Raw genomic sequence first — 117213 nt, 5'->3', positions numbered from 1 at the left:
ATCAGCTATGGATATGCATGGTGCATTTTGACTTAGGATACCATAAAGTTTTTGCAATATGGGCACCAAAAGAGCTTACTGATCTGCAAAAGCCAACATCATTTGGTGAATATCAGCAGATTTCAGTCTCTCTACCCAAAGAAATCTCACTATGGTGCAATCCTACAGTGGAATGGCCATGTTCACCTTGGCTTCAATTATACTAACAGCAGAGTGTTGCGTTGTGAGTGCTTGAAGTACCCATAAGTCATCACAAATGTGTTGCATTGCATCAGCTTCTATCCATTGCAGATACCTTGATAATTGCCTACACTGATGGACTAAAAGCCAGAAGTCTATATGACCATTATCATCAAGTCCTTCCATGAGAACCCTAAATGCAAAGTGGACTGTTTCATTTATGTTAGGTAGAATGCCCAGAGGGGACTGGGCGGTCTCATGGTCTGGAACCCCTGCAGATTTTTTTTTTCTCTCCAGCCGTCTGGAGTTTTTTTTTTTTTTGTTTATCTGTCCTCCCTGGCCATTGGACCTTACTCTTATTCAATGTTAAATAGTGTTATCTAATTTTAATTCTTACTTTGTTTTTTATTTATCCTTTCTTCATCATGTAAAGCACTTTGAGCTGCATTATTTGTATGAAGATGTGCTATATAAATAAATGTTGTTGTTGTACTTTTTGGTTTACCCTCATATGGTCAAACTCACTTAAAACAATTCAGGTTAACAAGGGGCTGAAGCTGAAGCTGGCGTCATTGACCACAAGTTAGGGATGCAGTATATTGTAATTCTTATTCATGCACGTTTTCTTATTAACAATAATTAAATGTATAGAGAAGAGTAATGCAATATATGGCACTGTATTAAAATAAGTGAGTTGTAGTGTGAGTCTTTAAGGGATTCACAGCCCGGGTGTTAAATGACACCATTTAGACAAACAGGATGCCCCAGAGCTTTGTAACCTTTAGCTTCGGGCACTATGAAGGTAGCAGATGTGGGAAAAATTACTTCTCTCCCACATGTGGTCTGGTTTAGTTAATATCCCACCAAAGGTATTGTTATCTTGTCTCTGACATTTGGATGGAGTGATAAGATCAAAGTGGTCATCAGGTGCAGGATTTCTAAAGCTTTTTATAAGCAAAGAATAGCAGCACTGCCTTGTCCTTATTTTTAACAAGAAGCTTTAATAATATTCAAGAGCAATAATGATTTTAGTACAATCTGAAATAATAACTTGAAGCAAAGGTATGAAATTATTGTTTTATAGTTCTATAGATGTGGCTAGCCTGGGGGTGTCATGATTTATTAAAATGGCTTGTTGTTCAATTAAAGAGCAGTTAGCAATAAAGGTGTTTTTAGAAACTAAAATGTCTGAATATGTTGGCCTCATCGCATCACCTTTTCTGTTGTCTTATAGAAAGTGAGAAATTATAACTATTATAAGAGGCATGTTTCAATATGAACAGCAGGCCCACCATTATTTGGTCATGTTTCTCTTAAGAGCGTACTGTAAAGTCGATGACACAACTAGAAATAGCAGGAAGGATGAATTTTATTGACTGTAGCTTTTGAAAAGAAAAGGTCATTCAGTACATACAAGCTTACAGAAAATTTCAAAGGCACATCCTAGATCTGAAACTATACAAGGAAGACTTCAGAAAGCATTTGATAATAGATGCTTTATAGTTCAAGGTACTTTCACAAATACATTAAGTGATAAAACCATTAAGAACAAAGACCTTGAAGCTGAGAGATTAACACATGGAGAAGGGCCATTTCCTCTGTTATGTTACTACTGTATTTTGTTTAATGTATCAATTGACCATGCAAATAACAATTAATTAAATCTGTTTAACATCACATTTTTTCATATTGTGGATTTGTGCGATGACGAATGGCTGAGGTTGGTAGAAGCAGCTCATGCATAAGGCAACTCTTTAGGGTGTCTCAAGTGCTCAAGACTCATGGAATTACTGAAGTTAAAGCACAGACCTCACTGGAGGTCCTGTTTTGGTGCAACTATTCATTGTTCTGATTGTCTTTCTTTCATTACAGGGCCTCAGGCAGATGGTGCTGGTGACAGCAGTGGGATCAACAGGCCTATAGTGGATAGGACTGCAGTCCACTGTGGAGCACACTCCCTGAGAATACTAATACGTCTGTTAGCTCCAGGCTAGTCTATCCAAGCAGAATATGATAAGCTTTTTTGTGATCGAATTTTTAAGATACAAAATTCCAAACAGACACAACTAACAAATTAACAAAGTTTTGGAGTAATAATAAAAGGAAAGAACAGAACAATAAACTCCAGATGGTGTCCACCCCCACCAGCCCACTCATCATGTTAACCAGTCCTATGATATAAAAATGAAGTTATACACATTAGAGATGCCAAGACAATCCAAGGGAGAGAAAAGCAGAACCTGCAATGGGTCCATAGACACTTAAGAAGAAACAATATGTCTAAGGTCACCACCCTGCTAGCCTCACACCAAATCTACTTCTTTAGATTCTTTCACTTTCAGGTGTGTTGCTATATGGGACCAGCCTCCTCCACTTTCATCTGCTGTACACTTCTTTGCCTGATACCCTTTAAATCCCCCTTCTCATAGTTCGTCACTTTATCTTTGGACGTCCTCTTCTCCTTTGTCATGACACCTCCATATTCATCTTCTCCCCAAGATGTTAACTTCTCTCCTTAATGACATGCCCATGACACTTTAACCGTTCCTTCCTGTATTTACAATGAGATTTCCATAACTTGAACTGCATCTCTAATTCTCTCATTCCTGATCCTATCAAACTTTCTTATTATACACATCCTTCTCAACATGATCATTTCTGTAACATGCAGTTTCCTTTCATGTACCTTTTTAACTGCCCAGGTTTATGATCCACACAACAGTGTTGGTCTGAGCATCATTTTACACACTCTGCCCTTTACTCTTGCACTAATATCTTCCATCACATAACATTCTCATACATTTTTCCCAGTTTTCCCAACCTGAATGCATTGTATGCTTTATTTCTAGATCTGTCGCCCCATCTTGTTATTGTTGACCTGAAGGTATTTGAACTTTTCCACCTTTTTAAGCCTTTCTCCTGGAGGACAACCTGTCCATCTTGTTCTTATCCCTTAAATATAGGATATTCTTTTTCCTACTAATCTTAAGGCCTTTCTCCTCCATAGTTCTTCTCTGTTCCAGTTTATTTACACAATATTTTTGTTGGTGCCACATTGCGCAATGTCATCTGCAAACAACATGCACCATGGGGTCTGATCTATTATTCTCCTAACAATAACATACATACCCAGAGTAAAAACATATGGGCTTAATGATGATCCTTGATAAAACTCAACCTAAACTGCAAACCTATCCATTATTTCTATACTTCTTCTCACTTGTGACATATCCTTAACCATCCTTACATACTTCTCCGGTACTCATACATCTCCACATTTCTTGGTGAAGAACTCTTTCATTTTCCTTCTCATTATCCGTAGACACCATGTGCAGTTCCCTCTGCTTCTTTCTATATTTTCCCATGATCCATAAGGCAAAAATCACATCTGTTGTACCTTTTCCTGGCATAAATCCAAACTGTACTTCTCTGATCATCCTTTCATTTCACAGCCTTTTATCTAGTATCCTTTTCTATATTTTCATTGTACGTGAAATCAGCTTTATACCCCTATAATTCTCATAACCCAGCATGTCTCTTTCCTCCTCTCTCTCTCTATCTCTGTCTTTCTCTCTAGATCTTTGACATCAGCTCAGGAAACAAATCTACTTCTTCCTGTCCCTGACTCTTCCACATTTCTGGCGGTGTATCCGTCTAGTCAGGTTACCTTCCCTGGCTTCATTGTTTTCAATGCCTGTTTGACTTTTCCTCTACTTATTCTCATTTTTACACCCTCATTTGGTACTCCATCTTTGAATGTTATCCTTAGATTTTCCTCATTCAACAGTTTCTCAGAATATGCATTCAACTTTTCCTTAATTTATCTGTATTACTTAACACAACTCCCAATTTGCTCTTTGTCAGTTTGATCTGCCACTCTTCAATACTGGAGCCAGATGGACCATGGATCCTCACTGTAGAGAGCTCAAGAACTCTTAGAGTAAAATAAGAAGATTTCTAGAAAGGCAAAGAAAGAGACATGAGCATCTATCTATCATTATATAGTGCATTTCACTATTTATGTTGTTATATAATGCATCTATCTATGTATCGTTATATAGTGCATTTCACTGTCTACGTTGTTACATAATGCATCTATCTATCTATCTATCTATCTATCTATCTATCTATCTATCTATCTATCTATCAACTACACGGGCCTCATGCATAATGCCGTGCAAAGAATTCACACTATAATTTGGTGTACGGACAAAAGCGGAAATATTTGTACGCACAAAAAAATCCAGATGCATAAATCTGTGCGAATGCCAACTTCCACATTCTTCCGCTACATAAATCCTGGTCAGCGTGCAAAGTAACGCACGTGCAATGGTATAAACAACAAAAGGAAGTTGATCAAGTGACATAGAGTGTCGGAGAAACTCGAAAGCTCAAGTTCACAAAGTCGCACAGTGCCCGAAATAAAAAAGAAGTTGTCAGATATCAAAGCCGCCATGAAAAGGCGAGTCGTAGCCCACTGTCTAAGTGTCATATGAAAGCTTATTATGGTACAGAGAAAAAAAATAGGCACATAGTGGGAAAAAAGCACAAAATGTCAACTTTAATCTTGAAATTTCCACTTTAGTCACGTAGTTTATTTTGTCATTAAAGTAGAACATCATAAAAATCATAAATCTTAAAATCATTTAAATTATTAGTTTCTCAAATCCCATCGTAACTAAAGTAGCAAGTTAAATGCTTTGTTTTGTATTTGATCTTCTATGTGCTCTGTGTGTGAATCACTATGTGATTGTTAAACGGCTTTCTCTTCCTCCGACAGGACACAGAATCCATTACCTGCGTGATATTACAGTATTAAAATACTGAGATGTATACTTGATATCATTTTCATGATGATAGGAGTTAAAGCATGTTATTAAACATGGGAACACGGTGGAGCAGTGATTGTTCATGTCTTACACAAGATGCTTGCTGCGATGTACGCAACCTTCGATTAAATAATTTATTGCAGCAGTACTGTCTCTATCAAACATACTATCATCCAATTCCTGTGCTTACTTTTCTTTCTCCAAATACCCAATCAGCACACAATCAGCTCTGTAATAGACGTTAAGCCATCTGTAAGCTTAGAACGCCAATTCTTCAAAACTTTTAAGGAACATTGAAATATCTTCATAGTACCTGTCAATTTCTTATATCCATCCAGCATTGTGCCAGTCCCAGTGCGAGGCAGGAACAATCCATGAACAGAGCGCCAGCTCCTTGCTAGCACTGCGGCACCGTGTCCTCACATGTATAACAATATAGATTATTTAAATTAAGTTAAAGTTTTATCTGTATAATATAATAAACATATTTTGCTGCATTTCATCTTAAAAATGATATTGTCATCATATGTAAATACATGCTTTATAAAGTGGCTCAGGTTGTGCAATATTATAACTGTATCACAAGTTTACAGTAAGGTAATTGTACTTATAACTACAGACAGTTCTACAAGGAGCACTTGATGGACTGATTGAGTGCATTTATAGTTCTTGGGATGAAACTGTTTCTGAACCGCGAGGTCCGTACAGGAAAGGCTCTGAAATGTTTGCCATATGGGAGCAGTTCAATAGACAGCATGGCTGGGACAGCGTGTGCTTGAAGCTGTATACTGATAATTCTGTTTCTGATCAGCTGCTGCAGATCTGTGATTCCCCACTCAGATACAGTGATGTAAATACTCCGAGTGGTGCAGTGACAGTTATATGGAAAAAGATGATCCGCTGTGCAACCCCTAACGGAAGCAGCTGAAAGAAGAAGAAAAAGGTGAAGTGACAGTAACATCGCTAAAGCAGCTATTATATTTAGAATAGTTTAACCATTCTGTGGACCATTATATTGTTGCAGGTTAATTACAATCAGATGCATTAAACTAATAAACAATATGCAGTTAATTTCAGTGTATTTATAAAGCCACGTCAGAGATGTGGATCTAAAAAAGAAAGGGAAACCACAATGGAACAATAGCAGTGCTTTGACGCTGGGTGCCGCCAGTTTGCAAAACTGAGAGTAGAGTACGCCAGGGTATGAGCTACCGTGGAAATGTGCGTGGCTTTATGCCAAATTTAGGTTTTATACATCATGATTTGAACGTGGAAATGTTCGTACGCAACATTTTTGTGTGTACACACCGTTTATGCATGAGGCCCCAGGTGACTATAACAATTTAAGATGCTGATGTTGCTATCTATGTGGAGTTTGGATGTTCTTCCCTATGTCTCCATATGATTTTCTTTAAGTACTCTGCTGCTATTCTGGACTGGTCCGTGTAAGTCTCAGCATACATCGACTCTACAATGGACTGGCACTCAGGTCGAGTTTGATTCCTACCTTCCATCTCTAATGCTGCCAAGACAGACTTGTAACCCTGAGTTTAACTTAAGTGTATTTGGGAATGATACAAAAGGTTCACTGAGTTTGGTTGAAAGTAATGCACAATGAGAAGCTTGCTCCTGGTTTTCAGAAATGATTTTCTAAGAAATTCTTTTTGTCAGTATCATAATGGGTGTATCAGTTCAATAGACTTCCTTCCTTTGACACAAATTATAAATACACTATGAGTACCTGATCGTCAATTCATTTCTGACTCATTGTTCTACCCATGTAAGCTCATCACATAATAATATACTATAAAATGGCCACTTGTAATCTTTACCCCAGATTAATAAAGTGCATACACCTGCCAGCTCAGAAATATTCAAATCTTATCTTTCACTTTAGCCAGGTTTCCTAAGAACAAAAAGGTTTTATTTTTCATCTGTAATGAAACATATACAATTATGAGTCCAATCGTAAAGTGGGGATTCCATTACAGTACCTCACAGACAAAACCTTTACTGTTGTTCTGAAATGTGGGTATACACACTGGATTCAGAAAAAGATGGCAAAATATAACGCATTGGCATTACATTTATAGAGTGTAAGCAGCAAGACTGATAAAAGGAGAGCATCCTCCGAGAATTCCGCCTCGTGCACACACACCTACACATGAGCTCACCGCAGTTTCTTATCTTTTGCTGCCATCTAGTGGAATCGTCAAGAATTTCACACACCTGTCGATGACAGGTTTGGTTCCTAGAATGTCTTTTGTTTCTGGTTTTCTTTGTATCTAATTGCTTCTTGATAAAAATTCTGGAGTTTCTACTTTGGTGCAATTTACAGGGGAAGTAAGTTCCCCATAAAGGATAATTTGGGAAATTTTAGGGTGGGGTGGGTGGTCTCTGCTATAATAAATACTTAGCATTTAAACAGAACATACTGTAGTATGTGTAAAGTCAGAATGTTCTCCATATTTCTGCGTGGGTTTTCCTCCACTTCCTCTAGTTTTACTTCCATGTCCACACAGATGTACTGGCAAGCTTGTCCAGTGATTCCACATTGGCCTAGTGCAGTGCTTCTCAATTATTTTCTGTCATGCCGCCCTAGGAAGAAGAAAACATCTCGCGCCTCCCGCGCGACTATAAATAGTATCATTTGTGTATAAAATTGTTATAAGTACACCTCTGCATAACACTGTATCCTTATTAACGTATAAGAGAATAAAAAAAGAAAGAAATATGGACCAATTTACAACAAAGAATAGCTTTATTAAATGTAACAGAAAAGATTTAAAGTGCATTCTAAATTCAAAAAAAATTTAAAAGAAAAATAAAAAAGCATGTTCCCCGAGGTCAAACGCGCCCCCCTTGACGGAGCCACCCACTATAGCCCCACTATTTGAGAAACACTGGCCTAGTGTGAGTGGCTGTGTGTCAGCTGCCTCAGATGGCCTGGTGCTCTAGGTTTTCCTTCTCTCTCTCTCTCTTTCTATTCTTTATCTTCTCAACTCTTCTCATCACCGCACTGCCCTCCTCCAGTTGAGTGTTGCCTTCCTTCCTCCCAGCTCCGACTCAGCTGGATAAGGAAGTACAGTCCCTTTTATTATGGACCCAGGGGTACTTCCAGTGCCAGAGCCACTACCTGACTGAAGTACTTCCAGGTTATACAGAATGCATCTCCTTGCAGCACCCCCTTATGGCACCCACAGACTCCAGCAGGGCTGTGCTGCCGAACTACATCTCCCAGCATTTCCTGCTGGTTCCTGAACATACCAATATGAAGGGTTGCTGCCATCTAGCGTCTGGGGAAGAGAAAGTACCCAGTGACCTCTTCCACTTCTAGTGGGCTGTCCGTCCATGTGGTCTTGCCATCTTTCCCGAATCTGGTTCCTCTCTCAAGTCCTGGTAAGGAATCATCCCCTCTTCTTGCTGCAATGCCTCCATGTGGTATTTATCTATCTATCTATCTATCTGAGCTATGGAGAATGCTATCATTTAGCATATCACTTCTTAAGGAGGCAAATCTCATCATATGTGGAGACACACTCTGTAAAAAGATGCCCAACTCCTTGTACTTCTGACCAGCATCACACAAAAAAGTCACTTTTCATGGGACATGCACACTCAGATGTTGTTTCTGCAACAGTAAATGGGTATTACCTCCTGTGAATTAAGATAATTGCATGACATATACTCATCCGCCACCCTGTCATACACCAACCATGCAGTTCTTGCTAGTTAAGAGCATGGAAGACAAAAGCACATCATTTCAAGGGTAAAGATTCCAGGGACTCAGGCAGCCACAAGAGCCACAATGTCAGGAGGTCTTTGGGCAGAACAAGCAAAAACAAGGAAGTTAACAGATTAATCTGGCATAAATGAAAGACAAAAAGAAAATTACAAAACAATTGTAATAAAAAAAACAAAAAAAAATGATGGTACACTTATAGTCTGGGCTGGCTCTACCATATAGACAAACTTGGAAGTGGCCTAGGGCAGCATTTTGTTAACTCCAACTGGGACCCCAGATTCCACTCTTTTTAATATTTGTATAACATCAAACTTGAAACACAAAGGGAGCATCTCTTCAATGCTGTACATGCAAATGCCTTCAAGACTCAATGGTTTGAGTGTAATAGTTTCAACTTCACCTAGAGCAGCAAAAAAGCTCAAGCTAGCCCTGGTTAGAGTGCACTGCTGACTCTGTAGATTTTGCTTAATTCTAGTACAGAAGTGTGATATGCCACTTGATGTTTGTGGTGGAGGTGTTGCAAGGGTTTCAGAAGAAAACACCACGTTATATTTAGAGAAATAATGTGGTTAAAATAAGAATGATTGTGGCTAAAAAATATGCATCTACTAAAGGTGAACAGTCAGTACTTAAATGCACTGTGTTACACAGCGTTATGGTGTTAGCCATCTCTTTGATCCTACTTCTGAAAAGACAAACTTTACTTTATGAACTATAAAGGTACAGTTAAATTTACTGACCATTTACCCCACTCACAAATGATTCTGAGTAAGAAGTGGGCACAGTTCTTAAATCACCTCAACCTGGTTTATGTGAAGGACTTCTGAAATTCTGTGATCATGAACAGCCTTTTTAGAAATGGGGTGGTAGCCCTGATCTTTAAAGGATGAGTAATACTTTGAATCTGCACAGATAGATAAATAAGATAGTAAAAGGCACGATGGATAGATCGATAGATAGATCTTTATTTGTCAACAGGAGGCCATATTTTTTAAAGAAGCTCCTTAAATTAATTACATAAATTGATAAATATAAACACACACTATAGTCTGAACACACAACAGAATGACTAGAAAGAAAGAAAAACCATTGTCAGTTCCAGCCCCAATAGGGCATTATGTGTTACGCATATTGCTGTTGGTATAAAGGGAGCCCCAGTAGTGTTTCTTGACACACTTCCGCTAAATGATTTGTTGGTTGAAAGTCCTCAGTGTTAGGTGTGTCAGAGAGGAGGTGTAGCTTTGTTCATTTGTTGTTTTGTTTTAATTCTCTCCTTTGTTGTGACTCCATGGGCTCCAGATGACATCCCATAACCGAATCTGCTCTTTTAACAAGCTTGTTGATTCGATGGCCTCTCTTGAAGTGATGTTACCAGTCCAGCACACTGTAGAAAATCACACTGGCCATCACAAAGTTGTAGAAGATGTGAAGGATGCCACTTCTCACATTAAATGAACACAGTCTCTTAAGAATTGAGATGGCACTGGTGAAATGGCTTAGGATCTGTCAATGACTGCTGACTAGGGGTGCATGAGCATACTTGTTCTGTTAGACCTCGATACCACCTTTATTGTGGTTTCTTAAGCTGTACTGGTCCAACACTTGCAGCTACTTTGTGTATTTGTGGCACTTGTCTTTTTTATTTGATAGCAGGTTGTTGAAATGGGTTTTGATACATTTGAATCATTTCACAATCCCTAGGGTGAGCCACAGGGCTCATACCTGGGTCCTCTATGTTTAACATGTATAGACTTTCTTTTGCATTATTATTTGGGAACACAATCTGGACTATCACTATTATGCTGACAATACTCAGGTCTGTGTAAAAACATTCAAATTCCCGTTCTTAATGGTTTATGTTATAGTAGTGACAAAACTGAAATATTGATGATTTACTGCAAGTAAACCTCAGTTGTCCAAACTGGAATCTTTTAGATTATTGGTGGACGATATTTCTGTCCAGTCTTCTGCTTTGGTTGGTGGTTGTGTCTGATTCTTTTTTTTCATTTGTTTTACATGCTGATAATCTAGTGAACGCATTCTTTTTCATTTAAAAATATATCCTGTCTTACAGCATCACAGACGGTGACAGATACAGAGTGTTTAACCCATGCTTCTTTAATATCTAGGTTTGTCTACATGTACTTAATAATACATTTTATTTATATGGTTCCTTTTCCATTCCAAATTCAGTCTTAAATAAGCTGCAGTATGCCCAGAAGTCTGCTGAAGGAAAACTCACACACACCAAGTGTTGGGTACATGTCAATTTTGAAGAAACAACGGTGGATGTCAATTACATCACATATTCAATAACTTCTGCTGGGGCCTTGCATGATCAAGCATCACTTTTAGGACATTCGGTATATATTCCTGCACGCCAAGTTCGATTTATGAAGCAGAGTCCCGCCTGTTCCTAAGATGTAAAGAGTATTATAGACCAAAGAACTTTCTCAGTTTCTGCTCTAACTTACCATGAAGTTACATCATTGCAAGTTTTAAAAACCTTGTTGTTTACTATAGTCAATGGAAAAATTTGTTTTAACATATGTTACTGTTTTAATTGGTTTACTGTTATCTATTTATCATTTTGTACCATGTCCTTAGGCTCTGACAGTAGCATTCCAATATAAATATTCTAATTTTATTTGTTAAGTGAAAGACTGCAGCTCTATCGATTCCCTAATCAAAATGCCACACTGCTATAAACAACAAAAATAACCTGTTATTATATATAATGAGTTTCAAAAGAGAATCTGCTTTCATTTACTTGGCACACAACTTCCCCAAATTATTTCACAATTACACATCTATAATCAAAATGGTTTACATTGATTTTTGACGTTCTTTACAGGACATTGAACTTATGGTTTATAACTCGGCTACACTGCATGCCAAAGGAGATATACACATATGCATAAACTATATCTGAAATTGTCTGTATGTGCTTCAGTGTTTTCTCTTTCTGCACTACTTTTCATTTTTCCCACTTTACTCTGGACATCTTTTAAAAATACAATTTATTTTAAGAATAATGTAAACTCACACCGCGACAAGTAGCACATAATTCAATCATACACACAGAGTACAGCATTATATTTTAATAATATTTCAAATGAGTTTAACTTTAGGCTAGTTTTATTTGCAATATGTTGGGGTTTCCATGCCTAAGCAGTATGGTGTAGTGGTTAACACTGGTCCAGATATTGCAGGGTCAAATCTTTCATCTGATCTTGTCCATGGCAAGTCACTCAATCTCAAAATGTAAAAATAATGTAAATTTAGGTTAATTTCCCCTTGTAGATAAAGTATCTATCTATCTAATGGTTGTACATTGTAGCTTTACTGGTAAAGCACATTGCTGTTCTATATACACTGCTCACAAAAATTAAAGGAACACTTTAAAGAAACACATTAGATACATCAGATCTCAATATGAAGTTGGATATCTATACAAATAACGACAGGGCAATGTCTTAGGAACAAAAGGATGCCAAGTCTTTTAATGGAAATAAAAGTTTTCTGCCTACAGAGGGCTCAATTGTGTAGACACCCTAAAATCAGAGTGAAATGAAGATGTGGCAGGCTAGTCCATTTTTCAAAAACGTAATTTCTGCTACTCAAAATGCTTTTCAGTATCTTGTGTGGCCCCCACGAGCTTGTATGCATGCTTGACAACGTCGGAATTTCCTCCCAGATCTGTATGTGGGCATCCCTGAGCTGTTGTACAGTCTGAGGAGCATCTTGGCGGCGCCTAATGGACCGAAACATAATGTCCCACAGATGTTCTATTGGGTTTAAGTCAGGGGATCGTGAAGGCCATTCAATTGTTTCAATTCCTTCATCCTCCAGGTACTGCCTGCATACTCTTGCCACATGAGGCCGGGCATTGTCGTGCATTAGGAGGAAACCAGGACCTACTGCACCAGCGTAGGGTCTGACAAAGGGTCCAAGGATTTCATCCTGATACCTAATGGCAGTCAAGGTGTCTTTGTCTAGCTTGTAGAAGTCTGTGCGTCCCTCCATGGATATGCCTCCCCAGACCATCACTGACCCACCACCAAACTGGTCATGCCGAATGATGTTACAGACAGCATAACATTCTCCATGGCTTCTGCAGACCCTTCAACGTCTGTCACATGTGCTCAGGGTGAACCTGCTCTCATCTGTGAAAAACACAGGGTGCCATTGGTGGACCTGACAATTCTGGTATTCTATGGTAAATGCAGATCGAGCTCCACTGCGCTGGGTTGTGAGCACAGGGCCCACTAGAGGACGTTGGGCCCTCAGACCACCCTCAAGAAGTCTTTTCTGATTGTTTGGTCAGAGACATTCACACCAGTGGCCTGCTGGAGGTCATTTTGTAGAGCTCTGGAAATGCTCATCCTGTTTGTCCTTGTCCAAAGGAGCAGATACCAGTCCTGCTGATAGGTTAAGGACCTTCTATGGTCCTGTCCAGCTCTCATAGACTAACTGCCTGTCTCCTGGAATCTCCTCCATGCCCTTGAGACAGTGCTGGGAGACACTGCAAACCTTCTGGCAATGACACACATTGATGTGCCATCCTGGAGAAGTTGGATTTCCTGTGCAACCTCTGTAGGGTCCAGGTATCGCCTCATGCTACCAGTAGTTACACTGACCATAGCGAAATGCAAAACTAGTGAAAAAAACAGTCAGAAAAGATGAGGAGGGAAAAATGTCAGTGGCCTCCACCTGTTAAACCATTCCTGTTTTGGGGGTCATCTCATTGTTGCCCCTCTAGTGCATCTGTTGTTAATTTCATTAACACCAAAGCAGCTAAAACTGATTAACAACCCCCTGTGCTACTTAACTGACCAAATCAATATCCCAGAAGTTTCATTGACTTGATGCTATACTCTGATTAAAAAGTGTTCCTTTAATTTTTTGAGCAGTATATAAAGGTACTATAGGGGTTAATGGTTGGTTGTTTGCTTGTTGGTGGAAAAAAGATCAATTACTCTTTGTGTAGCTGTGTTTGTGTAGGGTTTCCAAAATCCTGCAGCTTCAGCTTCATAGAAAGGTTCAGACATTGAGTGTGACACATATGCAAAAAAATTCACAATCATAGTGTTCTTCTTTGAAATGTTATAGTGAAATTCAAAGCAAAAAAAAGTTAAATAATTTTATTTAAAAGGTCCTTTCAAGGTACCCACGGACACCGTACAACAATATACATAACATTAAACAGTCCTATATACAAACATAATTCATGAGAACAACAAAAAGCAATCTTTAAAGGACAGATTTTAAGAGGCAGAGCATTCCATAGCCCTGTCACCCTTAGTGAGCAATCTGCACAGTGGAATGGTTAAAAGCAAGGAGTCAAAAGAGCAAAGTGAACGTGACGGACATAATAAAGAAGACAGATAAGGTGAGACCAGATCATGAAGAGCCTTAAAAACTACAAGGAGAAGTATATATTGAAAGCACAAAGGGAAAAGTCCCCAATGTAAATTTAAAAGTGTAAGATTAATATGCTCCCAAGGCTTTATGAGTAACCACCATTACTATCCAGTTCACACAAAAATGAAGATTAAAAATAAAAGAAACATTCAGAATAAAGGAAGACTTCTTGTCTGTGATGTTTCTGTTGAGGCTTATGTTAGTTACATTTCTTTAAGTTTCTGTATAGCTTTCCACTAATGCAGATACAAATATGACATACATATGGTCAGAAAACTGTATGCTATTTTTCTACCTTTTGATATGCAAACCATCAATGTAATCTGTCTAATAGTACATGTTTATTTAACTAACAAACTAACATTTTGTTATATCACAAATAAAGCCAAGCAAAGTTTCATATTAGTTAATGGACGATTATTTTACTCCCTAAAGCTATGCAACAATATGATATTAACATTCTATTCACATTAAGTTAACACTTGGGTAAATTAACCATTAACTTTCTAAGACTAGCTCTTACATTTACAAAGAGAAAACTGGGAAAGTAATTACTTCGGGGCTTAGTTCCTACCTTGCAAACATTACTGCAGAATAAGCACAGGCTTCCTGGGGCAGTACAGCAGGGCTGTTCTGAAGTGATAACGCGAAAGGTCCTGCCATAATACTAAGCCATTAAAATGCGAGTGCTTCTGAGCAATAATAATCATAATTTAATTACTACTGCATGCAGTTAACTGCCGCATGGTTTTGCGCTACTGCTGATCAACGCATTTTCGACTTACTCTCTGTAACATCGGTCCTTTATACGTACACACCTCCCCAATTCTTGAATCATATTTGAAATTAGAATGGCGCAGCTGTTAGCTTTACTGCCTTACTGATTCGGCACTCTGAGTTCGAAACCTATACCTTTTCGTTTTCTGTTAGTTCACCTAGTGTCTCAGTGGGATTTCTTCAATACTCAAAGATGTGCTTGCCAGGTTAATTCACGATTCAAATCTCGGGCTGTGATGGAAAGACTTTACTTGTTATCATGCACATCGCAACAGTAAGGACGAAAACTTCGCAAAAGCAATCCAATAGAATGGAAGTGCAAGTTACGCTGCTGTACATTCGCTCTACGTGAGCAGGGAGTAACCTAACAATAAAAGCTTTCCTTAGTATTAAAAATGTCCCGGTATATTCAATACAGTTGCTCCACCTGTCTAGTCCCCTCTGTCCTTCCTGCCTTCTATCTCGCTCTCTCTTTCTCTTTCCAAAGTGCTAGGCATTTCTACATCTCGCGATATTTGCAGCGCGATCTATTCCGGCGCTCTGCTGGTTCAGGAGCGTCTCGGTGACGTAGATATTTATGTTCAAGTTGGCGGAAAATACGTCGGTTCTGTAAGAAAGGCATATTTTTTCTTATAGTTGTCAACAATTACAGTTACAGCAAAAGACAATCAACCTCCATGTCGGACAAAGAGGAACCGTGCACATCACAAGAGGTGGAGTCGGAGGAGGTGAGACCCGACTTGTTGGTCCGTTTCGGGGTGCCTGGCGGGAAAATGGTTGGCCTAGTGGGCAGAGCCGACTGGAATTTGGCGCTGCCAACAATGGGCTCGAGCTGGGCTCCAGTAAAAGGCTCTTGCATGCTACAGGTGTCAAGCGACATTACCTGTCACTTGAAGCGAGCCTTCCTATGTGTCATAATACGAAATGCAAAGAAAAGTATCGTTACAGGAAAGTAATCTTACCATTCACTTTTAAATTAATCTCTTAGTGAAGTGTGATCTTGGCAGTTTCACTACAGTATGACTCGTAGACAGGGGGTGCTGTCAGATTTCTGTCCGTGTCAGTCATCATTATATAATGAATGGTATAGTAAGAGGTATATTTTAGTCTTTTGCAAAGCAATTGAAAGTTGTACAAGATCTTTTGGACAAATATCAGTCAACATTACCAGTGATCTTAGATTAAGTGTGATCTTGTAATATCTTACAGCATCTTTACCAATATCAGTCTGAATTTACTGTAATCTACTAATAATTTGTATGGTGTCCTTTGGTGGCTGATCTGTTCAAATCTTAGTTTTGTGTAAAAGCTATTTCTTCACATTTCACCCTGATGGTATGTAAATCAGATAATCAATTGGTGGCTGATCTGTTCTAATCTTAGTTTTGTGCAAATGCTATTTCTTCAAATTTCAACCAGATTGTATGTAAATCAGTTATTCAATAGACTTTTTTGGACAGTCTCTCATAATGGACACTATCAATACTTGACAAATCATTCAATTAGTTCTTATTGGCATATTCCACTTTAGGATTTTCCAGAGTTTACCATGGCAACAAAGGGTGCAGGACAGGAAACAAACCAGTAAGGGGGCACACCCATACTTAGTTGTACATGGCCGGTTTAGAGTTACCAGTTGAGGACGGAAAAGTGAAGTACTTGCTCAAAGTGAGCATTCCCAGATTTGAGCCTTGCTTTTTGAAGCTGTGGGAGGGCAACCATTGTGTTGTGCCAGCAGCATAATAGCACAAGGTACTCAAGACAACTACCACCTCAAATATTTATCTCCACCTTAACTTAATGAAGTTTGATTTTGCCAGATGCTTGGATCTTGCAGCATCACTCATAGGGACTAATGTTGCCATACCAGTCTTCTTCATGTTTTCCTCTGGGGAGTGTAATTGTTTCAAACTTTTGAATACTTAGGTTTTATCATTTCATCACTTTAGATGTCAGCATTTCAGACATTTACATACAAACAGTCTTTACTTTTGTGAACATGGTGGTATATCCAAATTCTGAATTTTGTTTCTGTTCAAATCCATGCGATGATGTTACGTTTTGGTTATTTAAAATGGTAATGAACGCAATTAAGTTAAAAAGTATAATGTGTTATTTTTCCTTAATTGCATTTAACCTTGTTCCATATCCCATGCTAAATAGACTAGCCCAATAATGATGCCTAAGAAAGATAAAGTTTAAAGTTGTTTGTGATTTAAAACTCTCCCAGATGGTTTAGAGAACAGAAGTGTCCATATTTGTATTCTACCAAATTGAAATATTACAGAAGTGCAACATCTTTGGTTTATAAACATGCTGCTGTGTATTAAATATTTTAATGTTAGGTAACAAAATGTGTGGCAAACTAAAATTATGAATGGCACCTCAATTCATATCTGTGAATGAAGCAAAATCTAAAGTGTTAACCACTGCTATTGTAAAATGATCAAATGAATCGCATCAGAATTCAGTGCTTCAATTATATATAGGGCTGACAGGTGTTATGCAGATAGCGAGTTCTGACAATTCTTAAACATTACTTTCATGCCGGAAATCGCATCGTATAACATATCGAAGATTTATACGGAACCCACTAGTCGTCTAAGCTTGAGCAGCTAAAGGTAGTGACAGGTGACTACTGGACATCGCTGAACAACCAAAACTACTTTAGTTAAACATACAATTAATTGAGACAAACCAAATACATTTTTTGCAATTGGTTGCAATTAAACAAATCATTTGACAGACCTCTTTTAAATATCGTCTTTCTGGAGCTTGTGCTGACATTCTAAAACGTCACATTTAGAAATCTACATATGAACATATCTCAGTAATCTTACCAACTTTAAACTAACATCAGATTTCTAGTTTTTTGCAGTGTTGTCATTGGAGTCAGATTTTTTTTTTAATGTAACAATACTGAAAGATGGATCTTAATTTGTCATAGTATTGTACACTTGTCCATCATTAACCTCCTGCACTCTCATTGTACCCTTCTTTTCCTAGCTGTTGTACCTTTTTGTTGCCTGAAAATGTTAATCATTTTGGTTATATTTGTCTATTGTTAAGACGTTAATTTATCAGTTTGTTGATGTGTGATTCTTTCAATTGCAAAATTGAGTTGTTTTACAGTATTTCATTAGATGTTTATCCTTCATTTCAATAAGTGTTGGCTCATCACCAAAGACAAACAAATCCTGGCAAACGTTTCTTTTACGTTTTTCAGATTATGCCATAATTTGTAATATTTTGACACAGTAATAATCAGGGCTGTGGAGTTGGTAGATAAATCCTTCGACTCCAACTCAGACTCTGACTCTTTAGTTTCCGGTTCTTCTGACTCCGACTCCTCTGTATTTAATTTGCTAATGTATTTTCCATGTTGATTGAAGGAAGGCAACATACATGTCATTTAACCACAGAACTACTGGCTAGGAAGCTGACTTTCTACCGTATGGGCCAATTTAATCAAAAGACAAGAACCCCTGAACACACATCAGGCCATAGCACACACCTCCACCTACATCATTACACTTGTTTATACTCAAATTAATTTGGTAAACACATTATATCTGAAATAAAATGATAACACCTTTGGTAATGTACCATAATCCAGATTACAATATGTGAATGTTAGGTTGTAGAATAGCTCAGCTGAACTTCACACTAGTAGTAACACAACTATGCACTGGGCTTTATTCTTACATCAGAGAAGTACTTCATTAAGACTGTTGTTTGTGAAATGGGACATTTGAACTTGCTGTATTTTTTCATTACAATTTAAATTTATTAGGAGTCAGAGTCCGACCCCGACTCCAGGTACCCAAAATTGTCTCCTCGACTACGACTCCACAGCCCTGGTAATAATACATAGTTATAATTTACATGAAACACCCAAACAAAGCTTTCTCCCATGTTGGAGTTCGATATGCAGTGTAATTTTTCTTTTTTATATTATATACAAGCCTTGTACAGAAAGTAGTTTTAACTCTTATTGGTAACACTGTCTTCTATAGCAGTGTTTCCCAACCTTTTTTGAGCCATAGCACATATTTTACATTAGAAAAATCCCATGGCGCACCACCAAACAAAAATGTCACAAAAAGTATATGTAATGAAATATAATGATCTTCTAGTTTCAATTTACTCACAATTTACTTACTCAATGTGAAACCTGGGCCTGTTTAGTTAAACACAACACTGACATAAACGAAGGAATTGAAAAAAGACACACACAAAGATCTTCTTCAACAGCTCTGAGTCTCTCTCTTTTTTTAGTTTTTATAGCAGTCATGCTTGAAAAGCCAAGCTCGCATAGGTAGGTTGTGGAAAATGGGAGCAGGGCTGAAATAGCTGTGCTTGCCAGAATGGGGAACTCCTTGGCAGCCGTCAGCCAAAAACTGTCCAAAGGTAGATCAGCAAAGCTCAGCTTTAAACCACGATTTTCTCTCAGTACAGTTATTTCCTCCTGCTCCTGCAAAGTCATGCCCTTTCCAACCATGGCTGAGCTATATGGGTTCCTAACCCAGTCAATGCAATCAATGGAAACTGAAGGGAAATAAAATGACAACTTCTTTTCAAGAGTTTTCAAATGCTTGCCTATTGTCTCACACTGCAGCAATATTGATACCTTGCCATTTCTGGATGTGTGGGAACATGTCAAGGTTGGCACTTTCCACATGTTGTTGCCAGAGCTGCACCTTTGAATGAAATCCATTTATTTCATCTGCACTTGTGAGCAGGTTTTCATTTCGGCCTTGCATCAGTGGTTCAGGTCATTCAGATGTTCAAATATATCGCCAGATATGCTAGTCCTGCACACCACTCATCACTTGAAAGCAACTTAGCGTCATCACACCTCTCATTTGTCAAAAACACTTTTAGTTCCTCCCACAGCTCATACACACGGGCTAAATACCTCCGTGAGCAGCAATAGCACTTTATGGTCCGCTCCCATGTCCTCACACAATGATGCAAACATGCGACTTTTTACAGGTCTTGTCTTCGCAAAGTTTATCATGTGCATGACATTGTCCAATACAGGAGCTTGGTCTGCTGGCAATGTTTTGGCAACGAGTGCCTCACGGTGCAGAAAACAATGCGTTGCAATAACATCTGGATGTTGCTCTTTCACTCTGCTTACAAATCCTTTGGTGTGCCCGAACAAGGCGGCTGTTCCATCAGTGCAAACACTTATGCATTTTTCCCACTTAAGTCCTCCTTGTTCAAGGTACTTTGATACAACTTGAAAAATTTCGTCTCCTATTGTTCTTTCTGGCAGTTCCTTGCAAAACAGGAAGTTTTCTCTGATGGTGTCTCTGTCTACAAAGCGCACATTTGCCAAAAATTGTGCATGTCCACTAATATTCGTAGATTCATTGAGTTGCAATGCAAATTTTCCATTGACATGCAACTTTTCCAAAACAATCCTTTCAATGTCTGCAGACATGTAATCAACACATCTGGTAATTGTATTATTTGCGACAGGGACTTGGGCTATTTCTTTAAGAGCTCTAGGGCCAAGCATCTCATTTACAATCATTTTACAGGCAGGTAGTATTAATGTCTCTGCCACCGTGTGTGTGTGTTTTGATTTGGTGATGAGTTCAGCAACTTGGTAGCTAGCTTTGAGAGCTCTCTCATTCGTCTTTGTGGTTTTCCTAACTAAAGCTACCTGTTTATTAGTCTGTTCACGAAGTTGAATAAAATAGTCTGTGTTTTATTTTGAAGTGACGGGTGTTTTGTTTGGAGATGGAGTTTAAGTTTGCTAGGAATCATGGCACTGTTGGACAGCTTTTCCCCAAATACCAAGCATAACGGAATCGGCTCGGTTGGTTCCCCGGTGAAAGTAAATCCAAAGGAAAGATAACTTTCATTGTATTGTCTTGAGCTCACCTTTTTTGCTTTCTTCTGACCACTGCTGATACTAGGGCCTTCATCTGGGTCACAATTTTCTCCAGGACCCAGTTTGGATTGTGTACTTTTTCTTTTCAGATATTAGATTAATTAGCCATCTGCTGCCACCTAGTGGAAGAGTATTTAATTGTTTTGCCTGTCACTGTTGCATAGATGAATGAAGACAAATTATTTGCAGTAAATAAATAATAATTTTCAGACCAATTAAGTGAAATTGGATAATTTTCCAAGGTACACTTGATGGTCTCTCGTGGCACAGTGGTTAGGAATCACTGTTCTATAGCATCATTCAGAATTTAAAATCAGAAATTCTGAAGATTGCATATTTTTCTTTTCTTTTGAAAGTTGTAGGCTTATTTTACCAGGTCAAGTACACAGACCACGAAATCTAGCTTGCTTGGGTAGATATTAGTTTAGAGAAGGAGCAGATTTACTGTATTGAGTGGACTTTTTTTATTATTATTAAAAAGCATATATTATTTCTTCCTTTTAATTCAGAAGAAAGATCCTCCTTTTCATCTAAAACTTCCACCAAAGGCTGTTGGCAAACTAGAAGCAGAAGTTGACCCTGAATATGAGGAAAAGAGGGTGAGTACAAACTGTTGCATTTGCTTTATTTTCATTCCAGGTTTTTCAGAGAGAAACATGTTTTACCTAGCAAAGTGAGTAATTTTAAAAATCAAATAAAATGGGGAAAACAGGTCATTTTATCTAATTCAGCTGAATGTTGTGAAAGGTATGATAAATCCAATTTTTAAAATGGTATGATACCACCGTTTCAGGAATTTTGGTACCACATTTAAACAGTAGATTTGAAAGACCTTGGGCCTCATGTATAATGCTGTGTGTAGAATTCACGCTACAAAATGTTGTATGGACAAAATTGGAAATGTGCTTATGCACAAAAAAAATTCAGACAACTGTGTGTAAGTAAAGTTCCATGCATTTCCCTTTTATAAATCCCAATCAACGTGAATTTTAATGCACATGCCTACAGACCCACCTTGACTCCTCCCAAAATTTCACCTATTTGAATATGCAAATCAATATAAAAAGGCCCTTCCATTTAGTGTTTTGTTAAAAAGCAAGGGCACATGGGGGGAAAAAAAGAATTTAAGCGAATGCAAAATTTAGCTCCTGCTCAATAAAATGTAGGCAAGGAAAAACATAGTATTTGGTGGCTTTAATATCAAAATTTACACATTAATCTTATTGTTTATTTTTTCATTAAAGTAGAACTGGATGAGTTTTCTTTATTCTTTATTTTAGCAGTAGTTTCTGTCAAATGTACCAATCCTCAATTCCTGTCCTTCCGTTTTCTTTCTCCATGTAACCAATTTCCACACCATAAATGTCTTCATATTCTCTACCGCTGTGCCACTGTTCCCCAACATGTTTCATACATGCTTTAATGCATTTCATAATGAAAATGATATCAAGGATACATCCTAGTATTCTAATGGCACACAGCTCTAAGAGGATAGCTTTTGGAAATCTAAATCGACTTGGAAGCCAGAGTTCATCATCTGTAAATATGCATTATCGTCTATTAAACTTAATTGAATTTCTTTATTGTCATTGTATGGTACAATGAGATTCAATATGCATCTTCCACATAAACTAATTTTCCTATAAAATGATAAAAAATTATAATAGTACAGTAAAAATCAATGAATAATATACAATATCAACGCATACATGCAATATACATATACATGTAGTGCAAATACTGCAAGTGGTTCATAAAGTGGCTCAGGTTGTGCAATATTATGGTTGTAGTGCATGTTTACAGTGAGGTAATTGTAACTATAAGTACAAATGGTTCTACCAGGAGTACTTGATGGACTGATTGAGTGAGTTTATAACTCTTGTGATAAAACTGTTTCTGAGCCTCGAGGTCTTTGCAGGAAAGGCTCTGAGGTGTTTGCTGGATGGGAGAAGTTTAAATAGTCTGTGGAATGGGTGAGTGGAATCCATGAAAAGGCAACATGTGCTGTACATGTCCTCCAGGACTGGAAGTTGTATCCCGATAATCGTCTGTGCTCTCGACACAACCCAGTGTAGAGCTTTCCGACTACCTGCTGTGCAGCAGTGATACTAAAGATATAATGGGTTAAAATGTATAATGGGTTACTTAGAGTAACAACACTAAAGCAGGTATGATATTTGAAATAGTTTGGCCATTCTGTGCACCATTATATTGTTGCAGAATGATTACAATCAAGTGCCTTAAATTTGTAAACTATATGCAATTCATTTTGGTGTATTTGATTCACCCACATCATGGATGTGAATCTAAAAAAAGAGCACAGAAACAGTAGCATTGCTTTGATGCTGGGTGCTGCCAGTTTGCAAAACTGAGCAGAAAAGTGTGTATGCATGGTGTGAAGCTGCTGTGAAAATTAAGTGAGCATGGAAACAGGTGTATGCAACATTTTTGTGCGTACACACTGTTTATACTTGAGGACCCTTCTGTTCAGTTCTTCATTCTTCTGATTCCGACATTCTGCAAACTCCACTGGGGAGAAAGCCTCCCCTGCCTCTATTGACACACTTGAGCAGTTTCTTAAACTATGGGTCGCAAATATTTGTATTAGGTTGCCAAATGACATTGTAGTAAAATGACAAATGTTCCTCCAAGTGTAAAGTCTGTGCCGAGTAATATGCCCACTCATATTTATTGTATTTTTTTGAGGTAGTATATGAAACGTCATTGATGCATCACAGAGAGTTTCTGTGATATGAAAATATAATATGTTTTCCTCAACTCCCATCTCACTGTCTATTAAACATTCAGTCTGAGAGGACTGACAACAAAGACGTGTATAAGAAATGGACAGAGAGGAGGAACTGACAGCTAAGCTGTTGAGGTGAAGAATTTGTGGAACTAGATTGACAAAGAAGAAAAACTTTTTCCAACATAATAGGCCTAGAAGAGTTGCTTTCCGTGAATCAATTGTTGTGCTGCTTACCTGTGTGCATCTAAATTGCAATTTGTAAAGTTAGAATGCTGTATACATGCATAAAACACAAATTATTTACAGGTCTCTGTAGTTCTGCGATACATCCCATGGCTTGAGGCTTTACTGCTGTAGTGAAAAATTCAGAGCTCCATGAAAATCAGATTGTAAAACTCAGTTGACAGCCTCTAATCCGTGTTTATTACTCAAAGTTAATCTGTCCGGGAAGGATGAGCACATTCCACAGCAAAATTAATAACAAGGGCTAGGAACTTAACAAAGTGAATGAGTGTAGAATGCAGCTGAGAGCTTACAGTATTACAGGACAGAGAGAGACATGGAAGCACAGTGCAGTCAATTGCTGTGGACTTCTTATAATTAATCCTCTCACAAATTAATATTGACCTAAATATTTTTTTTAAGTGTTGCTTTAACATGTGATGGACAGCCGGGTCCCATGCCCGGCCGGGACGCCCCTGCTGCATATGTTCCGGGGGAGCCACCATGGACAGTTCAATACCTCCCCCGGGACGCTTGGTGGCAGCCTCCCCGGCCGTTATCCGTTTCCCAGTCTCCCACGTGGCTCCATGGGACATGGAGTCCTCCACAGCCTGGTTGGGAGATGGGGTGACCGCTAGGGGGTGCTGCCGAGAGCTAACAACCCGGTTGGACGAGTTATCAGCCCCACCCGGAGGTGCAATCAGGGCCAGCTGGTCAAGCACCTGGAACACTTCCGGGTGGGCTATAAAACGGGCCAGCCTCCCTTCATTCGGGGCCAGAATCGTGAGGAAGAGGACGAGGTTGCCTGGGTGGAGTGGTAATGCCAGGAAGGGTTGTTTAGAAAACTGTTACTTTTAACTGTAATTAGCACATTAATTGGACACAGGAGACAATTTGCTCTTTAAAGAATTTATTTCTTTTTCTATGCTGTTAAATCTGAGTTCTGTGTGGACTGATAATTTTGAAAGCCCATAAAGCACACAGGAATCAAATTTTCTCACAGTCCCTCATTGGAGTTTGCCATTGACGCTCAGTGTGGGTGAACTTCTTTATAATATGTGTCTTTGGGCATTTCGGTATGGACTGAGATCCTTTTGTAATGATGTTAAGACTCCATTGTGAACGGAGATTGTTCTTTGTTTTTAAATAAAAATTCAGTAGTGTAGATATAGCCTCAGTGTGAGACAATCCTCCTAAACCACCCTCTCTCCTTCGATACACTAGAGTCTTTTTAGTGCTTTTGAACTGCTGGTCCATGGACCTGGTCTGGTCTGGCAGAAATTTCCTGCCAGTCAATGAAAGAGTTGTTGCTGCTTATATCGTGTACCTGGATCATGTATATGCATGGAGAGGGGCCGCGCTGCCTCGGATGACAAATATAGGTGGCAGTGCATAGGCATATATGCTGTCTGCCAAGGAGGTATGGAGGGGGAGGTTCATTCATTCGGTAACAGCACATTGATGCATGTCAGGTCCCCTGTCAGAAACACATGCATATTGTTTGAAAATACTTTGTTATGTTATTTCTGAAAACAAGTTATTTCTTGTGTTGTGCAGTAAAATTTTAAACATTGGCAAAATGGAAAGAACAGCGAAAACAATAGAAGAAAAGTAGTGATGACACCAAAAGTTAGCCAAGTATGAGTGCTTCAAGTTTAAAAGAAACAGTGAAAAAAGAAATACTTAGGAATGTGCAACAGAAACCGAAAAAACAAAAGGAAACTTTATTAGGCATTACAGTAAGAGTACTTAAAGCTTGGATTCACTGTAGACCCTGGCAGTGAATTATCGCCACAGCCCTTGTGTGTAGTATGTTCCAAAATTCTGTCAAATGAAGCTATGAAACCTTCCATACTTGTTCGTCATTTTCGTTCGAAGATTACACAACCAGATGAAGAGTTAGGAAATTCACATGAAGAAGATGATGACTGGTGACAAGTCACTGCATCAAATATGTTATTTAATTGCTTTCTGAATGTTGAAAATTAAAAAAAAAAGTTAACTGTTGATGAAGAATTAGTAAGAACTTCCAGCTTAGATGTTGCTTGGGAAATTTTGAGTCCTCAAGCCACTCATAAAGTTGAGGTTATACCACTTTTGGAAAACGTCATTCAAACGAGAATTGTTGAGAGGGTCAGTGATATTGAAGTGCAAATTGTAGAAGGGGTAAAGAAACTGAGATGTTTTGTAATTCAAATTAATGAATCAACTGACATGAGTAACTATGCTATTCTACTTTGCTTCATGAGGTATAGTGAAGATGAAGACGTTAGGGAAGAATGTCTTTCTTGATTTACTTGGATTGACCGCTAGTTCAAAGATATTTAGTGCTCATAATGAGCATTTTTAAGTGCAGGGATTAGATTGCGGCAAATGCACCGTTGTGTGTACGGACGGTGCTGTGAACATGAATGGACATTGATCAGGGTAGTTTTGAAAATAAAGGATGTAGCTCATCCAGAAATCTTGTCCATTTACTGTATGATTCACCGGCAGCACCTACAGTAGCTGTAAAGAAACTTTCTAATGAACTTATCACTTCATAAATTCAATTCGTAGTCGAGTTTTGAACTCTAGACTGTTTACAACACTGTAAAAGTATGGACTTGCAACACTAACAACTCCTTCTCTATGCAGAGGTGAGGTAGTTATTGAGGGGAAGGGTTCTTTCACTCCTTTTTGAAATGAGAGAAGTAAAACAGTTTCTAAGAGAGTCAAACTCTGCATTAGTAGAGCCTTTGTTGGATGAAGAATGGATGGCTAAGCTTACATATATGGCAGACATTTTTAGCCCTTTCAACAAACTTAATATTTTTCTTCAAGGGTTTCGTACAAATATTTTTACACTGAAAAATAAGACATGAGTTCAAAAAGAAACTGGGTCTTTGGGATAGTTGTGTAGAAGAAAAAGATACAGAAATGTTTTCAGTTTTCAAGACTTTTTGATTATTGTCAACTGGAAATTCATATTCAATATAATGTGTCAACATTTAAGGGCATTAGTTCAGAACTTTGACCATTATTACCCTGAAACTGAGGATCCTCATAAAGATAACATCTGGTTTAATGCCCTCTTAAAGGAAGATGTCAACTCATGTACTCTTAATCATCAAGAAAAAGAAAACTTGATCAAGTTTTCTTCTGATGTCACTCTGGTGTCCAAGTATAAAATGCAATCATTGTCACAATTTTGCATATCACTGGAAACAGAATACACTTCTCTCAGTTACAGGGCTATTAAATTGTTAGTTGTATTTTCTACTTGATATTTGTTTGACAAGACTTTTTCAGCCCTATCACTGATAAAAACCAAACAAAGAAACCAAATGGATATCAATTCAGTGCTTCCTCTCTTGGAAACAACACTGTAGCCACGGTTATCAAGTGTTCCGCCAAAGAAGCAACAGCAGATTTCATACTAGCTTTATTTGAATTAAACATTTCTCTGTAAAAACTTCAGTTCTGTTCTATTATATTCAATTTCAATTTTCAGTTCTTTTATTTGCATTTTCTACTGCTTGGTTTCTGGTTATTGTGGAGAATTTTTATTTGATAGTATTATACTTAAAAACTAGTGCACAAAATGCTATATAAATAACATTTTTAATTTAAGCCTTAGTGGTTCCCAAAATAATTCTCCTATTTTCATGAGTAAGTGAAAAGTTTAAAAAGGTTGAAAACCACTGCTAGAATTGACGATGGACAAGCCACCATACCCTCCCCTTCTTCTCTTTGATATGCTGATGACTTTGTGGAGGACAATGAATTTCATCTCACTCGATAATTCAAAGGGAAACCATAACTTATAGCAATGATGGGAGTCATGTGTTTATGTGCTATCCAGTGTGTGCCCCAGTAAGGGGAGATGGTTTGTTGTGTGGTATTAGGATGGGGTTATGAGAGTTGTCCATAATTTGCTTCAGTACCATTTCAGTACTACTACTTATGGGGAAAAGTATCTGTACAGAAGTCAACATTTTAGTATCGATCCCACATGATTCAACTATGGGATTGATCGTGTGTTGTCTGAATAAAATGAGTTTCTGTCTGCTTGTCTGTATCTCATACCTACCTGTCTAAATTATGTGTACTCTGTATTTTTTGCAGAAAACGGACAGAGCAAATAGGTTTGAATTTTTGTTGAAGCAAACAGAGCTCTTTGCACATTTTATTCAGCCGGCGGCTCAGAAATCACCCACGTCCCCACTGAAGGTTAAGCTGGGCAGACCAAGAGTCAAGAAAGATGAAAAACAGAACCTGCTGTCAGTTGGCGAGTAAGGAATCATTTGTTTTCTTTGGATTTATATTGATATAATGATCAAGAGGACATTGGCCTTAAATAAAGTTTTTAAGTGGTATGAACACTGATGGTGAAAGTCAAACAACACGGTCCTTAAAATGCAGTATATATTTAAAGTCTAGTTTGAATAGAATATTTGTGGTACACAAAAAGCACATCAGATACAATTATTACATACATTTACATTCCTGACAAGTTTACCCGAGAGTAGAAAGAAATTATTCCAGCAGTTCATGTAAAGATTAATTAGGGCAGTTATTTGGAATGTAATTTAATAGACTTTAAGACTCTCAAATACTTCAACTGAAAACCATTGGTGGAGATTAATAGATCAAAAACAAAAATAGTACTGAGTAATATTCACACTGTACAGAACATACATAGTTTCCTATAATGCAATTTAAATAGACTAGTAATTCTGAGAGCTTTATGGTGTCATGTTATTTATTATTTAGTCAGTTGTTTTGTATTTGTTATGGTGCTTTCCACACTGAATACAAATCCAGAAATGCTGAATTCAGTATGATTGGTATGATACAAGTTTAATAGAAATTTGTATTCCTACAATCATAGCTGGGTCCATGTGGTTAGCCAACAGGGGTGTTTGAATTCATGACTTTGCTGCAACCAATGTGGCTCTTTAGTTGTTAGATTTTGTTGACAGATAAATAAAATAACTGAAAATTATCCAAAATGTCCATATTCCTTGTTGTTTTAATTGTTTCACATAATTTCAAGAGTTAATGTCCAAAAACTGTAACCATCCAAAGAAGTGTTTTTTCTATGTTTTTAAGATTCTCTTGGTTGCTTGTGTCTACACAGTTCTCTTACTGACAGGCAGATTTTCAGTTCATGCCCCCTCTATCCCAAGGGGCACCATTATGATTGTGCAAGAGCTAGGCCTGAGTGCAAATATTTAGTAGTTAACTTTGAAAGATGCTACTGAGAGTGTGATGCTGTCAAATCAATTAACTTGCAGCTATCGACATCGGCGTACAGAACAGGAGGAAGACGAGGAGCTGCTTTTGGAAAGCAGAAAGGCTGCAAATGTTTGCGTGCGATTTGAAGAATCACCCTCTTGTAAGAAGCTATCATTTTGCTGTTTTCTTTTGTATTAGGTTTTAAATAATTAAACATAAAAAGTAAACATAGTTCTAAATACTATAATAGGTTTAATTAGGCATGCCACACATTTAGATAAACATAACATGGCATTAGTACTGGTACAGCATGTGTTGTTCATGCTGGAAATTAAATACTGATTATTCAGCATTTACTGGGCAAGATAACTTTTTTTATTTGTTTGTCAATGTATGTTACTAATAATTTTATTTATATATCTTTGACTGAAGGTTAACAGTATACAGTAACGGTTTTTTACATGTGTTTTTGAACACTGATTACATTAAATAAAATTTCATTTTTATTTATTTATTTATTTATTTATTTATTTATTTATTCATTTATCAACTAGTTAATACTTTATATATTACAGATGTGAAAAATGGTGCTTTGAGAGACTATCAAATAAGAGGCCTAAACTGGATGATTTCTCTCTATGAAAATGGTATCAATGGGATTCTAGCAGATGAAATGGTTTGTATAGATTCATTTAGTGAATGCTGTCGTAATATCAACCAATTTTTCATTTATAAACAGGGTGTTTGCTGCTATTTTGGTTTTGTAGTAAATGAAAAAATTTTGTACTTATATGCAACGTATTCCAAACTTTTTACAAGGCAACACACCAATTTCTGCTCACCAACCCAACATACTGTAGTAAGTCTGTGTATTTAAATTCTTAAGAAGATTTTAGAAATTTGTTTACAAATATGTTTTTTTAATTGAATAATTTCTAGAGTTAGTGACTCAAATATTACTTCTGAGTTTACAAATTTCTGTGATGGTATGTTCAAATTTGAGAAAAATAAACTTAAATTTCTTCAAGCACTTGCTTTAATGTTTTTATGTAGTACCATATTTTACTTTTTTATTGTAACGGCTTTAAAGTGACAATTCATAAGAGCCTTTTCCATGTCAGCAATGCTTTTTTAGCCTACCTCAACTAACACACAGTTAAAAGTCTGCCTCTTAGGATAGTTGCTGGTTTAACACACCATGCCTAAAATGAAGATGTAATGAAATATAAACAGTAATTTCGTGTTTTTAGTCTTATACATTTGGTGAAACTGTAATAGGGAAAAAAGTGAAACTGAGTGTAGTTTAATCTCATATTTTAATCAGTGACTACCAGCTACTGCCTGCCATACTCAGTTGGTGTCCTGTGCTGAAAAGTGTTAAGTCGGGTTGGATCCTGCAAACCTAATTAGTTGCCCACTACCTTTATTTTTATTCTTCTGAATTTAATGTTTTTGAGCAATCACATGCAATTTCGTCTCGGTTTCTAATGTTTAAACTGAGTCCCATTCCACTTTCTCTTCAGTTAATTTAATTAATTACATTTATATAGCACTCTTCCCTCCAGCTCAAAGCACTTTACATAGACAGTGAGAAATCACTTGCGACACGACCAGTGTTTAGCATCCACATGGATTACATTCTTACACCAGTACATTTAGCACATGGTACCTATTAGGTGGTAAAGCAACAAGAGAGACAGGTAGCCAGTTAGGAACAGGGGGTGATTAGGACTCAGAATAGACAAGGCTGTGGTTTTCAGTTTAGCCAAGACATTGTAACAGGACTTTTGTGCTCACAGAGAATTCTGTTTTTGTGAAGTGGTATGTTTTCAAGTGTTGTATTTGTTTGAAGGCTGCAGTTGCAGATATGTTAGTCTTCAATGAGCACACCAGTTTTACATTCAAAAATGGAAACACATGACCTGTAAAAAATGCAAAGCTTTTATAACCAACCCTCTGTGCATGCGAACTAGTATCTATCTATCTATCTATCTATCTATCTATCTATCTATCTATCTATCTATCTATCTATCTATCTATCTATCTATCTATCTATCTATCTATCTATCTATCTATCAACAATAATTTAGTCTGAGTTTGTTTACTATAATGATGAACTTAACAGATGCACCACATGCAAAAAGCAGAAATATAAATGATGAGGAATGTATATGTATATATGCATATATGTATGTACAGTACTAGCAAAATACCCATGCTTCGCAGCGGCGAAGTACTGCCGTAAAATTTTTATTAAGAAGAAAATTAAACCTTTTTAAACTGAGGGAAAATATATCAATAATTATTTGTTAAGGATCTCTTTGTATGCCACGTTGTCAGTTTGGCCCTCCAGTTGTAATATGACCAAGGTGCGCTTGAGCATGCAACGTACAGTTGCCCATGTGAAAAGTAATCTTGTCTTAAATCTTACAGCTTGGAGCGCTGCTTTCATAATCGGCTTGAGTTTCATGGTTTGTTTCAATTATGACAGTATTTGCCGGATTTGTTGTGTTGAAGTGACATTCGGCATCTGTCAAGCGTTGTAAGCATACAACCGGTTTCATCGATAACTTCGCATCCAGCTTTTGAGAGTTGAAACATTCATAAACATCAAATTGTCCACTACTGAAATCGTCTCCTGTGAATCTAAGATGTTTAAGAGGCATTGGCGGTTGTCCAAAGGTGTAAAATATTTGGCCTTTTCGGTACACTTGAAAGCGACAACTGAACAATGCAGCGGCATCCATCAACTCACATGCAGAACCATAGGTGAAGGGCTTAAGCATTTCACTCTTATAGTGCTCCTGTGTAGTATAATATCTCCTGTACAGTCATCAGTCCACACTTTAAACCTGTCCCAGTCATTCAATACATAAGACACAATGTTCCTTTGTATATCAACAGTGAGCCTGATATGGCCGTGCAATATGTAACAAAGAGAATGGAAAAAGCAGGTGCCATCTCCGTGCATGGAAACCACTCAGTAAGTGACAGTTCTTTGATCGATGGCGATCACCTCGATAGACATGTTAATGGGGGTGCGGTTGGAATGTGTCACAAGAACGAGACATGGACAGATAAAGGTTTGGGGCAGCCACCCGTATAATGTGGTATCCTGGCTGCAAAAGTCGTTTTAACAAATAATCAGCACTGAAGTGCATTCAACTGAGTCCAAAACAAGACTGAGGAAGCAAAGGAAAAGGGGCAGGTTTTAAAGGGGGAGACAGGAAGTGAGGTCATATGGATCCAGCAAGTGGTCTTCCACCATTGGTTCATAGCCGGACGTGACATCAGAGGGACTGGAGCTGGTGTGGCCGACTTCCATTGGCTCAGTCCCGGAAGTGATGTCAGGAGAGCCAGGTGAAATCCCCCGGGAATGGTCTACAGGCAAGGGAGAAAAAGAGTCAGTGCACTCTGCCACACCCCAGCATGCCTCCGAACTGCCTTCACTCAAGCCCTTTAGCTGCCTCCCATGCGCACGTGTGTGACAAATGATAAAGGAAATGGGTACCGGAACAATGTAAACTAAGTCTAAAATACCTACACAATAACTATAATCATAATAAACGAACAGTCAAACAGCAGAGAAGCCGTGGATTAAATAAAAAGGCTGCAGTTATCAGCAGGGAGACATGAATACCGTGGCAAAGCAAGGAAGGGAATGTAGAGACCGGAGCGACGGATGGCCTTATATAGGCAGGCAGCCAACAACATGGGAGGCGTGGGGATGGGGGACCCAACGCCGCCTCACACGGCGACCGAGCTGCAGGCTATGGACGTATATATGTACGTAAGTAGGATTCAGTTAGCTTTGGGAACCCGCGTACCAAATTTCTTGAAGATGGGCCCATAGGTAACAAAGACTGTGGGAAAGTTGAATATGGCGGCCGACAGTGGTGTCATACCACCGAAATAAGTACGTACATCGGTTTCGGTTAGTGCAGGGAAGCAACCTACCAAATTTTGTGAAGATGGGGCCATAAATAAGAAAGTTTAACATGGCGAACGTTGTCGACTGTTATGACCATTATGCGTAGAATTTCTAAATGAAACCTGCTTAACTTTTGTAAGTAAGCTGTAAGGAATGAGCCTGCCAGATTTCAGCCTTCTACCTACACGGGAAGTTGGAGAATTAGTGATGCTGGAAATTTCAATATGGCGTCCGACATTGGTGTCATACCACCGAAATAAGTACGTACATCGGTTTCGGTTAGCGCAGGGAAGCTGCCTACCAAATTACGTGAAGATGGGGATATAAATAAGAAAGTTTAACATCGCGGACGTTGTCGACCGTTATGACCGTTACGCATAGAATTTCAAAATGAAACCTGCTCAACTTTTGTAAGTAAGCTGTAAGGAATGAGCCTGCCAAATGTCAGCCTTCTAGCTACACGGAAAGTTGGAGAATTAGTGACGTTGGAAAGTTCAATATGCCGGCCAGCAGTGGCGTCATACCACCGAAATAAGTATGTACATCGGTTTCGGTTAGCGCAGGGAAGCCGCCTACCAAATTTTGTGAAGATGGGGCCATAAATAAGAAAGTTCAACATGGAAGACGTTGTTGACCGTTATGACCGTTACGTGTCGAATTTCGAAATGAAACATGCTTAACTTTTGTAAGTAAGCTGTAAGGAATGAGCCTGCCAAATTTCAGCCTTCTACCTACACGGGAAGTTGGAGAATTAGTGATGAGTGAGTGAGTGAGTGAGTCAGTCAGTCAGTGAGGGCTTTGCCTTTTATTAGTATAGATATATGCATAGAGTATAAAAATATACAGCATGCAGAATATATTCAAATGTATGCTTATTTTTAATATGAGTTTTCGAATCTCAATATTTGGTTATGTTGACTGTGGGTCTCTATATTTTGTATTACAAGTTGAGATTGAAATTGAAAATTTAAAACAAATTACAGCAATTCTATTCCATTTACATAGACAACATACCCCTACTTCTCTCAGTAAAATAAACAGACCATATTATCTATGCCTCAACCGTCTTCGTGTCCAGTTATGCCTTTCTCTTTGTACTTTCACAGCACAGTATGGCAAGAGTCAGGGATGCAGCTCTTATCTTTGTTGACATTTTGAGACGCTTATGGCCATAATGATTTTGTGAATGCGTAAAACTGTCCTTTGGGCCACATACACATATAGTCTGTGCACCGATGTTGTAGCATGTTAAGTGGACTGAATGTGGTTATACAGTTTGAGCACATATATATGGCTGGTGACTCGGTTGTGCAGTATGAGTAGTCACTTGCCCACGATTTCTGAAGATTGTATGCTGTATTCCCATCATAACAGATATCTAAAAATAAAGAAACAGTTTTAATCAAGCTATTTGCTATAGATGTTTTGAAAGTTTAATTTAGTTTTCATACTGTGAATCTTTGAGGGCTTGCATTTGAGGATGGTAAAAGGGAATAGATGTTATTTACTTCACCCCACATGAATTACTAAATGTATTTTTAAAACACAAGAAAATAATCAGATATGGCTGTGTTTCTGGTCAGTTTCATGAAGGTTCCTAAGAATTCGTGCAATGGTCAGCTTTTCATACAAAAGGAGAAAAGTAACACACTGTTTGTAACTCACTGTATTTTATAACATGGACACTGTTCATTTATTTACTTTATTTTATAAGTAACCAGTAATATAACTAAGTTACTTTTAAAAGTAGCATTCCCCAACACTGTTGTCACATTACTTGCTTTAATAATATCGTGACTTGGTTATGAACTACCGTTCATGCAGCAATGCAGTGCATGGACTGTGCAGGAAGGTAACAACACAAATTAGCTATACAAATGAGGACCACCAGGAGGAGCGATGGCGGAAGTGTGAGCAGTCGGCATGAATCAATGAACAAAAGGATGAGTTGTCCTGGAGTGGAATGAGAGAGAGGGAGGGCAGTGGTGAAATTGAAGCAGGAGCATGGTAACGTGGTTGCCTGTCACATTACCAAAAATTGTTGAGAGGGAGTGGGAAAAAAAGGATAAGCTGTATCTTCTGGATCAGTAAAAGAGCCAAGAGTGATGAAGAGAGAGAGTGGATGGGAAAAAGGACTTGGTTTTGATTGCCTTGTAATAAGGGCTTTTCTAACTGAGTTAGCAGTAGCTAGTGCAGCTCAGTAACAATGTTCATCATGGCCAGAGGGAAAGGCTGTACACAGCAGCAGCACTTTCTGGAGCCTTTGGGACAGACTGAACAGATGACAGAGGATACCACAAAGTTGGTCAACACAGGCCTTAAGAACCAGAGAACTAACTTTATTGGGTCCTGCATAGCAGTTGTCTCCTCAGTCTTTATTTATGGACCATACTGAGGGTCAGAGGCAAACTTGTCATTGGTCATTCCAGTTGAAGCTGTAAGTGTTGCTGATGGTGTTGGAGTACATCTTTCATGTTGTTCTCCTCCTGATGTGTTGCAGATTTTACATAATTTTTTAATTGACCTCTTAGATCCCTCTTGTAGTTCTATCATTATTGTGTATGTACTTTAGATTGAACCTCTTGGGGATCCCCAGCATGGTCAGAGTGGGAGATTCCAGTACACCATGAAAAAATGTAATAAAGGCAGTACACCATACCAGTGCGTAACAGCCCATTTCAATCCCTGTGCTTCAGTATAAAGACACAGAGTTGGTGTCCTTAATTAAGAAATCACTCTGCCGCGTTGTTCGGAAAAGTGCATTAAGAGATGCTGAAAATTTTCATGTTGTGTTCTTTTGATTGTCATGGAGATACTGTATCTGTGTGGGTGTCCCCCAGCTCGGAGTTCTCTCAAAATATGTTATAGAGCTTGTGCTTTACTGTGAAGACTGTGCTCTGATGAGACATTTTTACAAATATTGTCGAGCCTCTGATTAGGTTTTGTAATATGCTTTTTGCTAACTGTTAGATTAATTTCATTATTAGTGAAAGCTGGGCCCATATTGATTGACAGCTCTTCTGTTACTTAGAAAACTGAGAAATTAGTTACAGTAAGATAATTATGCTTCAGATATGATTCTACAATGTGCATAGCACATCTTTTCATCATTACTTTCTGTATAGGGATTTCTGGGCCTTTTCATACACTTGAAGTGAGGCTTGTTGATAAGCCAAGCATAATTTTTTGGATCTACTTTTGATCTTAAAATTCTTGCCCTATCCACGTGTAAGTACAATAATAGGCTGAAAGCTACTAAGGTACTTTTTTTAATAATAATTTGATAAACTTTTTTAAAATTTATATTGTGCCTTTCTTATTAGTTAGTTATATCCTTGTAGTTGAGGAATATTTCAGATGGAAACATAACCTGCAGTTACTGTAGAAACCAGATTTTTCAATTTTCATATGCTGGAAAATCTACTTGAATCACCATCTTATATTCAAAAGTCATTCAAACTAAGCATAAACTTGTTTGACAAGGAAGTCATTATTTTACTTGTGGGAGGTAACTAACATTATGACAATGTTATGTTCACTTTTCTCTTTCCACACTTTATCTGTATTTCTGTAGGGGCTTGGAAAGACGCTGCAGACCATTGCATTGCTAGGTTATCTAAAACATTTTAGAAATATCCCTGGGCCTCATATGGTGTTAGTTCCAAAGTCAACACTGCATAACTGGATGAACGAGTTTAAGCGTTGGGTCCCTTCCTTAAGAGCTGTCTGTCTTATTGGAGACAAGGATGCTAGGGTAAGTGATTTAGGTTTGTGAAGAATTAATACAAATGTAAGAAATATTTTAAAGTGAGCAGACCATTTAATTTGATGAAGTTTGTCAATGTTTACTTAATACATTCAACATGATGTCAGGTTTGAGATTTAAAGTTCCCCAAGGTGCTACTATCAACTAAACTATGAAGTACATTGCTTTGTGTAAAATTGTGTGAGTTTGAATTAATTTCAAATGTATATGCAGAATTTGCTCTTAACCAATTTCCATTCATGGCGTTGTATTAATTTTGAATTTTTTTTTTTTGAGTAATTGATAGCGTCAACTTTAGTTACACCATTTGTAATTTTAAGTATTTCTGTTTTGTCTGAGCGTAATCACATTTTACTTAGAATGATTTATGATATTCATGTTTCTTCTAAGCTGCAGCTGTGGAATAAGTCTTTTAGATCTTTTTCTGAACTTTTTGTAATACATTTATTCTGAACTTTATCATGAAGATGTAGCAGTGAACTTTTAATGGTTTAGACAATCTAGAAGTGTCATTCCCTTAAATTTATTTTTTTGTCTCTTTTAGTTTTTTAAATTGGTATAGAGACTGGTTTGTTTAAGAATGTAAAACAGAATCTTGTTAACCATTACCAATGTGCCTTTTATTTAATAGGCTGCCTTTATTCGTGATGTTATGATGCCAGGTGAATGGGATGTTTGTGTTACTTCATATGAAATGGTGATCAAAGAAAAGTCTGTCTTTAAGAAGTTCAACTGGAGGTACCTGGTCATTGATGAGGCACATAGGATAAAGAACGAGAAGTCCAAGGTCTGAGAACATTTTGTGGCTGTTACTAGTGTCAGTGATTTTCAATCAGCAATGATGTACCCTTTAAGCCTCAGTAGAGATTTTTAAGAAATAATTGTGTCTTTACTCCAAAGCCTAGGCAGACATTTAAGAATTAAATTTTTTCTAAAATATTAGTTGTCCAAATAATACAATTCAGTGGCATTTTTTAAACTGTACTCCTACAAGATATGTTTGAGAAAGGTGTGATTAAATAACTTCTTATTTTCTCAAAGTAAAAATAATTAGGTAGAGTTTATATCTTATTAAAAGTATAGTTTAAACAGTTCATTTGTTTTGTTCTTATTTTTTTCTAAAAAACAGCTCTCCGAAATTGTTCGTGAATTTAAAACGACAAACAGACTTCTGCTAACTGGAACTCCTTTACAGAATAATCTGCATGAGCTGTGGTCTCTGCTCAACTTCTTGCTGCCAGATGTATTTAATTCTGCCAATGTAGGTTTTCTTAATTTTTCCTCTCATTAAATCGAACTTACAGTTAGGTATTTTCTTGTGTCTGCTTTAATTATACACTACATGTGAATTATTGATGTGACTCTTTTGTGCGATTTTCTCCAACCAGACTGATTTAGGAAGTATTTCTATAAATTGCTTACAGTATGTATCTCATTTTGTAGTGCTTTACGTTTTCTGTATTTTTCTTTGATCTTTTTAAGGCTTACTTGCATGATGAAATAGATTTATGTTTGTTTAATGCTGTAATTAATTGTTACACAGGTAAAATTCCGTTACAACGAATATCTTTACAACAAAATTTTCATTACAAGAAAGCATTTTTATGGTCCTGACAGTTACCCCATTTGACACAAGTCTATAGAAATCTTGTTACTATGAAATACATTCAGAAGGTACTTTCATTACAACAAAGTGCCCAAAAGCCCTTGAAATGCCTGAATGAATCATCCACAGAGCAGTTAGTTCTGTGGTCGCAGTTCAGTTGTGCACAACGATCCCCAAACAGAAACATGGTAAATTTTTTTTTCTTTCTTCGAACTTTCCTCGTACTGTTTTTTTTGCTGTTTTTGTTTTCTGTGGTTTTCAGTGATACTTTGCTTATTGCTCATCAACATCTGAAAAACATCCACTGGAATTTAATTCATTGTCACCCTCCTATAGAAACGGCAGACATGAGAAAACGATAACAGTTCATATTAGAGAAAAAAAAACTTTTTGCAGCTCTTGATTGCCAGTGAATTCGGAATTTCACCATCGACACTGTCAACTTTCTTGAAAGACCGAGCAATAAAAGAAGAAAAATCTTAAGTTGAAAACGTATGCGAACTGCTGCATTTGAAGATGTCAAAAAAGCAGTTTTTATGTGGTTCAGTGATGCTCATTCAAGAAACATTCCTATTAATGCGGCACTCATTCAAGAAAATGTGAGGTTTCTTAACTCTCTTGGGACCTCCCCCAACTGGACAACATGCCGAAGAGCGTTCTGAAGTGCGATCTCCGCGTCTGTGGAAGACTGTTTATCCATTGCTGGTGCAACAGCAGGCTCACAGCTCTGCCGCGGCTCTTCACTGAAAGAAAACAGAAAAGATCTCGATGGGTGATGCAAGCAACATTGTAAATGCAGGGAACAGTATTACCTGTACTTGACCACTAACCAAGCCACAGCCCTGTCTGACTGGCTGTTTCTATGTATAGAACAATAAATAACCGTGCTGTTCCTGTTTCAAGCTGAATAAAGCTGGTTTTGCTAAAGTACTGAGACTCAGCCTCATGTTTTGGGGTGCAAGGCAGGGACTTATAGTGTGACCCCTATCTTTTAGGATTTGCTTCAGTGGCGCCTCACTGATGCGCTGTGAGCCTGCTATTGCCCTGCTCCGGCAACTGACAAACAGTCTTCCACAGACGTGTCGCCTCTTTAGGTGGGGAGGATCCCAAAAGAGTTCAGAAACCTCACAATATGAAGAAGAAGAAAAGGATGATTCTGCCTCTGATTGATAACTGTGCTGCCCACAACATGCTTCCACATTTAGATAATGTTCACGTTGAATTCCTCCCACCCAAATGCACAGCAGTGCTTCAACCATTGGATTTGGGCATCATTCGCACCCTGAAAGTGTATTATCACAAGGAAAAGCTGAGAAAAATTCTCATCAGCATAACTTGTAGACAGGAGGAGATTAAAATTAACGCGAAAGAAACTATTGAAATGATTGCAAACGCCTGGACGTAAGTTAACGAAAGCACTATAGTAACAAATACAGAATCACATTACTACAAAATTTTCATTACAACTAAATATGTTTTAGCTCCCTGGCAGTTCGTTGTATTGGAATTTTACCTGTATATTGGAAATGTAAAATATGTATAATTTTGGTATTTTTTGGTCTTTAGGCAACCATGTAAATCAAAATGGAAAATCAGGTTTTACATTTAAACAACAAATTAAATATAGGTATTGTATTCATTTCATGTGGTTAGTGTTATGAATCTTACATTTCTAAGGTATTTTGTTCATTATATGCTACACAACTATAAATAATTATAATAAAATAAAAATAGAGCTACAAAGAAAAATAATTACATTAGCCTTGCTAAGAATTTCAGATTTTGGAATGAAATTCTGGTGACTGAGGTTCTTCTTTACTTCATTAGGAAAGTTCACCGTATTGATTAACTTAAAAAAATATGAATAACTAATGATAAACTGTTTTCATTAGAGACATAATTGTTGGTAACATACAAATAAGAAAAAGTAGGTTCAGTGTTGCTTTTAGTGAGGTACACGAACTTCCAGAGGTATTTTAAGTAAATGTAGTGAGGTTATTAGCTTTTAGTAATTTAATATTTCCTACATTGCAGTACTTTCTGCAAATATTCTTTTCTTTCAAGATTGAATGCCTTTTGAGGTGGATACTAATGTGTTGTAATTACTATGCTTAATTGTTTCTTAATTTTCATGATAGTATGTTTGCACCCAGTGATAGTCTGTGGGAGATACAAAATGCCCTTTAATCCATCTCTGAAACCAAAATAATAAAAAAAAAAAATAATAATAAGGAAAGTGAATGATCATTACAAATACAACAATACACTTAAATGGAAGAAAGAAAAACAGTGTGCCAATGGCCTGTGTGGGCCTGCCTGAACAGGTATTGAACCCCTGCTTATTGTTTGAGATGGGTCTCCAAATCCAATTTAGTATTACATCAGTACTCCCAATATCGCCTTTGTGTCTTTCTCTCCTTCTACTGATTAGAAGGGATTTTTACTTACTAAACAAGGTTTATCTAATTTTCCATGCACTCTAATCTATGGAAAGACAAGTCATAATTAAGAGAGATTGTTAAGTGATCTAAACTACTTTGAAATATTTGAAGATAACTTTAAATTATTGTGATAGGGACAAATGAAAACAACAGCCTGCAAGCAAAATGGCCTTGTCGATTTTAATTCAGTCAAACAGAAGTGTCTTTTCTATGTCATTCAAATATGCATTTCTTTAAGTCAGACCACATGCATGTTTCTTTGCATGCACAATGAAATTGTATATTGAAGACCTAAAAACTTTTTTAAATTTGCTAAACAGTAATTTGTATAAGTTAAGTAGATACTTCGGCATATCCTTAATTTATATTTAAATAAAGGAAGGGATTTTAAGCTTATCTTGTTTCGTTAAACATCTCACATAAAGAAGTGATTTAAAGATAATCTATAATTAATTTAAAGATATCTGTAAATCAGTTAAAGTAATCTATAATTGTGCAAGCATTCTTTCAAAAATACCTGTAAATCAATTAAGTATATCAGTAATTAATTTAAAGATGTCTTTAAATGCTAGGCAGTGATTTAAAGATATCTGTATATTGTTTACATACATCTTTAAATGGTTGTAATTGTAACACATTTCAGCAACACTTTAGAGTAAAGTCTTCTGAGATTTAGAGTAAAGTCTTCTAAGATGAATTACAAATTAGATATGTCTTTAAATTATTTGACAATGCATTTAAGTGACTTAAGTATGTCTTTCCATTCACTTTATGAATATATAATTAATTAATTAATTACACTAATAATTTGGAATTAAATTTGGTAAGCCAAATTGACATTTAAAGATATCTCTAAATAATTTAAAGACATCTTTTTTTCTAGATAAATCAGATTGGTAACTTGGTAACTTGGCTTGCCATAGTAATCAGTTTTGAGATCAGGATTGCCCTCTAGGACTCTATTCTCAATCCTTGAGGTCCCAGTAGTGGCTCAATGTATTCTTGTAATCATAAACCCCATGTTATCTGTACAGTTCCACCCATTCTTCAGGTAGTGTTTTCTTCATAAATTAAAGAAGGAGTTCAGGTACAGTGTACAGGACTCCTTTGCTACCACCTAAAAACAAAAAGCTGTTATTGTTCTTTCCATATCTTCATGACACCGGATTAATAATTATTCCTGGGCCACTGTCTTCCTAAAGAGGGTGTACCATCCATTTATGGTGTTTTCCATCCTGTTCTAGAATGACAACAAATGTTTTCAGTGTAGGCTAACTTTTCAGTTAATGCCAGGACCTCTTAAGGCCCTGTAATGTTCCTTATGTCCTGTAATGGCTTCCTTATCTAAGCCATCTCAAATGACTGTAGAACCCCCATAATAGTTTCAGGCAAAGGCTAAGATGTAATAATGAAAATTAATAATTATTACCCTAATAATTATACTCTAATAGTAAAGATAAAAATGTAAATTATATTGTTAATTCTGTGAATGTTGACAATTAAACAAAAACAAAAACAGTTCTAGAGATGAATAGGGTAACACTTAATCTGACATTTTAAAATAGTAATATATTAAACATCATAATGTCTTTAATTTTTTGCTTTCATACTGACTGATATTTGTTTTCTGGTTTTAGGATTTTGACTCATGGTTTGATACCAATAACTGCCTTGGAGATCAAAAACTTGTAGAAAGACTACATGTGGTAAGTTTGATCTTCACCAGTGTTACTAAAACAAACCCAACTTTGCCCTTTCAAGCAGAAATATTTCATGTAGCTTTTTCTGTTTTCCTTAAGATTTAACAAGTTAATTTCTAAGCAGAAAAATGTGTTGTTGTTATGATTTGATTGCTTCTCATTAAGGAAAGGGTGTGTATGTATGTAAGTCCTCTAAAACAGTCATCCACCACATCTCACTTCATACAGTCTGACCCCAAATTCCACTGGCAGGCTTCTGTGTAATGGGCCTAAAATGGGGCCCTGACTGGCCTAAGGGCAAGGTAAATGCTAATTTTTATAAATGATGTTTTTAATTTGTAATTTACAAAAAAAGCAAAATATGGCCAATTGGTGAAAAAAATAAGGCAAAAAGGATTTACATGAAAAGAATCCACAGCAAACAAGTTCCAATATGTAATTCAACAATCAAACCCAAAAAAGAAGTGAAAAAACAAGAAATCACAACAACCAAATACTCATAAATGTACTCTAAGGACTTTAGTTAACACCTAGCAGGAAGTCCCTGCAGCTGTGCACCAGGTTGGCTCCACATCCTTGAGTTCCCCTCACAAAGTAAAGAAATGAAAGAACATTTAAAGATACAGTACATGAATACTAAGCAAAAAATTAAACATTGAAAGCACATATAAACATGAAAAATACTTCAAACACAATTAAAAAGTGGAAAATAAACACAAGCATGGGAATAGACCCTGGCTGTAATACAAAAGCTACTACGTGTAAATGTAGTCAGTGTACTAAGTTTCAATTAAACCTCATTTTTTTCATGAGGCATAATTTAAATATGAAAAATCTTGCAAAATAAAATGTCACGCATGCAAATTAGTAGAGCAGATAACGTTATTGTATTTTGAGAGTCACTAGAAACTAAATAATTTTGACAATTACTGAAATTCAGTGTCTCTGATAATGTGTGAGATTAGTATTCTTACAAAAAACTACAAAATTAAGTAAGTTTCATTTTAACAAATGTATTGAAATAATAAGTCCATGAAACCAAAATCTAAAAAAAATATAGCAGGTAACCCTTGAAAACAATTCATAAAATAAATTAATTTTCTACGCTAGCATATGCTTCTGTCATACTGGTGGTTGTTTACATGAATGTTCCATCCGTGGCACTCATTGGGGAAACAAGACAAGTGAGCACACATGTTTCCTTCCCTTAGGTAAGTTAGCTGCAGGAATCTGCAAAAAAAATAATTACTTCCAACTTCTTTGTGTCATCACAAATACACCTAAGAAACATGAAACGCATGTTTGCCGGAATCCGAATTCTTGGTGAAATCTACTGAGTTAGAAATGTAAAAAGTTTTGACACCAAATCCAACACCAAGCAGTTTAGTATGTGCTAAGTTTATAACTGTAGTTTCTGTAAAAGACATTACTATTCTGTCATGACAGCAAGTAGAAGATTCCTTATAATTGAACTGTGTCTGCAGGCTCCTTTCAGGTTGAGATATGCAGTATTATAACCAAGGAGGTTGGGTAGTCCAAGGATGCATAATACAAAAGTTTTGATCAGGAGATGTCAACACAAAATGGGCTAAAACAAAAGGATGGTCAAAAGGACAGACAGGTCATAGTGGTGCTGTGGCAAGATCTGAAATGAACAAATCATGCTTACAGACCTACCAGTGTGTCTAAATTAAACCAGTTCTACAAACAAGATTGGGCTAAACTTCTCCAACTGTGTTGCAAGAGACTGATATCAAATTATAGGAAGAATTTAATTGTGATTATACCAAGCTTTGAAACTACAGGAACTATTACTTATTCATATGGATGATTGTAAAACTTTGTTCTTTGAATAAAGAAAGTAATGACTTAAAAACGATTGTGTATTCGGTCATGTTCCCTCTAATGTTGTATTTTGTTTAAAGGATGGTGGCCATTCATTGTGTATAGTGCATCCGGAAAGTATTCACAGCGCATCACTTTTTTCACAACATGAAAAAAGTTTACCTAAGGTTTTTGCAAACTGAGCAATCACATGTACATAAGTATTCACAGCCTTTGCTCAATACTTTGTCGATGCACCTTTGGCAGCAATTACAGCCTCAAGTCTTTTTGAATATGATGCCACAAGCTTGGCATACCTATCCTTGGCCAGTTTCGCCCATTCCTCTTTGCAGCACCTCTCAATCAGATTCAAGTCTGGGCTCTGGCTGAGCCACTCAGGGACATTCACAGAGTTGTCCTGAAGCCACTCCTTTGATATCTTGGCTGTGTGCTTAGGGTCGTTGTCCTGCTGTAAGATGAACCGTCACCCCAGTCTGAGGTTAAGAGCCTTCTGGAGCAGGTTTTCATCCAGGATGTCTCTGTACATTGCTGCAGTCATCTTTCTCTTTATCCTGACAAGTCTCCCAGTTCCTGCCACTGAAAAACATCCCCAGAGCATGATGCTGCTACCATGTGTCATGGTAGGGATGGTATTGGCATGGTGATGAGTGGTGCCTGGTTTCCTCCAAACGTGATACCTGGCATTCACACCAAAGAGTTCAATCTTTGTCTCATCAGACCAGAGAATTTTGTTTCTCTACCGTACAGGCCTGATTGGTGGATTGCTGCAGAGATGGTTGTCCTACTGGATGGTTCTTCTCTCTCCACAGAGGACCTCTGGAGCTCTGACAGAGTGACCATCGGGTTCTTGGTCACCTCCCTGACTAAGGCCCTTCTCCCCCAATCACTCAATTTACATGGCCGGCCAGCTCTAGGAAGAATCCTGGTGGTTTCGAACTTCTTCCACTTACGGATGATGGAGGTCACTGTGCTCCTTGGGACCTTCAAAGCAGCAGAAATTTTTCTGTAACCTTCCCCAGATTTGTGCCTCGAGACAATCCTGTCTCGAAGGTCTACAGACAATTCCTTTGACTTCATGCTTGGTTTGTGCTCTGACATGAACTGTCAACTGTGGGACCTTATATAGGTGTGTGCCTTTCCAAATCATGTTGAATCAACTGAATTTACCACAGGTGGACTCCAATTAAGCTGCAGAAACATCTCAAGGATGGGCAGGGGAAACAGGATGCACCTGAGTTCAATTTTGAGTTTCATGGCAAAGGCTATGAATACTTATGTACATGTGATTTCTCAGTTTTTTTATTTTTAATAAATTTGCAAAAACCTCAAGTAAACTTTTTTTCACGTTGTCATTATGGGGTGTTGTGTGTAGAATTCTAAGGAAAAAAATGAATTTAACCCATTTTGGAATAAGGCTGTAACATAACAAAATGTGGAAAAAGTGATGCGCTATGAATACTTTCCAGATGCACTGTATAACACATATCAGCAAGCATTGTAAGAACAGTCTTATGAAACAACAATGTGGTTTCATATTTGTTTTGTTTTAATAATAGGCTTACCTTTTTGACTTTTCTAAGAAAGTGAGTTAATTTTATAAGGCTGAATTTGTACCCATGAATTACTGCACTTGAGTGAACAGCATAAAACATATAAAAATAATAAACATGTAATAACGATTAGGTAAACCTAGGTGGAAGTTTTTCTGTTTAGCAGACATGCTCCAGTGCAGGAATGTATTCCTCATGGCCAAATGTTCATAGCATGTTCAAGAGTAAGCAGCTTTAGTGACCTAATACTAATATTACTATTACTTATTATTTGACTGAAGCATTTATCCAAGGCAACTTACAACATAATGAGATACAATCAGTTATATTTCTTTTGTTTTTGCAGTTGGAGCACAGTCAGGTGAAATTACTTGCTCATGATCACACAGTAGTGGGATTTGAACCCACAACCTCAGAATTTGAATTTCTAGGCCCCAAATCCTTAACCAATACCACACATTTTAGCCAATAATAACAGCCCATTGTCTTACGAAATTCTCAAATTGATGGTCATTTAAAAAGATTCAACATGCACTCTTACTGTTTTTGCAAATTCTGTGGGCTTAGCAACATGTAATGGGTGTTTTTTTCACCTACTGCGCAAACATTTTGATTGAATCTAATAGGTATGCAAAAAATGAAGAAAACAATCTGATGTTAACTGAAACAGACTTAGGTATAGAAAGTGATTTTCTCCTTTTTTAAAGCTTCAATAATGACCATATGGGATAACCTACTGACCCACACTTGCCAGTTATAAAAAGAACTCAAAATATTTGGAAAGGTGGCCCTTCTTATATTATATTGTTAAGCTTATATAACAAAAACAAATACAGTACATAGGTTGTCTTTCTTTCCTGTTAAGAATGCTGAATGTAATGAAGTGTTTATAAATGGTAGATTCACTTATGATGGAAATTGTTAGATTAAAAACTGTCAAAGAAACTGAGTACAAATAATCTATAAAATTCTTTCAAAAATGGATTTCTTCACTACAGTACATGATTCAGGTCATCTAGTGTAAAGGGATCTGCAGGATTTACAGTACAGCATTGCAGAGCTCTGAAGCTGCAACAAATGCTATTCTGAATCACTTCACTTTGAAGAGGCTTCTCAAAATTATCTTCATTTATATTCATTTTCAGAGGCTATGCCTGAGCCAACATTAAAAAGGACATACGTTTAAACAAGAAATCAAAGAATCTAAACATTTTTACTTTTTATACTTATTACTATTTAAGAAGTTCAATGCATGCATGCTGTTACTTATATGCATTTCTCTTCTAGGTGCTAAGGCCATTTTTGCTGAGACGCATCAAAGCAGAAGTGGAGAAAAGCCTGCCTCCCAAAAAAGAAGTGAAAATTTACCTTGGGTTTAGTAAAATGCAGAGAGAATGGTAATACTCTGAAAACACCAAAAAATAGCTTTATTTTATTTTAAAAAATATGCTTGAATTCTGGTCTCTTCTTTTTCAGGTACACAAAGATTCTAATGAAAGACATAGACATTTTAAACTCTGCAGGAAAGATGGATAAGATGCGTTTGCTGAATATTCTTATGCAACTTCGCAAGTGCTGCAATCATCCTTACCTGTTTGATGGGGCAGAGCCTGGTCCCCCATACACCACTGATACACATCTGGTTACTAACAGTGGTAAAATGTTGGCACTGGACAAGCTTCTTCCCAAAGTTAAAGAACAGGGTGCGTGCAAGGAGTATAAACAGGATAGCTGCTGCTTTTCATGTCTTGTTTTTGTAAACTGCAATACAGACTGTGCTTTTCAAAAGAATTAATGATGCCTTGATATATGCTGCTACTCACTAACAGAATGCAAGAGGTACAAAAAGAACTCTTCACTTGAGAGATAAGAAATGCCTTTTCAGATTCATGCTAAGTCAGGGTTTAATGTTTAACTTCATGTGTAATACTGGTTTTCACAGGCTCCAGGGTGCTGATCTTTAGCCAAATGACACGTGTTCTGGACATTTTGGAAGATTACTGTATGTGGAGGGGTTTTGAGTATTGTCGTCTTGATGGAAAAACCCCACATGAAGAGCGAGAGGTAAGGTGAAATATTTGGCAAAAGATTCAAGTATTAAGTAGGTGTTCATTTTTCCACCTTGCCAATCTGTCCTCTTTTGGTTTTGACCCTCTTCTTAGGGTGATGTGTTACTAGAAAGAATTATTAAACTAAAAGCAATGGTGGTAATGTAGATAGCTGCCACGAAATGTAAAAAGTTTTGGCAAGACCAAAAATTTTATGCATACTTCATTTAGTAAAGTACAGTTTATTTAACTGATTTTAGTGCTATGTAGATAAAAACCACTATAGATTCATTCAATCATTAGTGTGATATTTTATGCTATAGTGCCCTATCTGTTCCCCATCTTGACTGTCAGATGGAAAAGCTTCTTGCATATATTGTCACATTAACTTGCAGCAGACAGTTAGTATCTCAGTGTTGCAAAATTGTCTATGTAATTTCAAAAGAAGAGAGCTGATGAAATCTACTTCGTTACACTGACACAGTACTGTGAAACACATACGTCTGTTGAAATTCCTGTCAGTTCTATACCTCCTACAGTTGTTTGCCTCTTTGTGGGTAGTCTAAATCAGCTCCCCTGTGACACAGAAGATATAATGAGAAAGAAAATTTGTTAAGACCCTACTTTAAAATAGGTCCCCATTCACTTGACTTGTATACAAAACATAAACATTACCTTGGACATTCACTAATCTCACTGTTTTTTGTTCCAAAAATGCATCCATCCATTATTGAACCTGCTTAATCTACTTACTGTACGTTATGGAACCCAGAACTCATTGCGGCAGCGTCAGGTACAAAACAGGAGCTAACAGCTGAAAAGGCACCCATCAATGACTCAACACCACAGCAAGTCAAATTATAATTACCACCTAATTTGAACTGTACATCTTTAAGATATAAGTAGAAAACGTGTGCAGCCATGGCAAAACCCAGAAATGGTAAGAATGGGCAAACTCCACACAGACAGTAATCAAGTAGAATTTAAATCCATAATTTTTGAGTTGCAATGAATCTGCTGCAGCACTGTGACTCTCGCAGTAAATTTGTTAAAAAGGATAAAGTCTCACTTTATCCAATCAACAATACAATTATTTCTTGGTTTAACAGAGTAATTGAGGGAGGAGCTTCTGACATTGTAGAATTTTTAAGTCTAGATTTCTGTTAAACTCTGCTAAGTGTAACATGTGAAATGTTTTGAAGCTCAATGCCACCTTTATTTAAATGAAGACTATTAGTGCAATTCAAGATAATAAATGACTGCTGTTTAGTTTCATTGGGTATCATTGCATGTGTACATTCCGGCTGCATCTCTTTTACTCCTGTCCTTGTTTCATAAAGAACACATAAAGAACTTACTGTCCCTAAGCTGGTCATGCTTTCTTATTTACTTTGACATGTGATGGGCCTCTCCTCTTACCATTGTGGCTTTTTCTGTGTTCTGGTGGTCTCACCTGCAACTTTAGTATTCTTTGGTCTTTCCTGTTCCCATTTATAAAAGTATCAAACTATTTGGCAGAAAAATTGTAATTTGTTTTTAAATGCTGTTGAATGTGTCTTCCTGACTTTTCATACTAATTAAATCTAACATTTTGCTTCATTCCTCTTAGGAAGCTATCGAAACCTACAACGCCCCAAACAGCTCAAAGTTCATCTTCATGTTGAGCACAAGAGCGGGAGGTCTTGGCATTAACTTGGCCACAGCAGATGTTGTCATTTTATATGATTCTGACTGGAATCCACAAGTAGATCTGCAAGCAATGGTTGGTAAACAGGTCTTATGTTGGCTACAAAATATCGTTCATTTTAGGATTGTTAATTTTTAGAAGAGATATGCTTGCTTTCACAGTTGCCTGGTTATTTTATTATTATATGGTAGTATAATTGGCTTTGTTCATGTGTTTTCAGGATCGTGCTCATCGTATTGGACAGAAAAAGCCTGTAAGAGTGTTCCGCCTAATCACCGAAAACACAGTTGAGGAGAGAATTGTTGAAAGAGCAGAGATGAAGCTCAGATTGGATTCCATTGTTATACAGCAAGGTATCTCATTAGTATTCAGAGTGAGATGCAGCACTGGGATTGTTTGCCCCATTATGTTAGACGACACATTGCTTTTCTCATTTTGGTGTGATGAAAAGTATATCTACTGCCTGTTGGGTGAACAATTTACTAATATTTTTGGTTATGCATTGGAGGAAGTAATGAAATATTGGAAATGTTGCTAGTTATTGAATTGGAGTATTACAATGGCTTTGGCTTTGTGTGATATTACATACCCATAAGCAAAATTTGTGCTTTTCCTGTGTCTTATTCTCACCAATCACATTAATTAAATTGATAAAACTGATATCTTAAGCAAAAGTGTAGTGCCTAAATTAATTCATATAAGAAACTGGTGCAGGAATCTGGCTCTGCATATCATGAAATTTATGTTATACAATATTATCCAAAGCACATGTTCAGACTTGCAGCTGCAAACTATGTTTGTCTAGTGCTGTATGAGCTTTGACCTGCAGCGTGTGTTGTAGCACCCGAAACCCCAGACACAACCTCAACAGATACAAGTTCTGGCTTGAATTATTTACCTTAACAAAGGCTTCTTTGTACCAATTGCACAAATACAACATTCTTGTTCTTCTTTGTATTTCTTTTCTCTTTGTTTCCTCCAAGACAAAATTTGATTGTCCTTCCCATCCAACTTGCTTGCTGCACCCACTGGCGGCACCCACAAACCCAACAGGGACTCCATGGCACTGCCATTCCCAGCATGTCCTGCAGGTATATTAAAGGCTACAGATTTTTTTGATACATAACCAATTAATCTATTAGTAGACACAGCCGTGGAATATTGCTCATCTTACAATATGTACAGACAGGTTAACAGCCTGACACTGTTGTTTAGCATGTATTCCAAGTCCTTACATTTTAAGCAGGCCAGTTGCGCACAAATTAAGAACCATTGTTTTTGTTATTAGTTCTGATAAATTAAATGGTAGATTGTTTTTTTTTTTTTTGGTTATATGTACTCAGTTCAGGTACTCTGAGGGTCATTACTTGTGCTCTCCAATTAACTTGTGTAGATACCCCATGTGCTACCTGCTATTATCACAGACATTATCCACTTAAACACTGATTATTACTGATGTCTGTACAGCTTATCACTACTTTTTTTTTTTATTTTATTAATTTTATTGTAATGATTCCATACAAATAGATCAATTTTTACAAAAAATAGGATTGAAAACAAGTCACCCCACCACCCTTGAGAGAGAGAGAGCATGACCAACAAAGTAAAACTTAATGCTTGTAAACAGGCGCCCCCCCAGCATTCTAATAAACACTGAACAAAATCAGTGCAATAAAACAAACTATTGTAAATGTAATGTCTAACAGAGACAAAAATCAAATTTTACATTTATAGAGCACCAAAATATTTCGTTATAGTGCAAAGAATTTTCACTTTAGTACCATCTCCAGTCATCAGTTCACCAGAGCTGCAGTCAGTTTATTATTTCAGGTTAACTTTCCCCGCTTACCAATCTCCACTATGCGAGTCATTTGCATTAGTAAGTTAGCATGCAAACATATATATCCATACAAAAAAACTCTTACTAACTCAAATTATTTTATCAACATGTTCAAAATCTCATTGACGATATTTTAGCGTTTTAAAGACTATAATTTGCACTCCAATTATAGTGAATTTACTAACCTGTGATAAAGAATAGAGAGAGCACTCGCATTGAGCTGGCGTCAGCTTCACACAGGAAGATTTATTCTTCCTGTTTGCTGTACTCTGCTCTATGCTGCTCGCACAAGGAGCGCCCATCTAACAATTTCTGTGATTTCGCACAACCCAGGAAAAATTGTGACATAATTGTCTTGGACTGACAATATTATGAATGAAATGTGCTTTATTTGGAAGCACCCCGCCCCTTCCCCCCTTCCCTTTCGACAGGTTGTGTGTGAGACTTCAGCATAGCAGCAGCAGCAAGCAGGCGCACCGAGGGCCCTCGCGCTCACTTCCTGCATATATGGGTGTGATAGAATTTAGAAAACACATTGGTGCAAATTATCTATACTAATAAAAGGCAAAGCCCTCACTCACTCACTCACTCACTCACTCACTCACTCACTCATCACTAATTCTCCAACTTCCCGTGTGGGTGGAAGGCTGAAATTTGGCAGGTTCATTCCTTACAGCTTCCTTACAAAAGTTGGGCAGGTTTTATATCGAAATTCTACACGTAATGGTCATAACTGGAAGCAGTTTTCTCCATTTACTGTAATGGAGATGAGCTTCAACGCCATGGGGGCGGAGTTTCGTGTGACATCATCATGCCTCCCACGTAATCACGCAGTACATAGAAAACCAGGAAGACCTCAAAAAAGCGCTCAAGAAAACATGCATTATATAATTGAGAAGGCAGCGAAACAATAAGAAGCGGCGAGTGACATATACAACCATATTCATGAGTTCTGCTACTTCGGAAACAAAGCACGATGTAAACCTACACTTTAAATTAAGTTCATAGACAGGCTGCCGCTGGCGTTTGTAATTTAGTGCCTGCCCATATAAGGCCGTCCGTCAGCGGCAATCCAATAGCAAACTGCCACGGGTAAATATTCATGGGTGAAGGACTGTGCTTATGGAGAGGAAGATGAGATGGTCAGGGTGGTGTTTGACACAAACTCAGCGAAACTGCGAGAGAAAGTTTTAAGTGCCAGGACTAAGGTAACATTAAATACAGCCATGGACATAGCAGGAGATGGCACCAGCACAGCTGGGAACCTTCGATGCATGTACACCGAGTGGCTCACGGAACTGACGAGTGCACAGATAAAAGGCAACAGTTCCAAAGAGCTGAACAAAACCGAATTACACAATTGAAAAGGCAGCAAAAATATGAAGCGTCTCATACATACAAGCATATTCATAAATCCAACTACTGCGGAAACAAAGCACACGTTGGAAAAAGTCAATGTCCCGCTAAAGGAAGACAGTGTAAAAAAAACCCGTGCATGCAGTGTGTCAGGTCTCAGATAAAGAAGAAGACGAGCTGTTTATTGATGCAGTAAGAAACGAATCGATGAATGAAACCTGTCATCTTTACAACGATTGACAAACACGGAATGTAACTTGAACACAACACATCCTACAAATACGAACCTGATTGAAAGAAATAATGATAATCAAATCCTTGATGACCGCAACACTCAGTAACACTCACAAAACAAATACTGTATATTGACAGTCATGTTACGTTATTTTTAAAATGTTCCCTTTTCTTTTTCTAGCTTTTTTAACACACTACTTCTCCGCTGCGATACGCGGGTATATATATATGTATATATATATATAACCCGATCTACATACTCGAATAATGGATACTTTATTCGCCATCAATGATTGTTTTGGTAAAGCCATACTCAGTGTATTCATTAGATGAACGGTAAAAAGTAAGGCGAGGGAGGATGACTAATTGAGGCATGCAGGCTGTAGTGCCAACTCTATCTGAATTGTGCGATCACATTTGAAAAATATATCTTTTCAAGTTCTATTTAGTCCATATGTGTCAAACTCAAGGGCCAGGGCCACATCCGGCCCGCGTAATTATATCCGCCCGAGATCATTTTATATACTGTATTATTGTTATTAAAGCCCGGGTATATGAAGCGCTGGTAACACAATAAACTACAGATCCCATAATGCAACGCTAGCTCACACGATGCTGAAGAGAAAAGTTGATTCTGAAAATAGAGCCTTTAAAAACCGATGGGAGGCTGAGTATATGTTTACTGAACCCGTGTGTATCATTTGTGGAGCTATTGTGGCTGTAATTACAGAATTTAATCTAAGATGGCACTATAAAACAAAACATCAGGGTAACCTGAAAGACCTGAATGCAATGCAGAAGATACAGAAAGCAGAAGAATTAAATAAGAATCTGACACTTCAGCGGACGTTTTACCCGTGCACAATCACAAAGTGATTTCAATTGAGGCTGCTTTTATGGGAGACACAACCACTTGCCCCACTTTCCCTGTTACCAAGTAATGTTAAACCAAGTCGTCACTACGGTGTTCCCAAATACGCACTTTGCTGATAAACTGAGCGCACTGAGTTTGCACGGCGCTTTGGTGACTTTGAAGAACAAAAAAAGTCCGTCTACATGCGGCTCGAACCTTGTGCATGTTTGGTAGCACATATCTGTGTGAGAAGCTCTTCTCAGTGATAAAGACTAACAAAACAGCACACAGGAGTCGCCTCACTGATGAGCACCTGCAATCCATCCTGAGAATCTCCACAACACAGAACCTCACACTAAACAGAAACGAACCTGTGGCCAAAAAAAGATGCCAGGCGTCCAGCTCTAAAATGACATATGAGCAAAGACAACTGAATGATTTGATTTGTTATTGCTGAAAGGAACACATTTTATTTATATTTCCAGGTTTTGTTATGCAGCATGTTCATATTTGAATTTGTATAATTTTGACAGGATATATTTTTATGGAGAGCAAAATCTTTTGGGATATTTAAAATCTAAGTTTATTTTTTATAAAATATAAAATTACAATAGAGTAAAGAAATTTGAATGTTTGTTCTTTTAATGTTTACTTTATTTCTAACTTGTATAATTTAGACAGGATATATTTTTATGGAGAGCAAAATATTATAAGTTGTTTAAGGTTTGAGTTGATTTATTCAGGAATAATATTCCTGTCTGTTTTTACCATTCCTACCAAAGATATTTCTGTCGACTAAATAAAAATTCCTTCTATTTAAAATTTAAATAGAACTTGAACAAATACGATAGTTCATAATATCCACGCAGACTTGCACGTAAGAGCGGGAGTTATCCGTTTTAACAAGCAGCGTATTGCACTGATACTGAAATAGCTGTGTGTGTATATATGTAGATATGTATGTATATGTATATATATGTTTATATATGTGTGTGTGTGTATGTATATATATATATATATATATATATTTGTGTGTATATATGTGTGTGTATGTATGTATGTGTGTATGTATATGTATGTATATATATATGTAGATATATATGTATGTATATATGTGTGTGTGTATATATATGTGTATATGTATAGATATGTATATATATATGTTTGTGTGTGTGTGTAAATATATATATATATTTATATTTATATTATATATATATATATATATATATATATATATGACAGCAACACTCATCACTCACAACAGTGACAAAACAATTACATTGACAATCATGTTACGTTATTTTCAAAATGTTTCCTTTTCTTTTTCTTTGCTTCTTTAACACACTACTTCTCCGCTGCGAAGCGCGGGTATTTTGCTAGTAAGTCTATATTGTAATGTCTGGTGCTTTTGTGTTTGTTGGTTTGTTTTTATTTTGTTTTATTTTGCGAGCTGGTTATTAGATGCTGTGCCATCCAGCCAGAGAATCCCCCGCCTTCCCGCCCCTCTCCTCCCTGATTGGTGCCTATGCAATCCCAAAAATGCACTGGCATGATGTCGGGGCAGAATGGTCGCGCGCAAAAAAAAAGTAAAAATATTTTGCCGATGCCCAAGATGCCACCCCCACCACGATGCCACCCTGGGCAACTGCCCATGTCGCCCATATCAAAAACCTCCACTGCTTGTAAACATACCTAAATTGATGAGTTTAATAGGGCAATAGAGATGAATGGAGAAGAAAAAGAAATGTGGAGAAAATTGCTTCCTCGGTGCATTAAGAGCTTATTCTAAAATATTATTGATTAGATCCTGCCAGGTTTTGAAAAAATTCTGTACAGATCTTCTAACTGAATATTTGATTTTTTTCCAATTTCAAATAGTATAACACATCAGTTTCCCACTGACTTAAAAGAGGAGAGTTAGGATTCTTCCAGTTTAGCAAAAAAAGTCTGTGTGCCAAAAGTGTAGTGAATGCATTCAAAGTTTGTTTGTCCTTCTCCACTTTAAACCCATCTGGAAGAACACCAAACACAGCTGTTAATTGGTTAGGAGGGATTGTGATACCAAGGCTCTCTGAAAGGCACTTAAAAATTTTGGTCCAAAATGATGTTATTTTGGTGCAGGCCCAAAACATGTGATCCAGTGAGGCTGGGACTTGATTATCACTCCTAAGTACTCCACATAGTGACTCGATAGTTTTAGCATGAACAACCTGGGTATAACCTATATCTAAAGGCTGATATACCTTGTTCCCTGAAAATAACCTTGACACTTAAAGGCAGACATACCCTCATGGTATCCCCAATATTACCAGAACCAAAGGCTGGTACACCTTGTCCCCAGGAATAACCTAGTTGCATGGAAGCTGTTATGTTTTGGGCAATGCCACATACAAAACAGTGATGCATAACTCCCACTGTGCTGTCCTATCTTGGTGTCCTCCCTTCAGCCTGCTAACCCTGTTAGAAGAAAGTTGCACTTGCCCACACCAAGTGTCCTGTATTTACTTTATTACATCAGTCACCAAAGATGTAGAGGTCGAATTATACAAATTTAAAAGTAAAGCAATATTTGTTAAAATATAATAGTAGCAGCAAAAAAAAGAAACAAATGATTGAAAACATATGTGAATAATAGCAAAGTCTGGCTGTAAAACCTAATAAAAACACACTTTTGCTTCAAAGTCAAAAAGCTTAAACAATACTCTCCTGAAAGATAACATCTGTGTCAGAGGAGTAGTGTTCGGACAGGTTTTAGTTATACACTAAGAAAACATAAAAAAATAAACAAAATACAGAGTTAAAACAGTATCTCACAGCATTGCTCTTCATAACGTTTCATAGCTCTGCATAAGGACAGATATTCAATTTCTTCTGAACAAAAACTTTCAACACGACAGATTTCAGCTTGCTTTCAATTATAGTGCCTGCAGTTTACCAAATGATTATATTCCGCTCCAAAACACACACTAACCCAGAACAAAGAGAGCTATACAATTGACACTTAAAATAATGCTTTATTATATAAAAATATAAAAAGGCTGGACTACACAATGGAAGAACACAAAGTAACAACTAAATAAATTAAAAAAAAGTCATGGTTGCCTCTGGGTTTCTGTCCCTGTCTATAAATTGGGATGGGTTATCCACCTGTAGAACATTCCATTTAAATTGCCAGTTCAAGCATAAAACACAATATTTCCTCTCTGGCCGCATTACCTCCCTGACAGTCAAGTCTTTGCCCCATCTCACCTCCCAACTCCAAACTGAAATGGACAGCGATGAAGAGGTGGGTGCCCAATGACCTACTTTTAGGAAAATCAACCAAGAGCTCCTTCTAGTGTCTTCAGGTCTTTGCATACTCCTGAGCCTACATAAATACTATTCCATATGGTCTTAAGTCATTTTGTCCAGCCCATTCTAACTCTGGCCTGTCATGCTAACCTGAAACCCCACAATTTGCGTGTGTCTTCTTTATTTTTCACATGCTTTTTACAAATAAAGAAGATATGCAACTGACATGTAATAAAATGCAAAAATATGAAAAATACAGAAAGAGATATCCACTCATTTACAGTTCCACCTTGCAGAAATGTATGTTTTTTTACCATGCAGCATTTACGCCCTCTTAGCAAAGGAGAGTAGCCATATACTGTATTATGCTAAATGAATTTAATGAGGACAGAATGATAATGAAAAGAATAATCAGAGGCCGACAGCTAATGCAAATACATGGTACCAAGTTGAACTCATAAGTGCAAGTGCAGCTCATACACTTTTCTGCTGGCATTTACAGAGCTGAACATCTCTTGAAATATCCATGCACAGTACACTGCTCCTACTTTCATAACTAATCAGTCAGCACACTGACCACAAAGAAGCTCCTAATTCACTGTGATAGTACTTGGACTTAACAATAAGTTGAACTGCCAACTGTCTGTAGAGGAATTATAGCATAACTCCAGGGTGAAGAAAAAAGACAAATGGTGTGATGTATGAAAAAGGCCTGTTATAGATATGTTAAATTTTAGTTAAAAGTTTCTCCACTTTTTGAAGAAAGTGGAAATTGATGTTTAAAGCAGATAGAATTTAAAAAGAGAGAAAACAGAGAAAGTGTTAATAGCAAAGCCTAGGTGTAATGCTCTAAATATACCCTTGTTTCCAAGTCAAAAACTGAAGCAATAATTTCCATAAGGATATGGAGGCTGAACAGTAGCACCAAAGGAAATGCCTATGTGAATGAGAGAGAAAGTAAGTAGAAGGCTTATCTTCCAGGTGGCTTATCTTGAATCAGAAGACAGGCTGATGTATGGACGGTGTCTCTGATGTCTATGTGGATAGTTGTCTCTTTCTCTCTTTACACCAAAAAACCCACATGGAGTTCCAAACCTTGTGATATTACACACAGATAACTGGCTAACCACTTTAGTGATGGACATCTTCTTAAAAAAGCTTTAATCCTTACAAACATGTCCAAGCACCTTATCTTTTCAGGGTTATTTACTTATGCCGTGTCCAGTTCCCTTGAGTTAGATGTACTCAATCTTTTGTTGAGTCATAAATTGATTGGTCATTCTAATGCTAGATTATAATTTAATTTATACAGATACAATGTTAGAAAATATTTATACACTTAGAAGTATGAAAAAAAATTAAACAATGTTTCATAGTGCATCTTGCAGGATCTCATGGGGCTGATCTGAAGAAAAAAAAAAAAACTGTAAGTAAACTTTCAGAGTTCAAGTACAATTCATCATAGCTCACCTGAGCAAAACTCACAGCAAAAAGCAGTCTACGGTGGCCTTCTTAGCTAAGTGTCTGCAGTTCCAAAATGCTGACTTTTTTAACTCTCCAGAAGAGAAAGGCAAAAGTAAAGAATGTTACCTTTTATTTCTGTGTTGAATGCACTAAAATTGTATAATTAGAAGATACAAATGTAATGTTAATGAAAAAGTAGAGCCCATTCAGTAATTCAGGCGTTTTGGCTAGCTAAGTTATCCTAGTACTTATTCCTGATATATTTTAAAAATCTTCACTGTTTTCACTTCAGGGGGAACTTCTTTTAGGGGGCAATTCCACTGGTGTCATTACTTATGTGACTCAATATTTAACTAAAAGAGTTCTGGATCATCTTCCAAGAATTTTGAAAACCTAGATAATTCCTCCACAAAATTTTCTTTGTTATTTACTTTAGTCACAGTCAGACATATCCTGCAGGATGCACTTGGTTTTTCTTCTCAGAATAACTTCTAGTACTGCTGTTTTTCTTTTAACATGATGCCCAGATGTGGTCTCAATAGTACACTTAGAGGCAGTGCATAATGCTAATTTTTTGGTGATCCATCCCTTCATTTCCTAAACTAATATGAGTCAGTATCCTGTTATTTTTGGGTTTTATTTTGGGAGCCACTTGAAACTATAAATTAATTATGCAGTTTAAGAAAATAGATGGTTGGATAGAGGTGTGTTTAAAGTGTTAAAAATTATGAGGGAAATTAGTACAGTAAAGGTTTTTGTTTTGTGTATGTGTTTTTTAATTAGTTCTTAGCAAATATGCAGGGCATAAGTATAATCCGGTTAAAAGTAAACTTGGTACAAAAAATAGTATGTTTTTTCTCACAACAAAGAACCAAAGATATGTGGATTAAATTATCGATTAGTGTGATGAATTAAGAATCTTCTGTATTCCACTGTATCGTATTTTGCTGTCAGAAGACTAGGGATTGTTGGTCTGTGTTGCACTGAAAAGTCAGTCACTCATTTTCCAACTGGCTATATCCTATCACAGTGATCTACTGGAGCCAATCCCACCCAGTATAGGGCGCAAGGCAAGAACAAACCCCGAGCAGGGCGCCAGCCCACCCACACACACCAAGGACAATTTAGGACAGCCAATGCACCTAACCTGCATGTCTTTTGATTCTAGGAGGAAACAGGAGCACCCGAAAGAAACCCATGTAGACACAGGAAGAACATTTAAAACTCCACGCAGGGCGGACCCGGGAAGTGAACCTAGGTCTCCTTATTACGAGGCAGCAGCGCTACCACTGCGCCACCGTGCCGTCTGCACTGAAAAGTCTTCTTATCAAAACTGTTCTTATGTTCTTATAAACTGAAATAGCATAAAACAACATAGTTGATTGCAAATCCTCTACAGTTAATTAATAGATCAAACCTTCACTAACAACCAGACTCTTAGTTTGACAATTTTGAATGCTTTACAAATCTTTTGCTGCTTTCATTTTCATTATTTTGTGTTAGTGGAAGTTTTGACTTCAATCTCTTTTTTCAGCCAGTGCAGTGAATGCCATTTGTAATTCAAATTAGTCAATGTTAGCATTTTTTGGTCCTCCGATGAACTGTTTACTTGTACTGTGTTTGAGGCAATTTTCATGCTGCATTATGGGGCTTTACTCAGTGATTCTGAAGGCATTTTCTTGTACCTGGATGGTAGCAGCACCTTTAAAGTCAAATCTTGGGGATTAATGCCCCAGCCTCTATGCTGCCTCCACCAGATGAAGTGATACAGTATGTTTTGAAATGTCCTCATTTTGTTCTTATCTCAACACCATCAACTTGGCATCATTTCAGTAGATGATTATTATTGTCTGATCTATCTACAGGTTAAATCCGGTTAATACTGAAGTAGCAACATTTTCAGAATAACAAATACTTTTTGTGTGCCTGGACCAACATTCATAGAGCATCATATTAAACAAACCTTGTTTTTACAAAATGGAAATCTCAGTATAATGAACATTTTAAAAGCCAAAAATGCTTAATGCGATGCAAAAAATACTTAATGCCGCTTCTACAGTTTCCGTGCCGAATCTGCAACTGGTTGTCTCATAGGGAGAGACAGTCTGTTGTGAAATTTCCTGTTTTGGGCAGACTTGGTGAGCATGTTGGCGTGACATCATACACATAGCCGAATTCTGAGTCAGTGATTCACCAATCGTCTGCATGGGTAGTTGTTGTAGCTGCGTTTTCCCAAAATTACCAGTTCAGCAGCTTCAACTCAAAAAAATGGGATTCAACAAAAGTCTGACGCACAGAAATGATTCCACAGACAAAATATCTTCATTTTTAAAAGTTTAGTTAAGTTTCAAAGTAAAACAGTTTACACAAAAAAGAAAATTAAAATAGCAAAAAAGGAAAAATTAATGTTAAGAAAAGTTCAGTTCTAAGCTTAATCTTGTTACATCTTAGATCATTACTATTTACTTAACATTTCTGAACCATTTTAAAACGGTCAGAAAACTGTATGCTTATCCCATTTCTAAGTTGAAAATGGGTCTTTCAAGTCCCTGCTTACTGGGACCTTTTTTAGACACAACTGAATCTATTATCACACTGTTTCACAGTTATAGTAAGAAGGTTCTATCTCTTACTAACTTATAGGGGGAAAAGACTATACCATAAGATATGACTATGAAAGAAATTTATATTTTATTCAAATTAAGCAAACATTTAACTTTCTAAGATTGGCTCCTACAGTTGTGTTTTGTGCGGATACTGCACTTTTCGAATTTCATAGTACTTGTTACATAGATGAACAAAAAAGTGAAAAACAGTGTCAGTTTATGCTGAAAGAAAAATGAACAATCCTGGAAAACGTTGATTGATGAAGAAAAATGACGTGGTGAAAGAATTTTGGAATCGTTCCTTCATCTTCATCTAATGACTCCTTTTCATTCTGTATTTTTATACCCATATTTCTATTATAAAAAGTTACATCTAATGTCTCATTTTCCTTCTTTATTTTCATACCTGTATTTCTAAAAAGAAAAAGTTACATCTAACATCTCATTTTCAAATAAACTATTTTTAGCGCTGTTATTTTATACAGGTATTGTCAAGCTTGGGTTGCAGAGTTGCATGAGAGACAGGAAGATGAGTCCAGGTTTTCAAGGAAAATACAGTTACTTCATTACTGAATAGAGAAGGCAAGTACAGTCTCAAGACTTCATTCAAAATTGGAGCTCTTAGAGGCCACAGCACGGGCAACCATCCTGCTTTAGCTCCCATCTAAAGATTAAAAGAACACCAGCAGCTTGGAATCAGTGCTGTGACAGACACAGTAGATAAGATAAGACAGATAAGGAAAGTGTGAGAAAGGGCAGATCAAAGCCTGGTGTTAATTGTTAAACATTGTGTGACAAACATGGTGCACAGTAGCCCTGGTAATGCAAAGGACAACCAATTGCTTTGCCCTTGGTTTACTGTTTACTAGACACAGCAGAGCAGCTTCAGAGCTGTCCTTGCACCTCTGCCAATAGACATGGCAAATCGCTGGTAGCTACGGTCACTACACATATTTTCACCATATTTGTTATAGCAAAATTTCCATTATAACAAAGTATTTTTATGGTCCCATGTCTTTCGTTTTAATGGGATTTGACTTGTATATAGATGTTTTCGAAATTGTTACTGTTCCACTTGTTATGTTAATTGTTTTTTCTGGTCTTTGTGTTTTACATGCTGATGAGTGGTGTGTGGTGTGGCCTTTAAAATTTCTTTGGTTGTATCACACTTATAGGGATCATACAGAAGCAGTTTTCTGAAATTTTAATTTACTTACATAGTCATAAAAGAAATTAAATTTGCTTCACATTTACTGTTTCATCTCAATATCAAATTGCTTGAGTGTACCGCACCTTTATTCCAGCAATTTGGACTTCATTGTTCTAATAGTTATGAACTGCATTATATATAGTAGTTTTGTTTTTCATTTTTAACTTAATTTAAGAAAGGTATATTAATGATATATTGCTTTAAGGAGTTAATACTGTTATATTTTAGGTAGATTAATTGATCAACAATCCAACAAACTGGGGAAAGATGAAATGCTGCAGATGATTCGTCATGGAGCCACTCATGTTTTTGCCTCAAAGGACAGTGAACTGACAGATGAAGACATCAGTACAATTCTTGAAAGGGGTGCGAAGAAGGTATTTGACAAACATTTGTGGAAATTCAGCCTCACTTTTCATTATTTTTTAAATATCATCAGTGTTAATTTCTTTTAAAGTTAACATTTAAATTAAAGCATCATTAATGTAATGACTATTGTAATTTTTTTATTTCAATAAAGACTGCTGAGATGAATGAGCGCCTAGAAAAACTGGGAGAGAGCTCTTTGAGAAATTTTACTATGGACACAGAAACCAGTCTATATAACTTTGAAGGCGAGGACTATCGGGAGAAACAGAAGGTAAATTAAATGTTCTGATTTTATATTATCCTACTGGAGCATGATTACTAACAAATTCTGTGAAGTTGCTGAAAGAGCGGAATTCCACATGGCTGCTTGCCAAGACAGACTAATTACAAATACTCAACAGAATATTTTTTTTATCTAAATGAGAAAGGCTGCCCCATTTTCCCAGTTTTTTTTTTAAACTGCATATTTTCAAGTCATTATCTGCTGAGTTGTTTTTTCTTATTGCTTTTTGGGGAGTTGGGTTTACAGTTACTAAAAGATTAAGTTTAAGTAATAGGCACTCATAATGGACAATGAAGAAGTCGGAGGAAAAAGTAGCCTCTGAAAATGACTTACCATTTAGATGTTTTTTTTCAGTGCTACAATAAAGTGACACTTTTAGTAGGCCCTTGAGTGATTCTGTTTACTGTTGACACTTGTTATGAGTGATAGATGTAATACAAGCATTTGTGTAATAAATTAATACTTATATTGGTTTATGTCTCCAATTATGTTTTAGTTATGCTGTTTTATATAGATAAAAATAATTAGCAAAGTACTCTTCTTGTGCTGTAGTGAGAAGGTTTAGAATTGTCTTGCTTTTACTGTGAACCTCTTATGTAGCTTTTTTAAATATTTCAAAATCCCTATTAATGTTGCAAACTAGTTTTAAAGGCTTGGTTTCTGCTTTTATGAATTTAATACATATATTATTTGGGAGAAGTGCTGGTCCTTTCATGGAGAAAAGCATGCTTTCCCTTTTATTGTGATATCCATTTGCATCTGTTTTGAAATTCCCCCTTGTACTCAGGAGGGCTTCGGGAGACCACACTCTGGACACTTTTAAGCAGTGTTCAAACTTTAAGTATTATGAGTCATTTATCTGTAAACATTGCTCTGTCATTCTGTGTTTGACTGTTTTATACTATATGACGAAAAACACACCTCTTGATTCATTACAGAAAATACTACATTTACACGTGTAAACTAAATACATATTGTTTTGTGGTTTACATCATTTTCAATGGTTCCAAACTCTGCATTTGCATATGCAAACTTTTACTTGTCTGTAACAGTCTGTATGATGCGTGTGGATAATTATTTTATAACACTCACCAGCATAGCAAGTACTGCATTAGTGCCTGGGTAACTCGTAATTTATATCCAGTGTTCTAAACAGCTTCTTCAATCCTCCTCTTTTTAAAGGTATAAAAACATACTTTACATTTCTAGAGCCAGGGAAAAATCTGTAAGGGAGCAGCTAAAATTCTGAGAGTGGCAGTGATTTTTCTTTGTACATGGAGCCATTTTAGCTACTTAGCAAAACTTTCACTTTCAGTCCCAGTGAACAGTGAAGTATTTGCCTATTAAAACTTGGCATTATAAAATTATATGTATTTTTGTTTCATTAATTTTATAATTTATTATTGTATTGGTAACCTCTGCTTACTAAATAATATGGTTGTATATTTGATTTCCCCCAATAATTTTAACATATTCAAAGATCACCAGGAGAACCTACAAATAAATATTAATACAATACATGTACGGTATACTTTGAATATCCATTATTTTATATAAGACATTCAATTCACCTGTTAAACAAAAATGCAAAGTCAAAAGTACAAAAATATGGCCATTACTGATGCACAAACATTGATTAAATCATACAAAACAAAACTATGAAGTGTACTGTTTTTATTCCTTCTTATAGCATTTTAATGTAGAACAGAGACAGTGTGAAATGGACAGATTAAGGCTTAGGCCAGGTTTATACTTCATGCAACGTGATGTGTGGACGCTACTGCTACACAAGCAGAGTACTGTTTATACTTGTGTATATACTTTATTTAAATCTAGAGGATTCCACCAGGTACAGTGTGAGATATAATCACCATGAGAAAATAATGTTCGGCTTCGCTGTGAATTGCCTGAAACATTCATTAAATTCCAAGATACCTTGCCACAATACCTCTGAAAAGGATGGATATTTAATGATTACATCCATCAATCTATTGCCCATTCTAGCTAGCACTGTGCGTGAGGCAGAAACAATGCTTGTTCATAGCATCAGCTCATTGCATGGTGAATAAAAGCACACACATACACTAGTGTCATTTTAGCATCACCAAATTCCTAAACATATGTACATGTCCTTGGAAGGAAACTGGAGCACACTTTGAAAACCCACCAGGAAAACATAAAAACTCCAGGCAGGGAACACCAGGGACGTGACTTTCTGAGAGGCACCAGTGCTACCACTCCTTCACCATGCCATCTCCACATTTATAATTAACAGTTTTAATTATTTAAATGAAGTTAACGATTTATCTGTAAAATGTAACAAACATGCTTTAACACATTTCATCATGAAAGTGATATCAAATATAAATCAAAGGATTCTAAATGTGCAGAGAGATGTAATATCATATTTATTGTGTTCTGTGCGACAATTGCTGCCTGCTGTTGCTGTCAGCGTAGGAGGATGACCCAGAAGCACGATTAACATCTGGTTTGGTTTAAGATCATGTTTACGACATCATACTTTAATGACAAAGTAAACTACTAAATTAAAGTCAAAATATCCACTTTAATCACGAAAAAGACATTTTTTTTTCACTATATCCCTAATTATTTTCTTTGTGGTTTAAATATGCTTCCATACATTCTGATACTGTTGCAAAGGGGCAAAAATAAATAAAAGACAGCACAGAAGATGTTATGTGAGACTATGACGCTTATATTGGCGATGCAAGAAACAGATGAAAAAAGCACCTCGAATATATTTGTATGTCAGCATTTAAGTTTGATGATTTGCTTTACCACATTGAACCATTTATCATACATCGTAGCACGTGTATTTATCCTGTAGGATCTGGAAACGGCTTGCTGTCACATGTTGATACTGAACACAGACTCTGATGTCATGTTCCAACTTGAACATACTGAGCCCCCCAATTTTTTTGCTGGTACTGCAGCTGATGCACTTGTCTCATTAATTTCTGAGGACTTGCTCAGAGGATGCATCAAATGAACGCTGGGAATGCATGGCAGCCATGATGCGTACACGTTCTGAGTGTGAAGTTTAAATCGGTCCTTATACTTTGCAGACAGTTCACTTTTGATAATAATTAGTGTAGTTATCTGACCACTGACAAATACTTGCAGTACTTTTAGGGCAATATATGGTATATGATAAGTCATTACATAGTTATCTCCTTCTGTCTACTGATTGTCTGCTTATACTTTATTCAGTGGAACAGTAAACATTTTATGAAATTTTGCTTGACAGGGATTTGCTTTCCTGGTGAGTCAGTAAGGCATGTTGTCTTTAGATATTGTACTGCTAGAACTGTCATCCTGGATTAAAGCAAACAATGTGCAAACAGCAGAGCAAGGATTGCACACTTAATCATATATTAATTTTAGTTACTATTACAGCTGTCGTGATATGCTAAATCATGAAAAGTGATCCTTGCCCAGTTTTTTTTTTCACGGTAATTACTGCCAGGTAACATGGGTGGAGTCGAATTAGTCACAGTTGGATAGCGCGCATGAGATTTTGCAGATTTTATTTAACATTTCGAAGAAGTTGTAGAGAATCCAATAAATGCTAACATTGAGATAGTGACTTTTGGTTATTGAATTTTTTTAAATACCAATCAGAAATTTGATATATTGCCAAACCGTAGTTGTATCCTATGGTGACAGCAGATTATAATGTTGATATGACAGAAAATACTTTGTTTTTTTTTTTATTTATTTCAGCTGTCCATGATTGAATGGATTGAACCTCCAAAAAGAGAGCGCAAAGCTAATTATGCTGTTGATGCATACTTCAGAGAAGCACTCCGAGTCAGTGAGCCCAGGGCACCAAAGGTGTGTACTTTGTATTTTATATATATATATATATATATATACTAGCAAAATACCCGTGCTTCGCAGCGGAAAAGTAGTGTGTTAAAGAAGTAATGAAAAAGAAAAGGAAATATTTTGAAAATAACGTAACATGATTGTCAATGTAATTGTGTTGTCACTGTTTGTTTGTTATATATATATATATATATATTAAGGGTGCAACGATACATGTATCGATATTGAACCGTTCGATACAGTGCTTTTCGGTCGCATGCATATGTATTGAACGATACAAAATTATATACAGTAATCCCTCCTCGATCGCGGGGGTTGCGTTCCAGAACCCCCCGCGATAGGTGAAAATCCGCGAAGTAGAAACCATATGTTTGTATGATTATTTTTATATATTTTAAGCCCTTAGAAACTCTCCCACACTGTTTATAAATATTCTCCGCACAGTTATACAGTAAACCCTTGTTTATCGCGGTTAATCCGCTCCAGACAGATAAATGAATTTCCACGTAGGATTCTTTATTTATAAATCTAATATTTTCGCAGTTAGAGCATAGAAAACCAGTTTACGACCTTCTAAATACGTTTTTAACATTATTAGAGCCCTCTAGACATGAAATAACACCCTTTAGTCAAAAGTTTAAACTGTGCTCCATGACAAGACAGAGATGACAGTTCTTTCTCACAATTAAAAGAATGCAAACATATCTTCCTCTTCAAAGTGCCCGTAAGGAGCGGAGAATGTCAGAGAGAGAGTAAAGTAAACAATGAAAAATCAATAGGGCTGTTGCGCTTTTAAGTATGCAAGCACCGCGATAAAGCAGCGGCAATGAAGGGATCAATGCGAAGGTAGCCTTTCAGCATTTTTTACAGGAGCGTCCCTATCTTCTAAGCAAACAGCCTCTGTGCAAAAGCCCTCTGCTCACATCTCCTCCGTCAAGCGCAGAGAACGTCAGAGAGAGAGAGAGAGAGCGCGAGATTAAAGCAAACAATCAAAAAATCAATAAGTGAGCTTTTGGACGCACCTCGATAAAGCGGCATTTCTTAGAGGAGCGTCCGTATCCACTAGGCAAAAAGCTTCTGTGCAAACAACACCTCAGCACACACCCTCTCCGTCAGGCGCAGAGAATGTCAGAGAGGGTGAGATAAGAGGCAGAGACAAGCAAACAATCGAGCACCGCGCAGGAGGCATATCTTATAGCATTGAGGAGTTTTAGTTAATATGTAATACGTGCTTGGGTAGATTCTAAGCCATCCACCAATAGCGTCCCTTGTATGAAATCAACTGGGCAAACAAACTGAGGAAGCATGTACCATTGGGTGTGTTTGTTTTATATTCTACCAAGTATAGAAAATACAGTCAGGGATCCCCAAATAATGCAGAACTGTATGTGGTTGATACCTTAATTTTAGAAATTTCAAATGTTTCAAAATATATTTAGGAAGGCATTTCTCTGCAATACATATTTTTATTTAAGTTGTTTTTGTTGTATATGCAGCTAAGTGCTAGCACTCCAGAAGATGAGTGTGAGGGGAGGTCCATCAGAGAGTGGTTCATTTTATGGGGACATGATATGTTCAATATGCTCCTGAGAATATACCCCAGAAGAAGGGTATAGCATAACTTTTATTTTGGAAAGGGACCTTTCTCTGTAATAAACTCGTTTCCAAACTCTTTTATTATTTTATTATTTTGTTTTTTCAGCAACATTTAATTTAAAACTGTATTTTTGAGTTAAAAGAAATATATATAATTTTAATAAATTACAAAATAAAAAAGGCATGAAAATTTTTTTGTATCGAAAAAATATCGAACCGTGACACCAAAGTACCGAACCGAACCGTAAATTTTGTGTATCGTTGCACCCCTAATATATATATATATATATATATATATATATATATATATATATATATATATATATATATATATATATATATATATATATCTCCTTTGGGGTGCGAGCAGCTGTTCCTGGGGGTGCCAGAATCCACCGAGGAAGAAAAATGAAAAACATTATTTGTACAATATCTTAATTTATTTATCCATTCCTAAATAATTACTTGGGCAGGCCATTTCGTATTAGTGCAATATGCTGCTTGTTAAAACGGATGACTCCTGCTCTTACGTGCACTTAGTGCTGCGTGGGTATTATGAATTATCTGTTCAAGTTCTATTTAAATTTTAAATATAAGTAATTTTTATTTAGTCGACAGAAATATGTTTGGTAGGAATGTAAGTTAAATTTAGTCAGCATTGCATAAATTTTTCTTCACCATAGAAATCTAATGAGTAAATTCAACTTACATTCCTACCAAACATATTTCTGTTGACTAAATAGAACCTAATTATATCCAAATTCGAGCTATTGAGTTGTCGCCCGCCTGCCTGGATAAGTCACCCTCGCTTTACTCTTACCTTTTTACTGTTCATTTAATCATGGCTGGTCGCGAAAAAATTAGAACATGGAAGGAGGATTAGTGACAAGAAGTGACATGGCAAAGAACTGAATTTCAGAGAAAGGGAGTGAGGCTTTATAGGAAGTCTGGGGGAAGTGATGTTGTCCTTGGGGCTTGGGGCTCCTGGTGGGATTTCCCGGGAAATGTCTGCGGGGAACTTAGAAAGAGTGTTAGTGCACCCCACCACCCCCTGGGCAGATGTGTTACCATTACTCTCCAAGCCCATCAGCTGTTTCCTATTCACATTTGTGTGACTAGATATATATATATATATATATATATATATATATATATATATATATATATATAGTTTGTATGAGATTCAAAAATGTTCTTTTAAGTGTACCTTGTGTATTTTATTCTGCTAGGCACCAAGACCACCAAAGCAACCAAATATTCAAGATTTTCAGTTTTTCCCACCACGGTTGTTTGAACTGCTGGAAAAAGAAATATTGTTTTACAGGAAGACTATTGGATACAAGGTTTGTATTGGCCATTTCTACCCTAAACTGATTTTCTGTTTTGACTTTTTGCTAGTAGCTTTGCTTCCTGCTTCTTCACTCATGACGTCTGTGCCTGTTTTTATTTAATTATAATGTGTTTATATAAAGCAAATCATTAAAATAAATAGGAAACATTAACAAAAGGTTCTGTGATTAAAACAACATGTTTACTACAAGAAAGTCCAAATAAATCTAAAGAAATCTTGCAGTTATACAATGCTGTATAACATCAGAAGTCTTTTTAATATTACATAATCAAACATTTCCCTTGAAAGCACAGTTTAGTTCTAGATCTTAAACAATATTACATATATTTTTTTCTTGAATATAACTGATTTTCAAAAACCTAAAATTAATGTTATTTTTGCTGTAACTCATGTTGTTTGCAGGTTCCGAAAAATCCAGACCTTCCAAATGCTGTCCAGATTCAGAAGGAGGAACAAAAAAAGATTGATGATGCAGAGTCTCTAACTCCGGAGGAGACTGAAGAGAAGGAAAAGCTTCTAACCCAAGTGTGTCTTATGGACTGTGCTAAACTGGGGTTTTCTGCAGAGTTGGCAAATTTGTACTAAGCTTGGTAAACCCGTTTTTTCAACTGGTTGTGTGGCAGTTTAAAGCATATATATTATATTTAATGTGTACTTATCAAGAATGTCTATTTGTGATGTTAAACTAATTTCTGTAAATAAAGAGCTGGTGTAGGATGGGATAACTTGGACTAAAATTTACAACAAGGGATATTTTTTTCCCCACTGTAAGGGTTTTACCAGCTGGAACAAGAGAGACTTCAATCAGTTCATAAAAGCAAATGAAAAGTATGGTCGGGATGACATTGACAACATTGCTCGTGAAGTGGAGGGGAAGACACCAGAAGAAGTTATTGAGTATTCAGGTCTGCACTGTTTAATTTTTTAATAGTTCAAGAAATATTTCTGAACTATATTTGTTTAGTATTATGACTCTAAACCTTTCTTGGGAATCTTTAGGAAGGCATGTTGAAAATAGGCTTCATGGTGCGTTAAAATATCTCTTGCTACTGTTAAGGCCTTTTCTGGAATCAAGAACCTTCTTTAAAGTGCTGTTAACTACAGTTAAAATTCCTTTTGTAATCTTGTATCTTTGGATAATATAAGTAGCATAACTCATTGCCGGTACTAAAGTCACACATTGAGACTGAAGTTAAAATCACTTTACCAACAATGAAGTATCATCTTGCATCGTCATTGTCTTAATAGAAAATACATATCCATATTTATGTTAAATTTGCCAAGTGGACTTCTCTGACCTACACTTACAGTGCATCGGGAAAGTATTCATAGCGCATCCCTTTTTCCAAGTTTTATGTTGCAGCCTTATTCCAAAAAAAATTAAATTAATTTTTTTCCTCAGAATTCTACACACAACACCCCATAATGACAACGTGAAAATTTTTACTTGAGGTTTTTGCAAATTTATTAAAAATAAAAAAAACTGAGAAATCACATGTACATAAGTATTCACAGCCTTTGCTCAATACTTTGTCGATGCACCTTTGGCAGCAATTCCAGCCTCAAGTCTTTTTGAATATGATGCCACAAGCCTGGCATACCTATCATTGGCCAGTTTCGGCCATTTCTCTTTGCAGCAACTCTCAAGCTCCATCAGGTTGGATGGGAAGCGTCGGTGCACAGCCATTTTAAGATCTTTCCAGAGATGTTAAATCGGATTCAAGTCTGGGCTCTGGCTGGGCCACTCAAGGACATTCACAGAGTTGTCCTGAAGCCACTCCTTTGATATCTTGGCTGTGTGCTTAGGGTTTTTGTCCTGCTGAAAGATGAACCGTCGCCCCAGTCTGAGGTCAAGAGCGCTCTGGAGAAAGTTTTCATCCAAGATGTCTCTGTACATTGCTGCAGTCATCTTTCCCTTTATCCTGACTAGTCTCCCAGTTCCTGCCACATCCCCACAGCATGATGCTGCCACCACCATGCTAAAGTATTCACAGCGCATCACTTTTTCTACATTTTGTTATGTTACAGTATTATTCCAAAATGGATTAAATTCATTTTTTTCCTGATAATTCTACACACAACACCCCATAATGACAACGTGAAAAAAGTTTACTTGAGATTTTTGCAAATTTATTAAAAATAAAAAAATTGAGAAAGCACATGTACATAAGTATTCACAGCCTTTGCCATGAAGCTCAAAATTGAGCTCAGGTGAATCCTGTTTCCCCTGATCATCCTTGAGATGTTTCTGCAACTTAATTGGAGTCCACCTGTGGTAAATTCAGTTGATTGGACATGATCTGCAAAGGCACACACCTGTCTATATAAGATCCCATAGTTGACAGTTCATGTCAGAGCACAAACCAAGCATGAAGTCAAAGGAATTGTCTGTAGACCTCCGAGGCAGGATTGTCTCAAGGCACAAATCTGGGGAAGGTTACAGAAAAATTTCTGCTGCTTCGAAGGTCAATGAGCACAGTGGCCTCCATCATTCGTAAGTGGAAGAAGTTCGAAACCACCAGGACTCTTCCTAGAGCTGGCCGGTCATCTAAACTGAGAGATCAGGGGAGAAGGGTCTTAGTCAGGGAGGTGACCTCCAGAGGTCCTATGTGGATTCAGGAGAACCTTCCAGAAGGACAACCATTTCTGCAGCAATCCACCAATCAGGCCTGTATGGTAGAGTGGCCAGACAGAAGCCACTCCTTAGTAAAAGACACATGGCAGCTCACCTGGAGTTTGCCAAAAGGCACCTGAAGGACTCTCAGACTATGAGAAGCAAAATTCTCTGGTCTAATGAGACAGATTGAACTCTTTGGTGTGAATGCCAGGCATCACATTTGGAGGAAACCAGGGCTCATCATCAGGCCAATACCATCCCTACAGTGAAGCATGGTGGTGGCAGCATCATGCTGTGAGGATGTTTTTCAGTGGCAGGAACTTGGAGACTAGTCAGGATAAAGGGAAACATGACTGCAGCAATGTACAGAGACATCCTGGATGAAAATCTGCTCCAGAGCGCTCTTGACCTCAGACTGGGGCAACGGTTCATCTTTAAGCAGGATAACGACCCTAAGCACACAGCCAAGATATCAAAGGAGTGGCTTCAGGACAACTCTGTGAATGTCCTTGAGTGGCCCAGCCAGAGCCCAGACTTGAATCAGATTGAATATCTCTGGAGAGATCTTAAAATTGCTGTGCACCGGCGCATCCCATCCAACCTGATGGAGCTTGAGAGTTGCTGCAAAGAGGAATGAGCGAAACTGGCCAAGGATAGGTGTGCCAAGCTTGTGGCATCATATTCAAAAAGACTTGAGGCTGTAATTGCTGCCAAAGGTGCATCGACAAAGTATTGAGCAAAGGCTGTGAATACTTATGTACATGTGATTTCTCAGTTTTTTTATTTTTAATAAATTTGCAGAAACCTCAATAAACTTTTTTTACATTGTCATTATGGGGTGTTGTGTGTAGAATTCTGAGGAAAAAAATGAATTTAATTCATTGTGGAATAAGGCTGTAACATAACAAAATGTGGAAAAAGTGATGCACTGTGAATACTTTCTGGATGCACTGTATACTGTAAATATGCAAGATTAAGACATGGCATGAATTGTCATTCTCAAATGAAGTGATATATTAAAACAATCGGGTGGTACTATTCAAAAGAAGAAATGTGTTAAAATTACTTTTTATATAAGGAGTGGCAGTTTTTTTGCATTACAGCTCCTGGTTTCTCTGTGCGAGTGTGTGTGTGCGCACATGTGTGTGCATGTACATGTGAATAGGTGCAGAGTTTGCTAAGTCTAACCGTATGATAATGTGAGTACTCTCTTGGTACACCTATGTTTTCCTACATCATAAAGATGTGTGTATTAAGTTGACTGTCAATTTTGCATTAACTCAGTGTATGTGAGTGGAATGTGATTTTCAATGTGCCTTACCATGGATTGGCGACCCATGAAGGGCAGTGCCACCTCCACCCTCCTTAATCAGATATCTTAAAGACACCATTTTCCACTTTTTCTTTCCCTGTTTGTGGATTGAACTATCATACTGCAACTTATAGAATTCCCACAAGCAAGGTTACTATGTTTTTCCCTGCTTCTGAAATGTTCTTGTTCATTCTAAATGAAATTCTAAGAGTAGCTAACATTTAATTACTATACAGCTGTTTTCTGGGGTGACACATGCAGGGCAGTACCACCTCTTGTCTCTGTAATCAGATAACTTGAGACATCATTTGCTACCCTTTCATTCCCTGTTTGTGGAATGAACTATCAAAGTGCAATTTATGCATTCCCCAAAGAAAGATTATTGTATCACTTACCTATTTCAGAAATGCATTCCTAAGAGTAGTTAACATTTTATTAACTATACAGCTGTGTTCTGGGAGCGCTGCAATGAGCTTCAGGATATTGAAAAAATAATGGCTCAGATTGAGCGTGGAGAAGCGAGGATACAAAGAAGAATCAGCATTAAGAAAGCCCTGGATGCAAAGGTATGGGGTAATTTGTTCCTTTTTTGCTAAAGGTTTTACCATATTTTTGCTTATAGTGTATGTTCCAAAACTGTATTAAATTAAATGTGATATATCTAATTTTCTCACGGGGTTACTACATAATTTCTTTATCATCTTTTTTTAAAAATAGTTTGTTTTGGGGTTTATTTCAATATTTTGAAATTATACTTCTGATTGAAAGTTTTATGATATCTATATCACAATTAACTGCATAACTTAATTTATACTAGAGCATCAGTTTGAAAAGCTTTAATTTGTTATGGATTATCTAACATCAGACTCTTTGAGAAGTATAATAATTTTCTTTTTCCTTTTACAGTCTTGTTTATCATGGTCCCAGAGAGTGGTGGCATGTTGCATTGGACACATATAAACATGATGATAGTACTACTAGTACTACTACTACACTACATCATTAAAAAGTACATTTTCTGGAATGAGAAAATGTTAGTTATAACTTGTTCACTTTTACAAAAAATGGTCAATTTGTTCTGTATATAAAAAGCAGTACTATTTACACAATAAGACATTGCCAATATGCCAAAAACTCAAAGCTGGTTTTGTGTTTACCTAATGGGATCCAGGTGGAACAATGCATGATTAGGCCATTTTTAAGATCAATCCTCACTCAATCAGTTTTCAGTTGCATTCCATAAAGCGTCAGATATCAGAAGAAGCCTTTTTTTGACCTTAAAGGATAAGTCTCGTATTTTTCAAGTCAAAGTTATTTCTTCACGATAATGGTAGATATTATTTTGCCACATAAAATTGCATTCTAAACTGAAGAATATTTTACACATCTTAAAAATAACTAGCTCATTCTTCTGTTTTATAATGGAGCTTGTGAGCATCTGGGTTCCATTATGAAAAAAAGCCTTAAAAGTTACTGAATATATCAACTTGGAAGTAGCAAAAGTTTCACTTTCATAAACATGCTTCCTGCGTTTCTGAGACATGTTTGTGACACCAAGTAAACTGAAAGAAATATTATCACATCCCCAAGGCCAGTCTAAATTCTCCTTATTTTCATACTTCTTTTGTGATTCTGCTTTTTGATCAAGTATGTTCTGCCATGCCTTGTAATAACAGGCAAATGTACGCTAATATATTATTTTTTGCTGAACATCGCCTACTTTTTGTCTGTTACATTCTTTGTTGTTATTGTGCATAGCCTAGAGAGTGAGATTCACGCCAAGTGGCAGTGTAATAAAAAATAGCACATATGAGTTTCATTGTACTTTGTACAAATAACAATTAATCTGAAATGAACAGATTACACTGCATTGTATTTTAATTAAAGCCTTAGATTTTTTGAAGGAGCCAAGTCACCTGTACATCACATTTTTCATGGCTTGTCGTGTACATGAATAGTTTAAAAAATGCTCATAAAATTAAAAAGGCAGAGTATACAATAGAGCAGATTGAAGCACCAATAAACCAATTACTGATATTTTTAGTGCATGACAAATCACTGTTGCTGATGATATGGTAATAAAAGAACTGTGGGCAACATTTCTGAGTGAGTAAACTCAGTGACACTGGGACCACTCAGTCTGTAAACACATGGGGTAGACATGCAAACTCCATGTAGAACCTAGTGGTGTGAGGCAGGAATAACAGTTCTGAACTACCTACCACTCTGCCTATGCTCAGCTATCTGTACAAATTTCAGCCAGATTAAACTTAAGTGAATTTGGTGTTGCTGAATTGTGTCTGCGTGTGCGTTCATCCTGTGGTGGACTGGTGCCCTGTCTAGGAATTGTGCCTGCCTGTGCCTGATGCTTGCTGGAATAGGCTCCAGCAGCACTGTGACACTAGCCTGTATAAGTAGGCTGGAAAGATAGAAGAATGCATGCCTATAATGTGTCTTTAGTCCTTGTCACTTGTTTGCATGCTATACGTGTTCTCAATATTCTCTCTTACCAAATCATTTAACGAAATAAGCTTCCATATAGTAAAAGAATATAAGAGATTATGTTGTCTAGTAGTCTACAGAGACATCAATTCACATCTCACCATCAACATTCAATGTCAATAACTGCTTGCCAATGATTTTCCAAGGTGAATCCATGCCCCTTGCCTTGAAGGGTGCCGCAGACGGAGACAAGCATCGAAGTGAAGTGCACAGCTAATCCTTATATATAATTTGATACTATCCGTATGTATGGTGTTCGCGTCAATACCCGGACTCAATACAAGATAGAACCATACAATTTGACATCTGCCCTTCTGACATCTATTGGCAAACTGAGTAATGACGGCTGGGTATTAACAACGGTCATTGTTTAAATTTTAGCTGATCTCAGCTCTTAAAATGAGTGACGATCGCAACGCAGCCAGAAGAGCTTGCTAATGCGACCAGACGTACACAACGTGCACAAAAAACGGATGGGCACCGTGTGGCTACAAATGCTACTAATGATGAAAGAAATCGTGCAAGTCAGACACAAAGGACAGATGAAGAACATGCGTTACAGAATGCTACTAATGCTGAAAGAAATCGTGCCAGCCGTGCAGAAGCAACTGAAGAAGCTGAAGCAGCCGCAAATGCAGCACGGATTGAAAGAAATCGAGCAGCCCATGCCTTGCCGCATGAAAATGCTCAGCGGCACGGCATTGCCATGTGCAATCACACAGATATTATTGAGGACGAATTGTGGTTGACGTTAATCAAGCATGTACCAGTCGCCAACATTTTTTTATTATCACATTATTATTACTGCGACTCTGTAAAATACGGTTTGTTTTGAAAATTTGTTTGCTGGAAAAAATCAAATGAGGTGTGCCGAAGAGCTGAGTTCACGTCTCTCAGCCCCATTTAAACAGGAAGCTCTTCATTACATCGGCTGAAAAGGTCTATTTTCAGCACAAATCAGTGCTATGATAACAAAACCATTTCAAGGACTTAAAAAAACAAATAATTCTTTGCAGAAAAAGTATTGATTTCACAAACATAGAATTTGTAGCCCGATTCGATCGGGCTCCCAGTCGCTAGTCTTTTACAATGGCTGAATCTGACAATAATGTTCTGCTGTTTGCTTTTTTTATTTCCTTAAAATGGCATGGATATACAATTTTGCAATATCTGTCTTGTCTCAAGATGATAGCATTTTTTAATTAGAAAAATTGACGTATTCAGTAAGTTTTAAGGTTTTTTTCAGAAAGAAACTCCGGTACCCACAAAATCTATTTAAGAACACAAGAGTGGGTTAGTTATTTTTTGAAATGTTTAAAATATGTTTCATTTTGGAATGCAGTTTTATGTGAAAAATTAATATATGCCATGATTGTGAAAAAATAAATTTAACTTGAAAAATATTAACTTATCCTTTAACTTCGCAGAACAACTCTAGAATGATCTGGATAGCAGCATTCAGAGACATAACCCTCCTGCCTGCCAATGACCATAAATAAAGTAAACTATTCTATGACACTTTTTTAAATTTCATCATTTTCATTTCGGAAAAATTAGTTTGGGCTTTAGGCTGAGTAAACTTCATCATGTCACATTTTAGTTAAGAGAAACAGAAGCTACACTTTTCAATATAAGTTAACCGTGTGACCTTCTTGAATTAATAGAGTGCACTGGCGCAAGATTTTAGGGAATGTCTATAATATGGACAAATTATGATAGAACTTTTATCAAGGTTAAGAAGGGAGAAGCAACAAGTATTATCAATAACCAAATAGATTTAACTCAAGAACCTGGGGGAATAGCTTACAAGAAAATTTAGTTTTATTTAGGGTTCTGAAATGACTTGTCTTTTCCAGGCCATTTTATAACTTTAAAGTTTTTTTCATGGCTTTATTTCAGATTGCAAGATACAAGGCTCCATTTCACCAGCTGAGAATACAATACGGAACCAACAAAGGTAAAAACTACACTGAAGAAGAAGACAGATTTCTCATCTGCATGTTACACAAAATGGGCTTTGACAAAGAAAATGTATATGAGGAACTCAGACAGTGTGTTCGGAATGCTCCACAGTTCCGCTTCGACTGGTTCATTAAGTCAAGGACTGCCATGGTAAGTTTAAGACCCATTCTGTAACAGAAATTTACCTTCTTTTTAAAATGGATGATGATTAACGTCACTGACTACTGTTTGATTGATAGAATCCCTGATATCTGGCCATTTGATTTAATAAGTAAAAGGGTCAAATGGAAGAGTTATTCAGTTGATATTGCATTCCTTGGGTATTTTAGCCATTTTACTTATAACAGTGATCAATTTGCCCTCTGTTTCAGCTAAATTCACAGCAGGCCAAGTCAAATAAACAGATAAATAAATAAAAAAGAGAGAAAGAAAAAAAGCTTGACAGCTGCAGAATAATAAATAGTGACAAGTCGTGTTCCAGGCAAAAAGTGCCCGGTAATCATATCTTGTTTTATTCAGACAAGTAATTTTCACAGTAAGATTAAGGAGGTTGCCTCCTGTCTTTTATAGATCAAGTTATAGCTTTTTTTAAACAAATATTATTCAATATTCTGAAGGCAAATTTGATTTTTGCTTCCTTTGTTTTGCATTTTATTCCATAACACATTACTACAGCAATACTTTTGTGATGCTTTCAAAATTCATGTTGTGCTCTTCTGAATCCTTTTTAATAATTCAGAATCCCTTGCCACTTTTTCTGATGCTCATATTAAATATATCTCAGTCTGGCTTAGGACTGCTATCGTGCTGTAGATTAGATGTAGTCAGCACATCACTTGTATACTCCATCTGTACCACATGCTCACTAAAACCAGGAACCTGTAGATTGTCAAGTTTGTTTAGTTACTTAGAAATCTTCCAAAAGATTATTCCTGGTATTCAGTATTGTATTAGGTGAAAATTAAATTAAGATTAAAAAAATAATATATGTCTGCAGACTTAGAGATTTTGAGATTATGCTGCTTCCTTTATGAAAGTAAAAGTTGGTTACTTTTGCCTGTGGTATTTTTTACTTTGGAGTGAACATTGTGTATAAGCATGAGGTGAGTGCTCGTAGTGCCAATGACCTCTCCTTTGCTGTCCTCTGACAAAGACATGGAGTAAATGTTATACTAACATGGCCAAGTCCAATTTTGAAAGCCAGTGTTGGAGGTATGGACATTGCCCAGAAAAATACAGCAATGCAAGCAGTTATACATATGGGAGAGAAGCAGTACTGGCTACTAAGTGTAGGTTTGATCTTGGTTAAGATATTGTTAGAAACATGCTTGTCTTTTAGTAAGAGCAACAAATGTTAAGTATGGGGAACTATAAAAGTGTGCAAGTTGCAAGCAGCATGTTTTGGTGCAAAGGTAGCATCACCTCTGGAAACAACTGCAATGCAGACTGCCCATGCTTCTGGAAATCTTTAGTTTAAGAAGGTTGATTATGTGTTTTGTCCAAAGTGAAGCAATGAGCAAGAAGGCTATAATTCATTCTACAAGCAGACGTGCTATGTAGCTCTATAAATGTTGCCCTATATATATATATATATATATATATATATAATATATATTTTTGCAATTAAATATATTAATGAAATAAAATCATTAACAAATACAAACAAACACAGCAAAATACATTAAATTAGGACAGTAAACCAGCCAGTAAGCTGGAAAATCAGGACCAAATAAATGGATGCAAAGAGGACCAGTAGGAAAATGGGTAGGAAGAGGACTGACTGCTGGACATGGTGAAGAAAAGAAGAGCTGATGTATTTTGTAATAAAACACAGACTTGTGTGTGCCAAATAAGTGAAGAACATATACTAATAGCTCATTATTCTTACACTGAAACTTAGGGACTCACGATCAGGTTCGAACACGTTGGTGTGGGCAAGTGCCTGAGCAGTGAGCCAAATTTTAAGTACTAGGTTTTCTGCTGACATGACAGTGCCAGTCTTGAAGTATAACTAATAACAAAATAACCAATTGCTCTTTAATTGCTACCCAAGCATTAACAGGGTCCTACTCTGAGTCAGAATTAATGTTGATAAACTCCAAAAGCATTAATCAAGGTAAAATTAAATGCAAAAAAAAAAAACTGCTATCTGTATATTACCTGGTGATATTTGTTGGTCCAGTAGTTACACCCAGTTGGGCATATTCAGTTTAAACCTTTGCTATATGCCATTTATTGGAAAGTATTTTATAATGCATGTAATAATAAAATTCATTGCACTTTAGGCTTATCCTATAGGCTGCTTGGGAATGCATGCATGAGATTCAAATTTGTAAAATAGAAAATGTCATTCTTCAGCTGTACATTGATTTAAGAAGGCTTGCAAAGTAAATAAAACTATTCATTTCATCAGCCATATTTGGTTAGTTAATAGCAAAATGGTCTCATTGACTCACTCATATACTGTACATCAATAACGTGATCTGGTGGTTTGTTTCAGAGCCACATGACCCTTTTTGTGAAAAAGTCTTCCTGGATTTTGTCTGACAATCACCTCCTTAGCTTCAGCTGATTGCAGCTGATATCAGAATTTTTAAATCAGAAATCCAGCCTGAATCTACCTATAAATTTCCTGGGGCTATTCATGAGGCATACATTTTATTAAGTACAAACTAACTTCAGTTTTAAACAAGGACTTTCCATTAAGTTCCCTAGGTGTGCTCAAGTACATGATTCACTATTTAATTAAAACTTGAAAATTCTGAAGGATTCATTTTAAAATTTGAAAGGTCTGGATTTAATTTCCTATGTAGTCTTCTCTGCTAAAGACTAACAGGTTTATTTCCCAGCATGATATTACCTTTAGTCTCAGGATCATTTTGGTTGTTCTTCTCTGCACACTACATTCTGAACATTCTTCATTTAACTGTATTTTATTCTTCAGTATTTTAACTAACTCAAACGTTGTTAAGTGCCAACTCCTTCTACTGGGTAAGAAGGCTAGAAAATAAATGGATTTTTTTTTTATGAAGCATTGCCTTTTAAGATATATTGTAATTTTTGTAAAGCACTTGTGCTGCATTCAGTGTATGAAGTGTACTTTGCAAATAAGTCAGTCAGTCAGTCAATGTCCAACCTGCTATATCCTAACACAGGGTCATGGGGGTCTGCTGGAGCCAATCCCTAATCATTATTATTTTTATTATTTCTTGCTTAGAATTTGTCTGGAATGCCCTTTTTCCCCCCAGAGACTCAAGTAATTGTATTATTTTTGATCATCTGTGCTGCTCTTTTAAATGTTTTGACCAATTTTTTTGTAGTTCACTATTGTAGCTATGACGACACTGGAAAATTTTCAGAATGTGAACATTATTTTCATTTTCCATAGAAAATGTGATCAATTAATTTTTTTTTAGAAAGAATAGCTTGCATTTCCATGCCTTTCTATCTTTTCACCTTGTTTTAATTATTTTCCTTTATTAATTATAAGTTGTGTCCTTTCTTCCAGTTTAAAAGAAGTTCAGTGTGGTACAATCTTATAACAGCTTGACACACATTTTTTATGAGACACTGATCTGTCTCAAAATCTCAGGACTTGCCACTTCTATGACTTGCCTTAGTGTATTATAATATGTATGTATCTGTGTGTGTGCATGTGTATATGTTTTAGGCCAATAAAGAACAACATACAATGCCAGTATATGAAAGAGGTAAAAATGTTGCCTTTTCTGTGTTTAGGACTGGCAGAAGGCCACTTATTTTTGAGCAGCCCTTTTATTGTGAGGATGTATATTTCACTTCAGAAACAGGTTCCTGGGGGGATGGGGGTTGGACGAGAGAAAGAGAACAAGCTATCTCTAATCTATCCTTTTAATCCTTATAAATGCCAATGTAACAATAGGCTTCATGGCAATAACATCTGAGAAAATTGGAAATTAAGGTCTGACAACAAAAGTTCAGAAGCAATGTCTCAGTGACTGAACAGTTAATTTTGTGAGCTGGAATGTTAAAAGTCTGAATCATGAATTAAAGAGAAAGAAAGGAAACGCTAAAATAGTATTTTTACAGGAGACCCAATTATTAAACATGGATCAGTTTCTGATCTTGATTTGAGACTGGACTAGTCAAATATTCCAGTCCAGCTTTACAAAGAAAACTAGAGGTGTAGGAATTATTATACATAAAACAGTCTCATTTGCAGTATAAGGTGTAGTATCTGATCCTGAAGGGACATACAGTATGTTATTGTCCTGGGTAATTTATTTAACTGTAAAGTGATTTTGACAAATATTTCTGCACCCAATGTGGATGATAGGGACTGTATCCAAAATGTATTTGCATACATCCCCAATTTGTAGTGGCTGGGGACTTTAATTGTGTTTTAAATCCAGACCTAGATAGTTCTCCTGCCACAGGGGCAATGACATCTAACACTGCAAAGACAATTACACAGTTTGTACCTGATCACAACTTATCAGACCCCTGGAGATTTCTAAACCCAAACTCAAGAGCATGCTCCTTCTACTCACCAGTGCATCACTGCTACTCAAGAATTGATTATTTCTTTGCAGATAACAATTTTTGCCAACGAATAATCTTGTAAGAGCGACGCTATTGTTATCTCTGACCACACCCCTTTGATCTTGGAGCTAAAATCATTATGCCCCACTTAGTCATCTCGCAGATGGCGTCTTAACCCACTTTTATTAGCAGACAAGAACTGTGCAGAATTTATATCCAAGCAAATCGTTTTTTGTTTTTTTTTAGAGACAAATACATCCTCAGAGGTTTCTACAGGAATGCTCTGGGAAATCCTGAAGGCTTTCTTAAGAGGACAGATTATCTTATCTCTTTCCCACAGAATTAAATTGGAAACCAAGAAGGTATCGGAGCTAATCAGTGAAATTGCTAGAAGAGGTCACGAACATACCGGGTGTCCAAGTGAGGCACTTCATAGGAAAAGAGATGCTTTGCTTTCAGACCTCAACCTCTTAACAATAAAGAAATTGAGCAACTCATTTTTAAATCAAGACATCATTACTATGAACATGAAGAGAAAGCAAATAAGGACTTAGCTCAACAAATCCACAAGCAGGAAGTTCACAATGCAATCCCATCAATCACCAACACAGATTGAGACAAAATCATTGACCGTATATATTCATACATTTAGAGACTACTACAAGTCCTTATAAGTCCTTACTTTCTACCGAGTTTAAAGACAGGACACATTCTAAAACATTTCTGGATGCATTACAGATACCACAAATAGATACTCTCAGTGAAGAGGAATTGGATAAACCTCTGGCACTATCAGAATTACTAGATGCTATAAACTCACATCAGACTGGGAAAGCAGCAAGCCCTGATGGCTACCCTACCAAATTTTAAATGAGATAAAGGGGATTATCAGAGAAGGACTTGAACAGAAATTTTCTCTATATGCAGATAATATGGTACTGTATATATCAGATCCACAAAATACGGTACCTACAGTCCTAACAGCACTAACAGAATTTCAAAAGATTTCTGGTCTCAGAATTAATTTGAATAAAAGTGTGCACTTTCCAGTGAATAATCAAGCACACAATATTAGATTGGACACCTTCCCTTTTATCATCGCAGATCAGTTTAAATACCTCGGGGTAAACATCACAAGTAAACATAAAGCTCTTTATCAACAAAATGCTGCCATCTGTATGAAAAAAAATTAAGCCAGACTTGCATAGATGGTCTACCCTTCATCTCACTTTAGCTGGAAGAATTAACATGGTAAAGATCAATTTCCTTCCAAAGCTTCTTTTTTTATTTCAAAACATTCCAATATACATCAAAAATATTTTTTAAGAAATTAGATTCAACCATAACCTCATTTATTTGGAATTCAAAACATCCACATATCCAAAGGGCGTCCGTCCCTACAAAGATCTAAGGCGGAAGGTGGCATGGCTCTACCTAACTTTAAATTTTATTACTGGGTGGCAAATATAAAAGCTATAAAAACTTGGACACAAATAGATGAACATACACAGGCTTGGTCTGCAATAGAAATAAAATCCTGCAGTAATTCTTTATATTCCTTGCTTTGTATTCCAATAAGTACAAGTCATTTTCAATATAATAACAACCCAATTGTGCTTCACTCACTCAGAATGTGGACCCAATGTAGGAAGTATTTTAAAATAGAGAAGCTTTTATCTGTGGCTCCTCTGCCCGAGAACCACCTTTTTCCACCCTCTCAAATGTACACAGTTTTTAATGTCCTCAAAACATTCAGGATTAAATCACTTAGAGATCTGTACAGTACATAGACAATGTCTTTGCATCCTACGGACAATTACACTCCAAATTTAACTTTCCAGCAGCACATTTCTTTCACTACCTTCTAATTAGAAACTTTCTTAAACAAAACCTGCCCAATTTTCCTCACCTCCCACCTATCTCTATGCTGGAAAAAATATTGATCAGTCTTAAGTACTCTGGGCAGAATTGACACTCCAGCCATCATAAAAAACCTCACACTGGTTGCATTCTATCTGAACTAGTGTGGTGCTGAGGTGTCACCCACCGCGTAGCTTCACTTAGGTCCTAATTTGGGTTCCTGAGTTGGTTTGTCATGTGGTCGGTGTGGCAATGCGCTGTATCAGTGCATGCTTCTAACCTTTCTCTCTCCTTTCTTGAGTACTTAGACAGCATCTCCGTAATATATAAAAACATTTTACAGACCCTCACTTTCAAAGATCCAAGAGTACAGTGGGAAAAGGATCTCTCACTCAATGTCTCAGAAAAGGAGTGGAAGATAGTAATGCAAAGAATTAACTTGAGCTCCATACGTCTAAAGCATACAATTATTCAAATTATATATCAAGCACATCTGTATGGTTTATAATTGTCCAAAATGTTTCCAGGGCAAGAGCCAACCTGCGAACGTCGCAATCAAGTTCCAGCCTTATTGGGTCACATGTTTTGGGCGTGCGCCAAATTAATATCTGTCTGGACCAAAATCTTTAAATGCCTTTCAGACAGCCTTGATGTCACAATCTCTACTAATCCAATAAAATGTGTTTAGTGTACTTCCAAATGGGCTTAAAGTGGAGAAGAACAAACAAATTGTAATTGCCTTTACTACAGTATTGGCATGTAGACTTATCTTGCTTGACTGGAAGAATCCTAACTGTTCTATTTTAAGTCAGTGGGTAACTGATGTTATATATTATTTGATATTGGAAAAATAAAATTCTCACAGGATCTGTACAAAACTTTTTCAAAACCTGGTAGGATCTAGTCAATAACGTTTTAGAATAAGCATTTTAATTGAGGAAGCAGATTCTCTCCCTACTTTTTTATCCTATTTATTTTTAATTAATTTATCTATTTACTTATTTTTACTAGTTTAAAGTTTTACTCTGCAGGTCTAGCTCTCTTTTCCATGGGTGGGGTTTGATTTATTTCAAACCCAGTTTTGTAAAACTTGACTTCTTTGTATGGAATGTTATTTGATTTTAATAAAATCAATAAAATACAAAAATAAAAAACAAAAACAGGTACCTGAAAGTCTTCCCAAATTAACCCCTTTAAGTCTATGGAAGGTGCAGGAGTGGAGTGGTGTTAGCGGCCTCCAGAGGACACTGTGGCATAGTTACCCTAAAAAGCTATACAGTAATCCCTCCTCGCTCGCGGGGGTTGCGTTCCAGAACCCCAGCGATAGGCGAAAAATCCGCGAAGTAGAAACCATATGTTTGTGTAGTTATTTTTATATATTTTAAGCCCTTATAAACTCTCCCACACTGTTAACATTATTAGAGCCCTCTAGACATGAAATAACACCCTTTAGTCAAAAGTTTAAACTGTCCTCCATGACAAGACAGAGATGACAGTTCTTTCTCACAATTAAAAGAATGCAAATAGATCTTCTTCTCTTCAGGAGCAGAGAATTTCAGAGGGAGAGAGAGAGAGAGCTTGCAAAGAAAAGCAAACAATCAAAAAATCAATACTTGTGCTTTTAAGTTTGCCGCGGCATTTTTTAGAGGAGCGTTAGTATCTTCTAAGCAAACAGCCTCTGTGCAAACAGCCCTCTGCTCACATCTCCTCCGTCAGGCGCAGAGAACGTCAGAGAGAGAGAGCGAGATTATAGTAACAATCAAAAAATCAATACGTATGCTTTTGTGCTTTTAAATATGCCGAGCACCGCAATAAAGCGGCATTTTTTTAGAGGAGCATCAATATCTTTTAAGCAAACAGCCCCTCCGTCAGGCGCAGAGAATGTCAGAGACGGTGAGAGAGAGGCAGAGACAAGCAAACAATCAAGCTCCGCGCAGGATGCATATCTTATAGCATTGAGGAGTTTTAGTTAATATGTAATACATGCTGTGATTGGGTAGCTTCTAAGCCATCCGCCAATAGCGTCCCTTGTATGAAATCAACAGGGCAAACAAACTGAGGAAGCGTGTAGCATAAATTAAAAGACCCATTGTCTGCAGAAATCTGCGAACCAGCGAAAAATCTGTGATATATATTTAGATGTGCTTACATTTAAAATCAGCGATAGAGTGAAACCGCGAAAGTCGAAGAGCGATATAGCAAGGGATTACTGTAGTTTGAACACCAGGGGCCTCATGTATAAACAGTGCGTACGCACAGAAATGTTGCGTAAGAGCTTTTCCACGTTCAAATCGCAATGTATAAAACCTACACTTGGCGTAAAGCCACACACTTTTCCACGGTACCTCATGCCTTGTCGTACGCAAGTTCTCCGCTCGGTTTTGCAAACTGGCGGCACCCAGCGTCAAAGCAATGGTACTGTTCTTGTGTGATTACTCATTATTTTCATGGCGGCTTTATAAATACACAGAAACTAACCGCATATTGTTTATTAGTGTAATGCATCTGATTGTAATTAACTCGTAACAATATAATGGTTCAGGAACAGCCATAGTATTCCAAATACCATAACTGCTTTAGCGTTGTTACTCTCACTTCTCCTTCTTCTTCTTCTTTTTCTTCTTTCAGCTCCTCCCGTTAGGAGTTGCCACAGCGGATCATCTTTTTCCATATTACTCTCACTGCACGACTCAGAGTATTTATATCACTGTATCTGAGTGTGAATAACAGCAGCAGCTGATCGGACAGAGAATTATCGGTATACAGCTTCAAGGACACGCTGTCTCAGCCACTACAAAACGTTTTAAAGCCTTTCCTGTACAGACCTCGCGGCTCAGAAACAGTTTCATCCCAAGAACTTTAAATGCACTCAATCAATTGCTCCTTGTAGAACGGTTTGTACTTATAAGTACAATCACCCCACTGTAAACTTGCACTACAGTTATAATATCTCACAACCTGAGCCACTTTATAAAGCGCGTATTTACATATGATGACGATATCATTTTAAGGTGAAATGCAGCAAAATATGTTTGTTAAATTATACACATAAAACTTTAACTTCATTTAAATAATCTATACTCTTCACTGGGAGTGTCGTGAAGGATAGAATAATTAAACATGTACTACGAAGATATTTCAATGTTCTTTAAACGTTTTGAAGAATCGGCTAAGCTTACAGATGGCTCAACGTCTATTACAGAGCTGATTGTGTGGCGATCGGTTACTTGGGGAAAGAAAAGCACTGACTGCAGTGGCTACGCCAATATATATTGAATATAAAACAGAAAGAGAAAATAACAACACAGCTAAAAGCATGCGACAAATTTCGACAATAAATTATTTCATCAAGTGAAACACATGTTTAATAACGTGCTTTAACTCCTATCATCATGAAAATGACATCACGTATACATCTCAGTATTTTAGTTATTCAGAGAGCTGTAATATCACAAATGTAATTGATTCTGTGTCCAGTTGGAGGAAGAGAGCCAGTTTAAGAAGCAAGTAGTGATTCACACACATAGAGCACATACGGTAGAAGATCAAATACAAAACAAAGCATTTAACGTGCTACTTTAATTACAATGTGATTTGAGAAACTGGTTAATTAAACGATTTTAAGATGAAGTTTATAATGTTCTACTAAATGACAAAGTAAACTACGTGATTAAAGTGGAAATGCCGAGATTGAAGTTGACATTTCGTGCTTTTTCCCCACCGTGTGCCTTTTTTCTCTGTACCCTAATAAACTTTCATATGACACTCAGACAGTGGGCTTACAACTCTTCTTTTCACGGCAACTTTGATATGTGACTTCTTTTTTATTTCCGGCACTGTGCGATTTTGTGAATGTGAGCTTTCAAGTTTCTCCAACACGCTATGTCACTCGATCAACTTCATTTTGTTGATTATACCACAGTTTATTTGAACAAATAGTATGTTTTTCCTTTGCCTCCACTTGGTATTCGCTGAAATTCTTATATTTTCCCTGTGCTTTTCCCATTGTCTTTTCACAGAAGGCTGCGCTTAAGGGCGATTTATATTGATTTGCATATTCAAATAGGCGTAATTCTGGGAGGATTTGGGGCGTTACATAATGCGCGTGCACGAGCGTTAGTTTTCACGCTGATCGGGATTTATGTAACGGAAGAACGTGGAAGTTGGAGTACGCACAGATTCCTGCATCTGGATTTTTCTGTGCGTAAGCACATTTCGGCTTTTGTGCTTACGCCATGTTATAGTGCGAGTTCTACGCACGGCGTTATACATGAGGCCCCAGGGGAATATTTAAAGTCATTTGAAGCCTGAGGAATCATTGAGTGTAGAGTTGGGATGTGGGTTTACAGTAGTATTTTTTTTAGGTTAATTCAAGTATATTTATTCTCATAAAGCTTATATCAGCTATAAAGTTGATCAAACTATTTGCTTTTTATGAATACGGTATTGTTATAAAATAACACAAAATAATGTGCAATTAAAGCACAAGGCATAATGCTGAAGCACTGACAGGAAAAAATCCTATGCATATGTCCTCTACACAACCATTACATATGTATAGTTATCCCCAAGACTGCACCATGTTTTTTATTTTATTTGTTATACTAGCAGAATACCCGCGCTTCGCAGCGGAGAAGTAGTGTGTTAAAGAAGGTACGAAAAAGAAAAGGAAAAATTTTAAAAATAACGTAACATGATTGTTAATGTAATTGTTTTGTCATTGATATGAGTGTTGTTCTCATATCTATCTATCTATCTATCTATCTATATATATATATATATATCTACAGTATCTATATATATATATATGTTGTTCTCATATCTATCTATATATATATATATATATCTCTATCTATCTATATATATATATATATATACTACAGCGGAGAAGTAGTGTGTTAAAGAAGGAAAGAGAAAGAAAAGGAAACATTTTGAAAATAACGTAACATGATTGTCAATGTAATTGTTTTGTCACTGTTATGAGTGTAAGCTATATATATATATATATATATATATATATATATATATATATATATATATATATAGCAAAATACCAGCTTAACTATGTCATGTGTTTAAGAAGTTATGAAAAGAAAAGGAAACATTTTAAAAATAATGTAACATGATTGTCAAAGTAATTGTTTTGTGTATTTGGCAGCATCACAAGTTGTTTTCGTAGCTGCATCAGAAAATGTACCACGACGTCTGACACGCCTCCTTTTACTGTTTTCTCAAAGCTTGGATTGCTGCTGTCATACACACACACACACACACACACACACACACACACACACATACATATATATATATATATACAGTATATATATATATATATATATATATATATATATATACACATATATATACACATACATATCTTCATATCTACATATCTATATATACATATCTACATATACACATATATATATATATACATACCTATCTACATCATATATACACACACATACATACACACACACACAAATTATATATGTGTGTATGTATGTATGTATGTGTATGTATGTGTGTGTGTGTGTGTATATATATATATATATATATATATATATATATATATATATATATATATATATATATATATATATATATATATATATATATACATACATATATATACACATATATATACTTGTGTGTATGTTTGTATGTGTCTATATGTGTGTGTATAGCTTTGGTCACTGAGTGCAAGGGAAAAATAATAAAATATAGTCTATAAGTTATTAAACAGTAAAACATTAACGTTTTAAGAAGTACAGGTACATTGAGCCCTACTGGAGTGGTTGCGGGTAAACTACATTTTAAAGACTGTGTAACACAACAGGTAAGTAACTAACAGCAGCTAAAATATATATGGATCATCTCTCGGTAGTAGATCCCTTTTGAAAGGCGCTACACGACGGCTGTGGTATAGAAATTACATTTTCTATGTGAGCGTTCAAATTTGTGCCTCTGGTAATGTGCCTTACCGGCATTTAAAGAAAATTAGTTTTGTGTCCTCTGCACTGTTAAGAGAGAAAGGCTTTGGTTTGGGATAAAAGGTGTAAAGAAAGGAAAGTTGCCTTTTTCTTTTATATAGTATAGAGAGATGTGTTCGCTGCCGTTATGATCGCCTTTTGGGGACAGTCGCGGTGGGTCTTGTGTAGACTGGTGAGACGTCCCTGCCATTAATCAGCTGTGATGGCACTGTCAGTCCTCCACTCGTGTGCGTGTCTTCATAATCCGAGGTGATGACCTCATAATCGTATACGTGCAAAAGAAAGTGTGAATCGCCTTAATATTATTTTGCCGTGGTGTAGAAAAGGGGTCCCGTGTTTGCACTTGTCTGGGCTATAGCGCAGGGGGAGGATGAAAAAAATTAAAAGTGCTCACTTTGACTTAAGGCAGAAGCGCAGTCAGCGTCTCAAAGGCCGGCACAGCTATGCACGCGTGCTGGCTGCTCGACTTTTGCTGGGCAGGAGACCACAGTTTTTGCAGACACGTTCATGATATCAAAAGTCTCAGCGCTCTTTGGAGGTCATTCATATATTATATATATAGCAAAATCCCGCCTACTGCAGGGAGAAGTAGTGTGTTAAAGAAGTAATGAAAAGAAAAGGAAACATTTTAATAATAACGTAACATGATTGACATTGTCATGAGTGTTGCTGTCATATATATGCCTGCCTAAATAAGTCACCCTCGCTTTGCTCTTACTTTATTTACCGTTCATTTAATCATGGCTATTGGCGGAAAAATTATAAAATGGAAGGAGGATGGCTTTACCAAAACAATTATTGATGGCGAATCGATTATTCATAAAGCTTGAATTGGTGATGTTTTTCTGTGTTAACCTCATATTTTTTCAGACTTCTTCTCAAACTAAGGTGGTGCGAGGGTAAAATGAATCGGGATGCGCTGATCAATGTAATCGTGTACCAGGAAATCATGCATTGACAAAAGCTCCCTTTGCTTGTAATGCAAAGTGTGATTAAATGCATTATTTTTAACGTTATGGAGCACATGCATCAAGCTTCTCAGCTGTGCTTGTGCTAAGAAAAGGAAAGATTTTAAAAATAACGTAACACGATTGTCAATGTGACCTTTTGTAAGTAGTGCCTGGAGGATTCAGTGTGGAGAAGAGATAGCGTGTGTATTAACTTGTGGATTTTTCTGTGAGTATTTGGTGGCAGTCTGACGAGTTGCTTGAAGACGGCATTAGCCGCTGAGCTCAGCTCAGACCGAAATTAGATGAATGGGAGGGGAGATGATGGCGTGACTCCCCCACCCGCCTTAACTGTCAATCCCCACAAACACAGTCTCGAATTTGCATAAGCACACCCCTTCACCTACAATTTTAACTTAGTTACAAAGTGATCAAAACTCGTTTATATCCTCGTCCTCTCATTAAACTTGTATCCCGCATTACCTGTGGGCATGTGAAACGCCAGCGTAGCCTGTCTATGAACTTAATTTAAAGTTTAGGTTTACACCTTTCTTTCTTTCCGAGGCAGCAACACTCATGAATATGGTAGTATATGTCACTCGCTCGCTTCTTATTGTTTTTCGCTGCCTTCTCAATTATATAATGCGTTTTCTTAAGCGGTTTTTGGAGGTCTTCCTGGTTTTCTACGCACTGCGTTGACAATCAGTTAACGTGATTACGTGGGAGGCGTGATGATGTCCACGAAACTCCGCCCCCCCACGTCATTCCAGCTCAACTCCATTACAGTTAATGGAGAAAAATACCTTCCAGTTATGACCATTAGGCGTAGAATTTCGAAATGAAACCTGCCCAACTTTTGTAAGTAAGCTGTAAGGAATGAGCCTGCCAAATTTCAGCCTTCTACCTACACGGGAAGTTGGAGAATTAGTGATGAGTCAGTGAGTGAGTGAGTGAGGGCTTTGCCTTTTATTAGTATAGATAATCCACTGTCATAGATCAGCCAGACTATGCAGTCAAACTGCAATATATCAAGAACTGAGAGAAAATGTGATTCACTGCCAAACAGAAACTACTAAATTTCTTTAACTGTTACAATTATTTAAAAAAAAATAATTTGAAGCAGCCTCAACAGCAAGTCTAACAAGTGTCTAATATGCTCAAATAATGAGTTTCATTCAGTCTCGATTTAAATGCCAAGATCAAAAGAGCCTCTAATATTGGCAGATAAATAATTCCAGTTCTTAGGAGCACAATCATAGGAGGCCACACCTATGATAGTAGGTGCAATCATTATATTTTTAAGTATACAGTATATGCTCTGGAGTCCAAATAATGGTGGGGCATGACCATTTGTGACCATAGATATCAAAAAGTGAGTTATAAAATTGTTTCAAAACAAGACAAAAAAACAGGGTCATTTTTATCTTTTATTTATTATTTTTTTTCTCCAGCATTTGGAGTTTTTTTTTTTTGTTTTTTCTGTCCACCCTGGCCATCGGACCTTACTTATTCTATGTTAATTAATGTTGACTTATGTTTATTTTTTATTGTGTCTTCTATTTTTCTATTCATTTTGTAAAGCACTTTGAGCTACATTTTTTGTATTAATATGTGCTATATAAATAAATGTTGATTGATTGATTGATTGAGGGTAATACCGTATATACTTACGTATAAGTCGGGTCTTGAAACCCGAAAAATCGATCATAAAATCAGACCCCGACTTATATGTCTGTTCAAAAAAGCGACACTTAATTTTTTTTTTTTAACATCTTGCCTCTTCCAGTCTTGCATCACTTTCTCAGACGCATCGAATTTTGTTGCAGCAGTGCAGTTACCAATTTCTTTCGCTACTTCAATGAAGTTTAATGTAAAACCAACTTCATATTTTCTTTTGATCGAACGCTCCATCATATATAAGGGATGCTCTTACGGTAAAGGTGTATGAAGGTGTGAGATCCAAAAAACACAAATCAGTGCAAATGTTGCTTCGGAATAGTTCAGGTATTACCGTGTGGTCATGTAGGCACAATAGAGATAGAGAGATTGGTGAGGAGCATGCGCAGTTACAGCGCATTGCCACACACATATATATAAAAAAGTCAGTGTACTCCATGGTTACTCTCTCATGTGGGTGTTAGCATATCATAGTCTCTTGGACCAATAGCATGAGTTTTCCACATTCGACATTATAAAATACCAGAAATTATATGATAAAATCAAGTCCCGACTTATCCGTGGGAGAACTTATCCGCGAGTATATACGGTAGTTAAACAACTACAATTATATGTCTGTGTCATACTTCAACAGACGTAAAAATGAAAATGCTTCCTTCTTGTAAATAGTGAATAGGTTTCAAAAAATGTCTGGAGCCACCTCTGTGGACTACCCTAGATTAGAGATTTGTGTTTCTTTTGCTTGACCAAGCAGAAGTGAAGCACATTCTGTGTTGCAGGACTCATACTGGCCTGGCAATAAAACACACATTCTCTCCTGAACAACCTAATCTGAAGCAATTTTTTTTTTTTACTCTAAATGGAAAGTTATTATAGAATGTGAGTCATGGAACTTTCTGATGACAGTTGCAGTTTCATTTGAATGAGATAAAGGTCATGAAATAATACCCCTCATATATTTAATGATTGCTAATATTAGTTGAGTTTCATAATAGATTGATGAATAAATATCATATTTCTCTAAAATGAATTCTATTTACGTTATATGTACTGGACCAGGAACAATTCTGTTAAATATGTGGTTACCACGAAAACAGCTGTGCTAACCATTCACTTTTATTGTCATTTTGACTAATTAAATTGTTTTACTCTCATTTACACATTTATCCAATGATCATTCTATGTGCCATCAGAATCGATTGATTAGGCACTGATAACTACTTGATTAACCAAACCATGCTTTTAGTAACAGATCTGTTGCAGCAAATGCTTTGAAGCTTGGTTATTTTTCTAAAAATGAATATTTCATTATAGACATAAGAATGATGAAGACAATTATGTTCCATGCTTTAAGATTAAAATGTACTAACAGGTGGTATCAGTTGCTGGTTGAAGAGCTATGTGATATTTCTCAAGGTTGCTGGTTCATTACCCAATCAGACTGACCTTTATTGTTGTACAGTAGATTGATTTATGTGTCTGTTGAGTTTAATGCATCTTAAAATGTATTTAGTAAAATTTCAAACATTTTCAACAGATTTATCTGTGAGGTTGAGAGACAGGACAGTTGCTTCTTTTGAAAAACTTGAATTTGTTTGTGGATTGTTCCGAATCCAACTTTTTCACAAGAATAATCTTTTTCTATTGTCATTTATATGCTTTTTTATCACAATGACATGTTGCATGTTGGCTGGAAATGAAATACAAGAATTTCACTATTGCCTGTACACGATACTACTACTGCTGTCTGGTAATTAATGTGCCAGTATTTCATTATTAGAAATATGGTTGCAGTAGGCACATTAGCTTTCTCTGAAAAAGACGATGCTTAATCTATTAAGAGTTTTTAGTCCTTCCTTGTTTCTGCCAAATTGGACATGTTCGGCTGGTTCCTTTAACAGTTTCATGCATCTATTTTTTTCTTTTTCTTTAATTTGCAAGAAAACCAAGTGATTGTAAATACTATCCACAATGAGAATGCCCAGTAATGAATAAGATACCCTTTTGCAGATTTACCATCTTCTGTACCTCTTTCCATCAAAAATATTCATGCCACAAATAAAATCAGTACAGATCTTGTGTAGACTTTGTCTGTATGTAGAGCATGTGCTATTTTATTATTTCTGTAGTTTATGTGGCCAATAGGCCTTTACATAACTGTCCAAATTTTATATAGCAACAAGCATGTTAAAATGTAATGTGCTTTATTTTACACACTATACATGATTTTCCTGAGACTGAAGTCAGACTTTAGCTTTTTTTGTGTTTGCAAGACATCTTCATATACATTACTGCGCATTCTTTCTGTTACTGAAATTATTGCTATCATTCATTTTTAACTTAATTTTAAGCTTCAATTTTAGCTATGTTATCTTTGTACTGCAACATTTAGTTAAATTATCTTTTATGATGTCTTTGCAAGAGTTGTGAACAATTTGAACTAATTTGAATAGTATTCTTACATACAGTGGGATGCAAAAGTTTGGGCAACCTTGTTAAATGGTAATTTTCCTGTATAAATCATTGGTTGTTACGATAAAAAAATGTCAGTTAAATATATCATATCGGAGACACACACAATGATATTTGAGAAGTGAAATGAAGTTTATTGGATTTACAGAAAATATGCAATAATTGTTCAAACAAAATCAGGCAGGTGCATAAATTTGGGCACCATTGTCATTTTATTGATTCCAAAACTTTTAGAACTAATTATTGGAACTCAAATTGGCTTGGTAAGCTCAGTGACCCCTGACCTACATACACAGGTGAATCCTATAATGAGAAAGAGTATTTAAGGGGGTCAATTGTAAGTTTCCCTCCTCCTTTAATTTTCGCTGAAGAGTAGCAACATGGGGGTCACAAAACAACTCTCAAATGACCTGAAGACAAAGATTGTTCACCATCATGGTTTAGGGGAAGGATACAGAAAGCTGTTCCAGAGATTTAAGCTGTCTGTTTCCACAGTTAGGAACATATTGAAGAAATGGAAGACCACAGGCTCAGTTCAAGTTAAGGCACGAAGTGGCAGACCAAGAAAGATTTCGGACAGACAGAAGCCACGAAAGATGATAACAGTCAGAGTCAACCCACAGACCAGCACCAAAGACCTACAACATCATCTAGCAGCAGATGGAGTCACTGTGCATCGTTCAACCATTCGGCGCACTTTACACAAGGAGATGCTGTATGCGAGAGTGATGCAGAGGAAGCCTTTCTCTGCCCACAGCACAAACAGAGCCGCTTGAGGTATGCTCAAGCACATTTGGACAAGCCAGCTTCATTTTGGAATAAGGTGCTGTGGACTGATGAAACTAAAATTGAGTTATTTGGGCATAACAAGGGGCGTTATGCGTGGAGGAAAAAGAACACAGCATTCCATGAAAAACACCTGCTACCTACAGTAAAATATGGTGGTGGTTCCATCATGCTGTGGGGCTGTGTGGCCAGTGCAGGGACTGGGAATCTTGTCAAAGTTGAGGGACGCATGGATTCCACTCAGTATCAGCAGATTCTGGAGACCAATGTCCAGGAATCAGTGACAAAGCTGAAACTGCACCGGGGCTGGATCTTTCAACAAGACAACGACCCGAAACACTGCTCAAAATCCACTAAGGCATTCATGCAGAGGAACAAGTACAACGTTCTGAAATGGCTATCTTAGTCCCCAGACCTGAATATAATTGAAAATCTGTGGTGTGAGTTAATGAGAGCTGCCCATGCTCGGAAGCCATCAAACCTGAATGAACTAGAGATATTTTGTAAAGAGGAATGGTGCAAAATACCTTCAACCACAATCCAGACTCTCATTGGAACCTACGGGAAGCGTTTAGAGGCTGTAATTTCTGCAAAAGGCGGATCTACTAATTATTGATTTCATTTCTTTTTTGTGGTGCCCAAATTTATGCACCTGCCTGATTTTGTTTGAACAATTATTGCATACTTTCTGTAAATCCAATAAACTTCATTTCACTTCTCAAATATCACTGTGTGTGTCTCCTATATGATATATTTAACTGACATTTTTTATTGTAACAACCAACGATTTATACAGGAAAATAATGACTATTAACAAGGTTGCCCAAAACTTTGCATCCCACTGTATATTTTTGCATTATAATTAACACCAGCATTTCAAATTTCTTTAGGATAATAGGAAAGCATAAATTACTTAAATAATTTTTGTAGTCTGTGGTCCTATATTATTTGTGATTTTTCTATAATTTGACTCAAATTAAAATGAAAAATTTCTTACATCATTAAAAATCAGGTGTGACATTGTGGTGCAATGGTAAGTAAGGCTGCCTCATGTTCCAGTATCCTTAGTTCAAAGCCTATACGAGATAACTGTCTATGTGTACTTCAGGTCTTCTTCCCAATTCGACAAGGGTCGTCCTCCTTGTACTCTAGTTTTCTTCTAAAAAAATCCTCCTAAGACATATTTGTCAGGTTGATAGCTGATTATAAACTGGCCCTACTGTGAGTATGTGTGAATATGTAAGGGCTGTGCAATGTCTGCTCTGTCTAGAGCTGTTCTTTGGCTTGTACCATATTTGCCAGGATAGGCTATAGTCATCTGTGACCCTAAACTAGATTAATTGTTTTGGAGAATATTGTAATATGTTGTCTAGCTATTATAAATAGTATGTAAAATATGTCAACGTACAGTACGTATTCATTTTTTAAATGAAGTTGTCACATATGTTTGCACATATACTACTGTCATTGAATAAATACAAGATGATTGGCACATTGAAGCACTATTTATTAGGTGAAACAAGACACATGTGGAGAGCACCAAAAACCAAACGTGCAAACAAATTTAAAAAGTTCTCACAAAACATTACATAATGGTGGCAAAAGATGGGGTAAGGTTAGATATGTGATAAGAACTCTATTCTATCATTCAGTACATGTAAATACAATAAAAGTAAAAAAATACTCTTGTAAAGCCTGGAAAACAAGTACAAACTGACCTTGGACTGAAAATAGAAACTTTCTAATTACAATTGCATACTGTTATCTCTAATTTAAATTTAAAATGTATAACACATGATACTTTACTAATTAAAGTGAATTAAGAATGTAGTAAAAATGATCTCATAGCGCCTTAAGATTGAAAAAGGTAAACATCAATCTGAATTTCACTGAGAAACAAAACCTGCAGCATTTATACTTTTTGAGTTTGTAAATAAATGGGCTGTGTAAGTAAACAAGAAGTTAAGTGATCTGCAGGGATTGCCTTAATATTAAGAAATTACATTTTGCTGTTTTTTGTAGAAACAATAATGGGAAAACAGTAATAGGTTTATAAACACTCATCAGAAGTATAGAATTAATGAGAAATCTACCAATTTCCGCGCTATGTGCCAGCCACTTCACGTCTCTGCCACTCTTGTTGTGAAGAAGGGGGCTGAACGCACCCCAAGGAGAAGTGGTTGCTCCTCCGAAACCCCCTGTTAAACAGTGATACAATAGGAAACAAATACAGTTTTTTTACCTCCTCTTTGCTCTGTCAGCTGCTGGCTTGCTGCTGCTGCTGTGCCGCATGATCTGCATCTTGTGTGGCGCTTAGAACATTTAAAAGCATATACAGCAGCTGTCTTTGTCATCTACTCTTTGACTTTTATTTCCAGCCCCAGGCATGATTTAATCTCTTGTCAAAAATTTTTGTCTCGTGGGACATGAGTTTTTGATATTTTTTAGTTTATAATATAAAAACGGAATAAAAATCTGAAAATCTAACAATATCATATTAAAATTAGATAAATTATGACAAGAATGATACCAAACATATATGTAGGTTTTAAAATAAGCCTGATTTAAAGCATGACAAAAAGTGACATAAACACGTCACATAAAATCGTTGCCCAAAATTATTGCACTTTTACGCTTATATATTTATTTATTTATATATATATATATATATATATATATATATATATATATATATATATATATAGAGAGAGAGAGAGTAGATTTTATTTTATTACTTTGAGAATTAAGCACAAATAAGAATTTCAGTATACTGGATACATATGGCAGTAAACAAAGTTGAATTCGTTAGAAAAATGTTGAATTAGCATTACTTTAACTCTTTATTCTTCTTCAGGAGCTCCAGAGACGATGCAACACTCTCATCTCTCTAATTGAAAAGGAGAACATGGAAATTGAAGAGAAAGAACGGGCAGAAAAGAAGAAACGTACACCTAAAACTCCAACGGTTAGAAACCTGGTTTCTCTGATTCAGCTACTGAAAGTTGTAATCATTGTGGTTGGAAAAAAGCCAGAGACTACTTCGAGAAAGTATACCCTGCTTCGCTTAAATGAAACATAAAAACAGTTGAAATTGCTGAGCAATTATTTTGTGTAATCTTGCACTGTTTGAAATGCAGTGTTGGCTTGCGTAGTGCCCATTGCTGTATACTCATGGGGTGATAGCTCATGTAGACTTTAAAAGCTGGGGTGAAATGTTATTTTCCAGTCCCCAGCATCTATTAGATAAGATTTTTAAGCCTTTTAATGCACTCTCTTTCTGTCTGTACCATTTTAAACAATATGATTTTAGTGCCAGTGTTAAAGGGTACAGATATTGAACAGATTGAAAGGTTGATTACTTTTTCAAAAACATCTTTTTTATTGTATCAGACCCTGCACTTTCTGTTAAGTTTTCTTCTTGTCACCAAGTTAGAAAATATACTACAGTAAGTTGCACTTATTTTGCCATCCATAGTATATTATTTCTGCACTGCAACAGTGATCTTGACAAGGTATGAAGAATTTTTTTTATCCTTTGTAGTTTTTTCTAGATAGGTTGAAAAGACTTCTACTGAATACATAATAATAAAAAAAAAAATTATAAAAGTAATCATTTTATGAGGAGCATAATGCAAAGTCTAACCAAGTATTCTTCATTGTTGTACTGCCTCTTTCTCCATTGGGTACAATTCCAAGCTGGTTTATAAATGCCAAACTAGTTATTTTAGGATGTTTTGTCTTTCGGGTTATTCTGAGTGACTTTCTTTCTATCTTTGCTTTTTAAGCTTCCTTTCTTTCACTCTGCTTTTTCTTCAGCACTTGCTGTACATCCTCCAGAGACTGTTTTTCATTTAATTTGAATGCTCTCTTTTTCCTCATTCATGAGATGATTTAGCTCCTTAGCAATCCAGGGTATGTTGGAAAGTAACATTCTGTCTTTGAAGGTACCACAGTGTCACCACAAAAGTTAATACAGTCTATGGTGCATGACTGAGTCCCTCAATATCATCCCCATGTGACTTTGCACATTATTTTACCCAGTCTCTCGTTTAGAAGCAGTCATTTAGTACCATTTCAGCCTTCACTTCCTCACTAGCTCGGTGGTAACAGGTTGCTGTCTAATTACAGGCTTGTGGTTGGGAATAACATGAATCAGTTTGAGGTCAGGTAAGATCAGCTCAGAGGTGGCAGACGTTTACACTTAAAGGCATCTTTAAGATTTGAATAGAGCAAATCCAGCTTGTTATGTCATTGAGTGGAACATGACTCAAGTTAATGCAAGTTCGTCATTGTTCATTCTAAATTCACATGGTTGAAGTCACCACATATTATAACTTCAAGGTTTGGCGACAGAGTGAAATATTACTGAGTTCCTATTTGCAGAGTAACGAATGGAAACATGAATAAGTGTGATGCAATTTATGTTCCTGGGCAAATAATGTGGACGAATTCCAGTAGTCAGAATTTCAATGTCTGAATTACAATCTGAAGTTTTAACTGAAATATGCTCCTTTTTACACTACTGATTATTCATTCAGTCATGTCCCCGAACCATGCAGTTAGAAGTTCAATGACCTTCCACTATGTCACTAGAATAACATAAAAATTGAATGTAAACATACAGGAAAATGTGCAGCTGTCAGCCTCATGCCAGAAAAGACAGAGGATGATTTATTTATTGGAGTTTTACAAAATGCTGTAATCCATTTAGCAAGTTCTTTTTGTAGTGTTTACAGGTTGCACGGTGTTGGTTTTTAACAAATCTTAAATAGTCCGACTGAACTTTACTGTGCAATATACAAATTTATCACAGTGCTGTAATGTGGCCCAGGAAAGCATCCCAAATGCTGCTTGTTATTGAAATCAGGTGTACTGTAGCACAGTAGAAGACCATTAGACCATCAGTCTCATTTAGCTATCTAATAGCTAAGTTACCCCAGTATCTTACTCATATTCTTTAAAACTGTCCAGGATCTATGCATGATTTATTTGTTATAGATTCCATTCACCATTTGTGTGAAGGAGCACTTCCTGGTTTCTGTCCTGATTGCATTTTCACTTCAGTTCTTTGAGAATTTATAGACCTTTAGGATCCTTACTTAGACCTTTTTTATGCCCAAACACATTCAGCACTTTTAGCTCATATAAGGGTAAGACATACAGTTCTGTCCAGGTAAATGGTTCTTTTCTGCTCAGTTTTTAGGGTTTTTATGTATTGCCTATAATGTGATGACCAACATAACATACTACGTATGTATTAAATAAAAATGTGGTGTAGATGAGAGAATTAAAGGTGTACTAGTGAAATATATTTGAAAGATTGTGATTTGTCTTATAACTTCTTTTTGTCTTCTTTTTTTAGGCTCAGAAAAGGAAGTCTGATGTTGCCATTGATTCTACCAGTAGAAAAGACAAGAAGCTGAAGCCCTGAGATAAATAACTTCAATGTCCCTTTCAAATTGAAAACATTCACAGAATTCATTGCAGGTTGCATGTAATGATTGCAAGTATACAACTAAGTCCTTCAGTTCCCTTTTGTATGGTTTAACTTGTAGTATTTGTTTGGATTTCTCATGTTTATTTGTAGTCCGCTTTTAAGTGTTGCAATCATCTTTTGTTTTTTTATGTTAACATGTCTTGTTAAGTTGTCAGCCAGTGTTTCGAACCAGAGACCTATTCTAATTCAGAGAAAACATATATGACTGGGAAATATCAAGTATTACAGTAATTTGTAATTTGACAGCTTTGCACATATTTTATCACTGTTTGTAATATTAAAACTAAATGAATAGTTGATTGCTTTTTCAATTCTTCTCAAAATTACATTTCTCTATTTGTCTTACTGCTGTTAGGAGGTCATGTGCCATTTCTACTTTATTTGAAAATTATTCATATTCTTACTTGTAATTTTTTTTTCTTTTGTAAAACTGAAGAAAAAGCATGGTGATATAAACACAGTGTTCTTTCATTTAATGTGACTAGTGCTTTGTCGGAGCCTTTTCTAGTCTTTTCTTTTGTGTCAGCTCTTTTAGTGAATGCACTTAATGCTGTGTGCTAAGTTCATATATACATGTACTAATGAACTGCACACACTATTTTCTGTCCGTACACTTACTGCCTTCTGTTATATTTTTTTAAATACAACAAAATTTTACATTTCTATTGAAACCTGTATGTCTGTGTTGTCCTTTTAACATTGATATGGAGAATATGCTGGTGGGCTAGCTGATTTTTTTATTCTGTTCCATTTATTTTTTTTAAGTGGCTTTTATATATCATGATTGGCCTCAAAAGCCATGTCTTTTTTCCTTTTTAAGATTTTTTCTTATATTCTGATCACGCTGTTCTATCAGGGATTACATATCATAAAATGGTTAGAAAGCATTAGTGGTTCAAGTCTAAATCCTCTTCTTCTCATTTATTTTAAACTGGTAAATCTTACTTCAAATAAAAAAATGTCATTACTTCTGCTGCAACCGTCAAAGATCTGTCTTCCATGCAAATGTTGACATGAAATACCAGTTTAAGTGAAAAGTAAAGACAGATTTTCTATGAACTACTCTATTCCCAGAGGTCCAGAAAATCTTCAGCTTTAAATTTATCTTAATGTTTCAGTTCATTTCACTTAGTTGAATTTTAAAAAGGATTTATAAACAGTGTCTCTGTTTAGAAGCATTATTTCTGTCCCTTACAGACGTGGACAAATCTGTTGGTACCCTTAGAGCTCATTGAAAAAGTGCTGTATGTCTCCTGAAAAATGGCTAAATGAAAAGGAATTGTTCCTTGTATACTGTATGCCATTGATATGTCACTGAGTAAAACAAAGCAAGTGTAAAAATTGATAAAGTAAAGGACTCCATACAAAAAGGCCAGCCTAGAATTTGGTAAAATGCATATTGACAAGCCACACTGCTTCTGGGAGAATACCCTTTGGGCAGATGAATGAAGGTTTTTGGCAAGTCACATTAGCTCAAAGTCTACAGTTGAGAAAATTAAGCTTACAAAGGAAAAACACCATACCTACTCTCAAACATTGAAGAGGCTCAATTATGTTTTGGTGACATAAGCCTGTGTGAAAGCGAAATGCACTGCCCAGTGTCAGGAAACTCTGTCTCAGTCACAGATCATGGATCCTCTAGTGTAATGATGAACCAAAACACAAAGTTAAAAGTGCCCTAGAATGGCTAAGAACAAAACATTGGGTTATTCTGAAGTGGCCTTCAATGAGCCCTGATTTGAATCCTATCTAACATCTATGGAAAGACCCTACAGAGCTTGCACAGGTAGTCCAACTTCTCCAGGATGGCACCTTAATAAGTGCCATTGCCAGAAAGTTTGTTGTGTCTCCCAGCACAGTCTTGAGGGCATGGAGGAAATTCCAGGAGACTGACAGTTACTCTAGGAAAGCTGGACAGGGCCATAGAAGGTCTTTAACCCAACAGCAGGACTGGTATCTGCTCCTTTGGGCAAGGAGCAACAGGGTGAGCACTGCCAGAGCCCTACAAAATGACCTCCAGCAGGCCACTGGTGTTAATGTCTCTGACCAAACAATCAGAAACAGACTTCATGAGGGTGGTCTGAGGGCCCAATGTCCTCTAGTGGACCCTGTGCTCACTGCCTGACACCTTGGAGCTCAATTGGCATTTGCCATAGAATACCAGGATGGGCAGGTCCACCACTGGCACCCTGTGCTTTTCAGAGATGAAAGAAGGTTCTCCCTGAGCAGATGTGACATATGTGAAAGGGCCTGGAAAAGCCATGGAGAACGTTATGCTGCCTGTAACATCATTCAGCATGACCGGTTTGGTGGTGGGTCAGTGATGGTCTGTTGAGGCATATCCATGGAGGGATGCACAGACCTCTACAGGCTAGACAACAGCACCTTGACTGCCATTAGGTATTGGGATAAAATTCTTTGACCCATTGTCAGACCCTATCCTGCATTCCTCCTGGTGCACGACAATGCCCGGACTCATGTGGCGAGTATGCAGGCAGTTCCTGGAGGATGAAGGAATTAATACCATTGACTGGCTCCCATGCTTGCCTGACCTAAATCCAATAGAACACCTCTGGGACATTATGTTTCTGTCCATCCAATGCTGCCAGGTTGCACCTCAGACTGTCCAGGAGCCCAGTGATGCCCTGGTCCAGATCTGGGAGGTGATCCCCCAGGACACCATCCGTTGTCTCATTAGGAGCATGCCCCCTCCCCCCAAGACATTGTCAGGCATGCATACAAGCATGTGGGAGCCCCACAAACTACTGAGTACGATTTTGAGTTGCTGCAATGAAATTTAGGCAAAATCGACTAGCCTGCCGCATCATTTTTTCACTTTGATTTTCGGGGTGTTTTTGAATTTAGTCCTCTGTAGGTTGATAATTTTCATTTCCATCAAACGATGTGGCATCCTTTCGTTCCTAACACATTACTCAGTCCATATCAGTATAGATATCCAGCAGGATTTTTTTCCCATTGAGATCTGATTTTTTCAAAGTGTTCCTTTAATTTTTGAGCCATTTATTTAGGCTTGAAATCAATTTCTGGATCTCTTCCAATTGGATGGAAAGTTTTTCTGTTTTGCCTAGTGTTCTCCTTCCTGAAGTCTGACTAAGATAAGACTGAACTGAAAATTAATTAATATCTGAATTATGCAATTAAAAGTTAATTTGCACTTTCTACGAGCACTTTAAAAGCATAAAGGCAGCAGCCCCTTAGAAAAGAAAAAAAATGTGTTTCCCCTTATTTTAGACAAGGCTAGTTCAAACAATTTATAGGGTATAAAGCTGCCTACCATATATATTCAATATGAGAATTAGGAATATTGTATTCTTTTTTATTGAACTGTCATTAATGATTTCCCCTGTATTTCAGACATTTTATTACAAGTCAACCATAATTTTCTAGTCTATCCAGGTCATGTGGTGTAAAAATATTTTCACTTCTACATTTAATAAGATTTCCAAGGGCCAAAGTACTGTTAGTCATCCTCCAAGTGTGGTTTCCTTTTTATCTCTTTAAAGTACTTTGGGACACAAAGTGGTATGTAAGTTATCACCAAACTACAAAATGTAAAATCAAGTATTTGATCTTATAAACCAATATAAAGGGGAACAAGTGATAGGCAAATACATGTAGCAGATGATTGGATGAAATATATTTACATGACACCAAACATTTTTAGTGGATTGAAAGAAATTTTTTGCAGGTAACAATGCCTATTTTACTGTATTTTGGAAGAGCTAAATTAAGACAATGAAAGCTGCATGTTTAGATAATGCAAGGAGATACTGTTTTATAAAAGTTACACTACTGCCTGGCATCTGCAAAATCTTTGGTTTTATATCCTGCTATAGTAATCAAAAGATTGCACATTTGTCTTATGTCAATCTGATTTTTTTCAGGTATTCCCAGTTTCTTCACATGTGTCAAAGATGTGTGCATTACTGTAACTGGCAAATATATTTTACAAATGTGGCTATTTTCATTAATGTGATTTACCATTTAGGGGTGTTTCCTGCTTTGAAGCAGTTACTATTGGCATGAATTCCATATTGCCATGCAAAATAAATATACTGCTCAAAATAATTAAAGGAACACTTTTTAATGAGAGTATAGCATCAAGTCAATGAAATTTCTGGGTTACTGATCTGGTCAGTTAAGTAGCAGAGGAGATTGTTAATCAGTTTCAGCTGCTTTGGTGTTAATGAAATTAACAACAGGTGCAGTAGAGGGGCAACAATGAGATGGACCCCCAAAACAGGAATAGTTTTAACAGGTGGAGGCCACTGACATTTTTCCCTTCTCATCGTTTCTGACTGTTTTTCACTAGTTTCACATTTGGCTACAGTCAGTGTCACTACTGGTACCATGAGGCGATACCTGGACCCTACAGAAGTTGCACAGGTAGTCAAACTTCTCCAGAATGGCACATCAATATGTACCATTGCCAGAAGGTTTGCTGTGTCTTCTAGGACAGTCTCAAGGGCATGGGAGAGATTCCAGGAGACAAGCAGTTACTGTAGAAGAGCTAGACAGGGCCATAGAAGGTTCTTAACCCATTAGCAGGACCGGTATCTGCTCGTTTGGGAAAAGCAGAACAGGATGAGCACTGTCAGAGCCCTACAAAATGACCTCCAACAGGCCACTGGTGTGAATGTCTCTGACCAAACAACCAGAAAGACTTCATGAGGGTGACCCAAGGGCCCCATGTCCTCTAATGGGCCCTGAGCTCACTGCCCAGCAGCATGCAGCTCAATTGGCATTCGCCATAGAATACCAGAATTGGCAGATGCACCACTGGTGCCCTGTGCTTTTCACAGATGAGAGAAGGTTCACCCTGAGCACGTGACAGAAGTGAAAGGGTCTGGAGAAGCCATGGAGAACATTATGCTGCCTGTAACATCATTCAGCATGAGCACTTTGGTGGTGGGTTAATGATTGTCTGGGGAGGCATATCCATGGAGGGTCACACAGACCGCTACAGGCTTGACAAAGGCACCTTGGCTGCCATTAGGTATCAGGATGAAATCCTTGCACCCATTGTCAGACCCTATGCTGGTGCAGTGGCTCCTGGTGCACGACAATTCCTGGCCTCATGTGGTGAGAGTATGCAGGCAGTTCCTGGAGGATGAAGGAATTGATACCATTGACTGGCCTCCACACTTTCCTGACCTAAATCCAATCGAACACCTCTGGGACATTATGTTTTGGTCCATCCAATGCCACCAGGTTGCACCTCAGACTGTCCAGGAGCTCAGTGATGCCCTGGTCAAGATCTGGGAGGAGATCTCCCACAACACCATCTGTCGTCTCATTAGGAGCATGCACTGATGTTGTCAGGCATGTATACAAGAACACAGGGGCCATACAAACTACTGCGTACAATTTTGAGTTGCTGCAATTAAATTTTGGCAAAATGGACTAGCCTGCCACATAATTTTTTCAATTTGATTTTTGGGTCGTCTTTGAATTCAGGGCTCTGTAGGTTGATCATTTTCATTTCCATCAAACAATGTGGCATCCTTTCGTTCCTAACACATTACCCAGTCTATATCAGTATAGATATCCAGGAGGATTTCTTTTTCCCATTGAGATCTGATGTGTTTTCAAAGTGTTCCTTTAATTTTTTTGAGCAGTTTATATATTGTGGAAAATGGAAGGATATATACTGTAGATGTCTAGTGTAGAAAAGTCGCCAAACTGATGACATAGTTTGCATAGTTGTATGATGAAAATTATTAGGAAAAAAAATGCACATGAGAGTGTCTAACCTGGTTTTAAAAGACGGAGTTAGCATGGGAGACAAAGGGTCTGATTTAATTTCCGTGAATGTTTCTATAGTTACTGTACCTTTATGTCTAATGTTTCTGTCCTTGTAGATCTTCCTTTGCAGCCATCATTTTTATAGTAAATACATGGCTGATTCCTGTAAAACTGGTGTATTTAATATTTACCTTTGAAATTCCAATTTAACAGATACTTGTTTGAATACAGGTTGCTTTGTATATATTGTTGAGCCACTATGCCAAAATGTTTAGGACTTCTAATTTGTGGCCACTAAAATGTACAGCATAGTAGGGGTCATTGTTCCAGAAAATGGGACTTTTCATTTTCACTGTTGGCCTGAAGGAGTACAAAACAATCCATTACTTAATAATACTGTATACAATATCTCTGTTTTTTAATATGATGCCTTCCTGTGGACTGCCATAATGTTTTTAATATTTGGAAACTGACAGGATGACTCCTCTAACATCATGGTAATTATTTAAGTGTTCTCTTTTGCTGCTTAAACAATGGGTCACAAAAACATGTCCACTGTTGAGTTGAACAACTTAAAGAGAGCTATGTGTTTTCTTAAAAAAATGTATATCGGACTGATGGGTTACAATTTACTCTTCTTATTTTTGCAGATTGTGCAGAAGACATGCAAATTATTTGGGTTCGATAATATTTTTTAATAAATACTGCAGTATTTGAGATTGGAAGTTTAACACAATTTAAGAAATTTCAAAACAAAATTGTCCTCCTGAATTTTTAATTGAATGTCACTCAACTTGAGTGATTGGTAATGAAACCCTGCTGTACAAACCTGTAGTCAGCATTAATTGAAATGATTTTATTCATAATTCAACCTTTACATTTAAATATTCATTGCCTTCACACCAGTATACATTCTGTCGTTTGTGTAATAATATCTGACATGTCCTTGCGTCAATAAAAAGGAGAATGTTGTGAGTTTATTAATATATATTTTTCTTGTATAAAAACTTACAGCAATGCATCAGATGTGCAAATTGTGGTCCATCGACTTGAACGTACAACTAACATTTGAATGATATTTTCATTCTTCAGAGCAATAGCAAAATTTGTCCACAAGGTGGCACTGGCAGCCTTCTTTTTAGCATCCTAGAAACAACTGCACCACAGTGAGTCTTGAATGGCATATGCTGGCAGTTTTCTCGGACTCTGTAATTCAGCTATCATTTCCTTATCTCTTCTGTGGTCTGCCTTCCATTTTTCTACCTGACTTGTGATCCGCATTGCCATTTCATGTTTGTTTCTGGTCTGCTACTCCGCTTTTGCCCCTGCTGTCTAGTTGTCATTCCCATCTACTTTATCTGACTGCTTTTAAGTCTGCTTTTCCACTCCTCGGCTAGAATTCTCAACCAGTCTTTTAGTCTGCATGCTTGCCTTTCAGTTTGCTCTCTAGTGCATGTTCACTTGGGCTGTTTGCATCCCTACCTATCTGCTCTTATGTTTGTTTTTCCCCTCCTGTTGACTGGTTTGCATTTCCAACTCCTCACATGCTCTCTAACTAGAGATACCACCTCCCCAGTTGTTCTTTTTTTTTCAGCCAATGTCACCTTGCTTGTTTATTGGTTTCTGTTCTACTTTCTTCCTTCATTGTATTTCCTTTTCCTTGTTTGCTCTCTAAATTACAATTACACCTTCCTTTCTGTGCTCAAGTTAAGATTTCTACTGCCCATCCTGTCTGCTACTTCCCAAGGCCATCCCTACTTGCTATTTGGCTATGTTCACATGTGGCCACCTGATCTCATGCTCATTCTACCCTTCCTTCTTTTGTAACAGAGTCTTCAATTACTCCTTTATTTATATTCGTAAATACCAGTGGCAGACCGTGCATTTCACACCTAGGCCTTCAGTAGTGCTCCGTCTGAATCAACCCGCCCTTCAAAAACTAATTTATGGTTATAAAAACCATCTTAATATGCAGAAGTACAGTATAAAGAGCTGTTGCATCGCAGATAGATAACTCCTGTATCCACAATAAATGCCTTTATTGAATAGACAAACCAGGGGTGAACAAGTTCCTTTCTACTGCAACTACAGACAGAACACACATAAAAACATCAATAATAACTCATAAACTTGCAATATTATTTAGGAAAATCGCAACATTTAACTCACCAAAAATTCAGATTATTTGTAAACAAAATCCATCCTCCTCTCTTTCCTCAAAAACAGTTCAATTACTCTGTCGTACAGATTATCTGTGCGCTTCAGTTCTATCAAAAAGTCCTTTTCTATCGCCATCGAAGCTAATGCTGAAAGTCGAACCTGCCCTGTCGTATTTCTGACATAAGTTTTAATTCGCTTTAGGGCTGAAAATGTCCGCTCGACAGAAGCAGTGGACACAGGAATGTTCACCGCCAAACATACCAATGTGTACAGCTGCCCCATGCTCTCATTCAGATTTTTCTGATGAAGGAAGTCGAGATCAGTGGGAGATTTGATTTGATTTGATACAGTGAGTTCTGTTTTTAGCCGAGACAGATCAAAAAGTGCTCCGTGGCTCTGTGTTAAACTGGAGAAGGCTGCATGTGGGAATTTTTTCTTGTATTCCCGAATCTTCTGGGGGTCGAGGAGCGTGACAAACATCAGTTTTTCGTGGTCTTGAAATCTGGTCTGTGTCTGGCAAATAATATTGTCCAGAATCCTGCTATGGAGTTGGCGGTAGTGTGCGCGAGGATCTGGCGCTTGACCTATTTGTGCGCTCAGAGCGCCTGCGGTGTGTTCAGTGGCCTCGTAGAGTTCCTCATATCAGCCTCTATCTCGCTCAGCGGTGTCACAAAACTCCTTTACCCTAGCTAGACAAAACTGCACATCTAGTTTTTTGTCCTGTAGTATTGAAAAGAGCACATCTGAATATTCAAAAGCAGTTCTCAGCAATGAGAGAAAGAAGCTCGACATAGTTCCCTCTGTTATTAGATCCCGCGCTTTCATCGTGTCCCCTAAATAAAAGTTCCCGTTTGCCCAAAAAATGACACAATCTATCAGTCTTTTTAAGATTTCTCTGTTTTTTGTCACCTTTTCGTTGTGGAGCTCCATTTCCCTGCACACTTGCTTGTTCAGCTGTAGATCCACTCTGGTTTCCCCAAAAGTTTTGGAAAGCACCGTTGCTTGTAACAAAATAGCTATTACACCATCCTATCCTAATCAATGGGTCTGAATATGGTGACGTTGCCGTACGCCTGCTAGAGGGCCCTACTGACACCAACTCAAAATCTGATTGGTTGAAGCAACAGTTTAATCAACATTTATTTTGTGTTAGAGGGCCTGCAGAACGGATTGTGAAGGCCTCCGGGGAGACTGACTTTGACTCTGCCTGGCAACAAATGATGGCTGAAATGTGATTGGTTAAATGCTTTAATATGAAAATACATGTCTGGAAGCAGCACAACCATCGGAAAAGCTATGAAAGGAAGCGGACAGACTATTTGGAATTATTTAATAAGTATTCATGGACAAAATATAATTAACATCAGTTTGTGATTCAGATATTTTTTTAGGCCAGCAGAGAAGGCCTTGCAGGCCCTGACGGCCCACCACTGGTAAATACACACCTGCTGTTCCTACTTACCGTATTAACTCTTCTTATACTTGCCAGGCACGGGTGAAATGGTTGGGGTGCCAAGCCAGTAGTTCCCGTTTTAATTTGCAGTTTTGAAGTCAAAGTGTTCAGTACAGCATACAAATAAGTCCATGGCATGATGGCAGTGTGTCTTTTAACATTAAACCAAAAGTAACAGCTGAGAGTTCTATCTTTTTTGCTTCTCCAGGGTCAAAAGATGACCTCCTGGCTTAATTCTTCCACCTTTATGAACCCCATTTAAATTTTTAATTGGTGTACTTTTAACAGATTGTTATGTTATGGACTCAGAGATAACTTGAAAATCACAATATTTTTTACTGCCATTGTTCAAATTCTTCCAAGCATCACATTGCCTTACTTTTACAGGACAGTGCATTTGTGCAGTCTAAATTTTTATTTGTTCATTTTACATTCTCACTGGGTCAGGACCTGCAAGGTCATTGTCTCATTTGTGTCCCTGTTTCTGTTGCAGTGCAGTTAGTAGAATTTTAATTGCTTGGTTTTTGAGCAAGAATGAGATTTAGTAGTCTGTTTCTGTCAAATACAATCCTGGTACTTCTAGTAGGCATACTGATAAATAAGGAAATCTTAGAATTTTCTCTTTTTGGAATCTGATTCTGGCAGCCCTCCGAATCATGTACAGAAACTCTACTCCCATGGAGACTTATGTTTATTATGTAGGTTTTCCCTTGAAATTTTATACCTTATATTTTTCAGTACTCTACAGTAAAATTGATCTTATCAACTCTCATAGTTCACCTTCTTAAATGGGAGTCCATTGCATTGCATTTTACATTTATTTATGTACCTACATAAAATAACACAGAACATGAAGTCTATTGAAGTTTAGATGACTTTTTCCAACATGTTTCTTTACAGTACATCTTGGGACTGCATAGACTTTCTTCTCCTCTGCTTTTATATTGGGTATCTGCAGTGGTACTAACTTAATTGTCAAGCAACTAAGTTATTGTTTAAAATAGTTTTTTCATCTAACATAGGAAATTAACTTTGACATTTTGTTCTGCAACACTAATTACCTTTGTACTTTGTTAATATTGTTCTTTGCTTTTGTAGTCACCTCAAATAAAAGTGTGTAATAATAATAATAATAATAATATCAAATATAACTCAGGCGCCGCTGCGAGTGGCAGCTTTTCCAGCAGCTCCGTGTACGACTTTATTTTTCTACCTTTTTCTCTGTTTTACTCTATTTTACTGATCACTCCTATCACTCTCTTTTATGTGGACTCATTCCCAGGACAATTTGTACTATTTTTTTACTACTTGGACATGGATTTTTACACACAGGGACTCGTCTATTCAAGTAGTCAACTTCAAGCACTGAGAACAAATGCCCGCGCCGGTGTGGTTCCCTATTTACCTGACGAGGTAAGAAGGCGGTATCATGGCAGCAGAGCCAGAGCTAAGGTAAAAGTGAAGCAGCTTGCGAGAAGGTGGCGTTATAAGCCTTCGTTGCCTTCTGTGATCCTGGGAAATTTGAACTCACTACCAAATAAGATCGACGAACTGGCTGCGCTGGTGAAAAATGTCAGGACCTACAGAGAATACAGTTGTGTTTTTGTGAAACGTGGCTAACAACTAACATCCCAGATGCTAACGTGGAGCTACCCATGGAGTGGACAGAGATGCAAATACCTGCGGGAAGCAGAAAGGAGGAGGACTCGCTCTCTATGTTAATACAAGGTGGTGTAACTCTGGACATGTGAACGTTAAAATCTCCACTTGCTGTAGGGACATCAAAGTCCCTATTACTTGCCCAGTGAGTTTGGACATGTCATTGTTTTTATTCTTTACATCCCTCCTCGGGCAGACGAGAGATAGCGGGTGACATAATCCATTCCGCTGTTGCTAAATTACAAACACAAATTAAAACACAAACACTTGTGGTAATCACTGGAGAATTTAACCATGTGACGCTGGACAAAACATTATCTGCCTTCTCCCAGTATGTGGATTGTAACACCCGGGGAAATAGGACTATTGAACTACTGTATGCAAACATTAAAGATGCATACAGGGCCACCCTGCTGTCTGTGCTTGGGAAAGCTGATCGTAACCTGGTCCTGCTTTAGCCTCACTACAAACCAAGAGTGAGGGAGCTACCTACAACCACACGCTCATTCAGGAAGTGGTCCCCTGAGGCAGAGCAGGCTCTGAAGAACTGCTTTGGAACTATGGACTGGGATATACTGCAGGGGTCACATAGTGAGAACATTGAGGAGGTTGTTGACTGTACTACTGACTACATCAACTTCTGTATGGACATTGTAGTAAGAACAGTACGCTGCTATGCTAACAACAAGCCATGGATTACAAGTGACATTAAGGGCCTTTTGAACCACAAGAAAAGGGCTTTTAAAGGCGGTGATCAGCATGAGCTCAAGCGCATGCAGAAGGAACTCTGGGCGGCGAAGGAGCAGCACAGGAGAAAGCTATAGCAGAAGTTGCAGAATAACAGCATGAAGGAAGTGCGGGATGGGATGAAGAACATCACTGGCTGCAGCTCGAAGTGGGGTGCCTGTGGTATAGCGGGTCCACAGCTCACTGAGCAAAGGCCATTCATTTTAAGTAAATAATCACCGCTCTCGCGGCGGCTTAGCGAGGAGTCGTTGGGCCATAGCAAGCCACGGGGCGGTTCTGCGGTGTGGGCGTTTCTCACCGAGTGCACAGGTGAGGAACTGCCCACATCTGTGATTCGTTCCTGTGGCTAATAGGCTGCTATGGCTCCTCGCTCTTTAAAAAAGAAGCGCGAGTCGGATGGAGGGAGGAGGAAAAGAAAAAAGAGAAGGAAACAGAGGTTGGAAGCAGGAAGGAGAGAGAAGAGAGAGCGCGAGCAAATCGGTGCAGCAGGAAGGAGGTGAGCAAACGCTCGCAGGCAGCTGAAAGTCGCCTGGGTGTTTGGCCAACACCTGGGAGAAGTGGTTGTGGTCACGCCCGCAGAAGTTTGTTTTTTGCAGGGCGGGAGTGACCGGGAAGGTGCAGGACTCTCCGCAGATGGTAGCGGGAGTCTGGACTTGGGACGTAGTGTTCCCTGTGTGAGAGCCTTGGTCACAGTGGAATTCCCAAGTCACTGTCAGGGGGGAGCCGACCGGAGCCAAGGATCGGAAAGGCGACTGGCAGTGGTAGTAGCAGCAGGAGTAGGCAGAAGGTCAGCTGCATTGAGAGCGTCTCGCTTGTTGCAGGGCCCATATGGGAGAAGCAGGTGAGACGCTAACGCTAACAGAAGAAGCACCGGGCTTGTTGTTGTTGTTTTAAAGACTGCTTCCCGTATGAATATTTTAACCTCTGGTTTTAAGGATTGTTTTTTCTATTTGTGTGTTTTAACCTCCACGTTCTTTTATTGGATTATTTATTGAACTTTTTGGGAATCACTGCAATTTATTGGAACACTGTTTGTTTTGTTGACCATTTTAAATAAAAGCACTGTTGCACTTTTTGAACCATCCCCTTGCTCAGTTATTGCCTACACTGACTAGCTCACTCGGTTTCATTATTGACGGTGTTGGGTTTAAGGCTTCCAAATAGCAATGGGAGTGCGGAGCCAGAACCCACATCGTCACAGTGCCACCATCGAGAGAGACGTGGAGAGAGCAAACCAAATGAACAACTTCTTTATCAGGTTTGCCCACCCTAACCCACTCTCACCTCAGAGTACTGCACCCTCCACCCATCCTTCTGCTGATACCAGCATAGGAGAGACATCCCCATCCAAAATTACATCAGCCCATCACAGCTCCATTACATCAGTAAAATAATGTACCTGTTCCAACATACAAATTCAACTTAAGAACAAAACTACACTCCCTATCTCGTATGTAACCTGGGGACTGCCTATAGTTTGTTTCAGTTAATGGTGCACCATCGTTTGGGGAAAAGAATGTGTGAGAGGCCAAAGTGAATGTGTATGGATAAAGAAAAAGAAGATACTGTATGAAGAAAAAGTGTCTGTTTGGAGAAGGCTGATCAAGTACATCAACCCCACTTAAAATTTGGAACAGAGAAAGAAGAAGATACTGTATACTGTATATACACACAGATTGTCCGGGTTGGCTGCAGCTTTCATCCCCTCTTGAATCTGGGGCCGTCAATTTTCATGACCAAGATGGGCCAGGCAGTGAGGACGCATAACAAGCACCAGTATGGTGCAAAGTGAATATAATATTTTATTTCATGCTAGCTGAAATGCCCAGCGTTGCCCGGGAGGAAAATAAAGGTTTTTTTTGTTTGAGAAAAACATAATTAAAAAAAAAAAACACAACTTTAAAAATAAAAATAAATTAACAAACAATAAATCTGGGTTTGCTTCCCGGGTCTTCCCTGCGTGGAGTTTGCATGTTCTCCTCGTGTCTGCGTGGGTTTTCTGCGGTGGGCTGGCACCCTGCCCAGGGTTTGTTTCCTGCCTTGCACCCTCTGTTGGCTGGGATTGGCTCCAGCAGACCCCTGTGACCCTGTAGTTAGGATATAGCGGGTTGGATAATGGATGGATGGATAAAGACTCACTAATGATTCATCAGCAGCTTCAAAATTTACAAACATTCTAAACAACCAGTCCATTTGTAGTGCTAACTACAATAGCAAGGATAATGTAAATAGTAAGGTGGAAAAATTTAATACTAAGGTTAGAGCTGCTGCTGACATAGTCACACCTGAAAAGACAGCTAAAAAGTCTTCCAACATTGTTATAACATGGAACCCAAAGAGTGTCTGATTTAAAGATAACATACCGTAGAGCTGAGCGTAAATGGAGAAAAACTAAACTAACCATCCACTATGAGATATTGAAGGTTAAAATAACAGAATACAATAACACAGTCTGTCTTGAGAGGTGCTGCTATTTCTCTAGAATTATACATAAAAATGCTAGTAATCCCAGAGTCTTATTCTCTACGATTGATCATCTGCTAAACCCAGGTCACTCAATGGAATGCCTCCAGAATACTTCCAGTGAAACTTGTGAGGCTATTGCTGTATTTTTCAATCAAAAATTAATGATATTAGAAATAATATAGTATATCTCCCCAACACTGCGCATCCTTTTAAGCCCCAGTACTCCATTATAAACAAATTAAATTCTTTCTCTAGGATAGATTTACCTGATTTATATAAAATAATTTCTCAACTGAGACCCTCCACCTGCGTCCTTGACCCAATAGTTTTTTCAAAGAAGTATCGGGCGTGCTAATTGATAGTATTCTTGACATAGTAAACTCGTCATTAGATACGGGGGTCTTCCAAGACTGTCTTAAGACTGCTATAGTTAAACCCCTACTCAAGAAGAATAATCTTGACTCCTCTGCTTTTGAAAATTTTAGACCTATTTCTAACCTGCCTTTCTTAAGTAAAATTCTAGAGAAGGCAGTCATTATGCAGCTAAATGGCCACCTCAATAAACATGCTATTCTTGATAAGTTTCAGTCGGGTTTCAGAACAAATCACAGTACAGAAACTGCACTCGTTAAAGTAGTAAATGACTTGCCATTTATCTGTTCTCATCCTCTTAGATCTGAGTGTCGCATTTGATACCATTGTTCACAATATTCTTAGAAATCACCTTAGTCAGTGGGTGGGCCTCTCTGGCAGTGTCTTAAATTGGTTTGAATCCTACCTGGCAGGTAGAAAATTCTTTGTTAGTTGTGGTAATTATACTTCAAAGACACATGATATTCTATATGGTGTTCCACAAGGCTCTATCCTGGGTCCACTGCTCTTTTCGATC

The 117213-nt window shown here is 37.1% G+C and overlaps 1 protein-coding gene across 2 annotated transcripts; it reads left to right on the top strand.

Moving 5' to 3' along the window:
• The first annotated feature begins 15479 nt into the window (after positions 1–15479).
• smarca1 (SWI/SNF related, matrix associated, actin dependent regulator of chromatin, subfamily a, member 1) lies at positions 15480–102744 on the top strand. 2 transcript variants are annotated; one of them, XM_039766317.1, is made up of 24 exons: positions 15482–15683; positions 21370–21459; positions 27939–28105; positions 29111–29211; positions 29627–29727; positions 36557–36736; positions 37380–37535; positions 37878–38009; positions 42433–42501; positions 47178–47287; positions 47367–47593; positions 47833–47954; positions 49548–49700; positions 49846–49978; positions 62708–62856; positions 63000–63119; positions 66876–66986; positions 69806–69919; positions 70330–70452; positions 70700–70832; positions 74304–74422; positions 78258–78470; positions 99431–99541; positions 101939–102744. In XM_039766317.1, the coding sequence occupies exons 1-24, from the start codon at positions 15633–15635 to the stop codon at positions 102005–102007; spliced, it is 3054 nt and encodes a 1017-aa protein (XP_039622251.1). In that variant the 5' UTR covers positions 15482–15632; the 3' UTR covers positions 102008–102744. The 2 variants fall into 2 exon arrangements, with proteins under 2 accessions (XP_039622252.1, XP_039622251.1); XM_039766318.1 differs by lacking the exons at positions 74304–74422; positions 78258–78470; positions 99431–99541; positions 101939–102744 and having other exon boundaries at positions 15480–15683; positions 70330–70517; positions 70700–70811.
• Positions 102745–117213: the final 14469 nt, after the last annotated feature.

This window comes from Polypterus senegalus, chromosome 10 (genome assembly GCF_016835505.1).
Source record: "Polypterus senegalus isolate Bchr_013 chromosome 10, ASM1683550v1, whole genome shotgun sequence".
NCBI classification, from domain to species: Eukaryota; Metazoa; Chordata; class Cladistia; order Polypteriformes; family Polypteridae; genus Polypterus; species Polypterus senegalus.
This window is presented reverse-complemented; position numbering and strand designations above follow the sequence as displayed.

Coding starts and splice junctions, on each gene's coding strand:
- smarca1 (XM_039766317.1), top strand. CDS start 15,633: ATGTCGGACAAAGAGGAACCGTGCACATCACAAGAGGTGGAGTCGGAG. Junction 15,684..21,369: donor AAGAGGTGGAGTCGGAGGAG/GTGAGACCCGAC, acceptor CTTTTAATTCAG/AAGAAAGATCCTCCTTTTCA. Junction 36,737..37,379: donor TTGGAGACAAGGATGCTAGG/GTAAGTGATTTA, acceptor TTTATTTAATAG/GCTGCCTTTATTCGTGATGT.